This window comes from Prinia subflava, chromosome 19, assembly GCF_021018805.1.
Source record: "Prinia subflava isolate CZ2003 ecotype Zambia chromosome 19, Cam_Psub_1.2, whole genome shotgun sequence".
Classification (NCBI taxonomy): Eukaryota; Metazoa; Chordata; class Aves; order Passeriformes; family Cisticolidae; genus Prinia; species Prinia subflava.
In genome coordinates this window covers 3,551,041-3,653,515 of record NC_086265.1, presented here as the reverse complement: position 1 = coordinate 3,653,515, position 102,475 = coordinate 3,551,041, and the positions used below count along the sequence as shown (strand labels likewise).

The window sequence follows — 102,475 nt, the reverse complement described above, 5'->3', positions numbered from 1 at the left end:
TTTGGAGCCTGGCTTATCTCCCCTGCCAGAACTCAGCTGCCACATCCCACCTGCCAGAAAATCTTCCAATCTCAGCATTCCCTCTTTTCTGAGTCCTCCCAGGGCTCCCACGGGAGGATCAGAGTCTGTCTGCAGCCATTGTTTTCTCTGTCATGTCTTGACCAAAAATAACAGATGCCCATGAAGCTTCTCCCTCCTAAAATCTTCTGATAGCAGCTCTGCACACTCTCCCTCTTCAAAAATTACTGCAGCACAGAGGCAAATAATATCTGTTTCTAGAATAAAACCAAGCCTGGAGGCTCTTCTACTCTCCAGCACATGGGTAGTGGGGATGTCCTACCAAACAGTGCACAGAGTTATCACACAGATCTCTAAATTACTGCTTGTTTGAACTTACCTGAACCCTGTGTCAACTGAACTGGCCTCAAAAACAAGCTACACAATGGTGTGTGTGAGTGCTCACACTGCTGAATCAGTGCTACAAAAGGGCTTTGCGTGGGTCCTATGTTGAGTGGTCATCCATTACATGGAAAAAAAATGCTTCTTCCCAATCAGATTTAATAGGATATAAAGCACTGGCGGTAGATCTTGTTTTACTCCAGCTATGAATAAGCTCTTCCTGCAACAGCACAGCACATTCATTGTAATGCACTAATATGTTAAATAATTTAATCTGATCAAACAGGTAAATAAATGCATAGAGCTCTATCTCTGCTCAGTTGTGCACAGTCACGGTTCCATGAAAAGCAGACACTTGCAATGGGAATCCCCGCAGCAATTATCCACTAAAACTATTTAACATTTATCACCACATCTCTCTCATTAACATGATTTGTCTCAGCAGCACGTCCTTTGCTGAACATCCAGGTACACTGTGACACTTTGTGCCTCTGAACGGGCTCAGGGCGAGGTCTGAGGGAACTGAGGGTGAAATTAGGCTGAGAAAGAAGGATCAGTTTTGCTTTGGCACCCCTTTTTTCCACACATACTGAGGAGTGGCAACCCTTTTGCTTTACATTCTCTGGAACCCATCAATCCAGAGGTACAGATTTTAAGGGACATACCTGCTTGCTCACGAGTCCTTTGGGAAAAGCTCTTTGAGAGGTGACAGGATTCCTGCGAGACGATGAGGGAGAGGAGGGCAAGGGGAAGGGAGAAAGGGAAATCATTCTGTGAGGGGACAAACAAAATAGAGGTGAGCAGAGGCTCGGGAGAGGAGAAACAACCCTGAGAGGAACGTGAGGGACCAAGAGGGATCAGTCCTGGAGGGAAATAGGAAGTTTGAGTGGGGCCCAGTAAGTCAAGCCAAGCGGGTTGAGAGGGAAACTGAGGGGAACAGCACTGAGGGAGCAGGTCTCGGTCTCGGTGGCGGGAGGTGAAGTCTGAGGGAGCGGCCATCGCATGAGGGTGAGAGCCCGGGGCAGTGCCAAGGGAGGGACGTGAGGCGCTGAGGGGACCGGCCCGCTGAGGGGAGCAACCCCTGAGGGATGAGGCGAGGCGCTGAGGGGAGCAACCCCTGAGGGATGAGGCGAGGCGCTGAGGGGAGAACACTCGGTGCGGGTGATCCGCTCCCTCCATGAAGGTGAGGAGATGAGAGAACACCCAGTGCGGGTGATCCGCTCTCCCCATCAGGGTGAGGAGCTGAGGGCAGTGTACTCGGTGCAGTTTATGCGCTCCCCGCTGTGCGGGCGATCCGCTCTCCCTGGCGCGGGTGAGGCGCTGAGGTGCGACGTGAGCGGGGTGAAGCTCTGTGGGGAGCGCTCCCGGTGCGAGTGCGGCGCTGCGCCCGGTGCAGGTGACCCTCTCTTCCCGGTGCGGTTGCCACACTCCCCGCGGTGCTGACGATCCGCTGTGCCCGGTGCGGGTGAAGCACTGAGCGGAGCACACACCGTGCGGGCGCGGCGCTGCCGGTAGCGCCGCCGGCGCGGGCGGAGCGGCGGGAGCGGCGCGGGGGCGGGGCCCCGGCGCTGGGGGCGTGTCCCGGCGCTCGGGGCGGGGCCCCGCGGGCAGGGAGGGGGCCGGGTGTATTGTTCCCCGCGCGGTGCATGCCGGTCCCGCCTCAGCCCCCAACATGGCGTCGCGCTGTCAGCGGTGTGTGTGAGGCGGGCAGGGACGCGGGGCTGCGGGCGGGCACGGCGGCTCCCGGAGCTCCTCGGAGCGCCGCCGCCGCGGTGGCAACGCGCCGCTCCTCGCTGCTGCCCGCCGCGCCCCGGCTGTCCGGCGCTCAGGCCGCTGGGGACGCGCCTGCCCCCGCCCTGCCCCCGCCATGGGCGGGTAGCGGGACCCGCCTCGCCTCAGCCCTGCGGAGCCCCCCCGCCCTTCGCGCCATGGGGTCCCCGGCGGCCGCCTCGGCGGCCGCGGCCACCGACTCGGCGCAGTGGCTGTCGGTGAAGGAGGAGACCATCTTCCTGCACGACGGGCTGATCCGGGTCACCGACCTGGCCGAGCTGCCCAGCGAGATCATTGGGGTGGCCGAGCCCGGCGACACCGAGCTGGAGGTGAGGCGGCCCCCGAGCTGACGGGAGGGACGGGGCAGGGCCGGGGGCTGAGGGGGAGGATGCCCTCGGGAGAGGGGCACGGTGGCAGCGGAGGCCTGAGGCGAGGAGGACGGGGGGATGGGAGATGGGGGTGCAGGGAGGATGACTAGGGGAGGATGCTGGGGGGCCGGGATGGAGGATGCTGGATGCGGATGCCGGGTGAGGGATCTGGAGTCCGGAGCCAGCCGGTGTCGAGGCGTTCTGCTTGTCTTGAGTCAGTCTAATTTATTTCGGATAATAATGAAAGTGGAGCTGGGCAGGAGGATGGTGAGGTGCTGATGTAAATGGAGGGTGAAGTATTGGTGCGTTCTCCTTGTTTTGGCTCCATAAGGTTTGGAAATCAGAGCCGCACTCACGGATTTCAGCGTGGCCTTTGGCCCGTTTATTTTTATTGAAGGTTTTGTGTCTTCTTGCTGTTACTTTTAGACGGTTTGTAATTCATCAGCCGTGCAAGGACGTGCTCAGGGGTGCTTGGGTGTTTTATTCAGCTGTTGACAGTGATCGTTATTAAGGAGCCAAGAGGGCAGCCCAGATTTTCATCCCAGCTTTTTACCTTCCCAGAACTGCCCGTGGTGTTGGCTGCAGGCAGGCGGTGCAGCTGTTTCATCTTAGGAGGAGCCGCGGAAGGACTGAATGTCACGGATTATAGGTTGCATCTATTTTGTAGACTGCACATTTTTTTTTCCCCCCTGTGTGCCTCCCTTCTCCTCTTTCACCCCACCCTCCTCCCCAGCGATGTGGCTCGCGGTGACACAGGGGCTTTGTCACCGGAGCTGAGCGGTGGCAGCAGGCAGGGGACGATCCAGCCGGAGCTTTATCTCCAGGCTCTGTTTGGTCCCCAGGCATTTTAGGCCGAAAAACCCCTTTTAGTGAGGCTTTAGCTGCCATGAGAAGAACCCATCAGCACTCCTGACAGCATCATTGTTGTTCATCGGGTGACGTGGAATCTTTATGGGCCATGGGGAAACTTCCCCAGCCTTATCTGAGGAAAGATATTTTCTGCTGAACGTGTGTTTTGTGTCCTGCGTGTCGGGACACTGGGGAATGGCATGGGAAAATCAGCTGCTCACATGAAATGGATGGTGGCAAATATCACATGAACAAGAAAAGGGAGATTTTTAAGGTGGCTGACTTATCTCTGTGTGTATAAACGTGGAGTGATTCTCCCTTGTGATCAGAGTTGCTCTGGCATTCAGTGCAGCTTGGATGCAAGAAAATATTTTGATTCCATGGCATAGTTCTAGAAGCAGCATTGAGTTTAAAAACTGTGCTAGAAAAACAACGTGCTCCCACAGCATTTTTCATGTTATAGCATAAGAAAGGAGGATATCCTTTAAAAAACAAACAAGACCTTATTTTAAGATCTTGCCAGCCAGGCCAGAAGTGTGTTCCAGCTTGAAACTTGACATACAGCTTCACTTGAGAAACACTTGAGCTCTGGAGAATTTTTTGTTAGTGTTAGGAATGTTCTAAAACTTCAGTTGTTTAGGAGAGATAGGAATGGAATTGGTGCTACTGTGTCCTGTGCTTCGTGACATTTATCATAATGGGTGTTGCAGCAATCCAATGCCCTGATTCACATAATTTTTCCTGCTCCACAGATTCTTTTCCTGCTGTTCACGTTTGCAGTGCAAAACTTCTAAATAAATAATTAAATACTACTTTTTGCTGTGGTGCTTATTTTTCATAAGTACTGATTTTGACTTATTTTGACCTTTGTTCTTAAGTCACAGCTTATTACAGCCTTTTGTTTCCATCCACTGATAGAACTGATGATCACAAGTGGTCAATTTAATTTTCACATTAAAAAAATTTAGGGTTTAGGGTTTGGTATTGAGGGGGAAGAGTTTTAAAAAAATGAAATTTCACGTGGTGCAAATGTAGAACGTTTAGCTCGTAACTTTTCTCTGCCTTTTTTTAATGCTGTTATTATTTAAATAAGGGATACTTTGGTGATGTGGAATGGCTTTGAGGAGCCATTTTGTGGAAATAGGTGCACACATCTGATTGAAGCGTGGCCATGCAATCGACTGCCACACAAGAGCTCATTTACACTCTTTCTACTCCTACTTGCAGTGTAATAAATATCTTTGAAAATGGTCCAAACAGAAACCTCCTGGGATGTGCTATTGGCCAAGGGTAGGAGATGCTGCAGCTGCTGCTTTGATTAGGAAACTTCTTTAATTCACTTCTTGTGCTTCATCAGTGGTGGTCAGAAGCCTGGCTCAATTTCTGAGCTGAAGTGCTTAATTAAAAATGTATAATGTTTAATACTTTAATGGATATTTTTTTGGGTGGAGAAGTATCATTCTGGTCTGTTTTGCTTAAATACCCCTCTAAAGAGCGTATTGGTGACTAATGTCAGTGTGTTTGGATGTGTTTCCTTTGTCCTTCTGTTCAAAGGTTCTGTCTATTTATAAAAAGAAAAGCAGAGGAAAAAATGTTACAGTGCTGGTGTTATGCCAAGAAAGGCTTATGAAAAGTTATTATTTTGTTATTTTGACTCCCATGCAACTTCGATTTTATCTTTTTGTGTATTTGAATACACTCGTATTTATGCGTATATATTTTAATGGTATGTTACAAGAGCCTTAATCTTCTCTTTCAGCTTGTTCTAGGAGTATGTTGAGTTTTAAAGAGTGTGGAGGTTTTTGCTCTGTTTTTATTTTTTCTGTGACGATGTGTGCCAACTTCTTAGATTGTTTCAGCATGTTTACCAAAAATGAGAGTGTTTTTAAAAAAAATTAATAGAATTTTGTAATGATATGCATGAACCAGCTGCTCCTGGTGCAGGTTTCCCACTAAAGACCTGGATTAGTCAGTGATTATAGAAGCCTTTGGACCTTTATTTTAAAATCTTTCACACAGAGAAATCTTCGAAAGAGCAAAGTCTTGTCCTCCTTGGAGATAACCCTAAGTGACAGAGCTGGAGGTGTTGCCGTGACATTTTGGTTGGTCAGTGCCCACCCAGGAGGGACATTCAGTGCAGGAAGAGCTGCCCAAAGGGAGCTGCAGCACTTCCAGAACCTTCCCTGGGGTCCGGAACGCCGGGAGCGTGGTCAGGGTTTGTCAGAAGGAGGGGAGGTCCCTTTGGCCAGGGAGATTTGATCTGCCAGCTCTGCAGAGTCACCACAGAATCCCAGAATGGTTTGGGGTGGAAGGGATTAAAGGTTTCCCCAAGGGCAGGGGACCTTCCTCTGATTTTACCTGGAGCTGGGAGTGCAGATCCTCCCTCAGCAGCTGTTGGGATCATGTCTGGCCTCATCTGATGTTTGGACTCCTGTTAAGCTCTGTTCAGTAGGACAGAGTGAGGTGCCACTGGGCACGTGTGGCTCTGCACTGAAAATAGTTTCCTTTAATCAAGTGGAAGGTAAAAAATAATAAAAATAAAACAAGTAAGGAAAAAGTGGTGGCCTTTCCTCTTCCCCCCAGTGTGGCCTGGGCTGGCCCTCTGCAGCGAGGTTGAAAAGCTGAACTCCAGTTCTCTCTTCTCAGCGTGTGCCAGTCCTGTGACTGACTTGTGTTCGACATAAAATTATTTAGACTGGAAGGTTTCCTCTAAACTTGGAAGTTTTCACCCATTTTCCTCCCAGCCCAGTGAAAGCATTTTGTCACTTTTCCCTGATTGCTGAAGGAGAGAGCAGTTCCCTGCAATTATCTGGGTCACTGCTTCCCAAACCTTTCTGCCTGTGACCTTACTACCATCTACAAGCGTCACCTCTGTCATGTTGGAAGTCCCTAATGCCACCACCAACAATTGACTCCTTCCTAAGTGGGTGACCCTTCCTGGGGTTGTGACCTCTGACTTGCAAACTGCTGATCCAGGCGTGTGGCAGCCTTGGAGCAGCCTCATCCTGCCTGTGCATCCCCTTCCAGTGCTCCAGGGTGCCTCTGCCAGGACTTGGAATTTATTAAACTTCTCTAATAATGTGCCTCTGACTTTTGAGTTTTGAAATCTCAAAGTATTTTAGGTAACCTTGTAGAGAAACATCCTTCTCAAGGATGATTTTGCAAATCTTTTTCCCAAATATAGATCTTGTTACCAATTGCAGCTGATTAATTCAGTGATCTGCACTCTCAGATGTTTAAATTACAAAGATTTTTCTTTACCTTTTGCAGCCATTTTCACCTACAACTTGAGTAAGAGCCAAAGAAACATTTTAATGAAAAAGAAACAATACTTTATAGCATTTTATTTATTTACAGCTTGCTTGTTCTCTGTAATTCATCTCAGATATTAAGGTTATTTCATAAATTCGTATGGTTACAAAAATGATTTGGGATAAAATTGTGAAAGATAGCGGTGTCTTAGTGCTTATTTCTGAGCAATGAGATTTCTAGTGCTTTCACAAAAGAAAATAGTTTCTGCTTTTAGCTGAGTAGTTAAAAACCTGCTCTGCTCCACACAGGACTCAGCAGAGGCTTCAGACAAGAGGATAAGGTTAAAATTTCTTGGAGCAGAAAAAATTGGAACAACCTTGAGACTTGTAGTTTTAAACAGCAACACTAAAGCACGGTGTAAAGTGTAGCAGCTGCTAAAACATCAGGGAGAAAATGTTTGCATATATTTATGTATTTGGCACATGGTGTAGCAAGGAAAAGGTCTTAGAGAGAGGTTAGAAAATTTAGAAGAAATTAAGGTGGGTTTTGCACCAAGCTTTGTGCTGGATGTCCCAAAAAATGCCAAGACAGGAACAGTGGGAGACAAGGAGTAGGGACACAGGGCTGTTTATGGAGCAGCTTCGGTTGGGATGTGTATTTCAGTCTTCAGAGTACCTTTAAAACTCTCACTTGTGCTCTTTCCCTTACAGAATAATCCATACTTTTTGTAATTCAGTCTTTTTACTTTGCTTTATTGGTGTTTCTGGAGGCAAAAGAGCCGAGTAAACAAGCAGTGCTGCCTCTCAGTTAACTCTGTATGACCTTACACCTGTAATGAGGTGGTCAAAGTAATAGAATTAATTTTTTCATGCTGCTTTTAAAAATATTTTACAATTTTGAGATTGTTTCTGTTTTTCTGTCTGGTTTTTACCTCCTGTGTTTAATTCTTAGGGTGGTATTAGAGATGTAATTGATCCTGATAAATATTTCCCCATCTTCATCTTCACATGTGAACTTCAGCCAGCTGAACTCTGGAGAGAAAGAATTAAATATTATTGGGGAGATTTAGAGGCTTCCCTTTCCAAGATGCAACTTTAGGATAAAACCCCCTCTTTGTGCACAACTTCACTGCTCCTCAGTTCCCTGTGTAACAGAATTAAAATAAAATGCCCTCCACCAGGGAGAGGACAAGGGGCAGGAATTGTAGCTAGAGGAAAAAGCTGCCTTTTAGTGACAGCTCACATTTAAAATTATTTAATAGGGTCATAAAACCTCAGGCTGAAACTCTTCATGTATATTAGTGTGTGTGGATTGCACTTGGTCTGGTATTTATTATCAGCAGAGAAACACGTTGCCCTGAAAATAGGGAATGTCAGCCGCTCCTTTCTGGAGCAGATTTGGCAAAAATTCTGTTTAATGGGAACAATTACCTGGGTAAGGTCATTTAGCAGGATGCAAAAAGACAAATATTGGATACAGTGGGAAAGATGACACCTCCCCATGGTTCATCTAAAATCAGATACTTTTTGTGGTTCTTGATGTTGAAGAAGATGTCAAAGACCAATTAGAGTGATTGAACTTTGGCTCTACCATGTTCTAATTAAAATATTGACTAAAATTGATTTAAAAGATCAAACAAGGAAATAATATGTAAGGATAAGAGACTGTAAAATTAAAATAGTGACAATTAAACTATTTAATAGCACAGCTTTTAGTTATATGTAAGTAGCTACTTGGGTAACTCGTTCTGTGGCAAAGTGATGTGTTTGTTACATCCTCTTCATCCTCTTTGGCTCTGTTCAAGCCTTGTTGGTCAGGAGTGTTTGGAGTTGGGACGTGATGGATCAGGGACTGCTTCAGGTGAGGTTTGTGTGCCTGCTGAAGCTCAGGAGTAAATCCTGAGGCAGCCCAGAGACAGCAGGAAAGGGGATTTTACCTTTTATAAACACTGGTAGTTGTGTTGTCTGTATCAGAATTTGAGAAAGAACGTGATGAGGGGGTTTTTTGCATTTTATTTTAACTTGTTTTGACTTCAGATAGTTGGAAGATGACAAGTTTTGCCTGGAGATACGAGAACCCTGGCAAGGGCTGGGATTCCTGTGTGGAGTCTTTAACGTATCCAGAGGGAAACATTGATGGATCTGGCAGGGATCAAGTGAAGCTCTGTCACTGCTGGGGTGGGAAAGGCTGGATTTGGTTCCCAGGGAGAACCAGAGCAGTTCCCTGGGATGTGTCTGAACCCTGGAAGCTCCTGAGGTGTTTGTCCCAACCTCACTGGGAACATTTGGTCTCAAAGCTCCTTTTTGGAGGTAGCTCTGAGTGCTGACCTCTAGTAAAAAGGCTTTTGAGGAAAACAGCCTTTAATTGAATTTGCTGAAGTGTCCTGTGCAGCAGATGACCTCACACCTTTCTTCTGGTGTCCTCTTGTTTTCTGGAAGTGCAAATGCCTGCTTGGACCCTCAGATGATATTGAATAATAAAGAGGTTTTTTTCCACTGGTTCCATAAGCCATGTATGAAAATCAGATGATGGAAACTGCATTATCAAAAGTCTTTAAGTCCCATTTTGGAATGATCTTGTAAATCTGTTGAAGCTGATGTACCTCCTGTATCATTTACCCAAATTAGTGCTCATTTCCCCTATGAAAGACTGAAGCAAAACGCTCTTACCAATCCCAGACAGACCATGCATGCTTTTAAAGCAAATTGGCAACTGTGAGAGCAGGGAGAAACTAAAACTTCAGCAGGAAAAAGCTTTTCATCAGCAAAACTGCACATATTTGACACTGACTCGTCCTGATTGCTACAAGACAGACTCAGAGCTGTAGAGCCATATCAAAGGCAAAAAAAATTCATTTTCCTGTTCGACTGTGGGATTTGAGGAGCAAGACATGCAACACCACGTACATCACAGCTTGTCTTTTGTGGTGGTATCTTTGGTATTAATAAAGACCTGTTTTCTTCAGCATTTAACTCTCAAAATACAAACCTTAATTCTCTTTTTCCTCCTATTTCTGCAGCTTGTTGTCACTTAGTGGAAAATCCATCCAGTTTAGTTCAAGAAAATCAAACGCCAACTGTTGTAGAAAGTGATTCCATCTAGCACAGGAAACAAACTTATTTTTGAGACAGCAGAACACACAACAGGAGGTGGTTATTTTAAATGTATAATATATGGTTTAGGAATTAATATTCATAATCTCTTGGAGAAATTAATTAAAGGAGGTTTATTAGGTATAAGAAGCTCAATACAACATCCACTCAAGTGTAATTACAATGTGAATTCCTTTCAAGTGAACTTTTCCTGGCTCTGGTGGTGAATGTCCTCCTGCAAAGCTGTTTGCCTTTAGTCAGGGGCTGTGTGGCACTGGCAGATGTGATTTGTCCTGCAGCATTTTAACAAGCTGTTCAGGAGTCTGCAATTAGCCAGAAACATTTATTTCATGGTCTCTATGATTGCTGCCTGCAATTAAAAAAAACCTCACAAAACAAACAGCCCCGGATGCCATTCCCCATGGCAGCTTTGTCTCTCATGTTCCCCTTCCCATGTTTATATTTATTTATTAAATGAGAGAAGGACAGTTTTACAGCATAAAGATGGGCCAAAGTTTGTGTTTGAGGGTGGATGAGATGAGGCACGTTGGAATGTGGCCAGAAGCCCTTTGGACACCAAATCCCTCTGGATACTGGATCCAGAGTATCAGAAAATGCTTGGCTCATGGCTTTCCTTGAGCTTGACACAGCTTAAGTGACTTTGCTGATCTCTACTGTTGTTGTTTGCTGGAAGGAGAAAAGTTACCTGTAAATCACTTAAAACTCTTGAGTTTTCCAGTCCCAGGCTGGGTACTAAACCATAAATACATTTTTGTGTCATGCTTTACTTGTTTTCTGTTGTTCCAGCTTGGTCTCCGGTTTTATTTAGAAGTGCCAAAAAAGCCTCTTTCTTCTGTCTGAAATGATGAGGAGGAGACTTTTAGGGTTTTTAACTACAGCAGCAACTTGAAGTATTTTGAGAAGGGTGTAGCTAAGTGCAAGATGATAAAATTTAAGAGGGTAAAAAAGCAGGGGGGAGGGAGAGTGTAACAGAACTGTTGGTGAATTGGAAAGAACTGGGTGGTTGGTTTGTTTATTTGAAGTGCTCCAAAACTAGAACAGGCATGTTCTTATTATGCAATATTAGTGACCTGTTAGTTTTCATAGAAGGGCTCTAAACCCCTGGGACCCTCCAACCTCGCAGTTCTTTTGAAGTTTTTAGCAAAATTGCCTCGATTACAGAAAAATGCTCCAGAGGAGGGGAGTGTTTATTTTCCAAGCTACTCTTTTGTGTGTGTATTTTTCTTTACGATCTGTGTTGTTGTAGTTGTTTACAGAAAAGCTCAAAAATCGCTGTCAGCAGCCCCCAAGCCTGGGTCTGGTGGCGATGCTGACTGAGCAGTAACAGAATCCCACAGTGGTGGGGTGGGAAGGGAACTCTGGAGATTCCCCCAGTCCAAACCCCTGCCAAGGCCAGGGTCACCTGGAGCAGGTGACACGGGGACATGTCCTGAGAGGGAGCCTCCACGCCCTCCCTGGGCAGCTGGCCAGACCTCTGCCAGCCTCCATGGATGGAGGTTCATGGGATTCCATTTTAGTTTATGGACATCACTCCTCACCCCAGGATGGGCACAGCACCTCTCACCTGTATCGCTGTGAGCCCAGCCAGAAAGACACACTCAGAGCCGGAGTTCTGGGTTGATCAGAGTAGTAGGGCAGAAGATCTCTGGTTTGTTTATTCCTTCCTGTTTTATACTTCTAGCAAGGTGACCATAGACTGTAGAGGGGCATTCTCACCTCTTACCCACATTGGTCAAAGAAGCTGTCATTTAACCTCCCTTCTCTTGGAGAAGGGATTCATAACAATAGCACTATTTACAAAACACGATCTTCTGTTTACATTAACGAGAGTGAGAAGCTGCACACTTCTACTTTAGTATGAACGCTCAGTAAACTAAGATTCACAGTGACACACCTGTTCTTCAGCCCTGGGTGTACCTTTATTCATTCCCAGAAATTAAAAATAATATCCCTCCATCTGCTGCAGAGAACAGCTGATCTAAAAATCCCACCACAGCCATATGGGATATTTTTTATTCCCACCCCCCCCGTTTAAAAACCTCTATGAACACCCACTTCTCCCTTCCCAGATCCTGACCTTCGAGACCAAGAACCCGACGGAGCTGGCGGAGCGTCTGCGCTCGGTGTGCGGGAACCAGAGCAACGCGTACGCGCGGCTGCTGGAGTACCGGCTGAACGCGCTGCGCGGGCTCTGGAACGCGCAGCGCCAGCTGGCCCTGGAGGAGCAGCACGACCGCGACGGCGCCGGCGACGAGGAGGCGCTGGCGCTGCTCAAACGCCAGGGCTTGTTACAGCAGCCCGAGCAGGCTCCCTTCACCTCGCGCATGGGGCTGCTGCTGGTGTTCCCGCTGATCCAGTCGCAGAGCAGGACGGACCCTTCCCTGTGTAACATCACGGCCGAGGTGCTGCTGAACTGCCTGCGGGACTGCCAGCCGCTGAGCCTGACCAAGGAGCCGGCCGACTGCCTCAACGGCATCGAGGCCCTGCTCTGCTCCTGGCTCGAGGACACGGCGCCCTCCGGACAGCACATCCCCTACAAGCAGAAGGAAAACGCTGCCGCTGCCCTGGTTGCCTTGGCTTGTGCGAGGTGAGGGATGAAGTAAATCCTCCTTTTTAACCCTTCCAAAGTTCCAAGCTAGCTCAGACCTTAAGAGGCTTTGGAGGAGTATTTCATAGACAGAATAAAGGAGGCTCTAACCCTCAGCTGCAGTAAGATGTTTATTCCAGGTGGTCTCCAGAGGGAAAGAGGGTGTGCACAGAGGAACGTGGTCTTTTCTCAGCTCTTGCCAGGGAGGGGCAGTTTGGGACACAGCCAGTGGGGTCAGAAAGGGAAGGAATGGTCAAACTGCATGGTACAAGCTCTAGAGGTCCTTGAGGGGGGAGAGACCATTCCCACAGGGGAATGTAACAGAGGGAGATGAAATAAGAGAGTCACGGGATTGCTGAGGTTGGTTGTAAGGCCCTGGAATACTTGAGTTTGAGGGTTGAGCTGAGGTTCCTGAGGTCTGGCCCAAGGCAAAATCCCAACCAGATGTTCTCAAGGGGTCACGAGTACACAAAAGTCTACTGGCAAAATAGAGAGAATTAAGGAACTTTGGCAAAATCCAGCCATGATTCACCATTAACCACATCCCCAAATTCCACATCCACATATTTTGAACCCCTCCAGGATGGTGACTCCAGTGACCCTGGGCAATGCTGTGGTTGGTGTTCATTCTCTCTTTCCTTTGAAACAAATCAAAAATGAGGTGACTGCACTGGTGATACTTATTTTTAGCTTGCACCAGCCTTTCTCTTTCTGATATTTAAATATTGGGTTGGAAAGGGTGAAACTGCTAAGCATTTCTTTTTAGCATGTGTTTAGCATATGCAAAAGCAGAAAGATCTGGGTTAGCAATGCCTCGTGTGCATATTGCTGCTTCTACTGCTCTAGGAATGGTTCCAAATGTGTTTATCAGGGAGAAAAGTTGTCTCCTTTTCCCTTTGTCCTGCCCTTTTGTGCACCTTTCTTTGGCTGGAGAAGGTGGAACTGCCAGGTTTCGGGGCAATTCCTTTCAGATTCAATTTCGGTGTTGTCTCTCAAATGTCTGGAGGTATTTTTTCATTTTGTTGCCAGTGAAGAGTTCAACCATTGTAGATTAAAATACCCCTTGTCCTTCATGGGTTTGGCATCAGCTGATTGAGGACAAATTGGTCATAATTGATTTAATCAAAATTTACTTTATTTAGAGAGTGGGGCTTGGGGAGAGGGGGAAGAAATACAAAACCTCTGCAAAGCCCCATGAATGTGGCTTTAAAGTCACCAGGAGCCTTTTGGAAATGTTGGCTTGAATGTTTCTGCAGGTCACAGCCTTGTCTGTGAAGTTTAACTCTGATTTAAGATGTTGCAGTTCCCAGGATATAGCATGATTTGCTTTAGGAAAAGGTTTATTCAAATGAAACCTACTTAATTTCTAGTGCACTTGTTTTAATGAAGTCAATGAGAAATTTATGGTATGTGGCAAATTATTCTGTCCTGACAACTGCCTTATCTGAAAGGCAATGTACTTGAACATAGCTCAGAGAAATTGGATTTGATAAACACAATCTCATTTCTTTTTTTTTCCCAGATGTCAATTTGCAGGAAATATGGGATGTTCTCTTGCAGCTGAGCTAAATATCAAGTAGAGCTTTTGAACTTCAGGTTGATCTTTTATTTTTTTTGCAAGTCTGCCTTGCACTGCTAGGAGAGTTGAAATATCCCATTGTGCTTTGTTCACCTCTGAAAGCCTCACACTTTTCCTTTAAATATCTAAGTCATGTGTTGAAGAGAAAACCTTGAAAATGAGACTATTATTGATATTCCTAGTTGCAATCTTGGGTGCTTCTTATTGCTAAAAATAAAACAACAGGGTAAATATTGCTTTAAATAATTAATTGAGGTGCTTTAATGTGTTTGGTGTCAATTTTCTCCAGGCTGAGGTTTATCAGTGAAAGCAAAGAGCTGAAGATGTCACTGGGGAAAACAGGGATTGGGGCGTGGAGGAGGAAAGTTTGGGAGCTGACTGACCACATGTGACAGCAAAAGGTTGGATTCAGCAGAGTGCAGGGCAAGGATCACTCCTGTTTGTGAAGAAAGCAGCTCATAACTGACCTAAAACACGGCCAAATTCTCCTACTTAGGTGGGCTGTAATACATGGAAATAAAGCTACCACATCTTCCAGAAAATGGCCCTGACCTTTGAAACAGGAATTGTAAAATACAAAATTTTAAAGACATCTGGAGCTTCCAAATTCGGGGTTCTGAGGGGAGACCTCATCCCAATGCACAACTTCTTCAGGAGGGGCAGTGCAGGGGCAGCCCCGATCTCTGAGCAGGGACAGGACCCAGGGAAGGGCTGGAGCTGTGTCAGGGCAGGGTTAGGTTGGATATCAGGGGAAAATTCTTCCCCTAGATGGTGCTGGCACTGCCCAGGCTCCCCAGGGAATGGGCACAGCCCTGAGGCTGCCACAGCTCCAGGAGGGTTTGGAAAATGCTCCCAGGGACAGGCTGGGATTGTTGGGGTGTCTCTGCAGGGACAGGAGCTGGGTGGTGACCCCTGTGGTCCCTTCCAATTTGGGATATTCCATGATTCTGTGCAAAGTAATCAGAATCTTGATAAGAAATGGATGACTCTGCTCTTTCCTATTGGAATTAGGAAAGGCTTCTCCAGGCGGGAGTGCAGCAGCCCTTGCTCACACTTGGGCTCAGCCAGGAAGATCCACGGGTGGCACTGGAGATTTAAATGTGATTAATCCTGAAAGAGCTGCTTCAGGAGCAGTGTTGAGGTGTTTTATCAGGTGCCTGGATTGTCTTTATGGACCTGCTGTTGATGACCCAGCTGCTTTCCCTCCCTTCAGCCTCTTCCAAAAGAAGGTGGTGGGATTTAGGCCAGAGGTTCCTCAGCATTCTGCCTGTCTGTCCCTCTCTTTCCTCCTTCCCCTTCCTCCCCAAAGAATGAACATCCTCCAGGGAAGAGACATCAGTCAGAGGAGAAGCTGATTCCAATCGTGGCCGTGGTTCTGGGCGTTCTCCACGGCTGCTGTTGTGTGTGTTCAGTCTGGCTTCAATAGACATCTTTAATTCATGTTTTTCTTGTCCTTTTAGAGGGTCGCTGAAAACCTTTGTTCATACAGTGCATCTATTACAGAAACAGACTGAGCTGGGGTCCCTGCCTGTGGCTGATGTTCTCTACAGGTGGGTAGAACTTTTCTCCTTATAACCTTTTTTAGCAGCTCTGAAAATGTGTTAAGTGTGTGTAGGGAGGAATGTCTTTAAAAGTGATTAAAAGGCTTTAGAGTTACCGAAAGCTTTAGGGAAGATTGAGATTTAGTCATGTGCAGAAGGCTTTAGAAAATCAAATCTAAAAGCATTGATTGGGTTTTGGGTGGTTTGTTTCTATTTTTTTCATTAAATATTGATGATTCTTTTAAGTGGCTTATGAACTCTGACAGAATAATTACTTTAAATACATCTTTGTCTTAACTTTTAATTTAGCTGATTTTTCCTACCGCTATTCTTGATGAAATTTTATTTTATTTTCTGCTTAAAGGTTGTTGCTTTTGGAGGGAGGCCCTGGATCCCCCTCCTGCCTGCTTGGAGGGAAGCACATCGTGTCCTGGGGCTTTGAGGACATGTTACCTGCCCCTGATGCCAACACTGGTGCCAGCAGTGAAAATAAAGGTGAATTATTTCATCCCTGTCACTATCAGCAGAGGAGGACACAATGCTTTAAAGTGCTGATAATTGTTTAAAGATTAATGTAAAACTTCAGAGTTGGGGCTTAAAAAATATTGCTTTTTGATTGCTGAAGAGCAGCTGCTGGTTTAAACTGTCAGGTTGTGGGAAACAGTCCAAAGCAGTTGATCCAGTGACCCTTCCTGACTCCAGTGGGAATTTTTCAGAGGGGTCAGGCAGAGTTTGGATATTATCCCCTCGTTAGAGCACAATCACTGCCCTGTGCACTATCCCTGTGTTCAATAGCCAGCTATCAGTGGCACAGCAAGTTTATTTTTAGAAGTACAAGTTCATTGTTTGGGTTTTTTTCCCCTCTTCCCTACTCTGCTTTTGTTTCTACCCAGCTGATTTTTGAAGTTCTTTTTTTAATGCTTTCTTTTGTATTTCTTTTCCTGAATTCATTCTCAGTTTTTACTGCTTTGTTTGCTTACTATTTTTGTGATAAATAAGAGTTCACACGGTTTTAGAAATAGTAGTTCAAGCTTTGAAATTTAGGAATTTAAAAATCTGAGTTGTCATTTTAGGCTACCTGCAGATTTACTGGAGACATCTCTTTTTAGGAATTTAGGCAGGAGTGTGAGTGGACTTTTCCTTCCTGAGCTGAGTGTTCAAATCTTCAATAGATTGACTGGACTTGTGTCCCTTCTTGATTATTAATAATTACTGCCCTGTGTTTCAAATACATTTTGCCTTAATTAAAGTGTTCAGAGGTGGAAGGATCTTTAGGAGAATCACAGAGTTTGGCAGAAATGAGATCAAGGCTCAATATTAGATTCTCCTTCCCTCTCACACTGTGTGAGACCACCTGGGCACTTCTGAGACTTGGAGGAGATGTGAAGAAACCACTGGGTCTCATGGGCTGTGCCTGTGTTACAGCAGCTCTTAGAGCACCAAATAATAAATCCAGTATTAAAAAAGGGTTGGTAGTGACCTGCCATGAGCACCTGCTGGTTTCCCTGAGGGGAGAATTCCCAGCTGGAATGTCACAGAGGTGCTCTGTGCTGTCCTCCTGCTGCAGACGCAGACCTGGGCCGGTGCCTTGCAGCCGACGGGCTCTACCTGTACACGACCAATTCCGTGGGCAGGGGGATCAGCAAGCTGGGATCAGGACTGCACGGGACCCTCAGGTAAGGGCCACTGCAGTGCTGGCTGTTCTGCAGAGCTGCTGAAACCTGAAATTTCCTGTACTGGGAAACCTCTCCCAGATGCTGGGAGTAGCAAGACTGGAGAAAGGAGGTGATCTCCAAGGTCCTTCCCAACCCACACCGATCTATGATTCCACGATTTTGTGAATTTTCATTAAATGCTATTTTAATGTGTTTGGTTTCTCATCTGAAATTCTCCTTGAGTGTGCTTTGTCTAAAATTAAATAGCAGGTTGAGGTTAGAAGAGGCCTGTGGAGGCCGTTAGTTCAACCTCCACTGTAGCAGAATTTTAGATTCCATTTTATTTTTAATGCCTAGTAAGTTGGTTGATTCTTTGCTGAGAGGGATATACTACAGACCAGTTCTGTGACATTTTATTTATAGCTGAGTTTGTGAGTGTTTGTTTGCTAATTATGTCATTCATTAAGTAATTAGTGCAGCTGTGACTCACTGTACCTCCTTGCTACTTCATTGCTTGAAAACCACGAGGCTTTTTACGCTTAAAGCCTTTCACAACAAAAATCGCTGACTTGAATGTAAGCTCAGTCAAAGTTCAGCACTGTGGTTGCGAGTTGTTATTTGAAAAAACCTCAGAGAAGCAGGGCAGGGTTGAAGGGGTTTGAACATCCTGGTGGGTTTTTTGCAGGGGGTTTGTGTACTGCCGGAATGAGGAGCTGGAGACGGGCTGGGTGGCTTTTGGCAACGGCAAACTCCTCCATCGGCCCGTGTCCTTTGATAGCAAACCTCACTACCTGTTCCAGCTTGTGGATCAACATACCCTGCAGGTAAAGGGGACAGGCTGAATGAATCACACGCTTTTTAGCTTTAATTAGTTTTATCCTTGAAGTCTCTTATTTTGTGGAACTGCTTTTTTCTAACCCCGCCTTGAAGCGACCGTGTGGTGAATGTGTAAGTTATGGCAGAGATGTTACTGTTTCAGTGTGTCTTACGTATAAATATATGTATTTATCTATTATTATACTGTACTGACAGAGCTTGTTCAGCCTGGAGGAGACTGAGGGGAGACCTCATCCCAATCTACAGCTTCCTGAGGAGGGGCAGCTCCAACTCTGCTCTGTGTGAGCGGGGACAGGACCCAGGGAAGGGCTGGAGCTGTGTCAGGACAGGGTTAGGTTGGATATCAGGGAAAGATTCTTCCTTCCCCTGGTGTTGGGCACTGCCCAGGCTCCCCAGGGAATGGTCCCAGCCCCAAGGCTGCCAGAGCCCCAGGAGTGTTTGGACACTGCTCCCAGGGGTGCCAGGGTGGGATTGTTGGGGTGTCTGTGCAGGAACAGGGATCAGTAATGATCCCTGTGGGTCCCTTCCCACACAGGATATTCCATGATTCCAGTGTGGTCACATCTTACAGCAATCAAACAACAGCAAAAGGGACTTTGATGTAAATCAAGAATGTATTTGTTCTTCCCCATCCCAAAATTCAGGTGTTGTTTCCGATCTGGTTGTGATTTGTAGATAAACAACATTTGCCCTTTGTAAAACTGGAGTAGTTTGTTTACTTTAGGTTTTTCCTGCTGTTGTTTTAAGGATGGATATGCACATTTATGTCCAGTGTGTTTCCTGACACTGAGAATGTTTAGATTCCCCTTTTCTTCTCAAGTTTCCAGCAATGTTTGAGAGAAGTTGCAGAAAGTAGGTGACTCTGTAGGATGTGTATTTTCCTTGTGGTACTGTGCATTTGTTCTCCATCATTAGAGAGGAGATGATCCTTTTATTTTTAGATAGGTTAAATTTGAGATCAATGAGCTGGTTTGGATATTTGGCAAATATCACAGAATAGCTGTTGGTAATAAATCAATGTAATGCTGCTACTAAGTCCAATATTAAGCCTCTTCTGCACTAACTGCATTTGATCTCTGTTTATTTTTCATACTGTTCATGCTTGTAAGGCCAAACTGCAAAATCAGAGCTGTTAAGATGCTTTCTGTCTCATAGGTATGTCAGATAATCCCAATGCCAGTAAATCACTTCCCAGTTGGCAGCACTATGACCACCGTGCATCTTTCTTCAGATGGCACCTTTTTCTACTGGATTTGGTCTCCTGCAAGCCTCAACGAAAAAACCCCCAAAGGCCACTCTGTCTTTATGGATATTTTTGAAATTATAGTAAGCAAATCATGTGTTTCCTATGCCTGATGTTGGTAGCATAACCCACTTTAATTAAATACCAGCATTTTCTAATTGACGTATTAGGTTTGGATATTTATGGGCATGATCTGAATGGATTTATGTGAAATAACTGAACGGAACTGTCTGATTCCATGTCCAGAGGATTATTATATTTAGCAATATGAATTCTCTTGTAGGATAAAATGTATTTTTTATGTCTGTATTTCTGCTCAGCAGAGGAGGATGGAGTGGGCTGGTGGAGCTGGAACTGGGAGGCTGTAGTAGTACAACTCATGGAAAATCCCTAACGCTCTAAATCACATTTTCATTAAAAGATGCATTCTGCAGTAAAAACATCCCCTGAACACCATGGGCTGAAGAAATCATTGCTCACACTTTTTGCCTGGAAAAATGATTCAGATCCAAATGATTTGCAAGAAAATACAAGAGGATTATGTATTTTTAAGCAGAGTTTCCTAAATAAACTCAAGTTTATGACAAGCAGTTCTGTCTTTAAGAACAAGCATAAATAGAAGATATCCTATTAAATATCTCAAAGATATTAGATATCTTCTATTAAATTATTCTATTGAACCACAAAGTCACAAAAAATAATCCTGTCTTGCTTTCAGAGCTTTGTTTTTGCAAGAACTTCTGTCAGCAAAGTTTCGCTTTGTATTCCTACCTCGTTCTCTCCCCTATGGATTTCAATATCTAAAGTTTTCTTTTCCCCTCCATTTTACTAGGTAGAAAATGGCATTTGTATAGCAAATCCTCTGCAGGAAAGAATTATCCTGATGAGGAAAGAGGGGGAATCTGCCAAGAGCATCAATGAGATGCTGCTGAGCCGCCTGTCCCGGTACCGCGCCTCCCCCTCGGCCACCCTCGCTGCTCTCACGGGCTCCACCATCTCCAACACCCTCAAGGAGGACCAGGCAGGTCAGAACCCTTCACTTTTCATTTCTTAACACACACAGCATCCATCCTGGTTATTACTGACCTCTTAGGACAGCTTTAAAAAAAAACAGCGTGTGATTTTTGTCCTTTTTTTTCCCCAAATACATAGTTGGAAGATCCTCACAGTATTTGCTTAATGCTGGAATCATCAGTTTCTGTGCTAAATTAGGGTTGTGAGGAAAGTTTAGGGGTGGAAAATGGGAAGCACCCTTTTCCAATTCCATTATTGAACTAGTTTGGGGAATCTGATAGTTGCATTTCTCTGCTGGCAGCTCAGCTGGTCTAATTGGTATGTAAAAATGGCCTGCAGGTTAGAAAATGGAATTATTGCTTCACCAGTCACTGGAATATTACAAATCTTAGGTGATTTTGCACTTTTTCGAGGTCACCTGCATGATGTTTGGGTATTCTTTTATGGAAACAACTGAAGTTAATGAGGGAATCTTTAATGAGCTGCACTGATGGCTTTCAGGATGATCTGGAGCTTTGTTAGATTTGTCTGAAGATTTTACTCAGTTTATCTTGAATTATTTCTCTTCCAAGTACGTGAGTTTCCTTTCTTCAATTTGAAACAATTGAAAGTATTTCCATAAAAATAAATTATACATTAAATGGCTCTGTTTCCAGGGAATTTGGCAAGGAGTTAGCTCAGAGAGCTATTTTAAAGGTTGTGTTTTGCCATTTAACAACTCAAGTGGTACAGAAAAAGGAGAGTAAGTGGCTATTCTTGGCTAATTCTTGAGTCAGCACTCAAAAAGTGTTGATCAGCTGTTGCAAGAGGGAGATCATTTGGGCTGTCTACGTTTCATGAGGAGCAGGAGAACTTAAAATAGTAAATGCATAGTGAATCTCAAGTGATCTCTGTATGTGAGGAGATCATTTGCCTCCAAGTGCTTTCAATGTAATTATCACCACACAATTCTTAACAGTTTAGGTTATACCTAATTTTTCATTTATTTTATTTTGAAGTTGTTTCCTTTAGTTGAATAACCTGTGAAACTCTTTGTAACCTTGTGGGGATTGGTGCTGAGTGTGTGAGGCAGGGAGGCTGCAGAGGAGTCATGGATGCTCCATCCCTGGAAATGCTCAAGGCTGGGTTCAAGGAGCTCTGAGCAACCTGATCTCATGGAAGGGGTGTCCCTGTCCACGAGGCTGGACTGGGATAATCTTGAAGGTCCCTTCCAACCCAAACCATTCCGGAATTCTGTCAAAACTTCTTAGCAGATCCTGTAAATGCCGCTTCCTTCAAAGCTCCGAGCAGAGCTCTGCCTCGTTCTGCAGAGCTGCAGTTTGTGACCTTTCTCTGGTGCCCCTTGCAGCTGCCAACACGAGCTGTGGGCTGCCCCTGAAGATGCTGAGGAAGACCCCGATCTACACGTGTGGCACCTACCTGGTGATGCTGGTGCCACCGCCGGGGGGCTCGGGCAGCTCGGCCACGCGCTCGCTCTTCGGGGGCACCAGCGCTTTGTCCTCCTTGAAAAGTAAGTCAGAGCCATTTGTGGCAGCCTGGGAGTCCTTGGCTGCCTGGAATGCCATAAACTTCTCAGGAATTGATGGGAGCTGTGTTTCTGTGCAGTTCTTGCCTCCAGCCTGGTGTTCAATATCTCGGACGGGCAGTTCACCAGCAGGGCGGATCTCATCGACGCCGCGGGCAGCTCGCTCGGACGGGGGGCTCTGGTGCCAGGCCTTGGTAAGGAGCACAGCAATCCCTCAGATCCCAAATAATCCATCTGGGTTTGATTTGCAGTCAGCTCTGCACTGGGGTGGGGTTGCATGTCCGTGGTTGTCGGTGTGAGGCTCGAAAAGACACACAGAGCCAAGAATTTGGGAGAGCAGAAGAGTAGCAGGGAGAATTTCTGCTTTGTTTATTACTTCTTATTATATACTTCAAGAAAGGTGACCATGGATTGGAGAGTGGAATCCCCACCTCCCAACCACACCGGTAAAAAGGGCTGCCATTCAACTTCCCCTTCTCTTGGAGAAGGAATTCAAAACAATGGCAATATTTACAAAATATGATCTCCTGTTTACATGAAAGAGCATGAGAAAGTGAGAACTTCTGCTATAATGTGAATGCTCAGAAAACTAGAAAATCTCATGGTGACACGTGGTGAAATTTTAGAAACTTTTAAAGCAAATAGTTTGGATTTACGATGCCTATAAAGATGCTTCAGGCTGGTTTCCTACTAAATTGATGTGTGAAACATTTTCCTTTTCTCAGGTGCTTGTTATGATACAATGAATAACATGATCTGGACGTGCTCCAATGATTATATCGATCAGTGGTGCAATCCTGGGAACCAGGCATTCCACTGTGTGTGCCAGAGGCTGGGAGTGAGTCACGTCATCGCAGAGCCCAAAGGTGAGGGGAACCACGAGTCAGCTCTGTGTACAAAGGGGAGTGAAACAGAGCAGTGGCAGAGAGACAGAAACTGTCCTGCTGTTAACAGCTGAGTTCATTCCTGAAAAGAGTTGTAAATATTGGTCATGGTTTAGCTTAGATTTAAGAGAGGGAAAGGTTCAAAGTGAGATGTGTAGAAGATTTCTGGATTGCTGCTGCCTTCAGCACATTCAAAAGGTGTTTTGGGTAATCCTTTTATGCCCTGAAGTTGATTTATTGCATTTTAGAACCAAAGGCTGATGATCCAGTCTGTGTTTATGGACAGCATTTGAACTCCTCTCCTTGCAGGGGATGCAACAACCACAAACGAGGTCATTAACCAGTTACTGCACCATGTTGGTGCCATGTGCATCCACCAGCTCAACCTCCTGGCAGCCAGCAACAGCCTCCCCATCAGCAATTTTCTGGGCAAGCAGCATCCCATTGAAGCCCATCACCTGAGCAGCATCTGCGACATTATGGAAAAGGCCATGGTCAATGGAGACACCTGCATCATCCGCTGCATCCTCGTTGTCTTCCAGGTGCAGAAACTTAAAGGGACTTCAAAATTCACATGGGAAAATGGAAAATTGGGTTTGGAGTATAGGCAACCACTGGTTTCATTTTAATTTAATTTTATTTCTTTTTCTCCATTGGAATCCGTGTAATGGAGATTGATTTAGCAGTGGCTTTGCAATATTTTATATATTCATTTAAGAGCTCTAATTTAAATATAATATCTACCTTTACAGATTAGAATAAAACACAGAGGGGTTATTTCCTTCTTTCTTTGTATTCTCCCTCCTCCATTTTTTGATTCAAAATCAGGTTCTGACTCTCAGATTTCTAGACCACACAAATAGTTCGAGAAACTAACTGGAGAAAATAAGTTAATGTAAGTAATATTCATATATTAATATTAATATTGTTGTGTTTAATTTTTCTTAGGTGGTTTTTAAATTTTTCTTCAGCCCCCAAACTGAAAGGAACAGAGACATTGTCAGAAGGTCTGGGCTGTTACTGTGGCAGTTACTGATGGCCCCAAGGGATCAGATCTGCTCTGAAATCCAGAAGGAAGTTTGTCTGGCCATTAGGTGAATATCTGTTTTATCAAGTTCAAGTTAACTTAAATTGTAGTTTCTTTGAAATGTAGTGACAGATGAACGTGCACGTTGTATTCAGTTTAATTTTACATTAATATGAGAAAGTGTAGTGTGATGGATTTTAAGACACAATATGATAAAATTATTACAGTTTGTGTCTGGAAGAAGAGAAATCCAATGTGTTGTTCTTGATGAAATAACAGGTAGCAATTACTTCCTTACTTTTAATTTCTTTTTCACTTGCTTTCTAAAGGGTTTTTTTTAATGTTTATTATAAAATAGTTGCAAAATTCAGGCAAAGTTTCCTTGAATGAGTTCCTTATTTAGCTGCTGTGGTGTTCAGGAAAAGGCAAAGCTGGTGTTGACAGCTCTTACCTCAGTGTTTTAAGTGAAGTTCTCCTGAACAAAAGGAGCTTCAGGAGAAGCAGAATTATAACACTGGAGGGATTAATAACACTTGAGCAATGCTCTGAGACTGAAGGCCCAGGGGAAAAAAAAAAAGTGTGGTTGTATCTCCTGAAAAGGAGATAATGGAAACCTCAGGGCCAAGGAATGCTGGCCACAGCGTGCCAAGGACAGCCAGAACCTTTCCAGTGGGAAGTGCTCCAGCGGTTGGGAACAAAATCTTTTGAATATCAACCTGCATTTTCTTGGTGTGAATCACAACATTCTTAATTTCTGTGGCTGTGTGCAACTCTGAGTGAGGAATAGTTTGGCTCAGGAGGATTGCCTGGCATTTTCAGGGTAAAAGTATCTCCTGTCACCTGCATGGGTTCCTTGGAATCCCTGTGTATTCCAGGGCTTTGCTGAACAGCCCAAGGTGGGCTCTGGGTGATTTTTCCTTCCTCCTGTTTTCTCCCTGGGAGATTCTGGTGCCACTGGAGCCCTCAAAGAGAGCTGGCAATGTGTTAAAACTTTTCCTGAGGTTTTTATCAGAGTGGATCAGCATGATCCAGAGGGAAGGGAGCTGCAGTAATCTCTGCTCTCAGTGTGATGCTGAAAAACATTTCAGTTTTCTTTCCTGTCACTGAAAAAGAAAAGGGAAAGGAAATGGCAAAGTTGCATAATGATTTCAGCACTTGAGACAGGCATGAAGTGCTCCTTTGAAGTGATTGTGATCTGGATGGGGGAATTCACATAGAAAGGACAGAGTTCATCACAAGTTAGAGGGAGAAGTCTCCACCTGGAATGTTTCTGCAGAGCTGGGGTGTTCCTGAAATGCTCCTTCCAGAATCTTCTGGGTAGCTTAAACTAAGTAGAGCCAGTCTCCAAAAAGTGCAGAACATTACCAGTAGTGATTTCTTGTTTATTGTATTTGTGTTTTCCGCTGTTCTTGGCACGGAGAAGCCTCAGCTCTTACCCCTTCACCATTTGGGAGTTTTTCTCTTAGCCATCATCATTTTTCCTGACATCTCTGTTTCTGAACAAACTGATGGTGCTGCCCTGTGTGCAAGTGATGAATGGGGAGTTTTCCAGAGGGAATTAGCTCTTGGAGAAGCTTTGGGACCTAACCAATAAAATATAATTGATTACAAGAGATTCCTGGAGGAAAAAAGCTGCTTATGTCCTAATATTGATGTTAAAATCTGGAGGATGCTCTTCTAAGCCTTTACAAAGACATTGTGAATGTTCCATCAGAGGCTGAGTCTGTGGTGCCATTTGTCACATGTCCACTGAAATGGTTTTGTTATTTCTAAATCCATGAAGTAATGCATGGTTTTATTTTTTCCTTAGCTCTGGTTTAAATATCCTGTATCCTGGAGAAGCAGAAATCAATAATTTATTGAAATTGGTCTTAACTGAAGGTGAGAATGTCTTATTGCCAGGTGAGAGTGGGGTTTTTCTGGGAACAAAAAATCAAAGTACATCTCAAGCTTAGAGAGAGAACAACTTGGGATTTAAATCCATGCTTTTCTAGGAAATTATGGAATGCTTCAACTTCCAAAAGGCTGCATGGCCTAGGGTAGATCAGGTGGAGAAGAGGAATATTTGCAGTAATCAGAGGTGATGTTAGACCTCAGTAAGGGGGAGAGATATCCTGGAGTTCACCAGGAAATGGGAGTCTGGCCTTGGCAGCAGCTGGTGCTCAGTGATTTGTGATTTGTTACTTCTCAGGAACGTGTTGGGAATTTCCAGCAGTGCCATGGGCAGGGAGAGTGCTCCCAGTCTGGTCACCCTGGGAGTGCAGCCTTTCCTGAGCTGCAGTCTGTGTTAATTGAGGTATTGGGGAAATAAAGTCTATTCTGTAAAGGCTGCTTTGCTAAAGTTCTTTATTTCCCTTTTAGGAGAGAGGAACAGTGGCCTCTCGCAGCTCCGGGATGTTATCCTCACCAATTTAGCTGAGCAGCTGCAGAACAACAGATTTGGAAGTGAAGATGATGATCATTATAGGTAAAAAGCCTCAGCTTATAGGGTATTTTTCTGTTATTTGCTTGAGCTGAACTTGCAGAACTTCTGCTGGAATTGCTTGGTGTGTTCCTGCAGTGTGACCTGAATGTTGGTTGTGTCTGTGGGGGAGATTTCATTAGGATGAGGAAGAGATTGGATGTTTTAGGGCAAACTTTGGATGCTCCTGTACCCAGACTGGGTTTGGAATTCCTCGTTCCTTGCCATGTTCATGGTAAATTTGAATGATAAATTCATAAATATTATTTTACGGCATTTCTCTGCGTATCATAGGTGACTTTCCAGCAGTAGAACTGCCAGTATCAAGTAGCTGTTTCAATTGGGAGGAGTCTTTTATAGGAGCCGTAAGAAATCACAGATTTCCATCAGCACAGTGCAGCAAACCCCTGGAAATCTGTTGTACTTGTTAAACATTTCAGCCTTAGGATTTTTTGTGTCTGAAGTTTGATCTTTGTTTAGGTTTCCCATAGTCTGGGATGCAGCTTGCAGAGTGAGCTGAGCTGTACAAAATGCACAATAATTAACAATTAACAATTTCCACTTTTCTTGCCTCCCTTGAAGACTCAATGATGAGCTCTTGCACTACATCCTCAAGATTGTTGTCCGAGAATCTTGTGTCTTAATCACCAAGTGCCAAACTGTATCTAAAGATGACTTTCAAAGGCTTCTTTCAACTGTGCCTGTAAGTAAAATGTGTTTTGATAAAAGTGTCTCTGCCTTTGGCTTCTTTTCCTCCTTGAATCCATCCTCTTCACTGAGTACAAGGAGGTGAAACTTTTATAGCTGTCTTAAATCCAGGAGAAGAGTTGTCTTCTGTTTGTGTTGTGCAGGGAAGAAAAGAATAATTTCTCACAGCAAAGGAAATAATTCAGTAATGCTGGAATGGGTTTATACATGGATTTATTTTCCAGTTGCTCTCGTTCAGTTTAAGCAAAGTTTGTGGATCTCAGTATTCAAAGCATTACAGCAGCTTAAAAAATCAAACATGCAGTTGTGTATTGTGGTTGATACAGGCTGAAAAAGGTACCAGTGACAGGCAGAAATGAGTTCAAGCTGACATTTGATGGTAAAACAGTGGGCAGGTGTTTTCAGCAAGATCAGCTCCCTGGGAAAGGCAAATTGAACTTCCATAAAAACACTGGGAGGGGACAGGATGTCCTGGCCTGGGGGAAGGAGGAGTGGCATGGAACCATCACCTTCAGGAGTGTGAATTGCATTTATCACTCTGGTGGCATGGTCTTTTCAGAATTAATTAATTCTTACAGTTCCTGAATATTGCTACAGTGTTCCAAACCTGGACAAAGTTATGCTGCCTCTTTATATTTTTGTGGGTTACTTCACAAAATTCAGCATTTTGCAACCGATTTTGTTTCTTAAATATATTATATTATTTCTTTGCTCTTTCTTTTCTTCTTCCTCAACCTTTTTTCTTTCCTCTCTCCAATTTCCAAGCCTGGGGCTTTCCTGACTGGGGGATGATGAAGGGTTTGGATAATGCAAAGTTTTACTTATTTGTGTTCAAGGCTGCGTCCTCGTGCTTGCGGTACCTGATGGCTGTGCAGAACCACCTCCTCAGTAACACTATTCTGATTAAACCCGATGACAATGATGACAGTGACAGCTCCTTGCAGGGAGAGACATTGAAGGTACAGGTAAACACCAAGTTTTATTCTAGTATGGCTCTCTCCAGTCAGTGTGCCTGTGACACCTCGGTCCTGCAGTGCTGTTTGCTGGTGGTTCTGTTCCTTTGGATGGAGTTAAATAGCTGGAGAGCAGGGAAAAACAGAGTAAAATCTCTAGTTATTCTGTGTTCAGGATACCAGCTTGCATTCCCTGTTATCAGTGAGAGCAGTCAATTCCTAAATGTATGTATAATGAGATTTTAAATAGATTTTAATTAATAAGTGCTAGTAGGATTCCTGGCACCGAAATTTCCTTTCCTGGACACATTACCCCGGACACTTTTTCTTCTCCCAGTCATTCAGGTGGTCCTTGAAAAAAATATTTTTAAATAAATAAATAGAAAAGGAGTTTCTAATTTGCCTTACCTGGCTTCTACTTTTTTGCAGTTTAAACAAACAGAGCTTGTGTAGAACCACCTCCATCAGTTGTCTGAAATAGAGAGAATAAATTTTGTGGCAAGGCAGCTGTTAGAGGACAAGGTTTGAGGACAGGCTTTGGTTGGTAGAAGTTCATTAAAATGCATTTCACACTGCTTCATCCAGCTCCCAGGTTTGCCCTGGAGTGCAGGTTGTCTGCTCATGGTAGTTTTGGTAATAATTCTTCCCTAACTGAATTAATTTTTGAATTTCTGGTACTTTGCTAAGCTGGTTTTCTCTGCTGCTCTTTGAGGCTGTGTGTGTTTGTGATGCAGTTGGAAGCGATTTGTTCAGGCTCATTGAGTAAATGCTAAATATTGGAGTATTTTCCTTGTCTCACTATTCACGCCGTGTTCATTGTTCAGTTTCTCTCTCTGCAGTGCTCCTCATCCCTGCTAGGACATTGTCACCAGTCCTGTCCCTTGGCTGGCTCTCAGCTCTCTCCTGTGCTGGACTTGGGGCTTCCCTCCCTCTAGAAACTGGATGTGCATCCTGTAAAACATGCACCCAGTTTCTCCCAGCACTTTGGGGCTTAACATTAATCAAATTTAAGTCTTGGATGAATCTCCTGCTGCAGGCCTGCCAGGTCACATTATCATTCTTTTCATTTGGAAATCCATCTTTTTGTTCTGTTGTCCTTTTTGGGGGGGATTTTTTAAGATTTAAGTATCCTGTAACTCTTTCTTTTTTTTTCTTAGGAACTCAAGACCAGCATTTTGTCTCTCGCCACACAAATCCTGACAGGATGTGATGAAGTCTTAGAAATGCTGCAACAAGTCACTACAGCACTAATTAACAGTGACATTTCTGACAGGGAGCAAAGGTAAGACAAGTGGGAGGATCCTAATTTGGGAACAGGGAGCTGCTGCTCTTTGTGGCTTATTGTGCAAGCACAGTTAGCATTAATTATTCCTTATCACTTTATATTTGAGCTCTGAATGCACAGGAACTGTTTCTTCCTGTAGCAATTGTTTGGCACTCAGCTGGTGAAGACTTTGTAATCACTCTCTGTGTCAGTCCTGATCATCTGTGGGTTGATATTTCTGTGGGAATCTCAAACTGGGAAGATTTTAGTCAGTTATAATGATATTTATGAGTAGGATACCTGGAAATAAACTGTAATTAGCTGGGAATACTGCTGTAAGCTAGAACAATCTGTTTATTTTTAAATTCTTGGTTATTACATCTCTGGTAGCTGGATTAGATGTTTGTACATGACAATCCCTGGGTGTTGTTTTGATATCCCACATATTCCATCAGCTGCCCTTCCCTGTCTCCCCACCTTGGGAATGGGGTGGAAACAGAAGCTGTGAACTTTCCTCTCCTCAAACAAACAGCTCCCTGTCCCAGCTGTGTTCCAGGTTTCACTTTCTGCTTCTCTGTGCCTGCAAGATTAGTTGTGTTTATTGACAACACACAATTCCTGGGTGATATTTTCATACGAGTTCGTGTTCAAATATATTTTTGTAGCTGCAGATCCTTTTCAAGTCCTTTGAGCTCCATGTGCTGGGAGCTGATATCCACACTGCTGCATTTGTGTTTGATGGGGACTTTCATCCTGTGCCCAGGGGAGCTTATCCTTCTCTGAGTAATTATTAAATTGTTGATTTACTGTCTCTGCTCTCAGATTGTTCAGTGAGAGTTGTCAGCAATTCAAGGTCACTGACACTTGGGAGAAATTGCAGTGGTTTCAAGATTGTTTTGGGGATTTTGTTGGTATAACACAAACATCCTCTGCTGAATTTTGAATTGCTGTTACAAGATGAAACAGAAGTGACTAAAAGCAGAAGTGCTGCTCTGTGAAAAGAGTAACTTTGGCTCTCCTTCCAGGTTAAAAGGCCTGGAGCAGATCACAAAGGCCACCATGCTTGGCCACCTGCTGCCCGTGCTGCTGACATCCCTGATGCACCCCAACCTGCAGACCCTGACCATGGCTGATGCCCTGATGCCTCAGCTGGTGCAGCTGGTCCTTTACACCAGCCAGGTACGGGCTCTGTGCCACCCCAGGGCTGCCCAGGACCTCCAAAATCCTGCTCAGCTTCCTGCAGAGACTCATCCACACACCACAGTTCAGCTTCTCAGCAGCTGCCAAAGCTGCCGATGCTGTGTTAAATTTGGCTGCTCCAGGAGCTGCTCAGAAATGATTTACTGTCAGTAATAACAGTAGGATTGTTAATTATTTCAATAATGAGCTCTTAAAATGCTTTACAGTTTGCATGTCCCTAACATTGTGTATTTTGGGCCACAGACTGCACTGCTGCTTAAAACCCAGTCTCCAGTTTTCTCAGAACTGAACAGTTCCCCCAGTTGTGCTCCAGAGCAGAAAGGGAAGCAGTTACCTGATGAGAGGTGATTTTCTTTACATTTGGGTCTTTTCATGGGATAACTATAATGTTTATTTGACCATTGTTGTGGGATAAAGCAGCAGTTTTTATTTGAATTAATTTTTAAAGGTGTGCTGGAATGATTTCTAAGGCTGTCTCAGTTTTGTATAAGCTTTTGCAAAAGGCAGTTAGTGCCAAATTTTGTTCTGTCTATAGAATTAAACTATTAATAACTTCAAGTTGTTTACACAGAATATGGTTTGTTTTGGTTTTTTCCCTCACCTCAAGCGTTAGAAATTAATTCTAAATGTTCCTCTCACAATAAATTAGGCTAAGGAGGTCCATCAAGAGAAAATGTAAATTGCTCTGGCAGCATGAGATACAGAATTAAAACCATTGCAAAGCTGTTAAATGGTTTAATTTACAGAGAAATAACATTTTTAACTCCTGCATTTAAATGGTGTGTCTGAGCTCAAAGTTTTCCAGCTCATGCTTGGGAACAGAAACAAACAGCTAAAATCAAATAAAAATGCCTATTTGCAGCTTTGGAGAATTTGGAATACCAAAGAATTTGTGATAATGGGATTTCTGTGAATAGGAGTATATGTAATTTATGAATAATGATGATGATAATATATATGATTATATAATGATAATAATATATGTAATACATTAATTCCCTCAATACAGTCATGCCTAAAACCAGGAGTCAGTTCCTTGTCTGTGTGTGTCAGTACTGAGAGATGATTTTTAAGTACTTTATATCCTAACGTCTGAATGAAATCTCCTGTATTTTAGGCAGAAATCTGCCATATTTTAGGCCCAAATTCTCACTTTTAATTTCAGGATGCTGGAAGAGAAGGAAGAGCCAGGATTCCTGACTGGTTTGAAGATCCCTGCTCCCTGGGCTGCTGGGAAGACCGTGGAGACAGTGCACCCTGTCAGGGATAATTATAAATTTAAGGAAACTGTCCACATTCCAGGAGCCCGCTGTTTGTATCTTAGATTTGACAACAGATGCTCCTCCCAGTATGATTATGACAAGGTAAGCAAGGGCCAGCTCAGCACCCCTGCAGTGAGGGAATTCCCTCAGAAAAAGTGGGAGTTCTGCCAGGGGACAAGCGTGGGAGGCTCCAGGGATTGGGAGGGGTTGAGGGGTGGTTTGGGTTGGTTTTTCCCCTCAGAAATTCTATCAGTTCTGTTTTTTAGAAAAAGAAATTCAGGCTGGCTCAGATTGTCCAAGTGTTTGACTTTTCTCATTTTTACTCACGTTCAGTTTTCCTTATTTCCCAAATTTTAATCAAGCTGCCTCCTTTGATGAGCACAATTGGTTTAAACTGGGCAGAGCTGGAGAGGTTCCTTTTTTTCTGATGATAGAGCTTGTTTACCTGAATTCATAGGAACAAATATTTGAATTTTAAGAGAACAACCAATAGCACTTACCCACTTTGTATTATCAGAGAGCTGCTCGTGCTGCTTGCTGAGTGCTGCTGTTTATTCTTTGGCACGGAGCAAGTCCTGATACTCATAAATAACTAATGGCACTATCTTCAATATTAATGTCACCCATTACTGATTGAACCCCCCCAAAAAAACTCTGATCCCACCAAAGTCACTGAGCAAACTTTGGCTTTGCTGGGAGCAGGATCAGCCCCAGGAGCCAGGGAAGGAGTTTATTCTGTGCCTCAGGATTGCTCCTGCTCTCTGCTCCCAGCCCTGCTGTGTGAGCAGGGCCCAAACCCCTCAAGCCCCTGCGTGCCTCAGTTTCCCCATCTGTAAAATGGGGATAATAATACTTAACCCTGGTGCCCTCACAGAGCCTGTGAGGATTGGTTCACGTGCATGGAGCGCTTCGAGAGTCGAAAGCGCGGTGGAAGTGCTAAGTATTATTATTATTATTAGGTTTTCTTGTTTTTCTCTTACAGTCTAACAGTGTATTTTATGTTTTGAAGTTGGTGATCTATGCTGGTCCTAGCACAAACAGTAGGAAGGTTGCTGAGTATGGAGGCAATACACTGGGATATGGCAGCCGTAGTGTCTTAGGAACGGGGTGGCCCAAGGACTTAGTGAAGGTACAGTATCTCCCACCCACCACTCCTTCCCATAGAAAATTCCCTTTGGAAACCATGCCCAGCCCATTTTACCCTCACAGCTATGCATTCCAAGCTTTTAAGTGTACAGTGATGAGATCCCTGCTCAGTGAGCTGTTGTGTCCTTGGGGGAGAACTTTAAACTCGGCTTTGTGTTCCTTGTGATGCTTCCCTTGGAGTTTGTTTTGTGTCTTCCTGGAATTCCTGATGGAGATTTGAGTCCTGGAGTCTCTAATGGCAGTGCTCTTCTCCTAAGTACACCCTCCTAGGAGAAGTTCTATGCATATTCTCTTAAAGTAAATGTTTTTTACTTTATATATCAAATATATCAAGTAGCAAATGTAACAAATAAATTCCAACCATTTCTGTTGGATTTTAAAATTTCATTGGGTGCTTTTGGCAGCAAAACTAAGAAGAATCTCTCAAACTTCTTGAAACCTCAGCATTTCAATGCTTTGGCAATGTGTCCCCTTAAACTCCTTGCAGTGTGATTTTATTTTTGTTTAATATATATTTGTGCTGCTGCATTGTCCCCCACTAAAACACATTAAAAGAAATCAAGAGGTAGTAAACTGGAAAGCAATTTCAGACAAGAACTCCATTGTTCACAATTAAGGGAATTGGGTTTATTTTTCACACATGGATTTTGATACTGTTCTTTTAGCAAGCTCCTTGATTAATTTGTTGTCATTCTTTTAATTGAAGAACTTGTCTGTCTTCCTTCAGGAAGAGAATTATTAATTATTGCCTGGTTTATTGCAGACAAACAGTGAAAATCAATGCTAGGTAACACACTGATAATTTCTGCTTTTGATCTTACAGCTATGGTGGTTCTTTTTGTTTTACTGTAGTCAGCCAGCAGCAAAACTAAATTTTCCACTAAAACACACCTTTATAAAAAGGAAAAAAATCTTCAATCAGACCATCTCATTTGAGACAACAACAACCCCAGATAACTGTCATTAAAAGCATTCATCTATAAAATAACCCACTTGTGTGGACAGCCTGTTTGTTTCCCTCAATTATGAACTATATTTTCTTTTTTTCCCCTTTTCTGCGGTGGATATTCGAAGGTGGAAGGAGACACGGTCACGTTCTCCTTCGAGATGCGCAGCGGGCGGGAGCACAACACCCCGGACAAAGCCATGTGGGGCTTTGCCTGCACTGTCCGAGCACAGGTATCCAGGGGGGACCCAGGGCACAGCTTCAGCTCCCACTGCCTCCCCACACATCCCAGATCCATGGAATGTGCTTCCAGTTCGGAATGGAAACCAGCAGCGACTGGTTTGGGCAATGGGACAGATCAGGTGTTGGCAGTGAAAAGAGCCTGAGGTTGGGATGCAGAGATCCCTGTGGATCTGCTGTTTTAATTGAAGAATTTGTCTGTCTTCTTCAGGAAGAGAATTATTAATTATTGCCTGGTTTATTGCAGACAGTAATAGGGATTCATGGAGATGGTTGTTATCAAATGTGTCTTATCTATCTCCTGAAGCCACTCAGCACCCCTTGCTGCTTGTGGGTCAGGATTTCTTTGTAACAACCTGAAAACCAGAGATGTCCTGAGGGATTAACTATTCCAGCCCACAAAGAGGAGAGGGGAGGGATTCTGGGATCAAACACTGGGAATCTTCAATCCCGCTACAATTTGAGATGACTGAACCAAAATTAAATTCACTTGTTCATTCTTGGTTCAGGAAAATAATGTTTAAATCCCTTACTTCTTGTCTTGAGTTGTTCTTACAGGTTGCTGTTAATTGTTAAGCATTTTCTGTGTAAGAGTAAAGATTGATATCGAGCTATATCTTACATTTAAATGATTACATATAAAATCTCCTGTCTTGAATCTATTGGAAAGGACTTCCTGGTGGATTTCTTGGCTGAACTTCTCCCTGTTCCTGCTGCAGGAATCCTCAGAGGATGTGTCAGGAGGTTTGCCATTCCTGGTTGACCTGGCCCTGGGCCTGTCTGTGCTGGCCTGTTCCATGCTGAGGATCTTGTACAATGGGCCAGAAATTACCAAAGATGAAGAAACCTGTCAGGAGCTCTTAAGATCTAAACTCTTACAAAGGTAAAAAAAACCAATTTTGATCTGATGGGGTTTTTTTCTGAGGGGAAGTGACTTCTTGTCCTCAAGTCTTGTGCATTAAGGTGATGTTTGGATCATTTTTCCTGTAGTTTGTTCAGCAATTTGTGTTGCCTAAAACTGAGGGAATATCCTCTGAACCAGAGGGGTTTTAGAGTAAAAGGAGGGTTGGGTTATGCTTGGTACAAGCCACACTTCATATATTAATATTTAACCTTTGTAATATGTCATTGACTGAAGTGTGTTTCTCAATGAGAGGGGAAATAAAAATCTTTTTCAATGAGAGGGGAAAGAAAAATCGTTTTAACTGGTTTTTAATTCTTTTTGCAGGTGCCAGTGGCAGGTGGAAGCCAACGGGGTGATATCTCCAGCCCTCACTCCAAGCCCTTCTCCACTGCCTCTCACCATAGAGGAGGACAGGGAGTTCACATACCCCTCTGACGTGCTCGTGCCTCCTGTTGGACACTACTTTGATCTGCCCAGGATTAGGCTGCCCCCAGGAATCATGATCAAGCTCAGGGAAATTTCTGGACGTGCTCGGCCTCAATTTAGACCCAGTATAAAGTAAGGAGTCCTTGTTTCCCTCTGGGTTTTTAACCTTGTTTGTGAATTCAGCATCTGATGATTTATAAATGTGAATTGTCCAAGGTGGTCTCTTGCTCCTGATTAATGAGTTTGGCTTTCCCTGGAACCCTAGGGAAGTGATCCAGCCAGAAGTCATGGAGGAGATGGTGGTTTCATGTGTGATTAAACATCTCAATTTGGTTGATGCTCTCCAGTCCCTGATAAATTTCCAGTATCAGGAGGAACATGCTGAAGAATATGATTTACTTTGTAAAATTATGGGAGAGACCTTTAAGAAGCTGAATGCCATGGAGAGACAACTGCAGGTAAAAAAATAAAATTATTTAGAGCAACAGAAGGCTTGTTTTGAGAATAAAGGTGTATTTCAGCACCACAGAAATACAAAACGTACTCAGATTTCTTCTTTTAAAACCCCTTCTACACCTTAAGTGCAACAAATGTGATTTTTATCTCCTTATCAGAGTGTGGCTGAGCTGGAGCAGAAGTGGCAGAACGAGGTGGATGATGCCATGCACGGGAAGCTGGAGAACAACGTCCCCTTTTTTTATGATTATCACTTCAACGAGGTGAGCCCTGGGGCTGCTGTGGGTGCTTGTGCCCCACTCTGCTTCCTCAGAACGTGCTCATCCTTCTCCTTCCCTTTGCTTAGAGCAAGATGAAGGAGCTGGAGCTTCTGTGTTCCATGAAGGAAGTTTCTTTTGATGGGAGTGATCTCGAGAACGTGGTCCTGGCACTAAGGTCAGTATCAGAGAACATTCAGGCCTCAAAGGAGGGGCAGCTTCAGGGCAATTCCAGAGAGTTCCACAAGTATCTGATTAAATTATGAGAAACTTCTGTGCTAAATATATGAATATTAATACCTACAATTCCTTGTTTATTTCTTCCATTTTCTCTGCTTTCTGCATTGTTGGCATAGAACCAGACTGATGCCATGAGTCCTCTTTAGCTGACCTTTCCCACAGTAACCCTTCCTTTCTGAAAGCATTCAAACATTGGTTTCTTTTACTTCCCTTTCACAATCCTAGGGAGAAATTCTTCCAGGAGGTGAATTCCCTGATCCAGAAGACCTCTCATCCCTTAGCAAAGACAAAAACCTTGGTGAAGAGCTTGATGAACAGAGCAGAGCTGTTGTTGCATGTGACCATTGCAGCACAGTCTGGGATCACAAGGAGCATATCTGGGACCCCTGCAGAGACTCCAGGTACATCTCTCATTGCCAGCATTTCTAAAGATACCTTTTGTTTCTTATTTTTCCCTCTCTTGCTTTAAATTGAACTATTTTCCCCTCAATTAAATTAATTCTTGTACAATAAATAAAGTCGAGTCTTCGTTTTCTCATTGATGTGATGATGGTAAATAAAAATCTGAATAATAATAATAGGTGGAATATGAATTTCAGTCTCCTGATTTATTGAGGAAAAGTACTTAACCAAACCAAAAGAAATCGGATTTGAAACAATACCTGAAAGCAGAAAAATCCTTGGAGCTGGTTTTGTATTTTGTTTGTAGTGAGATTTCAGCATGTCTGAGCTATAATTTCCATAATCTCTTGTTTACATATTTCATATGAAAACATGAGTGACTTGCAGTTCTCCTTCTAAATCTCCCTGGAGTCATTCTTAACATGTGCTGATCATTATTTTTTTAAGGCTACATTTGGAAGTTTGTGAATTGAAGCCTTCCATTCCAAATCTTTAATTCTCAACAGGGTTGAAAACAGGAAAATTCTCAGATCTGAGTTGTGCGTTCTTGCTTAGCTTGGGTTTTCCCCACAATGTGTTTCAGCTTGACTGGGGTATCCATCAGTGATTTTAAAGCCAGTTTGTAAATAATTTCCTGCACCAGAAATGACCTTTTTTATTACAATCTTATAATCCTTCAGCCTGTAAATCAGCCTCTGAGGCCAAGGTGATCTCGCACGCCGTGCGCCAGCCCGTGTTCCTGCGCAGCATGTCCGCCCCGTCCGACCTGGAGATGATCGGCAACGAGGACATCGAGTTTGCCCGTGCCAGCCAGAGGTACAGCAGGCTTTATTCCTCCCCTCACTCCTCTGTGCTGTTCCAGTGATCAGCCTGATCGAATTTATCACTGCCAGCACAGCAGGATTTGTGGTGACTGGATCAGCTCCCTGCTGTCAGGTGTGACATTCCCGTTCCCTCGCAGGCGCCGGCACGTCACCAGCCACAGGAGCAGCTCCTTCACCCTGCTACAGTCCCTGGCCATCGAGGACAGCAGGGACAAACCCACCTACAGTGTCCTGCTGGGGCAGCTCTTCGCTTTCATCGGGACAAACCCCGACCAAGCCGTACGTTGTTATTTCATTTCAAACTCCAACTCACTCAAAACCAGGAGGTGCCTTGTTTGTGTCTAACCAAAATCCCATCCCAAACCTGGCAGGTGTCCAGCAGCAGCTTCCTGCTGGCTGCCCAGACCCGCTGGAGACGGGGGAACACCAGGAAGCAGGCGCTGGTGCACATGAGGGAGCTGCTGACGGCCGCCGTGCGCGTCGGCGGCGTCACCCACCTGGTGGGCCCCGTGACAATGGTGCTCCAGGGAGGGCCCAGGTGGGTGCATTTCTCCAGAATTCAGGGGTTTGGCCTCTGTGCAAGGGAATAAATTGCTTTGGATGAAGGAAAGCTAGGAGTGAGTAGCTGTGAGGGCGCTAGTTGGCAGAGCTAAGGTTGCCACAAGCATTTTGACTCTTGTGGGGTGAAAAGGCAGAAACTTCTAAGAAATGCTTTTATTTATCAGTAGATGAACTTCCATACTGGGCTGACATGTACCCAGGTATGTAGAGAGGGTATCCTTCTCTCTTGATTCAATTCTCAATTAATATTAATTAGATGTTAGTGGTAGATTTAGCTGATACTGTCATTTAAATGTAGTAAATGTTTTGTATTTTGTTTGTAGTGAGATTTAATCATGTCTGAGCTGTAACTACCACACTCTCTTGTTTACATGTTTCATATGTAAACGTGAGTCACTTGCACTTTTCCTTCCAAGTCTCCCTGGAGTAATTCTTAACACTCACTGATTATTATTTTCTTCAAGCTACCTTTGGAAGTTTGTGAATTGAAGCCTTCCATTCCCAATGTCTAACCCCCAACAGGATTGAAGAGCTGACGTGTGGTGGGATGGTGGAGCAGGTCCAGGAGGCTTTTGGAGAGACGATGACGTCGGTGGTGTCCCTGTGTGCCCGGTACCCCATCGCCTGTGCCAACAGCATTGGCCTCTTGTGCACCATTCCCTACACCAGGTAGGCAAGGGGGACATCCACACCTGGCCTTAGCAGGCTTTGCCTTAAGGAGAAGCATTGAATAGTATAAATACATCCCCTTTCCTCATCATGAGGAGCATCCATGTAAATTCCCTTACAATTTCACCTGTGGAGGACAAGGAGAGGCAGAAGCATCTTTCTGTCGAGTGATCTAATTAATTACTGAGCTAACAGCAAGTTCTGGATTCCCATTGTGATGGGGAAGTTAATTCCAGCCTGAATTTCTCCTGCAGGAGCGAGGAGAAGTGTCTGGTGAGGAGTGGCCTGGTGCAGCTCATGGACAGGCTCTGCAGCCTGAGCAGCCAGACTGAGTCCAGCTCAAATGAAAAACAGACCAAGAAACAGAAGGTGGCCACCATGGCCTGGGCTGCCTTCCAGGTGCTGGCCAACCGCTGTGTGGAGTGGGAGAAGGAGGAAGGTAGGAACACTGGAAATGGCTTCTGCTCTGTGTGTTAGAACTGTCTAAGGAGTGGTGTAAATGTATTTAAAATAGGACACTTAATTCATCATGACTTGAGACTCTGGATTCTTAAGAAGTGAATACAAAATTCAGTGGATTTTCTTGTTTTTTTAATTCTGGCTTTTTCCTTCCCCATGGAAATAATTTCAAGTTTTGCCACTTGATTCTATCTAAACATAACCAGAAAACCCAGAGATTCTGAGTGATCATTTGGCATTTCTCCTGTGGTAGAATTCACCCATAACACACTTAGGCTTACAGTCACGTGGCTGTTGGCTAATGGTGGATGTATCAGGGGTGTGTATTTTTATTTTTGTGGTGTGTACATTGATTTTTGAGGATTACAGCTGTGTGTTCTTCCCTCCCTTCCCAAGGGGGTTCCACAGACGCCGTTCACTCCGGGCTGGCCAGGCAGGTCTCCAGCCTCCTCACCAACCACCTGGCCAGAGCCACCGAGTGCTGTGGCAACCAGGCTGCAGGGAATGATGCACTGCAGGACGTCCTCAGCCTTCTGAACGACCTCTCAAGGTACCAGGCCTTTGTTCTGGAGTATTTTCTTCCTGTGTACTGAAGCCTATGGGGGTTCTTCTGTGCATTTTTTTAAACCGTTCTAAAATTGACCCTTAATCTTAGTGTTTAATCAGTGCTGTCAGGTTATGGAAGAATTGCTACAAATGTTTTGTCAGCCACTGAAATTGCTTTTAATACATCTTGTAAATAATGAATTAATTTGGTTTGAATTTCAAGATCCTTTTCCCTTTCAGGAGTCACATAGGTAAAGCCATCCTGAGCCAGCCAGCCTGCGTGTCCAAGCTCCTGTCCCTCCTCTTGGATCAGCGTCCTTCTCCAAAGCTGGTGCTCATAATCCTGCAGCTGTGTCGTGCTGCTCTGCCTCTCATGAGCGTTGAGGACTGTGGGAATGTGGAATTGCCCCCCTGGAGTTACTCAGTGCCCTCTCTGAACAGCGAGCAGGACGATCCCAGTGACCCGGCCTCCAAGATTGCCTCCCTGCTGCTGGCCAAGCTGGCGGATTATGTCGTGCCAGGTACCAGCAGCTGTTTGATGTGCCCAGGGATTTGTGTTCCATGGAGTCTTGGAATGAAAAGGACCTGAAAGCCCATCCAGTCCCACCCCCTTGCACACCTTCAGCTATCCCAGGTTGCTCCAAATCCATCCAGCTTGGCCTTGGGCACTTCCAGGGGCAGCCACAGCTTCTCTGGGCACCCTGTGCCAGGAGCTTTTGTATTGACAGAGAGCTCAGGTATTGGGAGGTATCTGATGTGTCACTGAGAGTAGGACATTCCTGTGCCTTTCCATCTGCCTCCTCATTTCCCTGGCCTCGCACCAAAGTGGGTGTCTCAGGGATGTTTCAGACACATCCAGATGTGACAGCATTCATTCCAAGGCTAAGAGGATTCATGGTTGTGTTTCTTTGTTTTCTTTTTTCCTTTCTATTTCAAGGCTGCCAGACAGTGCTTTCTCCAACTGCCTCTGAGCCAGATACTACCTTGGCAAAAGCCAGCCCTAAAAATTCCATAAAAGGTGATAAAGATCCTGGAGAAGAAAGTGAGGCAGTGGATGGTAAACTCTCTATTTTTATCCATAAAAGAGAAGATCAATCCTCCCATGAAGTGCTTCAGCCTTTACTGAGGTAATCTCAGCTCACTGGATTGGAATTAAAACAAATTTTGCCAATTCCCTTTATCTTCTCCTTTTTTTTCCAGTGCTGCAGCTGCAGAAAAATACATCCTAGATATAAGAGTAAATGGGAAAGCAAAGTGTCTGCCCAGTGTGTTGTGTTTACTGGCAAAGCAGTAAGATAATGCAAAGGAATATGGAAACATCTTCATCTTTCTGAAAACAATCTCATGAAAAATTAGCTACTTAGGCTCAGTGTTTCTGATGGAATATCATTTATCTTATTTATGGTGTGTGACAGGCTGGGTAGGACTAACAAATAGAGCTGTCAAGGCAAAATGGCTTTAAAAGCACTGCTTTAATAATGCATAAGCTGGACAATAATTTGCTATTAAACATTCTTTAGTATTCTCAGCACCCACCTGGATGAGGGGACCACTGAATGTCAATGCTGTGACCTCCTGCATTTTGTGTTATTTGTTTCATCTTCCCCCTCACTCCATGGGTTGATTTTTGAACCCATGCTCTAAAAATTACACTAAAAGGTACAAGTGAAAGGTGAACTCGGAGCCCTGGGCGTTTGTGATCAATAAAAACCATTTCATGAGGCTTCTTCCTAAAGGAGGAGAGGGTCGAATTGCTTTGCAAATAACTGCATTTAATGGGATTAAATTTCCTCTGTAAATGGGGTATGTCCTTAACTGCCTAATATTTCTCTTGCTGTTGAGCATTCAGCTGCAAGGGTGGCTTCAGATCACTTCAAACCACCCATAAGATAGGAAATTGGACTGTGTAGCTCAGCTGTGCTTTCCAGCAGTCAGAACAAAGCTCCTGTGTTTTGTTTGCCCTCCAACAGCAGCTCGGAAGGTCGCCCATTCCGACTGGGAACTGGAGCCAACATGGAGAAGGTGGTGAAGATGGATCGGGACATGACAAAAGTAAGAGGAGAAATAACCAAAGAATTGCTCAACATCCTAAAAATCAGTGGCCAGTCAGAATTCTTGAGTTTTACTGATGTGAAGATTCATTTGTTAAATATTGTTTTAGTCATCATTTACCTCTGTAAATAAAGATCCAATACAGGGGTAAGTGATGAAAAAGAATTTCACCTGATGCTTCCTGCAGCCATTGTAGGTCAGGTTTAAACCCCTTTCATATTCTCTTTCCTCAAGTGTTTAATGCACATTGATAATGCAAATTTTAAGCCACACACTTGAATTAAAATTTTATGTCTGTTTTCAGACACATTCTTGAGTGTTTGCACCAGAAATACTCACTGGTGGCTTTTTGATCAGAGAAACGCAACTGTTAATTTAAGAATGGAATGCTAAAGGCTGTGAATTGATCCCTGATCTCTCTGTACATGATAAAAAGCAAGAGACAGAACTTGTCTGTGACTAACACGCACACCCAGGAGGGGTTTTTGCTGTGTTCTCAGCACTTTTACATGAGCAGAGTGACCAAACACATCTGACATTTGCCTTCTGTGGTAATTTCCTTTGCAGAGCGGCTGCTGTGAAGTCATTACAGAAGAAGCTGCTGCAGCTCTTAGAAAGGCAACCAAGTGGGCACAGTCTGGGCTGATAGTGAGTGTGGGGCCACCCATAGAGACTGTCAATCCAGAGAGCAGCAGTGGCTTGTCCACCGGGGACAAAAAGAAGACTGCACAAACTTCCATTTGCAGGGAGAGGAATTCAGAGCTCGCCAGGTAAATCCCTCAGTCCGCTTGTCTCTCTACCAATATTTGTAGTGCTCCCAAAGATAATCTGGCTGTTCATAAACCTCCTTTTTTTCTTTTTTTTTGTGTATATCTTGTTGACAACTGAAGCTTCTTTTCATTCTGTGGTTCTGAGTGGTGACACTGCCTTTGTCTCCCCGCAGGACGGATCCGGTGCGGCCGTTCATCAGCGGGCACGTGGCAAACAGCATGGCAGCAGAGGTGATTGCCCTGCTGCACAGCCTGCTCATGGCCCCAGAGTCCAACGCAGCCCAGATCTGGACAACAACTGCTGAAAAAGTGAGCAAACACAGCCAAGAGTGGCGCATTCCTCACTGGGGCTTGAGTAATTAAGTGAAACTAGTGATTAGCAAGGCCTGAGCTGCTCCATTCTGATTTGCACACCAGGGTGTGGAACTGCACAGGCCCAGCTCTTGCTCAGCTGTCTCAATGTGGGACAAATACTGAAAATTTACCCATCATTAGATAATATGCTGTAATTCTTTTTAGACATTAACAGTGCTGTTTGTTGGGGCAGGTTGATCTACCTTGGTTATTCTCTTGGCTGTGGCCTCTCAGGGTACAAAGTGTTGGCTGGAACAAAACACATTGGTTTTGTGTTCCTCTGAGTCCTGCAGCATCTAATCTATTCCTTAGATGAAATCCTCAGCAAAGACTTTTGCCAGGATTATATTTTATCCTAAAAGTTACCAGGGAATGGTCATGGCTTTGATGGTGCTCACACTTCAGAGAACTTGGAATATTCTGAGTTACATAATTCTCTTCAAGAACAAAAATAATTCTTCAGAGACTGTGTGGGCTGGAGGCTTGGGGCATTGGTTTTTGTTGGAATTGTGCTTTGAAGTCGTTCCCTGGTATTTTTGCTTCTGTCTTCAGGTTCTGTCTCGGGCTCTGATGTACATTCCACAGCTTGGGAAATATGCAGAGAGCATTTTGGAGAACGGGAGTAGCAGTGGAAGGAAACTGGCTAAACTTCAAAGGATTGCCCGGCAGGCAGTGGCTGCCCTGTGTGCTCTGGGTGGCTTTAAGGAGACAATTAAAATAGGTTCTGAAGTTCAGGTAATTCAGTGCTGTTCATATTTGATCTCTGAGAGGAGAATTGCTGCTCTCCTGAGGTTTTCCCTGCACTGGCATCCTTGGGAGCAGGAACAGCAGCTTGTGGGGCTTCTTTCCTCAAACACCCCCCTGTGCTTGTGTGTGCAGTTGGTGTGTGATGTCAGGCACGGATTCCTGGTTGTGACACCTTCAATCTCACGCAGCTCTTCTTTGGTTGTAGGTTTTAGGCAAAGGAATAGCAGGAAGCATTGGAGTTGTGGCATCTATTAATGAGCAAGAAGGTATAGCCACGGTCAAATTCCCACCCACCACTATAGACACTAGAAAGACCTCCCAGGCATCAGACACTTTAACTATTCCATTATCTAGGCTCTGTGTTCCAAGATCTGAGGTATGGGAGTTTTAAACATCCAATGTTCAGTATAATCTCGATTCTTGCTTTATTTCTGGCACAGCATACTGACTATTAATCTACAGCACGTATAAAAAAATGTGTTTCATCTTTGCTTATAAATGATTTGTAATGTTTGCCTTATTTTTTTAAGCTTATATTAACAATATGTTTAAGTTCTCATTCAAGTAACATAAGTATTCATCTTTTGTGCTTAAAGATTATTCTGTTGCATACTGGGTTGGGTTTTTTTTTTGGTTAATTTGTGGCTTGGTTTGGGGTTTGGGGTTGGGTTTTTTTTCTTTTATTGATGTTTGGTACTGATTTTGTGACAGTAAAATATAAGAATTAACTCCAGGTAATAAAACACCCTCATTTCTTAGAAACTAACTACTTGAATTTAACTTTTTACCGTGCCCCCCCACCATCAGGCATTGCCTCTTCATAAACTGTCCATTACTGAGAAGGTAGTACAGGCAGTCCAGTCCATGTTGCTCCCTCAGGAGGGAAGTCTCTCTATTCACACCTCACTTCCTGCAACAGGAGATGGCTCAACCCCAGTAATGGCAGTGGTGCGGCTCCTTGCTGAAATTAGAACCAGGTGGGTCCTGTGCACAAACATCCCAGGGAATTGCATGAGTTCGTGTGCCCTTCCCCTGGGGGTGTGCAGCAGAAATTCCTCTTGGCTCCCTTTTAGTGTCTGGGTGTTGTTCAGGAGTGTCCCTGTAACTGAGCAAATGCTTCAATAAATCCATTTATGAAGCAGGGAAAAGCTGCCTTTGGGGAGGGTCCAGCTAAAATCAGGGTTAAGACCACCCTTAAACCACCCTTGAATTCACTACTGTAAAGCCAGCTTTGAATTCAGCACGCTTTGTAACACCTCAAATGTCTAATTTTCCTGTTCAGAGCATGCCTGGTGATGGCTCAGCTGTTGGAAGACAGCTCATTCTGTGAAGAATTCATTCAACAGTGCCCAGCTGCTGTAGAAGTTCTGAATTTGGTGGCCCAGGAGTGCAGCCCTGGTATGTAGCCAACACCTTCTTGGCATATTCAGGTCAGAGACAGAGCAGCTTTTAAAATCATTTCAGTGTTTTCTCCTCCAGCTACTCAGAGTTTAGGAACTGGCACAGGACAGAGTGTCTTGTCACAGCTGCAGAGCTGCTGATAGAAGAGCAGCTAATAATCAGTCTAAATCATTAAACATTAGGCATTAATTTAGGCCAGAACAGGGTTATTCTGTATATCAAAGAAGCAAGTCCTGGTTCTCTTCCCCATTCTCCACTTCCCTTGCTTCCAGCACATCCTACTCTGTATTCCTTGACATTATCATTTGTATGTTTTCTTTTAATGACCTTTTTGCAATGCTTTGTTATATTCCTGATCCTTGAGCTCTCCTTGTTTAAGGATAAGCATTGGGCCCAGCAGAAATCTTAGTTCAGGGGCAAGTTTTTAGCAACATGCAAGAGAAAAAGTGACTGAAGTGAAGGATAGAAGCCAAGGGATTTAGGTGTAGAAGGACCAGGACTGATTTTTGTGACAGTAGACAGAATTCAGATCTTTTTTTGCTTTCCTGCCTTTGCTGGGCCATAAAGTTGCTCACTAAAACAAACTTTATATCTTAATTAACCTAACAGTGTCTTTGCAAACCAAATACAAATTAAACATGAGAAAATACTTGCATATGTTACATTTGACTCTTAATTCCATTGTTTAGGTAAGGGAGGCTGATCAAACCTCCTCAAAGTGCAGATGTCACGTTTATTTCTGTGTTAAGACTGCACTGTTGGGCTGGAGGAAGCAGCTGGGAGCTGACTCTGGTTGTGGTTGTTGTTGCAGGGGAGAGGCTGGTGGTGGTGGAGATGCAGTGTGAGAGGTTACGGATGCTGTACCGGGACTGTGCTCGGCCCCCTCCTCCTCCCCTGCAAGCAGACAGGAGACAGGTGAGCACAGGGACAGTGCTGAGCCCTCTGCCCTGGGAGATCCCCCTGCTGCTGCCCAGACTGGGGGCATTCTTGAAATAGCTCATTTAATGTGAATTTCTGTGCTGGGGTGTGATTCGTTTGAGTTGTGTTAAATGTGGTTGTATTCTAGTGGGTTACTTGAATTGTGACTGGTAGAATAAACTGCTCTGTTGTGTCTGCAGCCCAAAGAAATCACATGGAGCCCGTCCAGGGTGTTCCCCCCAGTGCGGGCCTGCATGTTCTCCTCACACCTCACTGCTGTGACCTTCCTGGCTGACCCCAGTGCAGGTGGGGGACTTCCTCGGGGCACCTTTATCTATGCCACCTCCCCAGTGCCAGTGCAGGTGAGATCCTACAGCTCTCCAACACTTTGTCATTGGATATCCAACAGAGCATGAAAAGGAAAAGCAAGAAATTTGCCTCTTTAAACTCTTGGTTTGTAAATAACCTTTCAAAATGTGTTATTACTTTTGTTTCTAGGCACCGTCGTTCTACTGGGAAATTGAAGTGGTTTCCTATGGAGATACAGATGATGACACTGGGCCAATAGTTTCCTTTGGATTTGCCACAGAGGCTGAAAAACGGGATGGGGCTTGGACAAACCCCGTGGGCACCTGCCTCTTCCACAAGTAGGTGGAGATTCACATCAGAAACCAGTTCAGTTTATCAGCAGACTGGGGAGGAGGCTGTAGCCGGCAATACGTGCTTGTAAATTGAAATGCTAAAACGTTGGACTGGAGTATTTCTGCAAAATCAGGAGGGTTGAGTTGCCTTTTGAGTGTCCCAGCTTTGGTGGGTGGTGATGCTGCTCTGGCTCAGTGCTCTGTCTCATTTTGTTGTCCTTGTTGCCCCTCAGCAATGGGCGAGCAGTGCATTACAATGGCTCCAGCCTGCTGCAGTGGAAGAGTGTCAGACTGGACGTGACTCTTTCTCCTGGTATGTGAGAGCATGGCTAAAATCCTTATCTGCTCCATCAGAAAATCCTCTAAATGTCAGGGAAATGCTGGATGAGAAAATGGATTAAATCCTTTTTGTGATTGTGTTTTTCTCCAGGTGATGTGGCGGGAATTGGATGGGAAAGAACAGAAGGAACTCCCCCTCCTCCAGGGCAACCAGCAAAGGGCAGAGTTTATTTTACATATTGTGGGCAGAGACTCGTGCCCTACCTAGAGGATGTGTCAGGTGGAATGTGGCCAGTTGTCCACATTCAGAAAAAGGCAAGTTTGTAACAGAAATATGTCACCTAGTATTTTTTCAAAAATATTAAAAACATTATATAAAATATTGAACTTGCTTTGTAGAAAAGCAGATTGATCGCTTTTACCTTTCTTGGGTAGGTTGAGGTATTCATTAGCCCTCCCAGTTGTGTGTGCTGTGTCATTATTTTGGTTTTTCCTGCCCATGAGCTCAGCAGTGTGCAGCTGGCCTGGCAGGGTGCCCTGTGCCATGCCAGGGGCTCCTCTCTCAGCATTCCTGGCCAGCAGTGACCTCCCTTCACAGCACCCAGCTCAGGCTGCTGCAGCTTGAGGCTGGAAAAAAAGCAAGTCCAAAGTGTGTCTTCAGCAGCTCGGAGCTTTCCCAGAGTGCCAGCTGGGGATCCTGGCGGCGGGGGAGGTGTGATCAGCCCCTGCCTGCAGCAGAGTGAGGGCTGAGCAGGATCTGAGCTCTTCCCCGGGTCCTTTTGCAGAACACCAAAGTGCGGGCGAACTTCGGCTCGCGGCCGTTCGCCTACGCCGAGGGCCAGGCTCACCGCAACGCCGCCGACCTGTGCCTCGACCTGGCCGAGGAGATCAGCGCCAACTTCGAGGCGCTGCCCTTCGCCATGGCCTCGGACAGTGACAACGACGCCGGCACCAGCATCGCCTCCGACCCCGGCACCCACGGGCCGCCCTGCAGGATCGCCGCCGTCGCCACGGCTCAGCAGCGTAAAGTGACATTCACTCCTTTTAAAGCTCTCCCAGCAGCAAGGCCCAGCAAGGAAATGGGATTTAAGCCCAGCCTGGCTGCAGTCCTTAGTCCTTAGGTAGTGCCTGTTTAGGTGGGGCTGTACCACAAGTTAAAGCCGTGGTTATCTGATTTTGGACAAAGCAATTAAACTGGTCTTCTTTGGTCTTCCTCTGTGTGAATACACAAATTATTCGTAATTAACTTAGCTACAATGAGAAATGATCTCGTTAGGGCTTGGGATACAATAGGATGTCACGGTGGATTGGATCAGCCAATTGGTTATGCTGTGTCAAAAGGCATTGCATTCCCACCCCCTGACTGGAGAGCATGGAATGCTGTGTATCTCCAATTTCATGGGATGTCTTTGCATGCATTATCATCTCATTACCTCTGTCTGTCTTGCAGAGTATGACAGTGACACATCCTGCCACTATAAAATGGAGCTGAGCTATGAGAACTTCATCACCTCAGGCCCTGATCCTCACCCCCCTCCCATTGCAGATGATGAAAGTGATGATGATGACGACGATGATATTCCCAGGGTGAGGAATGTGGCAAACTCTGCCTCCTCTAATTTAGAGCCTAAAACCAGATCTTGTCATTTAAAGTTTGAAATTTTGCCCCACAAGAGTTTTTCCTGCCTCCCTAACAAGAATATAACTGCTGATAACATCACTTGATGCTGTTCTAAAACACTTCTGTCTTTGTAGGAGGATCACTATGCCCTCTTGGTCAAAGCCTGGGAAACCAAAGTTTTCCCTACAATTAGAAGAAGATTCCGTAATGAGGCTGAGAGGAAGTCTGGGCTGGATCAGATTAAAGGAGCTTTACAGTTAGGTATGGCTGTATTTATTTCCATGCATGTTGTTTTCTGTGATGTGCAGGAAGTCTGAGAGAACACCTGTGTTTCTTTCATATTTTACTGTATTCAGGGCTGTAAAACTTAAAAAAAAAATTCACTTGCTGTTTCCCTCTTTTCCCTCAGTGCTTAGAATTTAGTTTGTGCTCATGCCTTATCTTTAACACTTTTACTGTGTTGGACTATTTAAATAGGGAAAATGGTTTCAGAAATAGTGACAGAATTCGTTGTGATGTGGATACAGAAACATTCTGGAATAATAGTTTGGGAAGAAACTATGTCTGTGCATTTTCTGTGACTATCAAGGCAAAACTTTTTAGGTTGAAAAATAATAAGGGGAGATTTGGGAGTTTTGTAGAAATTCGGGTCTGGCAGGACAATGTGTTTGTGGGAAAGTCACATTAAGAGTGAGGCAGGAATTCTGAGCCCTCATGAGAAGCTCAGGAAAAGCTTTCTCAGGAAATCTCCCAATTTCCATCTTTCAGTCTGACTGAGAGAGTATTTAAGTAATTAGAAAACTCATCTGCTTGGGATATTAGTGAGAATAAGAACTTATTTCGAGTGGCTGAAGGAAATAACTTACACTCCCTCCTGTCTTTCAGGAATGGTTGATATAGCAAGGCAAACTGTGGAATTCCTGTACGAGGAAAACGGAGGCATCCCAAGGGATCTCTACCTTCCCACCATCGAGGACATCAAAGATGAGGCAAACAAATTCACAATTGATAAAGTACGGAAAGGTAAGGCCAGCACAGCGGATCCTGAGGGGTAAAGAAAAGCTTAGAGGTTTTGGGGATCAGGGAAATTGTCGCCTGAGGAAAATACCTTCAAAGTGGTGTCCCCTTCTGCAGGTCTCACCGTGGTGACTCGCTCTCCTGACAGCAACAACGTCACCAGCAGCGCTGTGGGAACAGCTCTGCCCAAATTCGCCATCCGGGGCATGCTGAAGACATTTGGGCTCCATGGGGTTGTTCTGGATGTGGATTCAGTGAGTAAAGACACGCTGGGAGGACTTTTAATGATCAGCATCACACAAAAAACTGCTCGGGATGCTGGGTTGGGGCTCTCCTGGAAGGAAAAAATGTGCTGATAATTGTTGTGTTACTGACAGTGCTGGGTTTGGTGTTGCAGGTGAATGAACTGGTGCAAGTGGAGACCTATCTGCGCAGTGAGGGGGTGCTGGTGAGGTACTGGTACCCCATTGACATGCTGGAAAGGCCACCTGCAGGGTACAGGAGGACTGCAACCAACGGGCTGGTTACCTTGGATAACACCAACATCCAAATTCACAGGTGAAAAAGGACATGTAGTTACAAGGCACTTCATTACCTGAATTTGAATTACTTGAAGAGCATTTTCTGTACTTCAGTTACCTGCTACAGCTTCGTTTTTAAGCATTACAAACTTCTGAATCTTGTTGTCGTGGTTGGATTTAATGTTAAGGAATTAATAGAATTAATGTTTGTGTTCCTTAGGGAGCTGCTGAGGAGTGAAGCTGCCCTGGCCAAGCTTTACTGTCGCATGGCTCTGCTCAATATTTTTGCTCCCAAATCTCCCCACATGTTCACCCGGCTGTTCCACATTCCTGCCATCCGGGACATCACCCTGGAGCACCTGCAGCTGCTCTCCAACCAGCTCCTTGCACCACCTCTTCCTGGTAAACACTGTTCTAAACAGCTGTTTTTTCACAGCTCTTCTTTGGCACAGTATTTTTCTGGGGACAAAAAAAATGAATGAATTTGGTATTTCTTTATTAGCTGGTTAATAATGATGATATTTAAGCATGAGCTGGGGTAATCCCACAGCTCCGTGTTTGCCCTTGCCAGGGGCTGGGCTGAGGCTGCTGACGGGCACAGCTGGCATGGAGAGGCTGGGCCTGGGTGGGTCTTTTCTCCTGCTGATTTTTAGGCAAGGAGTTTTCCACTTGAAAACAGAGGTTGGGAATCTTCCAGGTGTTTTACAGCTTTTGCTTCCCAGGCTGTGTAAACATTTGGAGCGATCTCCAAATTTGTGCTGTTTTCCTTGTTATTGCAGATGGAACCATCAGCTCAAGCTCCATTCTGCTGGCCCAGTCCCTGCAGCACTGCATCCATTCCCAGACCTGTGCTGCCACAGACCTCTTCTACCAGGGCAACTCCCAGGCCATCAGGGAGTGGCTCACAGTGGCCATCACTCGGACCCTGCACCAGGGAGAGGAGAGTCTGCTGGACCTCACCAAACAGATCTGCTCCTTTCTGCAGGTGAAATACTCACTCATGTTTCAGGAGAGTGTTGGCTTCCCTTCTCAGGAGCCCTTGTTCCCTGTGTGATTGTCATTTCCATGATGATGTCCCTCACAGGGAATTGTTTCTCTGGATGGATTCTATTATCCTGATTGTAGTGGGCACACGGAAAACAGAAGCAGTGGCAATGCTCTGGATTGAATTAAAACGAAGTGGCCTCCCACTGTGTTGTAATTTGCAATTAATTAAATATGTTGGCTATAGAGCACTCTATAAATAAAAAGAGGAAGGAGGTTTGCTGCTGTTTGGGATCTTTCCTGATGAATTGTCCTGTTACAGGCAGCACCAGAACAATTTCCCGCCGAAGAATTCCCGATTTCCGAATCCAAGGTCAACATGGATGTGAATTTTCCTGGGGCTGCCTTTGTGATCGTGTCCTGCAAGGAGAGTCAGTCTGGCTTCCGAAAAGAGTGAGTCATGGAGAGGGGCAAAGCTGGGTCTGAGCCTGGGGATGGAGTTATTGACTTTTTTTGAGTTTTCTCTTCTTTGAGAAGAGTGGTGGCTGGGATGTTTTCCAGCCGGTTTGAGCCTCACCAGGCTGTGCTGCTGTTTCCCCAGCTCGTCCCTGTACAAGGCCCCCTGGGCTCGGGTGCTGGTCTACGGGCTGGGGCACAAAGTGAAGAGGAACGGGCAGCTGAACCTGATCGAGGCCGTGTGCTACCCCCGCGACGCCTCCCCCACCAACACCGGCCTCACGCCGCCCCCCACCACCAACCAGTACCCGGCCGTGATCACCCCCACGGACAGGGTGCACATCAAACTGGGTGAGCACTGCCACAGCACCAGGGGAGCCTTCACCGAGCTCTCAGAGCTGGGAGCAGCTTCATTGTGGCCTCTGCAGCACCTTCTGTGTGGTCACCAGTCCTAGCAGCGGTTAGGACAGGGGGTTTTGTACGGGGAATTAATTATTAACCAAAAAAACCTGGTTTTGTAGACATTGGCGACAGGGTGCACATCAAACTGGGTGAGCACTGCCACAGCACCAGGGGAGCCTTCACCGAGCTCTCAGAGCTGGGAACAGCTTCATTGTGGCCTCTGTAGCACCTTCTGTGCAGTCACCAGTCCTAGCAGAAATTAGTGTGGGGTTTTTGCACAGGGAATTAATTATTAACCAAAAAAAACTGGTTTTGTAGACATTGGCAAGCCAAAACATCCTGATTTTTATATTCCAGGAGTTCAGCCAGCAGTGTTCATATTTAAAGTATTTTATTCAAAGTACTAATTTCTGCAGTGTTGGTGCTGTTGGTGTTTGAGGAGCTGTTTCAGATGGAGAATAATTTATAATTGCTTTTTTAGGTGTTTGTAGAACTCTCTTATCCACAGAGTAATATATCTGCAGGGTAGCAATACTCAGGTCACCCCAGCTTCTCCAGCAAGAAGAATCATCAATATTCTTTTTACTCTTGCCCAGAGGGACAGACAGTGGGATTTAGAGTGGTGAAGGTGATTGGGTGCAGAGAGTTCTTAAAACTTCCCCTTGGAGATCCTAAAGTTGTTCTGCAGATGTTGTTTTCAGTACCCATCAGACAGAAATAAATGATTTTGGGGGAAGTTCTGTGTGTATGTTTAGATATGTTCAGGCTCAAAATTATTCTGTATCTTCATGTGAATCAAATCTTCTCTGTACATTTATAATTATAGATAATATTAACTTACCAATATAGAGAAACATTCTCATTTGTTTATTACAAGGTGCTGCAGAGAAAATTCTCACTTAACATGTTTAGCCCTGAAAAAATCCTAAATGTTACTAATTTTACTTCATCAATGCTCAGAATCATGCTAGGGATTTTCTTGGACCTTTTTGCTTAGGAGTGTCTCCTCCTCCTGGAGCTGTCTTGGTCTTGCATTCCCTTCCCCTGGAATTCCCCCTGGCAATGGCATTCACAGAACAGCTCTTAACCTGGAAATTAGAAGATGGGGATGGAAAATCTGAAGATGAGCTGGATACAATTCCTGCCTCAGTTCTCTTGCAAGTAGTGGAATTTTTAGGTGAGAATGAGTTATTTCCTTAGTAATGAGCACTGATAATGTGCTGGCTCAGGGGGAGAGTGCTGGAAATGAAAACTACAGTTGAAATTTTCTGAGCTCTTCCACTATAATGACATTTTCTTCAAACTCCAGAAATTTTCTGTTGATTTGAAGTTCTTGGAATATCCTTCCTCTCTTTCTTACTGCTGCCACGACATTGAAATGAGCTTTTCTGGTGCTTTTTTTTAATGTTACTTTCTGCTAAGAGCGAAACACTGCTGACTGCCATGCATTGCTTTCCTCACACAGGCAACTTCCTCTGGACAACTGACATGGCAGCGTGTGTGAAGGAATTGATCTTTCACCTCTTGGCCGAGCTGCTTCGCAAAATCCACAATCTGGAGCAGAAGAAGAACCCGGCAGGGCTGTCCTCATCCATCGCCCTGCAGCTCAACCCCTGCCTGGCCATGCTCATGGCCCTGCAGTCAGAGCTGCACAAGCTCTACGATGAGGAGACGCAGAACTGGGTGTCTGGGAATGCCTGTGGTGGCTCTGGGGTTGGAGTGGCCGACCAGGGAAGGTTCTCCACCTATTTCCATGCCCTGATGGAAGTGTGCCTGGCTGTGGCAGAAGTCACCTTGCCCATCAACATGAGCGTGACAGCCAACGTGATCTCATCCACCAGCGCCCCAAATCTCAGTGACTCCTCCTCCTCGTCCTCATCTTCCCCAGGGCAGACACCACAGAGCCCGAGCTTGCTGTCCAAGAGGAAAAAAGTCAAAATGAAGCGGGAGAAAACCTCATCTTCGGGGAAAAGGGCTTCGTCCAGGGCGGCCGAGACGGACGCGGCGCTCCTCAGCATCGGGGGCAGCAAGCCTGAGGACATGCTGTGGTTCCACCGAGCTCTGACCCTGCTGATAATCCTCAGGCACCTGACCAAGAAGGACCCGCAGGGGCTGGGTGTGACCAACGACGCCGTGGCAGACGCGTGCCAGGCGCTGGTGGGGCCCACGGCCCACAGCCGCCTGCTCGTCATCTCCGGCATCCCCACGCACCTGGAGGAGGCCACGGTCAGGAACGCCATCAGAAAAGCCTGCAACGCCCACGGAGGGGTCTTCAAGGATGAGATCTACATCCCTCTGCAGGAGGAGGAGCCCAAAAAAACCAAGGACAAAGCGGAAGGAGGCGAGTGCAGGACGGAGCTGGAGAAGCCGACGGTTTCCAGCAGCGCCGACAGTTTGGACATCAGCAGCTCCAGCAGCGTCACCCCCGCCATGAGCGTCAGCGCCTCGGCCTCCACCAGCCAGGCCTCCCTCTGCAGCTCCCAGGGCATCTCCCGCACCGTCAGCGACATCTCCGTGGACCAGTTCCAGGCGGGGCTGGAGCTGGCCATCCCGCCCGGACTGCTGGAGCAGCCGCACGTGGTGTCCAGCCAGGAGAGCCTGGACCTTTCCCACTGCAGCACGGGCAGCCTGGGCAGCCTGGGCAGCCTCGGGGAGCCGCTGGACAACGTGGAGACGGCGTCGGTGTCGGACGTGGGCTCCATGTACACGGTGACATCTCTGGACAATCAGCCGCTGCTGGCACGGCCCATCAAGGGCTTCGCTGTGGTGGAGGTAATGGAGAGGCACCTCTGGAGCCAGGGGTTTGCAGGAGAAGGGAATCTCACTGCAGGAACTGGCTCTTGCCGTGGGTGCAGGGTAAATGTGTGTCTGAGAGCGTGGGAGGCTGGGGGTTCTCAGCTTGGACAGCACGGCTGAGGAGCACAGAGTTCCCTTCTCCACGTTCACAGTCTGGGGATCTCCCTGCCTCTCAAATCCCTGCTTCTCAAAGGGCCTAGAGGGCACCACTAGTGGAGTGATCCAGCAGCGAGTGGAGAACTGAAGGAATTAGGGAAGAACTCTTGTGTATTCCAGCTTGTAGAGCTCATTTTCACAGAGTGCTGCTGAACACCATAAATTAATTCCTAAGGGATTAAATTCCTGGAGGATTGGTGGCTGTGGAGCACAGCAGCCAGTGCAGCTCCCAGCTGAGGAAATCTTTAAACTGCTCTGCAGAGGCTGGGAGAACATGTCAGGGGAAAGATCAATTGTTTCCTCTTTCATGTGGCTTTCTCTAAGATGTGCTCTGGCCACTGCTGCGATGAATTTAGAGATTGGGGCCTATTTGGTTTGACCCACAAGGCAAATATTTAATGTCTAATCAGTACATTTTCACCTATTTTTGAACCACCTATGGATTTCTCTATAAAGCTACTTTAGGAGAGATGATAAATTTTGTTGCTGTCTGGTTCCAAATTAATTTTTAAAAGCGTTGTGGGTGGTTGCCATCAGTGCTGGGTCACTCAAGGTGTTCAGCTCTGCACAAAATCCTTCCTCTCTGCTGCTTCCACAAATTGCCTGCTGCAGATTTATCAGGAGCTTTCAAAAGCACAGCCATTCCTAACAGCCTGGGAATGGAGAGAGCTGTTTTTGTATAGTCTAGGATTGTATCAGTTCCTCTTTTAGAAGAAAATCGGCTTATTCAGATGGAAACTCTGCAAGATGCTATTCTTGAGCTGTTAATTGACGTGAAGACATCATTGAAATAAAGCATTAAGTGTGGAGAGAAAGCTGCCAGAGTGTTCACATGGAAACTATTCCCAGTCTGGAGCTGCTCTGGTAGTGGTTATTCTAGGAATCAAAGGAAGCTGCTGTTCCCCTTCCCACTCTGTGTGGCTGAGGCTTCAAGGCCTGTGCTAATTGAGATTTTTCAGGGTGGAGAATTGAGGCAGGGACAGCAGAGTTACAGGTAATGCCAGCTCACCTGGCTGACACCCTCAGCTCCTCCCCTGCTGTTCAAGGGCTGAGAAATGGGGTAGCTGGACAAGAGCTGTGCCTGCTCAACTCCCAGCATGAGGATTTCAGTGTGCTCAGAAAGGATCTTTCCTAGGCTGAACCTGAATTTTGGCATCAGATTATTGATGCAGCAGAGAAAAGAAGCAATAATGATGGTCTGGATGGGGAGGAGGGAAGAATTTAAACCCCAAATTCTTATGAATGGAAGTGAATTTGTTTTCTCAGAATTGCCATGAACTAATTTCATTATTTGTACAGATAAGGTCAAGAGCTAAAATAGAGAAAATCCGAGCCAGCCTCTTCAACAGCAGTGACCTCATTGGCTTGTCCAGCCTGGACGGGGAGGATGAGCTCATGGAGATGTCAACTGAGGAGATTTTAACTGTTTCCACTGTAAATCAGAGTTTGTTTGACACCCAGGGGAGCCCAGCACTGGAGGATTATTTCAATGATAAGTCAATAAAAGGTAGGTGGTTTGATATTGGCAAATCTTTCCAGGGAATCTCATCTTTGGGGGATGAACAGGGCTCAGATTCTCCTTGGTTCAGGATAAATCAGGGGTGACAACGAGCCAGGGAGAAATCCCAAAGTTTTATCCCTGTAGTGGCTATTTGCAAGCTGAACATTGCTCAGTTGTCCACCCAGCTAATCAAATAAATCATGAATAAATAAACAAAATGCTCCTCATCAACCTGAAAAACTACTGATTTAATTCTTTAGGGACTTTTTTTGAGAAAATAGCTGCTGAAATAACTTTTGACTGCTAGTGCAGTTGATAGGTGTTGGTGTCTGTCTGCACAACATAATTTTTATCCTGGCATGATAAATGAGCAGCTTTTTTCATCCCCTCAAGTAACAATTACAGGATGTGGCCAATTCTCTGTCTTTAATGGGGTGCAGAAGGAGCAGGTTTTTCACTGAAAAAGTGATTTTTTTTTTCCCCTGCAGAACTGATTTTCCATCTCAAAGCAGGTGCCATATGATAAAATATTCTATCTGAAAGCAAAATCTATTTTCACATTTCAAATTCCAAGCAGTTCTCATGGTATTTTGTACCAAATTGTTGGGGTTTTTTTTTTAATTAGGTGAAAAACTGGTCCCAGGCGCTCGGGAAGTTCTCACAGAGATCTTTAAAAGCTGTGTCCATTCAGAACAAATGCTGAGCCTGACCCCAGCCAAGCCCATCAAAGTGGCTGACATTTACCTCAGCAAGGAGCAGATCAATTCCCAAACCCCTGGGAACCTCCTCCACGTCTTCTTCACCAACGTCCGCCCTCCCAAGAAGGTGCTGGAGGACCAGCTGACCCAGGTAGGGCTTTGCCAGCTGTTCCCAGCCTCTTTTGGTGTCACCTGAAAGCTCTGGGTGACGATTCCCTTTTTATTTTGGAAGATTTTAAGGAAATACGGAGTTCCCAAGCCCAAATTTGACAAGAGCAAGTACAACAAGGCGGGCAAGGAGCAGCACCCGGTGAAGGTGGTGAGCACCAAGCGCCCGGTGACCAAACCCCCCACCAAGGAGAAGTCCATGCTCAACAGTGTCAGGTGGGTGTCCTCAGCCTCGTGGGATGTTGGATTTCACTGTGGAAATCCAGATTTTTATCCCCCATCCCTCTGTGTATTGGAGCAGGGAAACACGGCCGCAGCGTTAATGTCAGAAAATCTCAGATTTCTGGAAATTGTTTGGCAAAGTTTTTGTTTTTCCAGGATTGGGGTGGAGTTGTTGGCATCTATTTATGGAACATTGGAATTGTGTTCATCAGTGTTCTGTCCCAGTGCACTTATTCCAAAAAACAGAGCAGGCTGGACGGGGTTTGGAGCTATCTGTGGAAGGAGTCCCATGGCTGGAGTGGGGCTGGATGGGCTTTAGGATCCTTCCAAACAATTTGGGGATTCTGTGAACGGGTGAAAGAAAACTTTTGATCCTAACACGCACTTTGTCCCTCAGCCGAACAGCCTTAAGTGAGAAGAAACCCACTGTAAAGCCCAAATCTCCTGAGAAGAGCAAACCTGAGGAGAAGGACCCTGAGAAGTCTCCCACAAAGAAACAGGAAGGTGGGAGCTGCAGAGAATTTTTTTTATAGTTTGGCATCGTAGAAAAATATTTGTTATTGACATGTTTATACGACTTCATGATAGATTTGGTTTGTCTTTATTTCTGACAAGTCTAACTAATTTTTTTTTTAAATAGTGATTTTAAATGCTGCTTTTATTTGTGTCTCTGTGAATCTGGGCCCCATCAGTGTGAGAGAAAACAGTCGTTGCAGCAGTGTGTAGGGCATGTCAATAAACCAGGCAGAAAACTTCATAAGGGATGTAGTTCCAAAGCTTTGGTGTAGTGAGGGTTTGGGATATTACAGATTTGAACCAGGTGGATTGGTTTAAATTGTTCTTCTCAATTTATTTTGGGACATTCATCAGTTACAAATGAAAAATTGGATTAAAAGGGTGATTGAGATACCTCAGAACTTGGGGAGGAGACAGCACAGCCGTGCCAGGACAGGGGCTGTGCTCAGAGCTTTGCTCTGGTCAGGTGGAGGAGTGAACAGACACGAGTTTGGACTCTGCTCTTTGTGCTAGGAAGTGCCAGGTTAGCTCAGAAAAGGGGAATTTCAGCTTCCAGCCAAGGAGGGATCCTTGGTACCCCGTTAGAGGGGCAGGGGGGTTTGGGCCCTGTAGGGGGGTGAGAAGGTGCCACTGACTGAGGCTGACTGGACCAAGCTGTGATAGATGGAACTCCTGGGAAGGGTCCGTGGTGGGAGGGGAGAGCAGGAGGGAGCTGGCAGCAGCCACCTCCTGCTCCCGTGTGGGGCGAGACCTTCCTGGCAAGCCCTGAACTCTTTGCTGGTCCGTGTTTGGTGCCAGTTCCTGAGGAGAAGTACCTGACCCTGGACGGGTTCCAGCGGTTCGTGGTGGATCGCTCCAAGCAGGACATCCGGAGCGTGTGGAGAGCCATCCTGTCCTGCGGCTACGACCTGCACTTCGAGAGGTACAGCTGGCAGGGCTCCCACAGGAGTGACACTGGTTCACTGTGCTGACTTCAAAACGCTTGATCCCAAGTGTTCCTAGCCCTAAAAGCTTTAACACTTCCATCCATGGCTGCAACACCTGTAGGGAAATCAGTTATTTCCTTAAAATACGTTTTAAAAGTCATGTGCTGTCCAAATGCAGGTCCTGATTTCTTGTGCTGTCATGGCTGACAAAATCAGAGCCACAGTGTCCTTTAGAGCTTCCAAACTGTAATAAATTAGCCTGAAGGGAACTGTAGCTCCATGTCTGTCTCTGGTTTCCTTCCCCAGCCAGTGCACTGGGTCATTGCTTAACTGGCAGGGTTGTTACTGGGTCAGAAATGCTGTAGGAGAGGGAACTGTTAAATTCCTTCTTAATATTGTAGAGGAAGCAAGTCCCTTAAATGAATTCTCTTTATCTGCCTGTGTCAGGCCACAGGCTAACTTCCCCTTATCATCTCCAGAGGAGATAGTGCTCTAAGAGAGCTTAATAGGCAGTGCCTTTATGCCTAATTATTTAGTACCAGTGGGTGATGAATCAGCTCTTGGCCTCACACTGGGATTCCTGTCATGAAACAGCCCTGCTTGAGGAAAGGGGAGCAGAGAGCAGGGCTCCAGCTTCTCCTCCAGGTGTAGAGCCCCAGCTGTGCCCTGTCCCTGCCAGGTGCGCCTGCATCGACGCCCGGCACGCGCAGAAGGCGTCGCGCAAGTGGAGCCTGGAGATGGACGTGGCGCTGGTGCAGTACATCAACCGCCTGTGCCGCCACCTGGCCATCACCCCCGCGCGCCTGCACCCCCACGAGGTGTACCTGGACCCCGCCGAGGCCGCCGACCCCAGGATCTCCTGTCTGCTGAGTATGCAGGGGGTTGGCATGGAGGTTTTCCTCAGGGGAAGGGCTGGGAGAGCTCCTGAGGCTCAGAGGGGTGAGGAGGGTGCTGAGTCTGGCTCTTGTCTCTGCTTGGAGTCAGGGATGCACTGCAGCTGCTCCCTGCTCTCCAAGCAGAATTTCCAGCTCAGGCTGGAGCAGGAAGTACCAGGTGAGTTCAGCTTGCACGGGAAGGAAGGCTGGATTCCATTCTTCATTTAGGGCAGACTTTAGTCACCTAAATTGTGTCTTTAAATAAGCACTTCAGGAGGAAAATTCAGTGATAACGGGAGATGCTGGACTCACACCCTGGAAGGAACATCAGGGATCAGAGGGGCTTGTGTGGCTCCTGGACCAAACCTGCTGGGAATTTCAGGAGGTGGGGAGTCTGTTCCTGTCTCTGAGTGGATTTTCCCCCGCAGATGTCCCCGTGGAGAGCCTGCGGCTGCGCTTTGCCCTGCTGCAGTCCCTCAACACCACGCTGGAGACGTTCTTCCTGCCGCTGGTGGAGCTGCGCCAGACCGAGATGTACGGGAACAGCATCGCTGCCCTGCTGCAGGAGGCCAAAGGTCAGCACTGGCCCTGGGGCAGTTCTCTCCTGGTTTCCTTTTAAAGGAGAGGGGGATTATCCTCGTGACACCGTGAACGCAGAGGGAGTTGTTCCATCTTCTGTGTCTGTGGGTCTTTGTCCTCTTGGGAGTATGCAGAAATCAAAACTCCTTGTTAGTTAACAGGGCAGGTTAGGTGAAAGTGCCAGGACTTTGCTTTTGTAGCATTAAGATCAAGAAAATAGTAAAAGCGCATCAGAGTATTTTTACAGCCTTCATTAGATACCCCAAAACCCCAAGATTGGGGTTATTACATTGCCCAAATCTGTTTTCTGAAGAGGAAAAAGTACAGAATTCACCAGGGGTGTCAGTGTGTGAAAGGAGGTTTTTGTATTGGCCCAGCTGGAAAAAAACACTCCTGAAGCAGTGTGGGGGAGTGAGGAATGTTCAGAGATTTCTCTTCACAGAGATATGAGGTATTAAATATATTTTTGGGGCAGTGTCACAGCCCTATTTTTTATCACCATTTCTTGCCTGTAGCTTTACTGTCAAAACATCTCAGGTTGCTGAAAACTATTTGGCAACGTGTTCCTATTTACAGAGATTGTGGTGGAGTTGCTGGGATCTATTTATAGAACATTGGAATTGTGTTCATCAGTGTTTCATCCCAGTGCACTTATTCCAGAAAATATGAGGAGCAAGTAGATGGGACTGGGAGAAGCCTGGACTATGGAAGGTGTCCCTGGTGGAACTGGATGAGTGGAATCATGGAAACCATTCCAGGATTCTATAAAATACTTCTTAAAAGAAATTTAGATTAGCCACGTCTTACTTACCTAATGAAGGGGGAATTGTTGTCCATTGTTGTACCGTTGTGCTCTGGAGAATTTCAGGGGTAGATTAACTCCGCTGAAATGTGTTTGTTTCTTCAGGTTTAATCTTTTATGACACAAAAGTCACGGTCATGAACAGAGTGCTCAATGCCACTGTGCAGAGAACTGCTGACCACGCCGCCCCCGAGATCACCCTGGACCCGCTGGAAATCGTTGGAGGTACGGGCAAGCCCTGATCCCTTCCAGCCCCGTTTGGAACTGAGCTGCTTTCCCCGCTCAGCTGCTGATTTGTGAGGCTGGAGGTTCACTCTTCCCTTTGTTTGGGCAGGGGAGATCCGATCCTCTGAGAACTCCTACTTCTGCCAGGCGGCGCGGCAGCTGGGCTGCGTGCCCTCGTCACAGCTCTGCGTCAAACTGGCCAGCGGGGGAGACCCCACGTACGCCTTCAACATCCGCTTCACCGGCGAGGAGGTGCACGGCACCAGTGAGTGGGGACGGGGACAGGGGACAGGGAGGGGACAGGGGACAGGGACACGGCACCAGTGAGTGCGGATAGGGACAGGGACAGGGGACAGGGACAGGGGACAGGGACAGGGACACGGCACCAGTGAGTGGGGATGGGGACAGGGGACAGGGCACCAGGGAGGGGACAGGGACAGGGGACAGGGACAGGGAGGGGACAGGGGACAGGGACAGGGACACGGCACCAGTGAGTGGGGATGGGGATGGGGGACAGGGACAGGGGACAGGGCACCAGGGACAGGGGACCAGGGAGGGGACAGGGGACAGGGACAGGGAGGGGACAGGGACAGGGGACAGGGACAGGGACACGGCACCAGTGAGTGGGGATGGGGACAGGGGACAGGGACAGGGAACCGGGGAGAGGGGACAGGGACAGGGGACAGGGAACCGGGGAGGGGACAGGGACAGGGGACAAGGAACCGGGGAGGGGACAGGGACAGGGCACCAGGGAGGGGAAACAGGACAGGGCACCAGAGAGTGGAGACAGGGAGGGGACAGGGACAGGGGACACAGAGGGGACAGGGCATCAGGGAGGGGACAGGGACAGGGGACACAGAGGGGACAGGGCATCAGGGAGGGGACAGGAACAGGGCACCAGTGAGTGGGGACACAGACAGGGGACAGGGACAAGGAGGGGACAGAGAGTACAGGGCACCAGGGAGGGGGACAGGGCACCAGAGAGTGGAGACAGGGACAGGGGACAGGGAGGAGGACAGGCCACCAGGGAGGGGGGACAGGGGACAGGGACAGGGCACCAGAGAGTGGAGACAGGGAAGGGACAGGGGACAGGGAGGGGGACAGGGACAAGGCACCAGGAAGTGGGGACAGGGACAGGGACAGGAACAGGGAGGGGGGACAGGGACAGGGAGGGGGCACCAGGGAGTGAGGAGGGGGGGACAGAGGGCACAGGGCACCAAGGAGTGGGGACAAGGGGCAGAGAAGGGAGAGAATGGGGACAGGGGTTACAGGGCACAAGGGAGTGGGGACAGAACACCAGTGAGTGGGGACAGGGCGCAGGGATTGGGGACAGAGACACAGAGAGTGGGGACAGGGCACCAGCAGCTGGGGACAGAGGGACAAGGCACCAGGGAATGAGAACAGGGTATGGGGGCACAGGGCACACTTCTGACATCCCCAGCTCCTGTCACCTGTCTGAGGTGGAAAGGGAGTGAGTGCACAGCCATCAGCTGAGCCAAGGCTCCGTGGGGCCTCCTCCCAAGGGGAATTCTTGTCTTTGGAGGGCTGTGGTGGCACTGACAGTGTTTATGAGGAGATAAATGTTGTGGCTGTGGCTCAGCAGCTGCGCTGAGCCCTGGAGCATCTCCTCATTGTTGTAGGACAGCCCCATCCATCTCCTAATCCAGCACCAAATCCCATTTGCAGGCCAGCTGGTAGAACAAACCTTCCTGCTGTTCTTGGAGTGCTGGGAAGCAAAGCAGCACTTAGGAATTCAGCTGGGAACAAAGGAGTATTTTCATTGTTTTCCCCTCTCTCTTTTCCAGGTGGATCTTTCCGTCACTTCCTGTGGCAAGTGTGCAAAGAGCTCCAGAGCTCCTCCCTCTCCCTGCTCCTGCTGTGCCCCAGTTCTGCTGTCAATAAGAACAAGGTGTGAGATCCTAAGTGCCAAAAATGAGGGGTTTTTTCTCTGTTTGAATGCTGGGTTTGGACAGGAGTGGGACTGACTTGGTCAGAGGTGCAGAGAGAGGCCTCAGATCCATGAAACCTAATTCCCAAATCCTGGGAGAGCTGGAAGTGGGAGCTGGTGAATCCCATGTTGCACCTCTTGTGTGCAGCAGGTACTTGGAGAAGGAGCCAAGGCAGCAAAATGCAAAATGGAGCAGAGTTAAAGCTCCTGGGCAGCGTTCTGAGTGAGGTTCACTTGTCTGGTTTAGGGGTTGTCTGTCCCAAACTGGTGAAATTCCATGGATTTTTCTTCTGTGGCCTTACTCCAGGAATGTCACCATAAAGATCTGTTACATTGCCAGGAGAGTAAGATGCTCCATCCGTGCTACTTTGTGCAGTAGATGTTCTCTAGAAACAGGGTAAAGCTGGTGGTCCAAAGAATTCTCAGCAATTCCTGGGAATATTCTTAGGGTAGGAAAGAGCTTGGTTCCCTCAGATTAAGACCAACTGTGTAGCAGACCTGGCTCTGCAAATCCAGGCTCAGAAACATCCCACAGCTGAAAGCCTTGGATATCAAACTGATGTAACAAGTCCAGAAAATCCTGAGTGTTGATCAACAGCTTGGCAAAATACGAAACAACTTTCTGGGGTCGATTTATCAGGAAGTTACAAGTGATAGCAGCGTGTAAAATACAGGGACTGCTAGAGCAGATCCTTTGGTATCCAATGAAATGTTATCCATCCTGTCCCAGTCAGGAACACTTCCACAGTGTCAGGCTTGCCACAGCTGCTCAGTCGTGCCCTGTGTGCGCTGTTTTCCCCACAGGGGAAGTACATCCTGACCCCCAGCCCCATCACCTACGCCGAGGAGCAGCTGTTCCACTTCTTCGGGCAGCTCCTGGGCATCGCCATCCGGGCCGATGTCCCCCTGCCCCTGGACCTGCTGCCCTCCTTCTGGAAGACCCTGGTGGGAGAGCCCCTGGATCCCGACGTGGATCTGCAGGAAGCCGACATCCTCACCTACAACTACGTCAAAAAATTCGAAAATGTAGGTCCCCTTTCCCTCTTCCGTCCTTTTCCTCAGGATTCCCCCACAGCACTTTGCTGCCTGCCCTCCCTGCTGGCAGCCAGGGGGTTTTCATGGAAGCGGGGTTGGGAGAGGAGTTGATTCCTCTTGGATGCAGGATTTTACATCCTGTTGCCTTGGAGAGTGTTCCCCACACTCCCCTGCTGCCGGGCACGGTGGAATTCCAGAATCTGAAATCTTTACTGGAATTGCTAAACCAGAGCAGGATTTTGGTGCTGGAGTGAGTCCCCGCTGTGGGGTTGGTGACCAGGCCCTGTCCTTGTCCCGTGACAGATCAGCGACGAGACGGAGCTGGAGGCGCTGTGCGCCGAAATCGCCTCGCAGCACCTGGCGACAGAGAGCCCCGACTGCCCCAACAAACCCTGCTGCAAATTCACCTACCCGAGCCTCACCGGGGAGGAGGTGGAGCTGTGTCCCAGGGGCAGGCACATCCCTGTGGGGTAAGGAGCAGCTCCCCGGGCAGGATGGGCACAGGACATCTCTGGAATGGTTCTCCAGGCACAGCCTCTCCAGAGGGGCTTTTGTAACAAGTTGGAATGATCTGGGAGAGCTTTGCTTTGTGAGAAGCTGGCAGAACTTGGGATCGTTGGTGCTGCTTGGCTCTGTAAGAGACAGAACCAGGGCTGTTCCAGCTGTGGGGGCTCCCAGTTGTGAGGGGTGGGCAGGGGGGAGGAGGGGAGGAAGCAGAGGACAGCGGGAAGCATCGGAATGCAAAGTGTGCATTGCTAACTCTGGATTATTCCAGACTGGGGTCTCTCCATAAAACCCTTCCATGTGTAACACGGGGTGGGGCACGGGCTCTCCCAGGAGTTCCTCCCTCACCCCAGATCTCTGCCCCTGCAGGTGGGAGAACAAGGACGTGTACGCGGCCGCCATCCGCAGCCTGCGGATGCGGGAGCTGCAGAGCCCGGAGTGCATGACAGCCGTGAGGGCAGGCCTGGGCTCCATCATCCCCCTGCAGCTCCTGACCACACTCACCCCCCTGGAGATGGAGCTGAGGACATGTGGCCTTCCCTACATCAACCTGGAGTTCCTCAAGGTGCTTTGGCCGCACTCCTGTGGGACACAGAGAGGGGGATCCTCCCGTGGGAGGGTGGGAGGGGAGAATCTCCTGCTTCTGGTGCAGCCAGGACATCCTTGGGGAACGGCTTGGACACCCCTCTGCCCCCAAGGAAGTTTATTAAGATTTCACTGGATTCAGAAGATAATAGGGTGGGGCTTGTGCAGAGAGGAGTAAGAGTTCAAACTTCCTTTATTTAAAAGTGTGGTGGGGAAGATTCCCGAGGGGAGAGCAGCAGTGGACACGTGTCCCTGTCCCCTCAGGCACACACCATGTACCAGGTGGGGCTGATGGAGACCGACCAGCACATCGAGTTCTTCTGGAGCGCCCTGGAGATGTTCACGCAGGAGGAGCTCTGCAAGTTCATCAAGTTTGCCTGTAACCAGGAGAGGATCCCCTTCACCTGCCCCTGCAAGGACGGCGGCCCCGACACCGCCCACGTCCCCCCCTACCCCATGAAAATCGCGCCCCCCGACGGCGCCGCAGGTACGGAACCGCTCCCGAGGGGAGGAGCTGCTCCTGCCCCAGCACTGTCCCAGCCTCCAGCCCCCTCTAACTGGTGTTTAATTAACAGTGACAAAGAGGGGCAGGTGGCTGTGAGGGGAAATGAGGAGAGAATTGGGGTTTAAATGATGTAAAAATAGAATTGTAGCTAAAACTTGAACTGCATCCAGTGGAAGGTTCCCTGCCCATGGTGGGAGGGTGGAACTGGATGAGCTTTAAGATCTCTTCCAACCTTTCTGGGATTCCACAATTAAAACTTTGCCCTGTAGAGATGCAGAGAGACTTTGCTACTTGTCTGAAATGCTTTTATAATTATTAAACTATTGGGAAAATACTGGCATGCAGAAGCACAGAAACATTTAGGATTCACAAGACCCACAGCAGGCAGGGAGTGGATTTTGGGTACCCGCAGGAGGGGAGGTGCTGGGTTGAGTTTTAACGGGCGGCTCTCGCGCAGGTTCCCCGGACTCGCGGTACATCCGAGTGGAGACGTGCATGTTCATGATCAAGCTCCCGCAGTATTCCTCGCTGGACATCATGCTGGAGAAGCTCCGCTACGCCATCCACTACCGGGAGGATCCGCTCAGCGGCTGAGCAGGGGCAGGGAGCGCCCGGAGGTGACTCCGTGACTCTGCCCGCTGGAACCCCCTCAGTTCCCCACCTTCAGCACCTCCCGGGGGATCAGCTGGGGTTAATTTATTTCCTGAACCTTCGTTCCTGTTACAGTAATTCCCGGAAGACTTCCATTTTGTATTCGTAGACTTTGTGGTGGACTGGTTCTTTTGCTGCCTTGTTTGTGGAATATTTGTAGGATAGTTTAGTAAAGACCGGTTTGTGTATAATTTAATTTGGGGAAAAAAGCCTTTCCACCTGTACATTTCTAATTTTGTAATCCACAATGGTCTGCCCCGTGCAAACAGCGCTGGCAGGGAGGGCGCTCCGAGGCCGGGAACCCTCCCTGAGAGGTTTTTGAGTACAAAAATGCCAAGTTTGGGTGTGGGGAGGGAATCACTGCGTGGGCAGGAGCAGAGCACAGGCAGGATTTGTGGCACTTGCTTGAGGTTTGAAGCAGGAACTTTGCTGCCAAACTGCTTTTCCACCTTTCCACCACTTTCTTTGAAATTTTTTAAACTCTGACCAAGCACACAGGGGCTGCCACAGGGAACTGGGGGGTTCAGCTCAACACTTCTGGGAGAATTTCCAAGAGAACAGTGAAAGGGCCATGATTCCATTGGGTTCCTGCCCTAGATGTTCTTGAATGTCTGCTTTGCTTAGCTACAAAATAATTTATTGTAATTAAAATACGAGCAGAACAAAACAGCTTCTCTCCAAAGGGTGTAAGATACCACAGTCCATCCTGAAAATCCAGGACTTTATCTCATTTCCCAACGAGCTCTCAGAACAACCAGGAGGTGCTCAAACACCTGGAACTCATTTTTGTACTCAAAAATCTTCGATCCAAGAGCAAATTATCCTAAAAGCCTCTGACACCCGGCAGGAGGACGGAGTCACCCGCTGGAAGAGAAAGCTCCTGATTTGTGTGGAAAGCCGGGAGCTGACCGCGGACAGGAGCAGCTCCACGCTTCTCTGGTGTGCTGTGGAACGTGCGGGGTGGTTCAGAGGCCCCTCCACGGGTGTCTCATCCCTCAGCAGGATTTCCAGGACACTCCAGCTCTGCTGCTCCCTCGGATCCCGAGTCCTGAGGCAGAGACCGTCCCGGAATCCGTCGGTGCTGCCCGTGAGCCGCGCGGGAGCCCCCGGCTGAGGTGACCGAACCTTCAGCTCGGTGTCCAGGACAGCTCCCGGGAATCCCAAATGTATTTATTGTACATTATTGTGAATAGTGGGAACGCTGAGTGCGTGGGATGCGGGAGAGGCGGCGTGAGTTGGGGATGGGTGTCCTTGTTCTTCCGTGAGCGAGTGGGAGTGGGAGTGTGTGTGCAGCAGTCGTGGTAGTCGTCGGCATCCGGAGTCTCCCAACCCCGTGGTTAGGAAGCTGTTACCCTCCCAATGCATATTGCCCTGTCCAGGGAACAGATCCGTGTAGGAAGAATATTTACTCTTGAATCTCGTCCATTTCCTGGTAGAAGCGTTTATGTAGCTCAGAAACCACTCGGAGCAAGCGGGAACACCCGGAGTTCACAAAGACCGAGGGGAGCTGCAGCCGAGGGGGCGGCTTGGAGCCGGTGTGTTCCCGTGGGGACACGCGTTCCAGGCAGGGAACGTGGGGAACACCGGCTGGGTTCTGTGGCAGCTCGGGCTGGGCTCTCTCTGGGCTCTCTCTGGGCTCTCTCCAGTCCCGAAATTCCGAGGGGCCATCCCGGAGGGCTCCCAGTGCCAGCGGTTCCCAAGGCTCCAGTTCCAGCTGTGAGTACGAAGCTGCTGCTGCTGTGTGTGCGCTCCTTGGGGAGGCACATCTGAGTGGAGCACACCTGCCCCCGGCGCCAGGCATGTGCTGGAACGTTACTTGATCCGTATTTATTACAGTTAATTATTTATGATTACAAATAACGAACTTCTCGTCGCTGCCGTTTGCACCTGGGGGTGCGAACGAAGCTTCTTCTACAGGACAAATGTCGCACCAATAACCAACTTCCATCGACTTTGGTTTGTTCTGGAGAACAGGATGAGCCCCACAAGAGGAATTGTGGGAGTTTCTTGGCTTTTTTTTTTTTTTAATTCCATGCTCCTGGGAAGGAAGTGCTGCAGCACCTCAGCTGTGGCTCAAATGGCCTTTTAATTAAAGCTTTTCTAATCATCCTTAATTCCTCGTGCTTTAAATGAACTTGACATTGTCTGTACTAGGCTTGTTTGTCGAAGCAAAGATTGGTTTGTGATGATTATTATTATTTTTTTTAATATATATTCATTCAGAATGTAAAATTATACTAAACAATGGAAAAACTCTGGAGCTGGGTATTAGTTCTAGCTTGGTGTGTGTCCATCTGGGTTCCATACACGGCATTAACCTGTAAGTGCTCTTGGCCATCGAGTGTACACCTGCATAAAGGAGATTCTTAACATCCCTGGAGGTGTGGGTGTCCTTCTTTGGGGAATGGGATCTGCTGCTGGAGCTGCCTGAGGCAGAGGGGCACAAAGGGAGCTGCAGCTTCTCTGTGGAAGTCCCACTCTGCTGGGTTCTGTGTGCACTTGGAACAAAACTGAAGGGTTTTGTACCAAAGGGAAGCACGGCCACTGCTGGGGTTGTTCCTCTGGGATATTGCCTGTGCCTGAGGCACAGCACAGGCTCTGCCACCTCAGTCATTAATTATTTGTCATAATTATTTGTCATACTTAATGATTCCTGACCCACGGCACCCTGTTATCCATCCCAAACCTCAGGGACCAGCTCCCATTCCCTGATCTTCCCACAGCCCTTCTCCCCAGCAATGGGAAGAACAGAGGTTTGGTGTCCCCGTTTTTAAATACCTTTATTCTTCTTGTCTAAATAAACACATTTGGTGGGAGCACCTGTAAAATGTCTTTATTTTGGGAGGGAGTTCCCTCCAGCCATTGCTGGGCTCTGGCTGCTCCCATGGGATGGAGTTGGCACCCAGGCAAGGCCTGGGGTGGCTCATTAGCCCTGCCTGTGCCCTCTGCTGCACCTCCTCCATCAGGCTGATGCTCAGGGTGTTATCCAGGATCTGCTCCACTTCCCAGAGTCCTGGAGATTCCAACAGTAACAGGGAATAGCAGCAGGAATGGATCCTCACACTGCGGGGCTGGGACCTGCCCTCAGCCAGGGGCTGTGTCTGCTGTCACCCCAGGGGACAGATGGCACTGCACAACGGTTTGGGACAGCATCAGAGAAAGTTTATTCCAAGGAACTCAAGAAGCTTTAACTTGAAAATGCAGCGCTGAGCAGCCCTGGAGCCCCAAGCCTCAGCCCTGCTGTGTGGGACAGGGCAGAGCATGGACTGCTCCCTGCTGGTGTCACCTCCCTGCTGGTGTCACCCCCCTGCTGGTGTCACCTCCCTGCTGGTGTCACCTGCCTGAGCACTCCAGGGCAGGACACACCAGAGCTCGGGGTGGCACAAATCCCACCCCAGGGCACGAGGAGCCCACACGGACACAGAACTCAGGCAGGGCCCAAGGTGAGACTCAGTTTGATGCCTTGAGGATGATGCTTGAAGCGATCAGAGACATAAAAACCTGAAGTTTGGTCTCACAGATTAAAAATAGAGATTTAGAAAATGGTCACTGCCTACAAACTGAAGCTGGGTGTCAGAATTTGCCTGTGCAGAGCCTGGGAGCGGGGCCGGGCTCTGCGTGCTCCACAGGCAGCGCTCACTCCTCGGGGTGTCCGGCTGCTGGGCTCTGAGCTTTTGCCTTGGGAGAGGGGGAAAAGAAAAATGCTGTTTTCAGATATGACTCAATAAGAGGGCTGGAAAAAGCAGCTCCTTGTCCTGGCAGAAGCATGGGGCGCTGCCCCTGCAGCCTCACCTTGGAGCTGCGGCGCCGGAGGCCGCGCCCGTCCGGCAGCGCCAGGCTCCTCCCTCCGGCGGCGCTGGAGCTGCGGACAGGGACAGGGACACCCTCAGAGGAGGCAACGCCACCCGTGCTGGCTCAACACAGCACAGCAGGGAGACGGGGAAGGGCGAGGGAGAGGCCCTTGTGCCTCCTCTGACCCTGCCCAGATGTTTCAGCAGCAGAAGCAGCTCCCGTTCAGAACCCAGGTGAGAGCACAGCACTCCCATGGACAGGTAATGAGGCCTTATCCCACATTTTATCCCAGTGACCTGTGGGTCTGTTCTATTTTGAGGTAAAAACCTAAATTTGTTGTTTGAAACTCAGGTAAGCACCAGCCAGATCCAACTGGGTGAATCGGAAAGCCTTTGAAAACCCTTTCAGCCACAGGCAAAGCCAAGGGGATCCAGATTTGCACCCTAAGAAGCAGAATGAACCAGAGGGTGAAGGCATTACCTCGGCTGGGCTGGAGAGGCCCTGGAGGAGCTGGAAGTGAAGGTTTCTGCCTGGAAGTGCTGAGCAGGTCTTGCCCGGGGTGCTGTCCCAGCTGCAGAGTCACCTCTGTCCTTCGGTGTCCCCTCGCTGCCGTTGCCCTTCCCGGGCCTCCCCCGCGGGGCCGGGGCGTCCCCAGCTCTCCCCGGAGGGGACAGTGCCACATTCCCAGCCTTGGCCACCTCCGTCCTCAGCCTGGTCCCCGCAGCAGGGCACAGCCCCAGCTTCCCAAAGCCTTCTGCGTGCCAGGGAGAAACATCTCCTGCAGGGACAACACCTGGAGCTCAACAGGAACATTGGGAACAACCCCGGTGTCCATCCCAGGATCCCCAAGGACACGGCTCCGGTGGTTTAATCCTCCCTCCCTAACCCCAGCCCAAAGGATGGAAGGGTTCAGACAGCACAGGGTGCCAGCGTCCCCTCGGTGCCAGCACAGGGGAGCCCGGGCTGTGCTCTGCCCTCACCTTGGTGCCGGAGGCGTCGCCGCGCCGGCTCCGGCGATTCCCGGCTGTCCCCGTGGGGCTGAGGAGGTGGCGGCTGCCCAGCCGGGGTGTCACCCGTGGGGCTGGCAGGGCGCAGGTCACAGTGGTGCTGTGGGACAGACAGCGCTGCTCAGGTGAGGCTCCCTCAGGGGAACGTTCCTGGGCAAACACCGCGGAGCAGCAGCGCTTGGGGACGTTGAGGTGAGCAGGGAATTGTTACTGGGGAATCCCAGAATGGTTTAGGTGGGAGAAATCTTAAAGCTCATCCAGTTCCATCCCCCTGTCAGGCTGGACTGGGCTTGGAGCAACCTGGGCTGCTGGAAGGTGTCCCTGCCCTGGCAGGGGGTGGGATGGGCTTCCACATCCCTTCCGACCCAAACCACTCTGGGATTCCGTGATAAGCTCCGGAGTTTTATCCAATTTAATTCCCAGCACACTGAATTTGCTGTCCCCCAGGAGAGGAGAGGCCCAGAACAACCAACCCAGCTCCAGCCTCAGCAGTGTTGGGACTGAGAACGTGAATGAACCGTGACACACAGAAGGGGTGAGCTCAGCGTTCTCCCATCTTGTCTGTGACAGCAGCAGATTCCAGAGGATTTTTCCCAGGGCTGGAGTCCGTTCTCCACTTCCCCTCCCACCCAGTTCCACCCTTGTGCTCCTCTCTCCCCTGACTGATGCAGGCTTCATTTTCTGAGTGACTCAAACATTCTGATTGTGCAACTTCAGGCACTTTTGTTTAGTTTTGTTACAGGAGCTTTCAAATTAATCCAGTACTTTTCAGGAGGAGCCTCAGCGTGGCACAACCCTTCCCATGGATCCCAGAGCTTTGTGTGGGAAAATCTGAGCCAAGGACAGCTCCCTGAATTCCTGAAATGTCCCAAAAACACCCCCTGGGACTGGGCCCATCCTGGAACAATGGGATGTGACCCAACAGCTCCTGTCCTGTCAGTACCTGGTGATGGAAGAGGATCTCCTCTTCCAGCTGGATGCCACAGAATTCACACGGGATCATGACGTCTCCTTCTGCCTGGGGCTGGGCTGCAGGGACAGCCCTGTGGCTGCCCCCAGCCCTCAGACCGCTGTATTCCCATGGATTTGGAGAGGAACTTCTCTTACTGAACGAGGCAAAGGCACTTGCTGGGTTACACCCTGTCTGTTACACAAACAACACGGAAAAATCACCTTTCCTGATGAGCCAGGGCATTGAAAAACCATTTTCCTTGGCAAAGACCCAGATGCCAGAGTTCCTCCAATGTCACCCACACCCTTTTCAGTGACAGCCACAGAAAAGCCTTCACTGCAAACCCCGAGACACAGGGAAACCTCAAACCTGGTGAAGGATCAGATCTTCAGCAGGACACAGCTCCTCACAGAACTCGCAGGGCAACATGATCATCTCCTTGTCTGCAGGAGAAGGAAGGGTTACACCCACTGTGGGGTCTGGTAAAACACCTCCTGCTGCATCACTAAACCCTTGGGTGCCATTTCTCCTCTCAGAACAAGCTGCACCCCAGGTTTCCCCCACATCCCCCTTCCCACCATTTTTACTTCCACCTTCCACCACTTTTACTTCCCTACCAAGGTCAGAGACCCACTACTTTTAATAAGCTTTTATTTCTTCACCTGCTGCTTTCCTTTAGGAGTCTCAAAATGGCCGATTTTGACCTTTTAAAATACCTAGGAAATCTTTAACATTCCCAATCCAAATTTTCCTTTTCTCCATCCCTCAAATTTCAGGATAAATCCCACCACAAGAGTGTTTGTACCTATTTTGCTGTGGTTTGATGTGCTGAAGGACCCTGGAGAGTCACAGGAGATGATGTTGGACAGGTCCATTCCACCAGGATGGGCAGATTGTTCAGGCTCTTTGGTGTAGTCGTATTCCCAGAAATCCCTGGGAATGTCAGCTGCAGGATTCTGGTGAGGATTATTCTCACTTTGCAGGCTGAGAGCCAACACATAGTCCAGATCAGCGTTCCAGTCCTCAGGAAGTTGGGAATGAAGGACTTCAGGTCTCTCTAGCTCATCCCCTTCCAAAGACAAATATTGTCAATTTGGGAGAGCATCAAACCTGCCACCAGCAGCTCCCTCTGCATCAGACTCAGCCCCAGGGTTCCACATGTGGACCCTCCTGGAATTCAGCATCTCACAGCCAAAGGCACCTCTACCAAATCCTTTTATCCCAGGCACCTCAGCACTCCTGGCTTACACCTCATTCCATGGGTAAACATTCTCACTTGGGACCTCTGGAGCATCCACTATCCTGTATTTGCACAGAAAGGAATCACAGAACCTCACACCTGAACCAGCTACCAAACGAGCAGCCAGTTCTTCCTTTGTCCACTTCTTCTCACTTTTGATTTCTTGGTGCTGTTCCCGCAAATGCCCTTAAGGTTCTTGTCCTTAGGGGATCCTTCCCTTAAGACTCTGTCTTTAGGGGTTCTACCCCTAAGGTTCTGCCCCTGGAGCTGTGTCCCACAAGGGTTCTGTCCCCAAGGTTCTGTCCTTGGAGTTGTGTCTCTTAAAGGTTCTGTCCTTAAGGTTCTGTCCTTGGATTTGTGTCTCATAAGGATTCTGTCCCTGGACTTGTGTCCCATAAGGGTTCTGTCCCTCAGTTCTGTCCCTGGAGTCATGTCCCTTAAGGTTCTGTCCCTCAGTTCTGTCCCTGCAGTTGTGTCCCTTAAGGGTTCTGTCCCATAAGGATTCTGTCCCTGCAGTTGTGTCTCTTAAAGGTTCTGTCCCTCAGTTCTGTCCCTGGAGTCATGTCCCTTAGGGGTTCTGTCCCTGCAGTTCTGTCCCTTAGGGGTTCTGTCCCTGCAGTTCTGTCCCTTAGGGGTTCTGTCCCTCAGTTCTGTCCCTGGAGTCATGTCCCTTAGGGGTTCTGTCCCTTAGGGGGTTCTGTCCCTGCAGTTCTGTCCCTTAGGGGTTCTGCCCCTCAGTTCTGTCCCTGCAATTCTGTCCCTGCAGTTCTGTCCCTTAGGTTCTGTCCCTGCAGTTCTGTCCCTTAGGGGTTCTGTCCCTGCAATTCTGTCCCTTAAGGGTTCTGTCCCTGCAATTCTGTCCCTTAAGGGTTCTGTCCCTGCAATTCTGTCCCTTAAGGGTTCTGTCCCTGCAATTCTGTCCCTTAGGGGTTCTGTCCCTGCAGTTCTGTCCCTTAAGGGTTCTGTCCCATAAGGGGGGTTCTGTCCCTGCAGTTGTGTCCCTCAGGGGTTCTGTCCCTCGGTTCTGTCCCTCGGTCCTGTCCCACACTGCTCTAATCCCTTTCCCCCGCTCTGTCCCTTCCCCAGCCCGTCCCGTACCTGCCCCCTGCCGGCTCCTCCCGCCTCCGCCGCCGCTCCCGGGTGCCGGCGCTGTCCCGCCGCCCTCGGCCGCCGCCGCCTCCCCGCAGGCCCGGGGGTGCTCCCGGAGCTCCCGGCGCAGGACGTGGCGGCCGCAGCGCCCGCACGGCTCGGTCCTGGCCCCGCAGTACAGCTCGTGCTCCTGCAGCTTGTTGAAGGCCAGCTGGAGGTCACAGAACTGGCACAGCGCGGGGCGCAGCGGGCACGACGAGGCCTGGGGAGACACACAGGGTCACTGATCCCGCCTGGAACGCCGAGATTCCTCGGCTTTGGAGCTTCCTCGGTTTTGGAGCTCTCTGCCGCATCCAAAGGAATAATCTGGAATGAGCCACAACGCGGGAACGCAACAATGAAGTGTTGGAGGCACAGCTGAAGCTCCTCAGACGCTCAGGACGTGATTTTAAACCTGCCAGGGTCACACGGAGCTTTCTGGGTTTGGGTTTTAGATACGACCCAAAATCCAGCTGAATTCCATGAGCTAAAATCCACATTAGTTTTTAGGGAGCGAGCTTACAGCTCATTTACTGCTCAGCAAGAACTGCCTGGACACGCTCCTTACCCCAAACTGAGCAACAGGTGAGGCGCCCTTCAAAAGGGGTTAAAAATAGGTAAAATAGGTGATATTTGCAGGTGCTGCACTAATAAAACATCATCGTTTGTTTTACAATCCAAAAGCACCACGCACACACAGGCAGGATTAGCTACTCCCACGGTTTAGAACTGGACAGATTTCCAAAGAAAATCCTTTTTTCCTCAGCAATCAGCAGGCTGAGGTGGCAGCTCCAGAGCTGTCTCTAAAGGAGCCCACAGGAAGGGATGACATTTATAACAAGATTGTCTGTGACAGCAGCCAACTGGATTGAGAACTCAGAAAATCCCACTCTGGCCTATTTTAGTTTATTTTACAGGCTATTTTTAAAGTCTGTTTGGACAGATTGAGTTATTAAAAGTCACATAACGGCTCCAGCAGAAACATGAAACAGTAAAGGAATGAAAAAAAGTCAATCATATTTTAAATAGCTATTTTTCAACTGACAAGGACAAAAAAAATCACCAATTACCACAGATACCCCTTTGATATGAAGCCCTGAGTGGATCCAGGACTTTTCCAATCCCTTCTCCCAGAGGGGGTGAGTTTAGGAAGTTTATTGTGCATCAATAAAAGGATGCACAAGCCCCAGGCTGGAATCCAGGTGCTGGCTGACAGAAAAGCTCTGGAATCAGTGAAACACCAGAGCATCCCCCAAGGATATCAAGGATATCAAAGTGCTCAAGGACATCAAACCCACCAACCTGGTGATCCTTGAGGAGGCTGCTTTCCATCTTCATCCTGCACTTGCAGGTGACCTGCAGCAGAGAGACCTCGTGAGATGGATTAGCACAGAAAGGAGCGGTGCCAGGGCAGAGGTGTCTCTCACCTGCACGTGTTCAGCCTCAATGTGGTTCTTCATCTCAGACTTGGGGATGGAATCGCTGCAGTAGGGGCATATTTCAATGTTCCTTCTGCAGTGGATTTCGTGGATGATGAAGTTGACTGCGGGAATATCCTTTTTGCTGTGAGAAAGTCGCTGAGGTTACTGGGCAGAAACACACTGACAACAAATCCAAACAGTTGTTCACAGGGAAAAAAAATGCTAAGGAAGATTTTAATGAATTCATGGTTTAAAGTGAGGAGAGAAAAGGCTCAGCCAGGCCTCAAGGTTCCAGAACAGGTGGATAATAATCTATTTAATATGCAAAAGTCACATTGCATTAAGATAAAATCCAGGTGGATTTATTTCCTTATGTGAACAGCAAATCTTGCAGCACAAACAAGTTATTACCAGGGTTGAAGTTAATAAATTAGTCTGAGAAGATAAAATTTTCTTCCTGAAAATAACTTGGCTCTGAGAGGTCAAAGAGTGCTTTGGAAAGCAGTCAACCCCTGCTTTTTTATACCTGACAGATCCTGTTCCAGGATAATGGAACCATGGAATGGTTTGGGTTGGAAAGGACCTTAAAGCTCATGGGGACACCTTCCAGGAGCAGGCTGCTCAGAGCCCCAGCAGTAACAACTACTCTGCACCCCAAAATACCCCAATTCTGAACCCCCAACCTCATTTCTTAGACGCTCATTTTCTGTCTGGAAACCAAACACAAAAGGGCCAAAAGGAACTGAGGCACCTGGAGCTCAGCCCTTACTCCTGCCTCAAACAGGCAGCATCATTTCTACACGGATCACACCCTTCCAAAGAAATCCACCTCGAAGACACCTAAATTAATTTTATAACCTTTTGTTTGCTAAAGCCACAGCTGTTCAGCTCTCTCCCCTGCCAGATCCCAGGCAGCCAAAAGCCTGGCAAAGCAACAAAGTCCAACAGCAGCGACTGAACTGTGCAAACCAAACAAAACCAGGCTGATGTTGCAAGAAAACGGTCTGGATTCTGATGTCTCTTGGGGAAAAACAACTACAGAAAAAGTTAATTTCTTTAGCTGCTTCTATTCGAGAGACAACTTGTGAGGCGACTCTTTAGCAGCCACCGATTACCAACGCTGGGGCTGTGCAGAGAGAAGTAATCAAAGAAAAAAACTTCCGCAACAACACTGCCTACCGATCCTATTTTTATATTTCTGCTCCTGAGCCACGGAACTGCCGAAGCAAAACTTGGAATGGTGTACTTCGTGCGGATCTCACTGGAAACCGAGCCTGGATGTTGACCCGAACGTTTCGGTTTCTATTTAGCTCCCTACTTAGTCAGAAGGGAAATCCGACGCACAAACGCTCACAGAAAGGCCCTGCGATGGTCTCCGGTATTTCACAGTGTTGTACCTCGATTAAACGGCGGGGTCGGCTCGGCCCAGCCCTCACCGAGCCCAGCCCTCACCGACCCGGGCCCGGCCCGGCCCTCACTCACCGAGTCCATCCCTCACCGAGCCGGGCCTGGCCCGGCCCGGCCCTCACCGACCCCGACCCTCAGCGACCCGGCCCGGCCTTACCAGTTTCCGCAGAGCCGGGCCTCGGCCGCGGGCACGGCCGCGATGGCCATGGCTCCGTGCGGTGCCGGGCCCGCTCCCCTCACAGCCCCGGGCACCGCGCCCGGCCGGGACAGCGCGGGGAGCGCCCGCGGGAGCAACCGGCGAAAGGAACCGGCGAACGCGCGGCCCTGCGGGATCGCTCGGGGGTGCCGCTCCCGCGTCCCCCGGCCTGGTGAGGGTGGGCTGAGGGTGCCGGTGTCCGGTGCCGATCTCCGGTGTCCCGGCCCGGCTCTGTGTCGGTGGCCTGGCCCGAGTGAGGTCGGGTCAGGTGAGGTCAGGTGAGGTGAGGTGGGTGCCGATCTCTGATGCCCCGCTGGGTGCCGGTGGCGGTGCCGGTGCCGCTGGGGGTCCCGGTGCCCCGGTGCGCCCCGGTGTGTCCCGCTGCCCGCGGCGGCCCCGCCCCGCCGGCCCGTCCGCCGTTGCCCGCCCCCGGCCGCGGCTGCGCGCTGCGTTCTGCGCTCTCATCATGGCGGCGCGGGGCCATGTGCAGGACCCCAACGACCGCCGCCTGCGGCCCATCTACGGTACGGACCCGCCGCGCCCCCGCCGCGGCCCCGCCGCGCCCCCGGCCCCGCCGCGCCCCCCCTGCCCCTCTCCCGCGCTCCCGGCCCCGCCGCGGCTGCGGGGCTGCGCCGCCCGCCCGGCCCGGCCGGGGTCCCGCGGCGCCCCGGGGGTGCCCCCTCGGCCTGAGCGGGGATCGCAGCCGGCGCCGCTCGCAGCCGAGGTAACCCCGGCCGGCGCTTTCCGCGCTGCCGCCGGGGAGCCGGGAAGGGATTCATCCCTGCAGGAGCAGCCGCGGATGCCCCGGAGTTGTGTTGGATGTTGTGGCACGGAGCGGTGACGCTGTTGGGGGAATTAATTGGGAGGCAGGAGAGAAGTGGAAGGGGACGGTGTCGTTAGGAGTTGTCCGGTGTTGTTGTGTCCCGCAATGTTTGTCCGAGGGTGTTCTGTGCTGGTGGGGTTGTTTCAGAGGTTGTAGGCAAAGCTTGGCTCTATGCAAATATGGAGAAAGAAAAGGAAAACACTTCCCCGGGCTACGGTATCATTTCGTCCCTAAAACTGAAGATTTGATAGAGAGTGAGGAAAACGATGTTAACTTCTTCAGCAGGGTTAAAAACCTCTCCGTAGAGACGCGGAGAGCTGCCCTGGTTTGGGGCTGGACGTGCTCGGGGATGTCCTTTGCTGGGGCAGAGGGATGGTGCAGCACAGGCTGAGTCCGCGATGGGTTGCAGGGAGAGGGAGGAAGATGGTTTTGTTCGATTAGGAGCGTTCCAAGTTCGTTGCAGTTTGTCTTTATGTAACGATTTTAAGGTTTTTTCCTTAGTTTTCTGTCCGTGCTGTGATTGGCAGTTTCATTGATGTGCAGTTATTTTTGTCATAACCTGTGTAAGAAATGGTATTAATAGAAAAATCTGGGTAAATTCAGCTGATACTGAAGCAGATGATGTTGAGCATCTCGCAGTGTTCATTTTGGAGAGCGCTTTAGAATTCCTTTCTGCTCCTTCTGGAGAGGATTCTCTGCAGTACAAGGTCTGATCTCAGGCTGTGGTGCTGCAGAACCCGAAATAAAGCGTGTGATAAACACACAGCTTCCCCACATCAGCAGCTGGGGAGGTGCAGTGTGAGGGCCAAAGGATTTCAAAGTGTGCCTGGGTTTGTGCTGTGGTTCCCCAGGATTCCTCGACAGCTCTGGTTGTCTTTGATCTTGACTTGTTCTTCCTTCACCTGAAGGTTCAGGTGTTGCATTTCCAGCCTTTGAACATCCCCAACTATGAACTAGCATGGGCTGAAGTTTATTTTCCTTTAGCTTCATTTCCTTTGGAAGCTGCTTTGACTTCCAGCAATCGGACTTGTTAGGAAAATACAGTGTCTGCATTCTGCCGTGGTTGAGGGAGGTTTGAGGGTTATTTACTTTGGGACACCCAAAGCTGAGATGTTCTTGGCACAGCTCTTAATCCCAGTCAGGCAGCTCAGCGTGAGGGATAATTTGTGTGTCACTAAAGTGGGTGACAGAGCCTTAAAGCAAGAAGCCTCTGATGTGCTGTTCCACACCTTTGGAACCTCTTCACTGAGAAATCCCCAAAGTTTTAATGTTAAAGGTGACACAGAGGTTTTCCTAAGTTGAAATACCCAGTGAAGAAAGACAGTGTCTTGTGGCTTCAAACTGGATTTCATGCAGCAATGTTTATTTTGGTGAGTGTGGAAGGGCTGCCTGGTGAGAGGTTTGCTGTGGATGGGCTCGGGAGCCCAATTAACTGCTTTAATTATACAGCATCCAGCTGGCCACAGGAGCAAAAGTGGAATCTGTTGAATATAAATCTGTAAATCAGAGTAGATGCACAATTTGTGCTGAGGATTGCCAAGGGTCACCTCTCAGTAAAAGAGCTCTGGCTCATCATGGGAATGACAGGTTTGATGAGGAAAATGTGTGTGATGTCATTTCAGCTAAGTGGCAGGAGAGAGGCCAGAGCAGTGTGAGCAGCCCCTTCCTTCCCTTGGAAGCAGCAGAGCTGGGTTTGGTGAGGAAGGAGGAATTTTTGAGGGAAGAGGAGCACGTAAAGGTCATGTCCTGGTCTAAAACTGCTCGTTTGTAATTGTGTAATAACGTGAAAATCAACCTGAAAATTGTAATTGCGAGCTAAAAAAGGAGAAAATGGCCTGGAGCTGGTTTTCTGCAGCTGAAGTTTCACTGGATAGTGGGATATCCCCCCAGGAAATATTGATGCTTCACAGTTGTGTCTTCAAAACCCATCTGGTGGAAGGGTATGGGTACTCCAGAGGGGCAGGTTTGCTCTGCCTGAGGTATGGATGGTGTGGACAAGTGTTTCCCACTTTGCTGCAGTGTGTGTGGTTGGTTTGTAACCTCCTGCCTGTTGAAAGTCATTGAAAGTCTCCCAAAGACACACCAAATTAATTTCTACTTTTCCTGCTAAAGCACTGGAGCTGCACTGCCAGCAAAGAGCTGTTGCTGCAGAATCCTCTCTATTATGGGTCTCTTTTGTTGCTGTAATGATCTGTGTGGAGTAATTACAAAAGCTTGTTTGTTTGAATGACTAAAACCAGTACAACGAGATGAATCCTTTATCCCTGAAATGACAGTTTCCTGAATGTTTGGCTTAGGAGGAACTGCACAGGGAAAATGTGGATTGTGCTGCTGTTGTGACAGCAGGTGCTCCATGGTAAAATTGGAGGTGGCTTTCCAGAATGGCCTTGGTGTTCTGGTGTGATTCTGTGTGTGCTCTTCCTCTGCAGATTATCTCGATAATGGCAATAATAAAATGGCAATCCAGCAAGCAGATAAACTGCTCAAAAAGCACAAGGACCTTCACTGTGCCAAGGTGAGTGGAGCTGAGGGGCACTGAGCTTGTTCTGCCTCAGTCTCAGGGTGTCCCTTTCTCTGGGAGCTTCCACGGTGATTTCTGAGCCCTCTGGAATGTCTCTGTTCCTTCTCACCTGTATCTTGTTTGCCTGAGAACTCGTACAGACGCCCTGGTAGGGACTGGAGTGTTGGTTCCACCTGGGCTGATTGTCAGCACCACTCCAGGTGACCTGGGCACATGGGCTGGGCTTTAAAAATGCCTCCTGGAGCCCTGGGGTTGGGATACCCATCTGCAGGAGTTTGGATCAAAACATCTCCCTGGGAGGAAGTGTCTGAGGAGAACATTGCAAGGTGAACAGGTTTCCCAGAGAAGCTGGGGTTGCCCCATCCCTGGAATTGTTCAAGGCCGGTTTGGAGTAACTTGGTCCATGGAAGATGTCCTTGCCCATGGCAGGGCTTGGAGCTGGATGATTTTAAGGTCCCTTCCAACCCAAAGCATTCCAGGATTCCATGATTTTGGAGGCATTTGCTGTTCTGCTTGTTCACCACCTTCCTTGCTGTGACCCTGTTGAGGGAAAAGGGTTCTGTTCTTTCCTTTCCCAAACGTGTGACTCTCTTTCTGCTTTTCTCATTTCCCTGGGGGTTTCCCTCTGCAGTTCACTCCACTTCTACATTTTGAAAGCTTCCCAATCTGCAGCGAGTGTCATTGACCTGAATCTCGTTTCTGTCACTTCTCTCTGTCCACTTAGTGAAAGAAAACCAAGGAACATTGGCAGGACAGGTCACTTTGCAGCCTCCAGGTAGAGAAAACCATGTGGTGATGCCTCAGGACAACCTCACCGTCTATTAAGAAATCAAATCCCCTCTTTGATGCTGTTGCATTTGGGAATTTTCCTCTCCAGCCACATGGATTAAAAGCTCAATAAAACCTGGAGTTCTGCAGAGGGCATGAGGTGGTTGGGCTGTTCCAGCAGGAGTGAGAGGGTTTCCAGATGCAGACTGTGTCTCTGAGAGCTGCCTGTGTTGTGTCCACAGGTGCTGAAGGCCATTGGCTTGCAGAGGACTGGCAAGCAGGATGAAGCCTATGCCCTGGCACAAGAAGTAGCAGCACTTGAACCCACAGATGATAATTCCTTGCAAGCACTGACCATTCTCTACCGGGAAATGCACAGACGTGAGTTTGTTCCTCTCCCAGAAATCTTTATTTGTGTTCTTCCAGAAGGTTTGTGCCCCACAGTTTGGTAGGAAACGTGTAAAATCCAGGATTTGGATATGTGAGAGACTGTTAAGAGACTCAGAATTGAAGTGATGCCTTTAAGGCTGTAGTAATCTTCACAAAACAAAAAAATCCACATTCAGGCTTCTTATGAACACGATTGTGTAGCAGGTCCTAAATGAAGCGTGTTGGTAATGATGCAGCAGCCTGGGAGTTCACTTTTGTTAATGAAACTACTGGATTTGTTGTCACTAGAGTGACAGGGATGACAAATCCCACAGGGTGTGATGTAGTCAAAAGGTTCAGGCCTCAGGAAACTGGTGAAAAACAGGAGGGGATTCCTGACCTCCCAGTTTGGCCACATCAGCTTTGTCACGTTCCTTGTTGTGATTTGTATTTTCAAAATACTGAATCATCAGCGTTGCAGTGATGGAGGAAAGTTTCCTGTGGTTTTCTGAAAGGTGCCAGACCTCCTATCCTACTTTTCTGCAGCTTGAAGAGTTGTGGGTTCTGGCAGCTTCTCGGGGGAGCGTTGTGTGGTGGTACCAATGTTTATTGTGGAGTTTGGTGGTGGCACCACTAATATTTATTGTTGAACTGCTGGAGAAACAATCAAGGGGTTAAACAGCTTCAGAAAAGGGTGTTTGCATCAGTCTGCAAAAGAACAATTGCTTAGGTTCTCCCAGGTGATTTCTTTGTGTGTGTTTGTGGAATTAAAGCATCATTTGTTAAGTAATACCAACATTTTCTGTGTATTTTTGACCTCACCATAAACCCCTGTGAATGACAAGAGCCTCTCTGTGATTAACAATTTCCATTAAGCTGAGCTTTGTGACTTTTAGGTTTGTAACTCAGGAACTGGTGGGTGTGAGACACTTCCACTTTTGGTCCTGCAAGAAAATTGTAATTAGATGTTTTCTGTATCTGTGTCAGGGATGTAGAAACTGTGTGAAAGACAAATTATATTTGCTTTTCTATTTCTGCTCTGAGCTACAATTGTTTGTATAAGAAAAAAGAATGTGGAAGGACAAAAATGTAAGAAAGTTTTGCACATTGTACTATCAGTATTTTGTTGTGGTAGAGCTGTTGTTAAAAAGTATAGTGTGAAATAATTGTTTAGAGTACTGATACAGGCAATGGGGAAATAGCAGGATATGATTAATATGAGTTAACCTGTGATAAGAATAATTAATTTGCTGTTAGGCTCTGAAAGTGTTTGTTTTGATACATAATTCACATGGAGCAGTCATTCTGCCAGCAGGAGAAGCCTCCATTCAGTTTAATGCTCAAAAACACACAAACTTTAAAAATAGACCAAAAATTCTCCTGAAAGTTGAGTTGCTGCTGTTGAACTCTGTTTTACATCTATTTTGAGGTTGGTTTGGAGTTTTTTAAGCACTTTCTTCCTTTGCCTGATGTTTGCAGTGCCTGGGGGACTAAGCAACATTTTTGGGGGCTGATGAGTGCAATTAATTACAGTTCAGAGCATCTCCGGTGCTCTTTGGGGAGCTGTGCTTTAAAATATTCCCAAGCTGGTGTTAACTCTAGCATCTGGTTTTGGTTTAGCCGAGCTGGTGACTAAACTTTATGAGGCAGCTGTGAAGAAAGTCCCCAACAGTGAAGAGTATCACTCCCACCTCTTCATGGCCTATGCCAGGGTTGGAGAGTACAAGAAGATGCAACAGGTATGACAAATAATTTGTGTTCTGCCTGGTTTAAAATGTATTTTTCTCTCTCTTTTACTCTCATTTATGTGTTATGAGTAATCTTCCAAAAAAAGCTGAGCTGGGTTAATGCAGAAGTTAAACTCTTGGTTGGTTTTTAGAGAGGTTTAAACCTCGTTTTTTGGGTTGTCTGAAGACAAAAGTTTTGTTTACTTAAAGCTGTGGTTTTGTACTGACAGTACAAAATAAAGGAATTCTGGAATAGACACATCTAGGAAGAGCTTGTGATCTGTGTTTTCATGCTTGATTGTGGCCTTAGTTCCCTGCTAACTTTAGGAAGATAAATCCTCCCTGTGTTTTTACTTGAGCATGTAAAATACAACTTGTATTGATGTCATTCAGTGAAGAAAAATTAAAAAGTACTTGAAATATCCCCTCTCAGTTGGCAGCACAGTGTCACACTGGTTGGTTTTGTTTTCATCCCTTCCAAGTGCCTGGAGAAGGCCTGTAAATGGAAGATGATTGTCAAGGCCTGCATGCTTACTCTTCTGTGAAAAAAAGCACAGAGAGCCAAGAAATAAGTGCTAAACTCCCTCTTGTTCCTGCTGTGACTTGATTTTTTGCACAGGTTTGGCTTAAATAACTAAAAGGAGTTATTGGTGTACCTAAAGTGAGAAACCTCATGATACAACCCAAACTCTAGACGTGATGGATCACAATTATGAGAAGAGAAAATGCCACAGATAACAATAATTAATATTTATGTGACCTTTTGTATGACTGAAGTGACATAAAAATGTGGATCTCATTAAATTAGCATTTTCAATATAAATTGAATCAAATCATCATTATCAATATCACATTGTCAGAGTGGGATGTTGGGCTGTGCTTTTGGATTTAGGGATGTGAAGAGTGTGTGGTGGTGACTGATGAAATAAACGAAAATAAAATAATGAAATGAAAATGAAATAATGGAATAAATAATGTAATGAAAATAAACCCCGGTGTCCTGTGCTCTGGGGTATTCCAGCTGAAAATCCTGGAAAATGCCAACTGCAGTCGATGGAATTGGCACAAAAGTCCAGCTGTGGTGGTAGACTGTTATGTGTAGTTTCTTGAAATTAATTACAGATTTTGTAGAGGTAAAAGTCTTGTCCTTTCTTACATACAGACACTGTGAGGGAGACGTGGGAATAGCTGTTAATGTGTTAGGGAAAATTGTGAATTCTTTGGTTCTGCTTTGATTTAACCAAGTTTTCTGCCCAACCTTTTCTCCCTCTGTTTTGCACGTGGAGGTGACCCCAAATTTGGGGGTCTCAGTGGGTTTGATGTGAGTGTTGAAGGGCAGTCGGTTCCTGGAGGCAGGGGTGGGTTTGCTGTGGAGATATTCCCTCATTCCCAGAGAAAAAAAATCTGCTTTCCACCCTCTGTTTTCCTCAGGGATGTGTGTTAGGGAGGGAGGAGCTCACGAGCAGGGAAAAGTCCTCCCATGTGCAAATCCCGTGTTGTCCGCTCCCATCATCGCTGCCCATCACGAGAGCTTAGAAATAAATCTATTTCAGGAATGATGAAACTCGTGTTTTCTGTTTTCCAGGCTGGAATGGCACTTTATAAGATTGTTCCCAAAAATCCGTATTATTTTTGGTCCGTGATGAGCCTGATCATGCAGGTGTGTGCAGTGTTGGGTTTGGCTGTTGCTGCAGTGCCAGGGCTGCTGCAGAAATGTTCTGAGGGAAAACACGATGATTTTGGGTAAAATGTGTGTTTGAGCTGTTTCTGTGTGATGCTGGGAGAAAGACAGAGCCCTCCTTATGTAGCATTATTGTCGTGGTTCCAAATAAATGCTGAGGTGTTTTTATAATCCAATTTAACTCTTGCCTCACCACCTCTATACAGCTTGAATTATTCTCTGATCTGCACTAAAATCCACCTGTCGTTTTGGCAGAGATAATGAATAAATCCTCAACTATCTGCAGTTTCTCAGTCAGAATTGTCTCTCTAATGAGATTATAAAAGCTCTGGGAGGGAATAACTGAGAGCTCTGGAATTAGCAGCAAGTCTGCAGGAATAGGCACAGATCAGCTGTGCTGCTGCTGGTTGAGGCAGCACATTTGGGCACTAATCAGACACAAAATCAAACAAAAATAAGCTTGGAGGGTTTTAATCACATTCTCTAAAATGCTGTGCCATTGAAAACACAAAAGTCTCCTGGCTCCATGTTTTTACCATGAGGTTTGCGTGCTCAGGGCTCTGGTTGATTTGATCAAAAATGAGCTTTTCCAATTTTATTTCTGCCTTTTTCCCAGAGCAGTTGCACTCTCAGGTCACAGAAGGCAGCTCCAAACAGGAGGCTGGGGAGGACTGGAGCACCTGGGGTGGTTTTTTTTCCTTTTCCAAAGTGAAAAGAGCAGTGGGTGGGACACCACAGACCCTTGCTGATTACAATAATCCCTCTCTTCCTCAGTCGATCTCAGCACAGGATGAAAACCTCTCCAAGACGATGTTTTTGCCACTTGCTGAGAGAATGGTGGAAAAAATGGTGAAAGAGGACAAGATCGAAGCTGAGGCTGAAGTAAGGCTTGGTTTGAATTTCGTTGAGTCAAGGAATGCACTCTTAAGGGAATGTGATTAATTTGGAAAAATTAAAATAATCAACAATGTTTTGGAATTAAATGTGAATGTAGGGGACAGAAGGAAAACCAAAAGCAGGGGTTTAGGAGGGCTCAGAATCGTGTGGCTGAGGCAATTTTTGGTGTTTGATTTGACTGATGTGCTTTGCTCTCTGGGAGGCGCCAAGAAAAACTTGAGGACCAAGAATGGAGAAAAAGACCTGAATTTGAGTATTGCACCCTTTGGGATACTAAAGATAGCTTTGCAGGCCTGGTATCCCCTATTTTGTCTTTTGGCACACCTGGGTATGATCTTCATGGCAAATTTCATTGCAGTCTAATCTTCCTTTTAAGGTGGAACTGTACTACATGATCCTGGAGCGTTTGGAGAAGTACAAGGAAGCCTTAGATGTTGTGAGGGGAAAACTTGGAGGTAATTTATTCTTTAATAAATCAGAATTGTGTGGAGAATACAGCAGTTCCCCTTCGCTTGAGACTTGTCCACTGCTTCCAAAAAAATGAAAAATTTTAGGAAGCCTGACTTAGCACAAATTTTAACCTCAGTGTGAACTCTGAAGGTGTTTGTTCAACCTGGTTTTACCTACTTGGTTTATGGTGTTTAAACACTGTCCAGGGCTGAGCTTTCAGTGGTAAATTTGGATCACATTCTTGGTTGTAGCTGCCATCTTCAAAACTGAAAAATCTTCAATATCTGCATTTTAGAGGAGATCAAAATGCGCTTGGATTTGGGATGTGAAGGTTTCCATGGGAAATCTTTCTGAGGGCTGCTGCTGTGTGAGATGTGGTGGTTTGCTGCTGGAATAAGAGGGTTTATGCAGGGATGGGCTGAGCTTTCTGTGTTTTTTGCTGCAGAGAAGCTGACCAGCGAGCTGCAGAGCCGGGAGAACAAGTGCATGGCCATGTACAAGAAGCTGCACAGGTGGCCCGAGTGCAACGCGCTGGCCAGGAGGCTGCTGCTCAAAAAGTGAGAGAGGATTCCTGCAGTGCTGCGGAAAAGATGGAACAGAAATCCTCACTTGTTTGGGAATGGCCTTGTTTGGTGGCTTTTGTGGTTAAAATAGGAAAATATCAGGAAGCTTTTCTCAAAATTGCATTCCAAAGCCAGGCATGGTGGAGAGTCTGGGTCAGGAGTGGAGCTACTGCTTTTTTCAAGCAGAATTTAGCAACACATTAATGTACTCATTTCTAAATTCTGATTGTCTAGCTCTGGCTTTGCAGTTCTCATCCTGTCCATGATTTACATTAAATTTTTTACATCTAAATTTCTCCCATTTGGCCAGACCTATCGTGGGAAATGCACGTAATGGTTGAAACAGATGCAGCAGGAGACAGAACATTCCAGTGGGATCAAATCTGTCTCAGAACTGTCAGGAGAGATGTGGTGTTTGCTTTTGAATTTAGCTATACTCTGATGTTAGATATAAATTAAATGCAGAAGAGTAACTTCTGCCTTCACGTTTTGTGGGGATGGTGCTGAGCTCTGACTGGAATGTGAATTTTAGGAGGAGAGTTCATAGCTTGCCTCAGTTTTGAATTGAAATGGTTTTGCTTAATATGTTTCCAGAAATTCAGGATGATGATATTCCTAAGATTTGAGACCCTTTCAAGGGGAAACAATTTTATGATTACAATTGGGTTTTTTCTGTAATATGATTGTGTTATTCCTTAATTCAGCTTTGGCAAGTAATGTCGTTCTAGCTGTTAATTGTTTTGGCAATTCCCTAAATTTTGTCCTGTGCCTGATTTTTGTTTCAGCTCAGATGATTGGCAGTTTTATATAACTTACTTTGATTCAGTGTTTCAACTCATTGATGAATCCTGGACGCCTCCAGCAGAGGAAGAGCAGTAAGTTGAGAATTTTGCTGTGGATTTGTTTTCCCTGTGTGCTATAGTCAATATTAGAGTGACTTCTTGATGTCAGAGCCCAAGTTTTGTGTTTTCCCTGCTTTGTTTAGTGTGTTTTCCCTGCTTTGATCTGGAGGCTGGGAATAGTTTATGGAAGTAGTTTGTACATGATAGAACTCTTCCAGCTCGTGTTTTCTGTGGTGACTGAGTTGCTGAATCCGTCATTTCCCTGTCTGGGAGTGTGCTGAGGGTGTGTTATCAGTGGGAGCTCTCCAAGAACCTTTTGTCTGTGTGTTTGCAGCTCTCTGGAAGGAGAGGTGCACTGCTCCATCGAGCAGGCTGTGAGCTTCATCGAGGAGAGGATAACAGAGGAGTCCAAGAGCTCGCGGCCGCTGCGGGGGCCGTACCTGGCCAAGCTGGAGCTGATCAGGCGCCTGCGACACCGCGGCTGCAACGACGAGTACAAGCTGGGTAAGGAGGAGCTCATCTCGTGGAGACAGGAGAGGAGCACGAGCTTTCTGAGTTAAATACAGTTTTCATAAAGGAAAGGTAGCTGTTGTTCTGTACGTAAAGGATTTTCAAAGCATGGGAAGATGAACTTTGAGGAAAGGCGAGTGTTTGCAGACTACTCCAGGGCTTGGAAAAACCAGCCCTGAAAAATCCCAAAATCAGGGATTTGGGAACATCCAGGCACTGACACTATTCCTGGTGGAAAGCCTTGCTGTTAGCACTGGAATCTCTGGGTGGGGTTTGATTTAAGTTTGTATGGCAGCAAGGCTGGGTTTTGCTTTTCAAAAACGTGCATCACAAAATGGCATTTAGGAAATCCATGAAAGGGAATGTGATTAGAGCAACATCTGTGCTATTTCCTAATTCCTTTTGCTTTTCCATCCCAAAAGAAGCCGTGGTGAGATAAGCAGAGGCTGCGTGTGCCTGTCTGGATTGCTGAGCTCTTATCTGCTAAAGGAGCTTGAATGAAGCTCTTGGGGTTTTTTAAAGTGTCCTTGGTTACCAGAGACATTGAGCCTCTGTTAAAATCTGCAGTAGTGCAGCTCTGTTTTCTAAATCGCTCTGTAATCTTGAAAAGGGGGGGAAAAAAAGCACAAGCAAAGATTTCTCATAGTGATTTTACAGATTTCACTTCTACTGGAGGGTGTTAAAAAAGTGACCTGCCTTTTTCCTAGGAGATCCAGAAGAACTAATGTTCCAGTACTTCAAAAAATTTGGGGACAAGCCCTGCTGTTTTACTGATCTCAAAGTGTTTGTGGATCTCCTCCCACCCAGCCAGTACCCAAAGGTAAGGAAATACCAAGAAGTGGTGGCAAGAACTGCAGTGGTTGTTTGCACTCTAGTCCCTTTATCTTAAAATACCTGTGGACTATATTAAAAGACTGGAAACATCAATTTTTTACCTTCTGCTTGAAATTCAGAGAACTCTTTGTGCTGTAGAAAATATGAACATCTGAACGCTTGAGAAGTTTCATTTCAGAGGATTTTTACTGGAGGTTTAAAGCTGAGTTTGATCCTGCAGAGTCTCAGATCTGGTATTCCTTTGGCATTTTTATTCCCATTTTTTGAGGTGTCAGGGTGCTTTGAGCTCAAAGTTTCTGTTTAATAGGAAGAAGTTCTCCCTTCATCCCATGCAGGGATGTCACAGATGCTTTGCTGGCAGTGCCAAAGAAGGGACACATTGACTCAAATCCAGGGGTCATGGAGGCACCTATGGCAGGTTTTTTTCCAGCATCTCTTTCTGAAATAACTCTCTGGAAAAGAGTTTCTCTGAAAAGCCCATTTGTGCAGAGTCATGAGCAGCCTGGAGTGACTTCAGCAGCTGGGAATTCTGCCACTCACCCCCGTGTTTGTCTGAGCCTTTGTGTCCAGGGATCAGCACTGGACAGGGCAGAGAATCTGGGATCAGCCAGAGCCTGGGGATAAAATGTTGGTAAACAAAGCGTAGGTAGTGAGGTTCTCTTGGTTTAATAAAGTATTTTTTGACTCCTAATGCAAGCTCTCCCCACAGCCCCACTGCTGATGAGAGCAGTGGCTCTGGCAGGGATGGCTGTTGCTGATGTTTTATGTTTAAAGGTGTGTTTTTAGCCCTCTGGCAAGAGATGTGGCCAGCAGATACTGAACTCCTGGTCCTGGAAATGGTGATTCCATTGTAAGGGAAGCCTGTTAGGTTTCATCCTAACTTTCCAGGAAAAATTCAAAACCAGGAGTGGAAAAATTATATTTAATAATAGTTCAGACTCCAGTTTTGTCCAGTGCTTGTAAAACCATGACTCTGACTTTGAAATTTTCTGTCTGGCCTTAAAACTGCTGCTGATTTACTGAATATATTCTGGAATATATATTGTGTCAGAGGTTGTGCAGCAGTTTAACTTGGTCAAGGACACGAGGAGCTGAGGAGGTTTCGTGGTGCTGAGGTGCTGATGAGTTTTGACATGAGAGTTCCACTTCAGTAGCTGAGATCGTGATCTTGCTGGGCCACTGACGTGTGAGATAGTCCAGAAATAATGGTCATGACACCAACCTTGACTTCCTAGAGGTGTAAATTGGAGAGCAGAGCCAATGATGTGGTTGACCTTGCTCAGCTTGGCAGGGTTTCAAACTGAAAAGATCTGTCAACACAGCATTCATCAAATTCTTTGGGAAAACGGGAATTGGTGTGTGCTGTGCTTGGTGCTGCTCCTGAGCTTTTTGCCTCAGGCTTGCGTTTGATGCAGTTCTTCTGTGTCAATACCAAAACTGAACTTACTGGCTTTAACTCAGATTTAAGTTTGCAGACAATGCTGGGTTTTAGAGCAAGAAGCTGCTGCCCAGCCCTGTGAGTTGTGAGGAGTCTTTTGTTTCCCATCAAAACTAAACAATGAGAAGCTGCTTTTCTTACAGCTTAATTCCAAAAAGGAGTCATCAATCAGAGTTGATGACCTCACTGGGCACTGCACATTACTTCAGAGCTGAGGGAAAATGTAGCAGTGCGAAACAGTCATTGCCTGGAAGTGTACTGAGAAGCCTGTCAGTGACTAATTATTTTAATTGCATCACTTATTACCATGAGTGTTAACAGGTGCTTGAACTCCCTGGTGTATCACAATGAATTGGAAACCTGCCTCTGATTTTCCTTCCCTCCATCTGTTGGATGTAACTTCATAAAACCCCAAGCAACCAAAACAACAAAAAAAAAATCGAGCAACTCAAAAAAAATCTCGAAGGCTGCAGCATGGATGTTTCCACCTCATTTTTTTTTGTTTGATGGGAGGGAAGAGATGATTTTTGTTCACCGTGTGGTGCAGCCCTGCAGCCCCCGGGGTTTCCCTTGCAGTTCATCCGGCAGCTGCTGGACGTGATCCCGCTGGCGGCGGCGGCCGAGAACGAGGTGGCCCTGCCGGGTGACATCAAGGCCCTGCAGCAGCACCTGTGTGTGGTGCAGCTCTCCAGGCTGCTGGGGATCTACCACGCCATGGAGAAGAAGCAGAAGCTGGCAGTGGTGCGGGAGCTGATGCTGAGATACCGCCACGGCTTGGAGTTTGGTGAGGAGAATCTGTAATGCTGATAAAACTTGGCTTTCTCCTTTCCAATTCTACCCTTCCCTGAATTGTGGTTCCTTTTATATTTTTTTTCAGTTGTGTTTCTTAAAGATAGATGAGGCTTTCCTGGGTAGTTCAGATGATCTGTTTGTACTTTGCAGGATTTTTTTTTTTACTTTGCTTTTAAGCAAAGCCAGATTTTCTCACTGAAGTGCATAGAACACATTTGTGGTCAGGAGTTATTAATTTGTAGATTTTGCTGCTGTGGGAGTCAGTTCTTCTACCAGCAGATGTCAATGTTTGAAGTGTCCCAAAGGCCACTCAGTGATGTGTGAAGTTGTTTGGATTTTAAGACAGTTCTGATTTTATAAATTAAACTGTGGTGCTCTCTCTGATCAGGGTGCCACTCAATAACCCTGACTGAGCTCATCTGGCAGCACTGTTAGTAATTCAAGGGTAACTGTTTTCTTTTCTCTTTTTAGGGAAATCTTGTTTGAAAACTGAACTGCAGTTTTCAGATTATTACTGCCTGCTTGCAGTTCACCTGCTGCTTGATCTGTGGCTGGAAGGTACGTTCCCAAAATTGTGCCTTGCTCCAGTATCTCTGTGGGAGGTTGGGAAAGGGAGACCGTGTCCCTGTGGCCACTGAGTGCCTGGCATGGCTTGTTAGGCCTGGAGCTTTCTGGGTTGTTTTTATTTTCTTTTGCAATATGAGGTATTTCAGGAGCCCCTCTGATCAGCTGGTGTTTGCCCTGAGTCTCACTGACCTCTAAACAGATTTAATTTTTCTCATTAAATTTATTATTCTCATTCTCATTTAATTATTCTCATTCCTTTTTTCTCTCCCTTTGCACAAGTTCTGCTGACAACTCCTTTCTGATACCAGAAATGTTTTGAGAGCATTTCTTTCTCTTCCTGGCATACTTTGCCTTTTGGATCCCTTGTTTCTAAACTTGCTGAGACCTGTTTTCTGAATTAAATTTGCCTGTATTCCACCCCAGCTCCTTGTGTTAGCCTCTTAATCCCACAGTGCCCAGTGCTGGGTGTCCATGTGTATATTCCTGCCCTTCCATGTAGTTATCTGGAAGGAAGATTTAGTCTTTAACCTCAGTAAATCCATGGTCAGGTTTCTGGCAGGAAGGTGGATGTGGGCTCTTGAATTCCTGGCTCTTTTGCCATGTGCAAGCTGGAATTCCCAAACAGCCCAGGATTCATCAGGGAAGGTCGCTTTGCCTGCAGTGTGCTCTGTGCAGATGTGAGCTAGACATTCCCTGGGAGGGATCATTCCCCCAGCATTCCCTCAGGGAGCAGCTGGAGTGTTGTGCAGGTGTTGCACTGGGCCATCTGCAGTCCCTGGCAGCGCCCTGAGCTTTGCGTAACGCGGGGAGAAGGAACTGTGTCCCCGCTCACACCTGCCTGTGCCGTGTCTGTCACCAGGTGAAGAGGCAGCCGTGTGGCAGTGCCTGACTCTCCTGGAGGAGGGGCTGTCTCACAGTCCCTCCAATGCTCAGTTTAAGCTGCTGCTCATCCGGATCTACTGCCGGCTCGGCGCCTTCGAGCCCGTCTCGGAGCTCTACTCCAGCCTGGACGCCAAGCACATCCAGCATGACACCATCGGGTGGGTGGTACATACTGAGAATAATCAGCCCTGCTGACCCCCCTCCTGACAGCTCTGCAGCATCCTTTGCCACCCAGAATTCAGCAGATTGTCACATTTTCATGTGTTGTTGTGCAAAAAGCGTTCTGGGATTTTTGGGAGGTTGCATCCGCTGCATGCTCCCACTTTCTGTAGGGTGTCTTCACCGTGTGATTTTGATCTGTGTTGGATTTTTTAGAGTATTAATTAATCTGAAGGAAATTGGTGAAATGACTGGCTGGATGGCTGCCAGTCAGAGCTTGGTGTTCCAGCTTGGGAGCACCAGTGAAAGCCAACACACCCAAAGTCCTTGGCTGGTGTGCTTGGGGGTCTCTCACTGAGCAGCTCTTGCACCCTTAAGATGCAGAAAGAACTCCAAGCCTTCACATACTGCTTTTAAAAAATTGAGAATTCATTCCGCTAAAAGCCTGAACTTGCTCATGAATGCTGTTAATGCTGTTAAATGTCCAGATGTCTCCTGTGCAGCTGCTTCCCAGGGCAGTGGCTGACGTTTGCCTCGTGCTGTTTGTTGCAGTTATCTCCTGACACGCTACGCCGGCTCCCTGGGCCACTACGCTGCTGCTTCCCAATCCTGCAACTTTGCACTCAGGTTTTTCCACTCCAACCAGAAAGATGTAAGTTGAAAGAAATCCCCCCCATGACCTTGTAACACAGCAAAGTGTCTTAGAGAAGCCCTGTGCAAATGTAGTGGTTTAAAACATAACAAAGAGGGGTAGTAGGTGCAGCTTTGTAGTAAAGGTTGCCTCAACCTGCATTTTCTACTACATGGATTTGTGAGTTACTGTTACATGAGATTTTGTTTCAGCTTCCTTTCTGTTAAAAGCAGTTTTAATGCTCCTCATAAAACAGGTATGATTGTGTTTAAATTAATGCTTGTGATTTTATGGAAAAATTGAAGTGGAAATAAGTGCTGTCATAAACCTGGCATTTTGGAAAGTTACACAGCAGCCAGTGATGGTGGGTCAGGATGGGGATGCCACATGCTGAATCCTTTGTTACAAACACTGGAGCTGTGTGTTTGCAGTGGATGGTGGAGGGTGCACTTCACTCTAAAGGGGTCATGCGAGGAGTGGGAATGTATCCTGTGTATTTGTATTTTACACCCTGGGCACTGTTGAGAGGTAGGTGAAGAAGATTATTTTTTCTTCCTAAGAAACAAAGGTGCAATCCAGTTGTAAATCTGCCAGTCAGCCACTGGCTAGGTTTGCTCCAGAGGCTCTGCAGTGGAACAATTTTCTTTCCCACTCTCCTAGCCAGATAAAAACGGGAATTGTCTGTACTGAGCAGTGAAGATTCTTACACAGAAATCACTCAGAGGAAGCAGCTTGCTCTGCTGGCAGCCCAGGTGTTCCTGTGTGCAGGATTCCCATTCCCATTTCCCTGTGCCTGGAGTGTGGGTTCCAAGTTCTGTGAGCTGACACGGAGGTTTTCCTGGGAGATTCACATGTCGTTCAATAGGATAGGAGATCACTCTGCTCTGCATCCCTCAATTGCTCATATTTTTCCTACTTTCTAAGAGGGTTTGGATTCCTGGGAGTGAAGGCCTGGATCCAGACACCTTTTTTTTTTAAATGAGGTGTAACTTTTCAGTTTTGTTTAAAAGTCATTTGCTGGATGTTAATGAAAAACATCCCTGGAACCAACTGTTGGAATGAAACCCACGACTGCTGGGCGCCAGGTGGAAAAGTGAACTGAAAAAACTTCTGGATGTGATTCCTCTGCCTGGGAACACGGTGTTGTAAAGCATCAAGAAATCATCTTTCCATGGAAAACAATCTGAACTAATTGAGGTGTGGTTCCCTTGGGAGCAGGTTATTCCCTGTGGCATCATTGATGGAGGTGCTTGTGGCAGAGAAGAGCTGGATGTCTCCAGTGGCTCAGCATCTGTACATGGAGGGTGATGGCTGCATTCCAGGTGCTGTTGGCAGGAAAACACAGCTCGTGTTCCAGAAATCCCAAAAAGCTGTTGCCTTGCTGCTACACCTGCAAATACTGGGATTTCAAGAGGCCAGAAGTCGTGCAGCAGGAGGACAGAAATCCTCATGGAACAAGATGAGGATGGGACTCTGGAACCACTCACATCTTGAAGATGATGCTGCAGGCAAAGGACCATGAGCTGATGTTGCTTTCATGTCTCCAAACCTCTCCTGTGCTCTGGACATTTCCAGTGGTTGTCTCCTGATGATCCTTTTGATGGGAGATGACTCAAAAGCTGTTCTTGCAACCAGGAATTGCAGCAGGTGCAGGCTCAGTTCAGGGTGCAGTTCCCTGGGGATTGTGGTGCGACAGGAGTGGGGATGAAGAACAATTCCTTGCCATAAAACACGTCACAAGGTCAGGATCTGCTCGCAGTTTCTGTGCCACTGGTTCTGCCAGGGCTGCCCCTTCATGCTCAGGGAGCAGCTCTCCCTCAAGCCCTGTAACCACACCTGCAGTGTCAAAGGGAACTGTCCTTTAAAAGTTCTTTAAAACAGATTTCTGGTGCTGCCTGCTCCCCTCCCTCAATGCTGGAATGTCACAGCACAGAGCTGTGTGTGGGACTCTGCCTGGAGCAGGAAGTGTGGGATGTAAATGAAGTCTGGCATAAAAATAGAGCTCCTGAATCAGACTTCTTGCTTTGGATAAATCCGTTCTCCTGACTTGCTGAACTTCCCAGCCTGACGTGGATCCTGTGTCAGAGTGATCCCATGAGTAACAGCCATGTAGGATGCTGTGCAATCCTGCCACTATTCCTGCTCTGGGAGAGGATGCCAAGGACAGGGAGGAGAGACAAGGCAGCATTGCTATATTTGGCCAAAACTAAAAAGGCAACTTTATCCTCCTCGAGATAGTCCTCCCACAGCTATGCAGAATCACCGGTAATCTCTCTAATTTCCTTGTGCCCATCCATCTTTAATCTCTCCAGATACTGCAGGCAAACCACTCCAACGTGTCCCGAGGGCATTTAAAAACCATGTGGATGCAGTTGAATTAGAGCCCATAGCCCAGTCCCTGACAGTCACCTCTGCAAGGCTGTTGATCAGAGGGTATGTTGTTGAATATTTGGCATATTTTTTTCATTCAGTGCAAATAACCAAATTACTTAGGGGAAGAAAAAACAGACAACTCCCTAGAAGACATTTCTTGGTTTGGAGGGGGGAAAAAAAAAGTGTTTTGTGAGTGTTGCCTTTTGGTCTCTCAGAGCCTTCCAGACAGGTTGAATCCATATAGAATTCAGTTAAGCAGAAGCATTTTTTGGTGCCTCTCATCTTCAGTGCAGTTCATAGCCTTGTTCAGAAGAAAACAGTTGATTTGCCAGAATTTCTCAGTTGTGGAGTAATTCTGATGTAAAAACTCAGCTATCACTCATGGCTGGGAGCAGAAATAGTTCACTCTGTGTCTACAGTTAGACATTTTCATTAAAACACTGCTTGTCTGAGGCTCCTTCATCATGAAAATCTCTTTTTTTGGAGATTGCTTGGACTGAAGTGAAGTTTTGGCTGCCTGCCTCGTATTGCTGTGTTTCATCAGAGGGGAAGCAAAATATCCCATGGACGCTGAGAGTTTCCTTTGGTGTTTGTGTTGTGGCATGTACACACTGTGTGATACTGTATTCAAAACTCTAATAAAAAAGAGAAACAAAAAATGTGTGAGCAATTTTTATTTTAATCTATGTTGTGGTGATACATGATGCACATCCAAGTCAGTTCCAGAAAATCTGGGCTATATTTCTTTTGCCTGGAATGATTTCTCACAATGAAATGATGATTTAATGATTTGAATCACGCATTTAAAAGAAAAAGGAAGAAAAAAAAGTCTTCTAAAAGCATCCCTTCCCTGTGAAATATTTTTCATTGTGGTGACAATATGATGTTTGGTGTTGGTTTGGTTGTTAAACCTCGCTGCCCATGGAGCATCTGGGCATTCCCAATCTAAAGCAGCAAAACTCTTGGAGAAGAAGCACAAACTCCTCCTAGGGACTGAGGATCTGCCAGGTCCTGCACCTCTGGGCTGATAAAAACCACAGAAATGCAGTTCCTTGGCAGTGACCTCGCTGGTTGCTCCTAATTTGGGAAGGCACTAACGAGAGCTGGTGCGTGTTGTGTTGCAGACCTCAGAGTACATCATCCAAGCCTACAAGTACGGGGCATTCGAGAAGATCCCGGAGTTCATCGCCTTCAGGAACAGGCTGAACTCCTCCCTGCACTTCGCGCAGGTCCGCACTGAGCGCATGCTGCTGGATCTCTTACTTGAAGCAAATATGTGAGTACAGCTCCTGGGAAAACTGGGAGTGGGCCAAGAGGGGCCTTGGGGAGCTGCACCTGCAGAAATCTCAGAGCTGCAGCTCTGCCCCTGAAGATTGATTCTGCTTTTGATGGTCTCAGGTTGTACCAAGGAGGTTTTAGAATTCCTTCGTGGAAGGGGTTGTCAGGTATTGGAGTGGGCTGCCCAGGGAAGCAGGGCAGTCACCATGCCTGGAAGTGTTCAGAAAACACGAGGGAGGGCACTGAGGCCATGGTTCAGTGGTGACCATGGTGCTGCTGCTGCATTGGACTTGGTGATCTTAAAGGACTTTTCCAACTTCTGGGATTCTGTGGTTCTGATTTGCTGTCCCTTCACATCCTTGTCAGTGCCGTGTGTGCCACATTCCTGACAGAGGGAAGAGCTGAGCAGTGCACAGAACGTGGTGTGTTCGAGAGCTGTTTTCCCTTTGCAGTGATCAGATGTTTGGTTTAGTGCTGCTTGTTCTTACCTACAGAACAACCAGTTTAGAAGAAAGTATAAAGTCCATGAGTCTGAGCCCAGAGGAGGATGACATTCCATGGAAAGATCTGCGTGACAACAGAGACCTGACAGTCTTGTTTAGCTGGGATCCAAAAGACAGGTGAGTAGAAATATCCTCAACTCACGTGTAGCAAAGAAATTCCTTCCAGGGAATATTCCTTCCCATGTTTCAGTGTTCCTTGGGCTGGCTGGCTGACTTAAGCACCAACCCCCACATTCGGCAGTGCTGTCCTTTTTGATACTAAGTTTTCTGACTTTCTAACCACTCCTTCCTCATCACACAGAACTGGGGAGCTTTGGGTGAGCTTTTGTTCCTGGAGCATTTGCCTGAAGAGCTTTGGTGCCTTTCTCTAGGGACATTTCTGAGGAACATCGGAAGCTCTCCCTGGAGGAGGAAACGCTGTGGTTGCGAATCCGGTCTTTAACGTTGAGGCTGGTGAGCGCGCTCCCAACTCTTGGTCACACCATCCAACCAAAGAATTCTGAAAAGACTGCAGAGAACGGTGTCTCATCCAAGATTGACACCATCCGAGCCCTGCTGCAGCAGCTGGAAGCGGCGGTGGATTCAGGGAAGAAGTTTCTAGAACAAAAAATCCAGGTACCAGTAAGGCAAAAAAGCTCTCCCCAATGTGAATGCATCGTGCAGGCTGCAGAGTTTGAACTGCCCCTGGGTTTGTGGTGTGTGCCTGACTGGGAGATGTGCCAGGCACTGGGTGGGGTGAGGAAAAGCTGCAACACCTTTATCTTTTTCTTTGCTTCTTGCCTAGTATCCTGTCCTTGGCCCTCCTCCTACCCGAATGGCTGGCTTCTTCAGCAATGGCAGCTGTCAGTGCCAGACTAGCTTGTTTTATCTTGTTAGTGATATTTATGAACTAGATACCAATGGCTTAGGTAAGTGTTTGGGGCAGGGGTTTGACCACATTGCAATGGTGTGTGGTGGGAGGGAGCCACATGTCTCTGTTTAGTTTGAAAAACTGCTGGGCGTTGGAGGATGTGGACTCAAAACTGTTACTTATGTGTTAATTTTCTGTCTGACACTAAATTATCTGAAAGCCAGTGCCTTCATTTAATGTTTTATGTAAGTCTTCATTTTTCTACAGTATATGGTGCTGTAATGCTGGCTCCTCATTGAAAGCAGTTGCATTTACTTTTGAGTACTGACACTGAATTGCATTTAAATGCCTCTTGGTTTTCTGGAAGCAGAAAATAACAGAAGTTTGTAGCTTATAATTTTTTATTTCTTTTTTTTTTTCTCCAGAAGATTCAGCAGAAATCCAGGAAAGAATAGGGAACAGTTTCAAGTCTTTAGTAGAACGACTGACAGGTAAATGGTAATTCAAGAACAGACACTAAGGCAGAGCTTCCTGGCTGTCTGAGGATGGCTGTGGGGTGTCTGCAGGGATGGGCTGTGGTGAAAGCTTGAGAACAAGGCTGGGATTGCCCTTGGCTTGTGTGCTGAGGCTGCTGCATGCTCAGAACGTGCTGTGTCCTTCAGTGCATTCATCTCCCAGCCTGGGTAGCTCCTTCTCCTGGGGCTTGGGGTCAGGGGGGCTCACCAGGGCTGTGGAAATGTTTGTAATCAGCCAGAGCTCAGAGGAGATGGAGAGGATTCATTAACTCAGTGCTCAGTGCCAGTTCTGCACTCAGATACCTGGTGTACAGAAAATGCACATTTGAGATGATCCTCTTCATCCTCAAGTAAAGCTTTTCTTTTTTCTTTGCAGACTTGTTCAATAAATGTAAAGGTGATTTGATTGAAGTCAGAGATGGCACCTTGAAAACTCATCCAAATCTGTTAGAAAACCTAGTCTTCTTTGTTGAGGTAATTTTTCTTCCCTTTGGAAACTAGAAATTTGGGGTAGAAATGTTGGGACTGAAACATTGAAAGTTTAGTCTCAGTCACTCATGAGAATTCATGAGGGATTTTGTTGTTTATTTTAATCGTGCTGAGTTTTACCAGGAACACTAAAATGAGTTGAGAAGCCTCCTGTAAATGCAACTTAAAACATATTTTTACCTTTCTTCCAGACGATCTCCATTGCCCTGTGGGTATCGAGTTACTGTGACAGCGTCCTCCGACCTTTTAAATCCAACCTGCAAAAAAAGAAGAAGAAAAAAAAAGAAAGCAGTGTAGCAATGGTACAAACAATATTTCTTTCTCTCTTCTCCCACCCCTAATCACAGCTTATTTTTACTGAAAGAAAGATCAGGATAGGTAACATGAACAGGTTTTCATAAACTTGTGGAGGTTGATGTAGGTAATCATTACTTGGGGCTAATTTTTGCTGTTTAAAGTCAGTGGGATGTCATATCTGTGACATCATGTGACAGTTTTTTAATGAGAAATACAGTTTAGAGTGTCATTGACCTTCCTGCCTGGAATGCACCACAGTAAACTTGTCAGCTGGGAGTGCTTGTCTGGTAAATTATAGCTCAGCACTGGTGGGAAGAAGAGAATTATATATTACCAAGTGAGTTATATAAAATGGACATTAATATGTGTTTATAAATTCGGGACCTGTGTTTGTTTTTATAGCCACCTGTATTTACCCATTTCCTGGATTATGTAACTGAGCTCCAGACGTTAACTTCCAATGTAATAGATCATATCAAAGGGCTTGAAATCATTCTGACTGCACTAAAACTTGAAGAACTGTCCCTCAAGGACACTCTGCTTTTACAGGTGAGAGATTCCCTGTGCAAACACCATGGTCCTCAGGAATTTCCTTTTGGTGTTTGAGATATTGGAGAAAGTTTAAAAGTGGGGGGGATTTAATCAGTTGCTGTGGAGTGAGTGATTTCTCTTTTGTGCTTTGCAGGAAGAAAAAAAGTTTACAAAGACTGTGCAAGGGAAGGTCCAGAGCAGTTACCACCACTCAGTTCAGGAAATTGGAGAGCTGCTGAAAAAGAGACTCGATACCATTAAAAAACTAAAGATTTGAGCAATGCATCCCTGACAGACTCCACAGGGGAGTGACACCAGAGTCCCAGACAGAAGCAACATCCACTCTACCATCACTTTAATCCAGAACTTCCTCATAATGCATGAAGGACTTAAAATCATGAAACAATTTTTTTAGGTATTACAGATGTATTGAGCTGATTTAAATTATTGTACATAAAAGAAGCAGGGACCCTTCCTGGGGTTTGACCACTTTTTATACATGTTCATAAGCATATTGCAGCAGGAGAAAATTCACTTTCTTCCCTTTTGATCTCTAGAACCAACTGGAGATGGTCTTTAGAAGCAGCAATAGCAATCCAGTATAAAGCATCTATCTCCAAGGATCTTTTCATCACCATACAGTGTTTATAATTTTTGTATGGTCCTTGCCTTAGAAATGCAGGAATTGTAAGATGTCCACGTTCAGCCACCTCTGATGAGCCCAGCTTGGAGCTGCCTGTCTCGTCTGCAAACCCAGCTGGTCCTGCTGACAGAATTCCATGTGTTGGTCCATCAGGGAGAGGTGAGACCTCCATGGGCTGGGAATCATCCGGAGCTGGGGCAGGATCCTCCAGGAGAGAGCGGGAGGGAGGAGGTGTCTGTGCACAACTCGGGAAAACTGCAAGTGTGACGAGGAGCAAACTTCAGAAGAGAGAGATGGGAATGGGTGTTTCAGAAAAAAATAAGACAAAAAGAGAGACCTTGTAAATAATGGCTGCAGTGAAGTGTGACACTGCGCTGGTATCATGTCAGTTTAATGTCAAACAGCAACGTCATGACTTCTAAAAAGTGTATTTAGATTACTGAAACTTTAAGACTTCAATATTTTAATAGAAATGGAATCCTATTGGCTTTGGTTTTAAGTTGGCAGAGGTAACTTTTGCTTCCGCTGTGGTCTGAGGCTGAGATCCTTTTTGTACCTGTGCGCTTGCTTTTTGCAGTTGAACTTTGATTATCCAAGCACTGGCTCATGAAGCTTTCTGTTAGAAAGTGTGACCATATCATCTGCTCCCACAGAATCTGCATTTCTGCTGGGTTTTTTCATGTTCAAAGAGCAATGCAGCCTAAATTTGATAGGCAAAAAAAAAAAGAAAAGTTCATATACCTGCAATACAAGGGACAGGTCAGACCCAGCAGATTCCTCATCTCCTGGTTTAGAGCCGCAGGTATCCAAGTCTAGATTTAAAGTCTGAAGAGAGCTTGACTGCCTTTGTCATCTCCTCTGTTTTGTTAGTAATGCTAGAGTGTTGATGAGAGTATTTTTTTAATAAATCCCCTATATTAAAAAAAAAAAGTCCCATAGCTGCTCTTGCTGGATTTAGTTTGGCTTTGCCCCATCCT

At 46.9% G+C, this 102,475-nt stretch overlaps 3 protein-coding genes across 7 annotated transcripts; 2 read left to right on the top strand and 1 right to left on the bottom strand.

Annotated features, from left to right (window-relative positions):
- Nucleotides 1–2,042: 2,042 nt before the first annotated feature.
- On the top strand, nt 2,043–68,796 carry HECTD4 (HECT domain E3 ubiquitin protein ligase 4). Of its 4 annotated transcripts, none has more exons than XM_063415590.1 (76): nt 2,043–2,498; nt 11,821–12,338; nt 15,378–15,467; nt 15,823–15,953; nt 17,026–17,134; nt 17,799–17,937; nt 19,106–19,276; nt 20,026–20,218; nt 21,556–21,717; nt 21,813–21,926; nt 22,458–22,598; nt 22,926–23,158; nt 23,565–23,710; nt 25,454–25,524; nt 26,005–26,110; nt 26,687–26,807; nt 27,649–27,771; nt 28,923–29,047; nt 30,055–30,208; nt 30,473–30,573; nt 31,395–31,593; nt 32,501–32,620; nt 33,712–33,816; nt 34,543–34,706; nt 35,052–35,285; nt 35,419–35,611; nt 35,768–35,872; nt 35,956–36,044; nt 36,332–36,507; nt 37,189–37,324; nt 37,470–37,611; nt 37,704–37,870; nt 38,416–38,562; nt 38,817–39,001; nt 39,418–39,571; nt 39,808–40,088; nt 40,505–40,694; nt 41,538–41,619; nt 42,187–42,389; nt 42,563–42,698; nt 43,296–43,478; nt 43,696–43,866; nt 44,298–44,467; nt 44,773–44,888; nt 45,703–45,806; nt 46,010–46,171; nt 46,308–46,456; nt 46,684–46,763; nt 46,881–47,044; nt 47,515–47,752; nt 48,180–48,316; nt 48,485–48,611; nt 49,236–49,373; nt 49,485–49,621; nt 49,765–49,925; nt 50,109–50,290; nt 50,668–50,873; nt 51,195–51,325; nt 51,474–51,679; nt 52,728–52,907; nt 53,196–54,502; nt 55,982–56,189; nt 56,809–57,032; nt 57,114–57,265; nt 57,669–57,775; nt 58,586–58,709; nt 59,393–59,583; nt 60,017–60,163; nt 61,075–61,194; nt 61,304–61,459; nt 63,000–63,103; nt 63,947–64,168; nt 64,481–64,647; nt 65,051–65,246; nt 65,531–65,753; nt 66,229–68,796. In XM_063415590.1, exons 1-76 carry the CDS (start codon nt 2,046–2,048, stop codon nt 66,363–66,365), a joined length of 13,536 nt encoding a protein of 4,511 aa, XP_063271660.1. In that variant the 5' UTR covers nt 2,043–2,045; the 3' UTR covers nt 66,366–68,796. The 4 variants fall into 4 exon arrangements, with proteins under 4 accessions (XP_063271660.1, XP_063271658.1, XP_063271659.1 ...); XM_063415588.1 differs by having other exon boundaries at nt 32,474–32,620; XM_063415589.1 differs by having other exon boundaries at nt 27,649–27,777.
- A 766-nt stretch (nt 68,797–69,562) lies between these two features.
- On the bottom strand, nt 69,563–77,963 carry TRAFD1 (TRAF-type zinc finger domain containing 1). The gene is made up of 11 exons (XM_063415593.1): nt 77,527–77,963; nt 75,969–76,104; nt 75,844–75,897; nt 74,512–74,764; nt 72,979–73,242; nt 72,543–72,616; nt 72,165–72,365; nt 71,195–71,321; nt 70,695–70,992; nt 70,215–70,284; nt 69,563–70,100 (listed from the first exon to the last, which is right to left on the bottom strand). The coding sequence occupies exons 1-11, from the start codon at nt 77,574–77,576 to the stop codon at nt 70,059–70,061; spliced, it is 1,569 nt and encodes a 522-aa protein (XP_063271663.1). The 5' UTR covers nt 77,577–77,963; the 3' UTR covers nt 69,563–70,058.
- Nucleotides 77,964–78,015: 52 nt separating this feature from the next.
- NAA25 (N-alpha-acetyltransferase 25, NatB auxiliary subunit) lies at nt 78,016–101,981 on the top strand. Of its 2 annotated transcripts, none has more exons than XM_063415592.1 (24): nt 78,016–78,089; nt 80,818–80,903; nt 81,920–82,058; nt 83,667–83,785; nt 85,359–85,433; nt 86,229–86,336; nt 86,728–86,806; nt 87,247–87,358; nt 88,150–88,239; nt 88,541–88,710; nt 89,424–89,536; nt 91,565–91,772; nt 92,252–92,338; nt 93,207–93,387; nt 93,941–94,040; nt 97,517–97,668; nt 98,165–98,290; nt 98,545–98,788; nt 98,958–99,081; nt 99,452–99,514; nt 99,915–100,012; nt 100,219–100,329; nt 100,727–100,873; nt 101,010–101,981. In XM_063415592.1, the coding sequence occupies exons 1-24, from the start codon at nt 78,032–78,034 to the stop codon at nt 101,130–101,132; spliced, it is 2,913 nt and encodes a 970-aa protein (XP_063271662.1). In that variant the 5' UTR covers nt 78,016–78,031; the 3' UTR covers nt 101,133–101,981. The 2 variants fall into 2 exon arrangements, with proteins under 2 accessions (XP_063271662.1, XP_063271661.1); XM_063415591.1 differs by having other exon boundaries at nt 99,449–99,514.
- The last annotated feature ends 494 nt before the right edge of the window (nt 101,982–102,475 follow it).

Excerpts from the sequence above, each read along its gene's own strand:
- HECTD4 (XM_063415587.1), top strand. The coding sequence starts at position 2,046 with ATGCCGGTCCCGCCTCAGCCCCCAACATGGCGTCGCGCTGTCAGCGGT. Across the intron at positions 44,468-44,772 it reads CTTGCTGAAATTAGAACCAG|AGCATGCCTGGTGATGGCTC; the intron begins GTGGGTCCTGTG and ends TTTCCTGTTCAG. Across the intron at positions 49,926-50,108 it reads ACCAACATCCAAATTCACAG|GGAGCTGCTGAGGAGTGAAG; the intron begins GTGAAAAAGGAC and ends TGTGTTCCTTAG.
- TRAFD1 (XM_063415593.1), bottom strand. The coding sequence starts at position 77,576 with ATGGCCATCGCGGCCGTGCCCGCGGCCGAGGCCCGGCTCTGCGGAAAC. Across the intron at positions 72,617-72,978 it reads ATCAAACCACAGCAAAATAG|ACAAGGAGATGATCATGTTG; the intron begins GTACAAACACTC and ends CTTCTCCTGCAG. Across the intron at positions 70,285-70,694 it reads GCCTCTCCAGCCCAGCCGAG|CTCCAGCGCCGCCGGAGGGA; the intron begins GTAATGCCTTCA and ends CCCTGTCCGCAG.
- NAA25 (XM_063415591.1), top strand. The coding sequence starts at position 78,032 with ATGGCGGCGCGGGGCCATGTGCAGGACCCCAACGACCGCCGCCTGCGG. Across the intron at positions 87,359-88,149 it reads AGGAGGCTGCTGCTCAAAAA|CTCAGATGATTGGCAGTTTT; the intron begins GTGAGAGAGGAT and ends TTTTTGTTTCAG. Across the intron at positions 91,773-92,251 it reads CCGCCACGGCTTGGAGTTTG|GGAAATCTTGTTTGAAAACT; the intron begins GTGAGGAGAATC and ends TTCTCTTTTTAG.